General features: G+C 40.0%; 2 protein-coding genes across 4 annotated transcripts; one reads left to right on the forward strand and one right to left on the reverse strand.

Annotated features, from left to right (window-relative positions):
* The first annotated feature begins 16521 nt into the window (after positions 1 to 16521).
* On the forward strand, positions 16522 to 40426 carry LOC124267940 (AKT-interacting protein-like). The gene is made up of 11 exons (XM_046702933.1): positions 16522 to 16627; positions 22742 to 22851; positions 24027 to 24241; positions 27892 to 27956; positions 31687 to 31793; positions 32982 to 33070; positions 33550 to 33648; positions 34188 to 34316; positions 35554 to 35614; positions 37027 to 38541; positions 38622 to 40426. Exons 2-10 carry the CDS (start codon positions 22822 to 22824, stop codon positions 37132 to 37134), a joined length of 903 nt encoding a protein of 300 aa, XP_046558889.1. The 5' UTR covers positions 16522 to 16627; positions 22742 to 22821; the 3' UTR covers positions 37135 to 38541; positions 38622 to 40426.
* A 1378-nt stretch (positions 40427 to 41804) lies between these two features.
* On the reverse strand, positions 41805 to 91958 carry LOC124267942 (phagosome assembly factor 1-like). 3 transcript variants are annotated; one of them, XM_046702936.1, is made up of 16 exons: positions 91772 to 91958; positions 85359 to 85366; positions 72584 to 72667; positions 69070 to 69153; positions 60755 to 60798; positions 59924 to 60003; positions 58822 to 58901; positions 57285 to 57388; positions 55979 to 56091; positions 55402 to 55478; positions 55018 to 55158; positions 54340 to 54422; positions 53821 to 53923; positions 52788 to 52919; positions 44305 to 52046; positions 41805 to 44232 (listed from the first exon to the last, which is right to left on the reverse strand). In XM_046702936.1, exons 1-15 carry the CDS (start codon positions 91833 to 91835, stop codon positions 51969 to 51971), a joined length of 1275 nt encoding a protein of 424 aa, XP_046558892.1. In that variant the 5' UTR covers positions 91836 to 91958; the 3' UTR covers positions 41805 to 44232; positions 44305 to 51968. The 3 variants fall into 3 exon arrangements, with proteins under 3 accessions (XP_046558892.1, XP_046558891.1, XP_046558890.1); XM_046702935.1 differs by lacking the exon at positions 85359 to 85366 and having other exon boundaries at positions 44395 to 52046; XM_046702934.1 differs by lacking the exon at positions 85359 to 85366.
* Positions 91959 to 144179: the final 52221 nt, after the last annotated feature.

Genomic DNA, 144179 nt, shown 5'->3' on the forward strand with positions numbered 1-144179 from the left:
TAATGGCGGCGAACATATAATGTAGGGGCTCTGTTTGTACTTTCCATCGCCGTTCCAATGTTTGTCAACTGTATTTTCCCGTTCTTTCGAGATATTTCAGAGTTCTTCTCTTGGTCTTATTTTGTACTGAGCCATATCCGCAACATTTACATACACTGAAGTTTTTATATACTATTATTCACAAAATAATTGAACGGAATATATGCGTTGGAAATGTTGCCGGATATTCGCTATAATGAAATAGAGCAATTATCTATTTATATTTGAAAACTGTAACTTCTGGGACTATTATCTCTACATACAGAATGATAAACAACAGTGAAGGTACTTTTGTACGAAGCAGAAGACAATATAGCTAAATCCCAAATATCCGGCTGCACGATAAACACGGTTCACATAACGTCACCTATCATGCATGTATGAAATAATTTCATGATTCAAAATTAAATAGAAAATAGGCCTGTTGTAATACTAAGGGAGATTCTAAGATGCCTAGCGGTTAGAACAATCGAAAAAAAAATACATTATCAGACAATAAGGTATAGTTTTTTGATGACGTAACAATGGAATGACGTTTTCCCGTCACTGCGCCATTCTAGTGTGCCCCCTCGTAATCGAACCATTTTACATGACGTCACAATGTAAGCGACGTCACGATGCATGTCAGTTGTCATCGCCTCGTACGGCCTCCTACAGTAAACTACACCGTTGCATCCAGTTTCTTGGTTTGCTGTTGCTTCACGCAGCTAACATCACTGGTGGAAACAATACGTTTATGTTTTACGGCGGTTAAAATGTGTCATTTCGACTCACAAGTTTTCAGCGACACGGTAACGTTCGTAATGTTTACATTCCCACAATGCAATTGTGGAATGTCGCTTGACTACTCAACTTCCTCTGGATGTACTGATCTAAACTTACGCTGGTAGTAGAAATGCAACGTTCATATTGCCCCATATGGTTTACGTTAATGACAGATGTAATTAAAATAATTCAGAGAAGATATTTAATCCGAACGTAAACCGTCATCAAACTGTTATCATTTGTTTTTTTCTGGTAACGTTCGTCTTAACGTAGGGGGCAGACACATCAATAGAACAGCGCGCCAGTTAGCCCTGTGCGAGGATTCTTAATTTAGGTCACCGACACAGTCGTTTGTTTTCTGCCTTAAATTAATCGTAATTATCTTTAGAAAGTATTAAATTTGGCATCTTAGAAAAGAAATACACTTCGCCCTACCACCATGTATAGTGTATTCTAAGATGCTTAGCGCTTAGAACAATCGAAAAAAAACCACATTATCAGACAATAAAGGTATAGTTTTTTGATGACGTAACAATTGAATGACGCCATCACGTCACTGCGCCATTCTAGTGTGCCCCCTCGTAATCGAACCATTTAACATTACGTCACAGTGTAAGCGACGTCACGATGCATGTTAGTTGTCATCGCCTCGTACGGCCTCCTACAGTAAACTACTGCGTTGCATCCCGTTTCTTGGTTTGCAGTTGCTTCACTCACCTAACATCACTGGTGGAAACATTACGTTTATGTTTTCTGACGTTTTAAATGTCTCAATTCGACTCGCAAGTTTTCAGCGACACGGTAACGTTCGCAATGTTTACATTCCCACAATGCAATCGTGGAATGTCGCTAGACTACTCAGCTTCGTCTGGATGTACTGATCTAAACATACGTTGGTAGTAGAAATACGACGTTCACATGGTTTACGTTAATCACAGATGTAATTAAAATACTTTAGAGAAGATATTTAATCCGAACGTAAACCGTCATGAAACTGTTTATCATTTGTTTTTCTGGTAACGTTCGTCTTAACGTAGGGGGACAGACACGTCAATAGAACAGCGCGCCAGTTAGCCCCGTGCGAGGATTCTTAATTTAGGTCACCGACACCGCCGTTTGTTTTCTGCCTTAAATTAATCGTAATTATCCTTAGAAAGTATTAAATTTGGCATCTTAGAAGAGAAATACAGTTCGCTCTACCACCATGTATAGTGTAATAAAACACACTTTCTCCCTGAACTATTATGACGTTAAAGCGTCCTCGTGCTTTAACTATAATAGTTCAGGGCAAAAGTGTGTTTTATTACACTATACATGGTGGTAGAGCGAAGTGTATTTCTTCAATGAACGGGCAACCTGGTGGAGCACGCTACCAGCTCACATTCATAGCTTCTGTTCGGTAGCAAGTAGATTGCTTCCCCTGAAGCTACCAGTAGATGGCAGTGCTTGTCCAGTCACGGAAACTCGATGTTACAGGTAAACATTATTTTGTTTTAAGCTGTCTAAGTTACTTAACTCGTGTAAATATAATATCTTAACGGGAAAGTTCCTTTAGTTATAGGCAAATGTCTGTGTCCACATAGCTGCGCTCACTGCTGTTTCTTGAGTAGAGTGTTTCCTTTGGAACGGTATGTGTAATATTTGTACGGCTATCCAATAGCAGCAGTTCATATTTAGGATACCTCCACACCTGGTATGTATTCACTTCAATATTCCTATAACATTATTCATATGTAATAATTCATAGAGAAGTATAACATCTATAACGGTTTGGAAATATCCAGCAAAACCATCACTTGTCTGGAGGTTGGAACTCGAAGTGTCAATCTGATCTGGTCAAGTCATACCATGGACAGACATGTTTCTGGTACATAAGATACAGTCTTGCATCTGCTGTGAAGTGTGTCATATTACAGCTGCCCAGTTTGGCCCAGTAATCAGGGGCAATTCAAATAGCTGACATTCATATTGACTGCAGTATTTTGAAGGAGGTACTCATATACTTTTTTGTCATTGGAAGTTGATAAAGTTTAGATTTAGCAATAAAAGACTGTATACAATGTGCACATATGATGAGTATGTGACTCTGGTCAACACAAGTTATCCCTTTAACCTGACATTAGTGGAAATTCATGTGTACTAGGAACTACTGTTAGATACTATCTATGTTGTCTTGCTGTAACACTGATACACTGTATGTATTACCACCAGTTGCAGTCAACCCACAACTAACACATGGTCCAGCATATCTCGATTCACCCATTGGTTTTGTTGCTGGACAGTATATATTCAGCAGATATGTTTGATAGTTGACCTACAGAGTATTGAGGGGGATGGAACACTTCCCACATACAGGGTCCATGTATTATCCTTCTCCAGCATACAATGATGGGAGATACAGGTTTGGACTCCATCTTTCCATTGTCAAACTTCAGTGAGGAGGCTGTTTGCAGGTGCCATTTTGATACAAGGATGCCATCTTGCCTTCTTCATTGAGGAATGTAGGTCAGGTATAGGACCAAGCATTATAAATCAGTAATTTACAGAGGCTTGATACTTGTTTGACATGGTTCGTAGCAACACACCTATATTGATAAGATTGAATTGTTTTGTTAGAAACCACTGTAGCATAGTATCAGCTTAAGTAATGTAGTAGGTACAAAAGAGATTCTTAACACATTATTAACGTGAGTGAATGTGTTACAAAGTTTGACATCCCAGCTCTAGGAGTAGGAATTAATATTTCACAGAGTTATTGCTTTGATTTATTCTAATTAGGTAATAATTCTGGCAGTGTTCGTTTGTCACGTCAAAGACCTGTGTTCGATTCCCTACATGGGTTCATTGTGTGAAGCCCATTTCTTGTGTCACCAAAGGGGATATTGTTGGAATATTGCTAAAAGCGGTATAAAACTAAAGTCACTCACTCACTCTCTGTTATTCTGGCCTGAATTGTCTATAATCCTCATTAACTTTTTATGTGCTTCAGATGAAACTGGTGCCTATGGCTATTAAAGAATATTTCAGAATAGTTCAGATTCCTGTTTTCTTACACAGAAAGAACCTGGGATACCTTCAAAATAATCTGACCTTGGAAAGTGATATTTTGTCTGCTTACTTATTTATTAAAGTAACGATTATGCAGTAAATTACCTGTGATTCCTGATGTACCACTGATGCTAGAAACAAGGTCTGTCACACCTGATAGGTATACATTACATGAATTTCTGTTGTTTTGTCTGAAAGTAGTCTTGATGGTAATTTTTCATTCTAACTTTTGTATGGTAGGATTTTCCAATTCTGATAAGAATGATTAGGCAACAGTGAAAGTAATTATCAGCTAATATATGATACAGGGTGTCTGCAGTGTTAATAGTTCTCCTTCTATCCCTGTTAGACATTAAAATAAGATTTAGGCATCAGGTAACCCACCATAGTCATTTTGGTCCATGTAGAACGTAGGTCATGACTGTGTGGTTGGACTATGTACTGTAGTGAGGTATACATCAAGTTAAGAAAGCAGTGAATAGATATGTGATGGATGATAATGCCATGATTGATAGATACAGCATGGAGTTGTCTTGGTGTTAATGTAGGATTGGGTATCGATAATATTTATTGAATATTGTTTATTAGCGTGTCAACAGTTATACAAACATTCATAAAATCTAGACAGATAACCCACCCATACTATAACATACGGCCAACATACAACCATACATACATACAACCATACATATATACAACCATACATACATACAACCATACATACATACAACCATACATATGTACAACCATCCATACATACAACCATACATACATACAACCATACATACATACAACCATACATACATACATACATACATACATACACATACAACCATACATACATACAACCATACATACATACAACCATACATACATACAACCATACATACATACATACATACATACATACATACATACATGTACAACCATCCATACATACAACCATACATACATACAACCATACATACATACATACATCTGTACAACCATCCATACATACAACCATACATATGTACAACCATCCATACATACAACCATACATATGTACAACCATCCATACATACAACCATACATATGTACAACCATCCATACATACAACCATACATATGTACAACCATCCATACATACAACCATACATATATACAACCATACATACATACATACATACATACTTACAACCATACATCTGTACAACCATCCATACATACAACCATACATATGTACAACCATCCATACATACAACCATACATATGTACAACCATCCATACATACAACCATACATATGTACAACCATCCATACATACAACCATACATATGTACAACCATCCATACATACAACCATACATATATACAACCATACATACATACATACATACATACTTACAACCATACATCTGTACAACCATCCATACATACAACCATACATATGTACAACCATCCATACATACAACCATACATATGTACAACCATCCATACATACAACCATACATATGTACAACCATCCATACATACAACCATACATATGTACAACCATCCATACATACAACCATCCATATGTACAACCATACATATATACAACCATACATATATACAACCATACATACATACAACCATACATACATACAACCATACATATATACAACCATACATACATACAACCATACATACATACAACCATCCATACATACAACCATACATACATACAACCATAAATACATATACACACACACAATCATACCCTAGATAGATATTGGAAAAGTAACGTTTAGCTTTTATGCCACAAGCTCTGAAAGGAAATAATATACTTCACATCATTGGTGAGTGGTGACATAATTATGCATAGACTACTTTGTGAACATTTTATATTGAGCAAAACTGTTGCTCTCAACTGACAGCAGGGATAGAAAGGCAATCGTTTCAAAGGGTGCAATACTGCACCATAAAGATAATGTAGGTTTGCCTTTGTAAAAGTGAGTGAGCCCAACACCGTTTGATGATCCAATGAACTTACAACTAACCCACAAACTATGTTGTCATCCAATACAGGATTTCCCGTTAAGCATGCTGGCTCTCGAAATGGCCATGGCCATGTTAAACTGTGAGATTGAGCATTCCACCGATGAAGTTTGATGGGTTGAAATAGGTTTTGAATCATTGAAGTCGGTCAGATTTATCACATTTTTCATTGTGTGTATTATTTTTATAATTTTTGTTGTGCCACCACAGCACTTTGAAAATATTTTATCAGTGCCATTTCATTTACCATGCCATGGCTTGCAAATTAAGCACTATTTCAATCCATGAACAGTAATAGAGATCTAGGTATATTAAGACATTTCCTCATCATAATATTTTTTTATTGATGGCACAACTTTCATACCGGTATATGTTTTCCTGTTGATGATGACTGTCAATTATTGACCTGTTTAGCCAGCCCTGTAACAAGGTAAGATGGGTGCATGGATATGAGGCAGTCCAATCAAAAAGGAGGGATTTCTTTGTTATGGCACGAAGTTGATATACAGGTAAATTTATAAAGGAAAGAGTGTCATGTTTCATGGTCAGCTTGATATTGAGATACTGCTGTGGTTGTAACATACGTGATGTTCTATAGCAAACCCTGTACTGAAGAGTAGCAGCAATCTGTCAGCCATTCAGCTGGAACATCATCATCGGGATCAGTATGAACACAAAACTTCTGTAGCTGTGTAGAAATATACTACAGTTAGGCTATGTTTACTGTATCCTGTAAAGTTATTGTTGGCTGAGTGGTGGTGTGGTTGGTTTGTGGAAAGGGGCGGTGGGGTAGTCTAGTGGTTAAAGCGTTGGCTCATCACGCCGAAGACCCGGGTTCGAATCCCCACATGGGTACAATGAGTGAAGCCCATTTCTGGTGTCCCCCGCCGTGATATTGCTGGTATATTGCTAAAAGCGGCGTAAAACCAAACTCAGTCAGTCAGTCAGGTTTGTGGAAAATATATAGGTTTCATGTCTGTATGGCATGTCATATCTACAGGTTGAGGATGATACTTGTATGTTTACCATGGACTCACTGGTTTCATGTCTGTATGGCATGTCATATCTACAGGTTGAGGATGATACTTGTATGTTTCCCATGGACTCACTGGCTTCATGTCTGTATGGTATGTCATATCTACAGGTTGAGGATGATACTTGTATGTTTACCATGGACTCACTGGCTTCATGTCTGTATGGTATGTCATATCTACAGGTTGAGGATGATACTTGTATGTTTACCATGGACTCACTGGCTTCATGTCTGTATGGTATGTCATATCTACAGGTTGAGGATGATACTTGTATGTTTACCATGGACTCACTGGCTTCATGTCTGTATGGCATGTCATATCTACAGGTTGAGGATGATACTTGTATGTTTACCATGGACTCACTGGCTTCATGTCTGTATGGTATGTCATATCTACAGGTTGAGGATGATACTTGTATGTTTACCATGGACTCACTGGCTTCATGTCTGTATGGTATGTCATATCTACAGGTTGAGGATGATACTTGTATGTTTACCATGGACTCACTGGCTTCATGTCTGTATGGCATGTCATATCTACAGGTTGAGGATGATACTTGTATGTTTACCATGGACTCACTGGCTTCATGTCTGTATGGTATGTCATATCTACAGGTTGAGGATGATACTTGTATGTTTACCATGGACTCACTGGCTTCATGTCTGTATGGCATGTCATATCTACAGGTTGAGGATGATACTTGTATGTTTACCATGGACTCACTGGCTTCATGTCTGTATGGTATGTCATATCTACAGGTTGAGGATGATACTTGTATGTTTACCATGGACTCACTGGCTTCATGTCTGTATGGTATGTCATATCTACAGGTTGAGGATGATACTTGTATGTTTACCATGGACTCACTGGCTTCATGTCTGTATGGTATGTCATATCTACAGGTTGAGGATGATACTTGTATGTTTACCATGGACTCACTGGCTTCATGTCTGTATGGTATGTCATATCTACAGGTTGAGGATGATACTTGTATGTTTACCATGGACTCACTGGCTTCATGTCTGTATGGTATGTCATATCTACAGGTTGAGGATGATACTTGTATGTTTACCATGGACTCACTGGCTTCATGTCTGTATGGCATGTCATATCTACAGGTTGAGGATGATACTTGTATGTTTACCATGGACTCACTGGCTTCATGTCTGTATGGCATGTCATATCTACAGGTTGAGGATGATACTTGTATGTTTACCATGGACTCACTGGCTTCATGTCTGTATGGTATGTCATATCTACAGGTTGAGGATGATACTTGTATGTTTACCATGGACTCACTGGCTTCATGTCTGTATGGCATGTCATATCTACAGGTTGAGGATGATACTTGTATGTTTACCATGGACTCACTGGCTTCATGTCTGTATGGTATGTCATATCTACAGGTTGAGGATGATACTTGTATGTTTACCATGGACTCACTGGCTTCATGTCTGTATGGTATGTCATATCTACAGGTTGAGGATGATACTTGTATGTTTACCATGGACTCACTGGCTTCATGTCTGTATGGCATGTCATATCTACAGGTTGAGGATGATACTTGTATGTTTACCATGGACTCACTGGCTTCATGTCTGTATGGTATGTCATATCTACAGGTTGAGGATGATACTTGTATGTTTACCATGGACTCACTGGCTTCATGTCTGTATGGCATGTCATATCTACAGGTTGAGGATGATACTTGTATGTTTACCATGGACTCACTGGCTTCATGTCTGTATGGTATGTCATATCTACAGGTTGAGGATGATACTTGTATGTTTACCATGGACTCACTGGCTTCATGTCTGTATGGCATGTCATATCTACAGGTTGAGGATGATACTTGTATGTTTACCATGGACTCACTGGCTTCATGTCTGTATGGTATGTCATATCTACAGGTTGAGGATGATACTTGTATGTTTACCATGGACTCACTGGCTTCATGTCTGTATGGCATGTCATATCTACAGGTTGAGGATGATACTTGTATGTTTACCATGGACTCACTGGCTTCATGTCTGTATGGTATGTCATATCTACAGGTTGAGGATGATACTTGTATGTTTACCATGGACTCACTGGCTTCATGTCTGTATGGTATGTCATATCTACAGGTTGAGGATGATACTTGTATGTTTACCATGGACTCACTGGCTTCATGTCTGTATGGCATGTCATATCTACAGGTTGAGGATGATACTTGTATGTTTACCATGGACTCACTGGCTTCATGTCTGTATGGTATGTCATATCTACAGGTTGAGGATGATACTTGTATGTTTACCATGGACTCACTGGCTTCATGTCTGTATGGTATGTCATATCTACAGGTTGAGGATGATACTTGTATGTTTACCATGGACTCACTGGCTTCATGTCTGTATGGTATGTCATATCTACAGGTTGAGGATGATACTTGTATGTTTACCATGGACTCACTGGCTTCATGTCTGTATGGCATGTCATATCTACAGGTTGAGGATGATACTTGTATGTTTACCATGGACTCACTGGCTTCATGTCTGTATGGTATGTCATATCTACAGGTTGAGGATGATACTTGTATGTTTACCATGGACTCACTGGCTTCATGTCTGTATGGTATGTCATATCTACAGGTTGAGGATGATACTTGTATGTTTACCATGGACTCACTGGCTTCATGTCTGTATGGTATGTCATATCTACAGGTTGAGGATGATACTTGTATGTTTACCATGGACTCACTGGCTTCATGTCTGTATGGTATGTCATATCTACAGGTTGAGGATGATACTTGTATGTTTACCATGGACTCACTGGCTTCATGTCTGTATGGCATGTCATATCTACAGGTTGAGGATGATACTTGTATGTTTACCATGGACTCACTGGCTTCATGTCTGTATGGTATGTCATATCTACAGGTTGAGGATGATACTTGTATGTTTACCATGGACTCACTGGCTTCATGTCTGTATGGCATGTCATATCTACAGGTTGAGGATGATACTTGTATGTTTACCATGGACTCACTGGCTTCATGTCTGTATGGTATGTCATATCTACAGGTTGAGGATGATACTTGTATGTTTACCATGGACTCACTGGCTTCATGTCTGTATGGTATGTCATATCTACAGGTTGAGGATGATACTTGTATGTTTACCATGGACTCACTGGCTTCATGTCTGTATGGTATGTCATATCTACAGGTTGAGGATGATACTTGTATGTTTACCATGGACTCACTGGCTTCATGTCTGTATGGTATGTCATATCTACAGGTTGAGGATGATACTTGTATGTTTACCATGGACTCACTGGCTTCATGTCTGTATGGCATGTCATATCTACAGGTTGAGGATGATACTTGTATGTTTACCATGGACTCACTGGCTTCATGTCTGTATGGCATGTCATATCTACAGGTTGAGGATGATACTTGTATGTTTACCATGGACTCACTGGCTTCATGTCTGTATGGTATGTCATATCTACAGGTTGAGGATGATACTTGTATGTTTACCATGGACTCACTGGCTTCATGTCTGTATGGTATGTCATATCTACAGGTTGAGGATGATACTTGTATGTTTACCATGGACTCACTGGCTTCATGTCTGTATGGTATGTCATATCTACAGGTTGAGGATGATACTTGTATGTTTACCATGGACTCACTGGCTTCATGTCTGTATGGTATGTCATATCTACAGGTTGAGGATGATACTTGTATGTTTACCATGGACTCACTGGCTTCATGTCTGTATGGTATGTCATATCTACAGGTTGAGGATGATACTTGTATGTTTACCATGGACTCACTGGCTTCATGTCTGTATGGTATGTCATATCTACAGGTTGAGGATGATACTTGTATGTTTACCATGGACTCACTGGCTTCATGTCTGTATGGTATGTCATATCTACAGGTTGAGGATGATACTTGTATGTTTACCATGGACTCACTGGCTTCATGTCTGTATGGTATGTCATATCTACAGGTTGAGGATGATACTTGTATGTTTACCATGGACTCACTGGCTTCATGTCTGTATGGTATGTATGGTATGTCATATCTACAGGTTGAGGATGATACTTGTATGTTTACCATGGACTCACTGGCTTCATGTCTGTATGGTATGTCATATCTACAGGTTGAGGATGATACTTGTATGTTTACCATGGACTCACTGGCTTCATGTCTGTATGGTATGTCATATCTACAGGTTGAGGATGATACTTGTATGTTTACCATGGACTCACTGGCTTCATGTCTGTATGGTATGTCATATCTACAGGTTGAGGATGATACTTGTATGTTTACCATGGACTCACTGGCTTCATGTCTGTATGGTATGTCATATCTACAGGTTGAGGATGATACTTGTATGTTTACCATGGACTCACTGGCTTCATGTCTGTATGGTATGTCATATCTACAGGTTGAGGATGATACTTGTATGTTTACCATGGACTCACTGGCTTCATGTCTGTATGGTATGTCATATCTACAGGTTGAGGGATGATACTTGTATGTTTACCATGGACTCACTGGCTTCATGTCTGTATGGTATGTCATATCTACAGGTTGAGGATGATACTTGTATGTTTACCATGGACTCACTGGCTTCATGTCTGTATGGTATGTCATATCTACAGGTTGAGGATGATACTTGTATGTTTACCATGGACTCACTGGCTTCATGTCTGTATGGTATGTCATATCTACAGGTTGAGGATGATACTTGTATGTTTACCATGGACTCACTGGCTTCATGTCTGTATGGTATGTCATATCTACAGGTTGAGGATGATACTTGTATGTTTACCATGGACTCACTGGCTTCATGTCTGTATGGTATGTCATATCTACAGGTTGAGGATGATACTTGTATGTTTACCATGGACTCACTGGCTTCATGTCTGTATGGTATGTCATATCTACAGGTTGAGGATGATACTTGTATGTTTACCATGGACTCACTGGCTTCATGTCTGTATGGTATGTCATATCTACAGGTTGAGGATGATACTTGTATGTTTACCATGGACTCACTGGCTTCATGTCTGTATGGTATGTCATATCTACAGGTTGAGGATGATACTTGTATGTTTACCATGGACTCACTGGCTTCATGTCTGTATGGTATGTCATATCTACAGGTTGAGGATGATACTTGTATGTTTACCATGGACTCACTGGCTTCATGTCTGTATGGTATGTCATATCTACAGGTTGAGGATGATACTTGTATGTTTACCATGGACTCACTGGCTTCATGTCTGTATGGTATGTCATATCTACAGGTTGAGGATGATACTTGTATGTTTACCATGGACTCACTGGCTTCATGTCTGTATGGTATGTCATATCTACAGGTTGAGGATGATACTTGTATGTTTACCATGGACTCACTGGCTTCATGTCTGTATGGTATGTCATATCTACAGGTTGAGGATGATACTTGTATGTTTACCATGGACTCACTGGCTTCATGTCTGTATGGTATGTCATATCTACAGGTTGAGGATGATACTTGTATGTTTACCATGGACTCACTGGCTTCATGTCTGAATGGTATGTCATATCTACAGGTTGAGGATGATACTTGTATGTTTACCATGGACTCACTGGCTTCATGTCTGTATGGTATGTCATATCTACAGGTTGAGGATGATACTTGTATGTTTACCATGGACTCACTGGCTTCATGTCTGTATGGTATGTCATATCTACAGGTTGAGGATGATACTTGTATGTTTACCATGGACTCACTGGCTTCATGTCTGTATGGTATGTCATATCTACAGGTTGAGGATGATACTTGTATGTTTACCATGGACTCACTGGCTTCATGTCTGTATGGTATGTCATATCTACAGGTTGAGGATGATACTTGTATGTTTACCATGGACTCACTGGCTTCATGTCTGTATGGTATGTCATATCTACAGGTTGAGGATGATACTTGTATGTTTACCATGGACTCACTGGCTTCATGTCTGAATGGTATGTCATATCTACAGGTTGAGGATGATACTTGTATGTTTACCATGGACTCACTGGCTTCATGTCTGAATGGTATGTCATATCTACAGGTTGAGGATGATACTTGTATGTTTACCATGGACTCACTGGCTTCATGTCTGTATGGTATGTCATATCTACAGGTTGAGGATGATACTTGTATGTTTACCATGGACTCACTGGCTTCATGTCTGTATGGTATGTCATATCTACAGGTTGAGGATGATACTTGTATGTTTACCATGGACTCACTGGCTTCATGTCTGTATGGTATGTCATATCTACAGGTTGAGGATGATACTTGTATGTTTACCATGGACTCACTGGCTTCATGTCTGTATGGTATGTCATATCTACAGGTTGAGGATGATACTTGTATGTTTACCATGGACTCACTGGCTTCATGTCTGTATGGCATGTCATATCTACAGGTTGAGGATGATACTTGTATGTTTACCATGTCTACAAAGAAAGGCTGCTTTTACCCATGCTTGTTGTAAGAAGAGAATAACGGGAACGGGTGGTCAGGCTCGCTGACTGGGTTGACACATGTCATCGTATCCCAGTTTTGTAGGTCAATGCTCATGCACTCACGAAATAAAGAAGTTGTTATCCATAAAAACTTGTTCCATATTGTACGTCTCAACTTCTAAAATGCCACTCAAACAAATGCTCATGCTGTTGATCACTGGATTGTCTGGTCCAGGATTGATTATTTAAAGACCTTTGCCATATAGCTTGAATATTGCGGATTGTCGCGTAAAACTACACTTGCTCAGTCACTCAGATATCGAGACCTGTGTGTTTTACCACTTGGTTGATCATGCAGGTAGTGTTGTACCTGACGGTATTGACTAATATCAGCCAAGTCGGTATGTAGCAGGTGTGCTTGCTGCAACTGTTTCATCATTGATTTAAGTTTGGTTTTATTCAAGGGAGTCACTTCTGTACTCTGCTGCCCTCACAAAGCAATGTATCAGAAGCTACACACTTTCACAAGGCAGAATGTTCAAACTGATAGAGTAAGAGGTACCTCTCACTTTGGGAGCCTTCCAAATGTCAGACATTGAGACAAAATTTTAGTGATTATGTTGCACGAATGTTTGTCATATGTTTGAAATACTAAAGCTTGTGTGTTTGTTGTTTAACACGATATACTCAGCAATATTCCAGCTACCGGTATATGGTGTGAGTCTGTAAATAAATAGTAATGAGTAAGGCAAGACATTATTTTATGGTTAAATATATTTAGTGAAATATCCTAGTTTGTAAGTGTGATAGAAGTACACAATTGTAATAGGAATCATTGTAAGAATAATATTCATCAGTTTCATTATAGGTCATAAATAGTTCTTCAAGATGGGACCTTGTGAGTTACCATCACATTTCTTTCCCAGCGTGTGTAGAAATGCGCCATGTTGTCCAGCCATTGTCTTTCTAGCAGAATGTCATAATAATTCCTTAATATGATAATCAAACTAGCCAGTTGTAAACGTCAAATTTCAGTTGTAATGTGTTTCTCATTGTGGCCATACATTATACCAGGGATTGTTGATCATGATAAGTGGTAACACGTCTAAGAACTGTAGAAGCTGGGGCCTACCCCATATCTAGAGCTCACAGTAGCATTACATCCAGATACATACTGTCTGCTACTCACACAGTTTTGACAAACATATGGCTTTAAAACTGTTTGAAAATGGAGCCCCGGTCTGAACTTATCTCACTGACGCCAGTCAGAAAGACATGCTGCTGAGTACATAGTGTGAACATGTGTTGCCATGGAGATAAGAGTATCTAAGTAATCTGTTACAACTGCTAAAATGTCATTACGTGGGGAAAAAATGAACCCAATTTAAAACCAGGTGATTTACATTTGCGTGGAATTTTAAACCTCCCAAGTGAAAATAATCTAGATGATAATCAGCTCTTGCAAACAAAGCAGCAGTTGTAGTATTGTACTTTGAAGTTGGTCGAAGGCCAGGAGGTGATTATAGTTGTAGGTTTTACCTTTGTCTCAGCAGGAGTTGATTGTTACCTGGCTGAGTGATGGGTGACAGTCTAAGGGGGAATTCTGGGCACATGTTTACCTTGCTGTGACACATTCTCTGTTTAAGAGACGGCTGTTTACCTGTTGATTTAGTCAACACCTATCCCAGCATAAACTAGGAAGTGAAAGTCTCTTTCTGTGCGGCGGTGTGTCTGTGGAGGTATCTAACTGTGTTAAAGGTAGGAGTGTTTTCACCCTCATTTCGACATATTAAGACATCACAACCTCGTGAAAGGAGGTTTAACTCTTATATTTGTATTGTGTATGCTTGCAGTAAGTAGTCTTTTCTTCAGCATGTTGTATGTCTGTCAAAATGTTTAAGAATTTAAACGATTCTTCCCTGAATTTTCTTCCCGTTACTAAATGTAAATGAACTTCTCCAAATTTGATAAATGTCAGACAAGTAGGAAGTATTGTTTTGAAACACGACTTTTATTTGATTCCTGAAAGAATTATTGTTTGTGTTCTGTAAAATGGTAAATTAACAACTAACGTCTTGAGGAAATGACAAGGGCCTAGATTCTCGAAGCTCTCTTAGCTCTAAGATAGTCGTAAGTGCCATACATTAACATTAACTTACGACTATCTCAGCTCTAAGAGAGCTTCGAAAATCTAGGCCAAGGAAAACAGGTTTCCACTTGATCTACTAGTAATCATCTATTTTATAGACTATTGGACAGAAAAGATAAAGGTGTAAGAATCCTGACTTGTGACAATTTATATTGTCATAGTCCATAAGTCAAATAATCTCTAGATTGGGCAGAAAAGATATAGTGTTGAAAATCCTCACTTGTGAATTGTATTGTCATAATCCAGAAATCAAATAATCACCCCATGTTTTCTGTTTTATTATAAACCGAAATAGTGGAACTTACGATACTGTCCCTGGAGATAATACCACTGGCCATAACACTTTACAATAGGATTTGATAAATGTGATGGATGATAATGTGATGATTGACTTTTTCAGACATGTATGGGGCTTTGGGGTAGCCTTGTGGGTAGAGCTCTCCGTCACGCTGAAGGCCCGGGTTCTATTCTCCACATGGGTAAAATCTGTGAAGCCCATTTCTAGTGTCCCCCGGCGTGATATTGCTGGAATATTGCTAAAAGTGGCGTAAAATCAAACTCACTCACTCAGACATTTAGGTAATGTTTCCGCTTTGATGGTTTCAGGGTTTGAGAAATGTCATTCTATTAAAACTATACAGTATCATGTACAGAGCCACTCATCCAGGCTGATGAAATATACTCCGATACACATGGACAAATTTCACTTCCTTCAAGAAATTTGATCCCCCTTGTGGGAATGTGTGTTGAATACCTGTGTATTGAATAGGAGCATGAGGGGGAATATGTATTATACTTTCAGCAGATTGTGGGTCGTTGTTCAGTGGGAGTCATTAAGTACTTTGTTGCTTCAAGGTCACAGGGACTGCCGAAGCCTTCCCAGAATGTTGACAAGCAGCATATTTCATGTCTGTATAGTCACTGGGGGAGTAGCATATCAGCACTGATGTCTCGCCCTAGTTTCAGGTGAGGCGGAGAGAGAAAGGATATAATTGATGTGTGTCTCTTTCCTGGTGGGACTCTCACTCAGGAGACCACACAAAGTGTAGGAGTAGTAGTAGTAACTGTAGTCATCTGAAAGTAAGTTGTTTTACTAAATGCCTATGTTTGAAATGTGTAGTGGATTTAACCAATTCTGTGGTAACGTGTGTCTATTTGGGGATGTGTCTATTTGCAAACTGTAATTGTGTCTGTTTAAAGGTAAGATTTTAAGAGATTTTCCATGAAATGTGGATCCTTTACCATGTTCACTAATCATGAATTAAACAAAATTCCATTATGATACCATGAAAGATGAGTATGACTCTGGCAATAGTATGAGGAATTCTTCACCATGTTCACCTGGAGTCTCTATTATTTTCATCAATAAGAAGATGTCCTGTGTTATTTTTCATTTTTCACAGTATTTCTGCAGCATTAGTGATTTAGGGTCTCTGACATTAATTTCGTCCTTTGCCGCACTTTTCTTGTGTCAAACTTAGGAACGGTTTGGGTTCTGTAAACAAACTTTACTCACAGTGTGTGTACAGAAATATTTGGGGTATTACACAATGTGCAAAATAGCCACTGACCCGTTAGCCCGTGGCTAGTAAAAATCCAGTCAGGCCAGTAAATATCAGTCACTGGCCCGACTGGCTAGTGTATTTTCATGGGGTCATTTCGTAAATATATCAGTCTTTTCGACTTGTTAAGCTATAATACACTTTTAAATCATGCAAGAATATGGCCTGATAAAAATGTTCATCATATTAGCAGCTAAATGATGAAACCTGTGTCTGCATTCAAATTTCGGGCTAGTGAATCACTTTGTGGGCTAGTAAGTTTCAGGCATAGCTAGACGACTGACTAGCAAAATTTGGAAACTATTTTGCACACTGGTATTACATCATGAACTAATTCACAAGATTCAATTCATTATTCTTTGTCACTAGAATCGAAGATTAAGAATATTCTTTTATGAGTGTTTTTTTTTTTAAAACTAGTTTATTTGTTTACCTAAGTAAGATATGAAAAATGGAATATATCCAAGTCAGGCAGTAGTGTAACTTGTGTTATTTTGCCAAGGCCCCTTACGACACTGTTGAGGCTATAAGCAGCATTCTTCGTAATGTATTGCGAGAAAAATAACATTCATGTCATCGAAGACAAGCTCCATGTGCTATTAAAGTGCCCATCTTACAGTGAACTAAGGAAGACACATCTAAAACAATGCTATTTACAACATCCAACTATGAACATACTAAAAGCTCTGCTACAATCAACTGGAAAAACTACTTTGCAGAATTTGTGTTATTGTCTTCTAATGCTACACGCCTTATTACAAAAAAAATCAGAATTAAAGTATGCTGTATATCTATTTCATGTGTATAAATGTATTTTTGTCCAATGGCCTTATACTGAAATAAATCTGTCTGTCTGTCAGTGTCTGTCTATTTGGAACCAGTTTTTTGTTTGTTATCTATGTGAGATGTGAAAAATGGAATATATCCAAGTCCGGCAGTAGTGTAACGCATGTTATTTTGTCAAGGCCCCTTCTTCGCAATTCTTCGCAATGTATTGCTTTGTTTCTTTATAGAAAATATCATTTAAATGTTTCAGCTGAAGCAACCTCTTATATGTTTGTAGTTTTATTTCTTGCTATTAAACATTAGGTATTCATAAATAAATGGTCGAGTTTGTTACAAAATATTCGTAAAGCATATCGTGTTCACCTCATATAGTAGTTGTTGCAGCCCTAGAACATACTCTGTTCACATGTGTATGTATCTTAGAGTAATAAATGTGATCTGTCTAATGTCAGTATTGTTTCCACATTAATCTTTTACAACCGATGAATAATTGATCTAAAGTCATCAGAACTGATATAGAAATAATGTGCTTATGTTTATTGTTCATCATATTGGCTATAGTGGGTGAATGTCACATTATGTAGACGAAAGTATCCATCAGTGTGAAGGTGTTAGGTATTTTGAATCAAGGAGGAAGTGTCTGGTACTTGTGTCGGGAGGTAGACACTTGCACCAGCTGTACATGGATGGGCTGCACTGTTGATGTAACCCTGGCAGACAGGTTTTTAATTGTGAGTGAATTAGTTTCACGACAGATACAAGGAAATGTTTGAAAGTTGTTGATTATTGAAACATTTGAAGGGAGCAGTTCACTTCCTGTTTATACATGTGGCCTCAAATGTTTGTGAGCTTGTTTAGCCATGCTGAAAACTAGGTAGACATTCATGCACAGTTACATCTGTTGACTATGATTGATGACTGGTTGGTATTTGTTTCTGAAACAGACCATGACATACAAGGTGGTATTGAGACCAGCTCACAGGCTGGTATATTTGTCCACAGGGTGCAGTTAATATTCTTAATGGACATTCTCAATTAGTGTTAATTAACTAATGTCAAGGCCTGGTCAAGTTGAGGAAGGTCAATGGTGACTTATATATCACTGAGGACCGATAAAGACTACGGTAAGTGGTAAAATTTTACATTAAAACTTTGAGATTGCTCTAAAATTAAGAAAATTAAATCTTTCAAAAATTTTTCATTTTAGTAAATTTGAATTGCAGTTTACCTGCCAAGAGATTTTAGTTTTGAATTCTGTATAAATCCCTGACAAGGTTCTCCCCCACTGTGATGATTCATCTCAGTGATGTTCCAAGAAGTTCTTTTGTGTGTCTCGTTAATAGGAAATTTATTTACCACTAAGGTAAACATCTTAGGAAGTATTTACCGATTAGACTTGGTAATATCTGGCTTCCTTTTGATTCATGAGGCATTTAATGTGATTGCCAGTTGGTCAATATATATTGTTGACTTGTGGTTGAAGGTGAAATATGATAAGTGCACCTCTACCTGAGTGGTAGTGTGTGTCTGTTATCAAGGAGAAGGGTGTATAGTCAGTGATCAGTGCACCTTACCTAAGTGATAGCCCCCTGCCGTGATGTAACCGTCAGTGGCAGATATAACAGATTACCAGATCAAGGTGATAACATGGTGAACAGCCTGTCAACTGGTTCTGCTATAGGACTGCAGGTGTAAGTGTTACTGTGTAGCTATATGGATTGTTTATACCCAAGATGGGACAGGCACTTAGGTTTGTTAAGATTGTTGTCTATTGTTGTCATCACGGTTGTATATGTATAATAATAACCCTGCTTTGTAGCATACTTTGACGTCAGTGCCTTTGATCCCAAGTGTGGTGTAACCGATAGTTACACCACGCTTTTGCAAGCCCCTCCCCTTGCTGCTCAGTCATTAGCTGACATAGGTCACGCCCACAAAAGGCAATGAATGACTCGCACATTGTTTTACTTTTTATTTCGCTGTCCTCTGTAAGTGGTTCGGCCTGTTTGACAACTGTTCCGATATACCTTGAGAAGTATAATTTTCGTCATTTGTGCATTTGGCAAACAGTCATCTCGTTTCACATTCAAGAAATTTATAAAGTTTCCTTGTTCTCTAATGCTTCTGAGTAGTCCCGTCATTATCAAGTATAAAGTTTTGGCTGGGTAAAGAGTACCATCCACTTTACGTGCCTCCATTACGAACTTCTGACTTAATGTAATGTCGTCAATATCAGTATCCCAACAATCAGTCACGTTCGAACTCGCCATTTTCGTTATTTACTGTTTTATCGCCAGGACAAACTGAAAAGTGGCGGAAATTCAAAATTTACCTCACATCCAGATTGCGACGCCAGCATATGCTATAAGTGAGTTACATCATCAGACACTGCGATTGATTTCAGTTACCTTGCAGTTTTGTGTGGCTTTGATTGACAGGAGAATTTGACAACTCGGCTCTGCCCCTCGTGGTCAATTCTCCTGTCAATCAAAGACACAAAAAACTGTGAGGTAACCAAGCCAATCACTTGTGTTAAGGTGATGTAACCTACTTGTACAATTGTCAATTCTCCTATCAATCAAAGATACACAAAATCTGTGAGGTAATGTAAGCCAATCACATTGTTGTAAACTGTGTTAAGGTGTTATGTAACTACTACTTGTACAATTGTAAAATATGTATCTTCATATTATATCCTGATATGGGTTTGATTTTATCATCCAAAACTGTGTTCCACAGGAGATATCGCTAGGAGATCAAACGATATCTCCTAGAGATATCGCTTTTGACAGTAGATTTTGTACAATGCCCTGACAATGTTATGACGTCATGTACTTGATGACGTCACAATGCTATGACATCGCTGCACTGCAAGTCTAATGGCAGTACCATGTTCAGAGATGTACATTTTTCACTGAAAATTAATGAAGAGTGATTTGGGATGATAATAATTCACTGTGTCTTCTGATATCAATATATCAACACTCGTTGATAAAAGTAAAAATATCCTCGGCAAGCCTCGGATAATGGTAACTTTATCCACTCGTGTTGATATAATCGATATCAGAAGACACTTGGGTGAGATTCTCTATGTATTTGCTCTCTGGTTTGAATATTGATCACTGTTAAGGAACAATGAATAATATATGCGTAAAATTCATATTCAATTTGATTTTCTTTGAGGGAGCATGTGCTAACTCCTGTCAGTTATGGGTTTGAGAGAACATATGTCATACTGTATTGACTGTCATGACTGCATGGAGGACACCTGGCTTGGACCTACTCTGACCTCACAGTGGGTACAAAAACAACATGTTCTGTTTGTGTGGGACTTTAGGGTGGTCATGACTGTTTATGAGGCAAGTTAGAAGAGGGAGGCAGGTTTCATAATCATCATTATATGCCAATCAATTCTGGAAGTGGGATTTGATTAATGTGGAGGCTCTTTATGACAGAATTTTAGATGATGAAAGGAAGGAATTCCACAGCTATTTTAAGCGTGCCATGGTTGTTGGACAAAATCTGAAATTTGAGATAGATTTTGTTGATGGTGATGTACTTCTGGATGGTACAGCGATGGGAGTAAACCAGGTGAAGTCCTTCACCAAGTCTGCCCAGAGTCGGTCATTTGTGGAGAAGCTCTCTGAGAAGCCATTGCATTGTGTGTACATGCAGTGTGTGGAACAGAATAGCAATTCAACCGACTCCTTCGCCTGAATGAAGTCAGCTAGTCTTTAATGTGAAACTGAGGACTTCCTTTTCGCTGCTCAGGACCAGTCACTTCCCACTCGCAGTCGCCTAAATGTGATTCTTAAAGAAAATGTTAATATGAAATGTCGACTGTATAATGAATTTACAGAGACTGTCCAACACCTTGTCAGTGAATACCCTTCCTTGGCACAAACAACATATCTTAAACATGTCAAAAGGCATGATAGCATGGCTCGTTGCTTCTACTGTTGTCTCCGCCATGTCTGTGGCTTTGACCCTGAACATGTCCAAGGCGTCATGGAAAATGATGCTTTTAAACTTCTTTGCAATAGGCCCATATACAGCCTCAGAAAATTCCAGCCAACAAACCTGATCTTGTCCTTTTAATAAAGCTAATGAATTTATTTATGTCATTGAATTTTCTGTCCCTTTTAACAGCAACATTGATTGATAAGATTCAGGAAAAGCATGATAAATATGTGGACCTCGCCTTTGAAATGTCTCGCTTACATCCCAAGTACACTGTCGTCAGACTCCCCATTGTTATCGGTGCCCTTGGTTTGGTACCTCCTGATCTCTTGGTGGAGATAGGAGAGTGCCAGGGTTCTCCACCGGAAGCACAGCCCTTCTGACACTCTGGGTAATGCAGAAGGCTGCAGTGTTGGGGAGTGTACATATTCTCCAGAAAGTTCTTAGTGGTTTCGACTAAGCAGCGTTTCCTGGGAGAAGTCCCATTCGCTGTCTGGACTTCGTGTAGAGGGGACAAGGGCCCTGAGCTCATGATGAGTCTTACCAGCCTGACTGTGCCAGGATCACCTGAACCCTCTCTGCTACATTTTCATCTTAATCTGTAAAACATAACCAGATTTGGACAGGCTGTAGATTCTGAAAGGCAATAAAAAACATAACTCTACACAAAGGGAGATACGATATATGTGCAACACCGGGTATTGACTGTAGATGCTATAGCAGACAGACAGTACTGGCAATAGATCTAGTACTGGGATGGCAGTAGCTGCACCAGCTGCTAGGGGTCACACTCGACATCTGCTGCAGGATTGTTTACCCGTTTACAAGTTAAATTATCTATTTCTCATTGTGATATCAGCATACAAGATGGATTTTTGTTCTTCAGGGCCGGAGCCATGAGGCAATGACAACGAGGTGACAGTCATACGGAGGTGTGACAGACTTTCTTTGGCTCAATGGTTGGAGATGTCCAGCACCCCGGCTGATAAAGTGCAGGTAGCTACAGATATGTGGTGCCAAAGGGCACTGGTAAAGTGCAGGTAGCTACAGATATGTGGTGTTAAAGGGCACTGGTAAAGGGCAGGTAGCTACAGATATGTGGTGTTAAAGGGCACTGATAAAGTGGTGGTACCTTTAGATATGTGGTGTTAAAGGGCACTGATAAAGTGGTGGTACCTTTAGATATGTGGTGTTAAAGGGCACTGGTAAAGTGCAGGTAGCTATAGATATGTGGTGCCAAAGGGCACTGGTAAAGGGCAGGTAGCTTTAGATATGTGGTGTTAAAGGGCACTGGTAAAGTGGTGGTACCTTTAGATATGTGGTGCCAAAGGGCACTGGTAAAGTGCAGGTAGCTATAGATATGTGGTGCCATGGGGCACTGGTAAAGGGCAGGTAGCTATAACTATGTGGTGCCAAAGGGCACTGGTAAAGTGCAGGTAGCTATAGATATGTGGTGCCAAAGGGCACTGGTAAAGTGCAGGTAGCTGTAGATATGTGGTGCCAAAGGGCACTGGTAAAGTGCAGGAAGGCATAGATATCTGGTGCCAAAGGCACTGATAAAGGGCAGGTAGTGTTAGATATGTGGTGCCAAAAGGCACTGGTAAAGTGCAGGTATATGGTGCCAAAGGCACTGATAAAGTGCAGGTAGCTATAGATATGTGGTGACACAGGGCACTTGTAAGGTGCAGGTTTTCGGAGACAGCAAGTGGTGCCACAGGGCACTGGTAAAGAGCAAGTGGTACAAGAGCATGTAGTTATCCATCGCCAAAAGCTACACATTAAGTTGTTTGGTTTTTCTTTAAGAATGCCAACAAGGACTAGACCTGTGAAGATCCAGATTAGGATTTATCTTCGGTAACCCATGCTTGTCATAAGAGGCGGGTGGTCAGACTTGCTGACTTAGTTGACACAAGTCTTTGTATCCCAATTGTGTAGATCAATGTTCATGCTTTTGATCACTGGATTGTCTGGTCCAGACTTGATTATTTACAGACTGCTGCCAAATAGCTGGAATATTGCTGAGTGCAGCGTAAAACTAAACTCACTTACTTACTCCAACAAGGACCATAAATTTAAAACATCTTCAAACTTTCATTTGACAGTGAGTTTGTTTGCCCTGCAATGTATGTATTATGAGAATGTGGTATAAACATCGTATTGCATGTTTCCAGACGTCCCGTGCAGCAGCAGGAGTAGCCGTATCTCCCAGTGACACACCCTCCCCTCGGCCTCCGTCCCGGTCAGATGGGCGGAGGTTACCCAGCATTCCTTCACCAGACTCCCAGGAACTGATGCTACGACATACAAGCCAACACACAATGCCAGTATCTAAGGGAACCAATGGCTATGGGCCTTTCTTCCAGGAGTATAATCTCATGGCTGAGTAGTAAGTGCGAAAAGACCTTGGACATATTGTATGGAGCGAAGACGTATTACTTAAAGAACCACTAAACTTTGTTTTTTGTTACTCTTTTAACCATTACATATGAACGATTTGTGGTTAGTCTTATGCGGAACACCAAATTTATTCTTTAAAAACTTGTGGTTAATTAATACCGAGCGATTAAAAGTGGCCAAAAAGTCGCCTGCTTCCCTCTCACCCGCCAACGAAACCACAGACAGGTTACGTAACTCTGTCGCCAGAGCACTGCAGTGACGCCATATGAGGAACGATTTTCAGTTAGTTGTATAGAAATGTGTAGCACGCTCATCATTTTGATGATTTCGACATCAACGATTTACATGTCAATCGTTGCTTTGTCGCCAATTGCTCTAGGGGGTCGGGCGATGGTGTCCCCATGCACAGATTTCCACAGGACCGCAGTTCGGGCTAAATGGGTTATGTTTGTGAGTGCGGCGGCTGGCGTTGTAGGAAGCCTGAAACGATATCTTACTTGTGTTCAGATCGCTTCACGGAAGTTAAAGAATCAAAACTACTTACTAGTTGTAGTAAATATGCATATGATTAATGACCATAAAGATTTTCTATGACACAACTTGTAACATAACGATTTCTTCCTCGAAGTGAGGTTGTGGTCGAAGTAACAATAATATTGTAAGTAGTATTATATTGATTAGACACCCCTGCCTGCCACGAGAGAAATTGTTATGTTATACAAATGTCATGCAAAATCCTATTGGCTATCAATAAAATACATATTTTACTACCAGTAGAAAAGTAGTTTTGATTTTGTAACTTCGGTGAAAACAAACCCAAATACCATTTATCCTCAGACTGGCGGATGTTCCGACAGGGCGCCGCCATTTTTAAAAATAAAAACATCTGTTAGAATTAATGAGATTATGGTTTGTTTTCATCAAGTTAGAAAATCAAGACTACTTTCTACTCGTAGTTAAATATGTATTGGAATCATAACCAAACGGATTCTGCATGACACAACTTATAACATAACGATTTCTTCCACGGAAGCCAGGTGGGGGTCGAAGTCACAATACTGCGCGATAAATTTCTGGCTACATTCCATTATATGTAGATACTAGTCAATGTGCGTCTTTATATTTGGTCTTTATATTTGGTCTTATAATCCCAATTAGTTTATTATCATACTTGTATGCATTTTGAAACTAAATAAAAAGCAGACGATCTGCTGATACTTATAGTGAATTTATAACAGAACTGTAATATCTAGACATTTTATAGTTTGCCAATGTGAATCATAATTCGCACACACACCCTAGTGCATGTTGTCTGTCTCATTACACTTCGCGGCGAAAACAATGATTCTGTTGAATGCTTCGACAAATGAATAAAAACAAAATGCAAATATTAAAATTAAAACAGATTAAAGTTATAGGAACGATATCAGGCCATTACCTTGTTCGAGGAATGCATCCATCAATATCCACAAACTTGTTTGAGTGGCATTTTAGAAGTTGAGACGTACAATATATAACAAGTTTTATGGATAACAACTTCTTTATTTTAGAGTGAGTCGCGACGTTTACGATACAGATTTTGTACCGTTGTCAAGCAAGAGTGACTCTTGCTTGACAACGCACAAGAATCTGTATCGAAACGTCGCACTCACGAAAATAAAGAAGTTGTTATCCATAAAACTTGTTATATATAATATCCACAAAACTGTTCCAAATGATGTTATTTCTTTTAACAGTTTAACATACGAAAAAGTGATAAATCTTTTTCAGGTATTGGTGTATAGTCTCATTGGTCACCCAAGCTAGCACACCTGGCAACTTATTGCATAATGTCCGCCTTTCTTTAAAAACAGTAATTTAGTTAGCCAATAATGGGCAATCAATCAATGTATTGCCGGTTAATCCTTTGAAAGAAGGACGTTGTTTTTACGCAGACACCGACACGACAGAGTGTATTCAGTATAGATTAGTAAATCTACATACATAAACACTACCTTTTGACAATTCCGCTGTGTAAGATAAAAGTAATTAATCAATCAGCGTGTTATCGGTTAATCCTTTGATCGATGTTAATAATGTTGAATATTTACTCCAGACACAAGAAATGCCAAATGGGAACCTTGTCGGGTAATCTAAGTCTGTTACCACTAATTATACCTGTTATAAATTCATTAACTGACCATCAAGTGAATGATGACAAATAACATGTGTAGGTTTATACCACCTAACACGGTTACAACAAGGGAGTATTAATTGCTGTATTGCATGTGAAAACTTATGGGCCGACACTGTTTTGAGAATACAAACAGATTTTTACATGACATAATTAAATATACGAGGTAAAAAACACAGAAATGGGATCAATTTGGATCAGTCATTATACAAATAGGGCCTAACGACACTAGCGATTTTGACAGAATGCGTCTATGAAAACAAGTTGTAACTGGGAAACTAGGCTAAGCAGGAGACAAAATTAAATGACAGCAGATTGTGAGAACATATAGCTTTCATTTTCCACAACAATTGTCACGATTTCAGGTTTATACAAGCCTGTAAACAAGATAATTACCCCTAAAATGTAGATGAATTCTTGCATCGACCCTCAAAGCTATTCCTCATATGGCGTCACAGGCAGCCAGCTGATTGGTTGAAATTTGGTCATGCGGAGAGAATTGTGCACTGTTGTCAAAAAGGTCGATTTAAGTCAATTAAAGGTCGAAATGAGTAGTTTTAATGACGGGGTTTCATTTATAACGATGCCAGTTAGTGATTTATGTATTTGTACCCCCTAGGGTTTATGTGACCTTTAAAGGAGAGGTGTATTATGTGGAGTGAGAATGTATTACCCAGAGGGAAAACATATTATCTTGATGGAAGATGTATTACAGAGGGGAAAGGGCAGGTAGCTATAGATATGTGGTGCCATGGGGCACGAGTAAAGTGACGGTAGCTGTAGATATGTGATGCCACAGGGCACTGGTAAAGTGCAGGTAGCTATAGATATGTGGTGCCATGGGGCACTGGTAAAGTGCAGGTAGCTATAGATATGTGGTGCCAAAGGGCACTGCTAAAGTGCAGGTAGCTGTAGATATGTGGTGTCATGGGGCACTGGTAAAGTGCAGGTAGCTGTAGATATGTGGTGACACAGGGCACTGGTAAAGTGCAGGTAGCTATAGATATGTGGTGCCATGGGGCACTGGTAAAGTGCAGGTAGCTGTAGATATGTGGTGCCACAGGGCACTGGTAAAGTGCAGGTAGCTATTGATATGTGGTGCCAAAGGCACTGATAAAGTGCAGGTAGCTATAGATATGTGGTGACACAGGGCACTGGTAAAGTGCAGGTAGCTGTAGATATGTGGTGCCAAAGGGCACTGGTAAAGTGCAGGATGGAAGATATATTACAGAGGGGAAAGGCATTGCCTAGAGGAAAGATGTATTAACTTGATGTGTTACCAAGAGACAAAACATGATGGTAACAATGTCTGTGCTCAACTAAGGAACTTCTTTCAAATAATTGTATTCAATTGGTAACTGTTTTGGAAAAATGCTTCCAGTACTACCATGATTATTGCTACTAGTTAAAGTTTCTGCTTTATGAATACTTTCAGTGTTCATAATCAATATTCTGTTATTTTCCAGCAATCAGCTGTGTTCTTTGAAAGCACCAGGGATATATGTAATGCCGTCTGCCAAATCACCTCGCAGTAAGTTTAGTTTGTGAGACTGTAGTGTGTGATGCACAATAATACTACACTGTAATGATCTGTATGCTGATGTCCAGCCCATCTGTACAGACACAGTGTCAAGTCTGTACAGACACAGTGTCAGGTCTGTACAGACACAGTGTCAAGCCTGTATAGACACAGTGTCAAGTCTGTACAGACAGTGTCAGGCCTGTACAGACACAGTGTCAGGTCTGTACAGACACATGTACAGACAGTGTCAGGTCTGTACAGACACAGTGTCAAGCCTGTACAGACACAGTGTCAAGCCTGTACAGACACAGTGTCAGGTCTGTACAGACACAGTGTCAGGCCTGTACAGACAGAGTGTCAGGCCTGTACAGACACAGTGTCAGGTCTGTCCAGACAGTGTCAAGCCTGTTCAGACAGTGCCAAGCCTGTTCAGACAGTGTCAAGCCTGTACAGACACAGTGTCAAGCCTGTTCAGGTATACCGTGTCAAGCCTGTTCAGGTATACCGTGTCAAGCCTGTCCAGACACAGCATCAAGTCTGTTCAGATAGAGTGTGAAGCCTGTACAGACAGCATCAAGCCTGTACAGACAGCATCAAGCCTGTACAGACAGCATCAAGCCTGGACAGACAGCATCAAGCCTTGACAGACAGCATCAAGCCTGTACAGACAGCATCAAGCCTGTACAGACACAGTGTCAAGCCTGTACAGACACAGTGTCAAGCCTAGACAGACACAGTGTCAAGCCTATACAGACACATGATCAAGCCTGGACAGAGACAGTGTCAACCTGAACAGACACAGTGTCAAGCCTAGACAGACACAGTGTCAAGCCTTGACAGATACAGGATCAAGCCTGTACAGACACAGTGTCAAGCCTAGACAGACACAGTGTCAAGCCTTGACAGACACAGTGTCAAGCCTAGACAGACACAGTGTCAAGCCTTGACAGACACAGGATCAAGCCTGTATAGACACAGTGTCACGCCTGTACAGACACAGTGTCAAGCCTGTACAGACACAGTGTCAGGTCTGTACAGACACAGTGTCAAGCCTGTACAGACAGTGTCAAGCCAGGACAGACACAGTGTCAAGTCTGTACAGACACAGTGTCAGGTCTGTACAGACACAGTGTCAAGCCTGTACAGACACAGTGTCAAGCCTGTACAGACACAGTGTCAAGTCTGTACAGACACAGTGTCAGGTCTGTACAGACACAGTGTCAGGTCTGTACAGACACAGTGTCAAGTCTGTACAGACACAGTGTCAAGCCTGTACAGACACAGTGTCAAGACTGTACAGACACAGTGTCAGGCCTAGACAGACACAGTGTCAGGTCTGTACAGACAGTGTCAAGCCAGTACAGACAGTGTCAGGCCTGGACAGACAGCATCAAGCCTTGACAGACAGCATCAAGCCTGTACAGACAGCATCAAGCCTGTACAGACACAGTGTCAAGCCTGTACAGACACATGATCAAGCCTAGACAGATACAGTGTCAAGCCTGTACAGATACATGATCAAGCCTGGACAGAGACAGTGTCAACCTGAACAGATACAGTGTCAAGCCTGTACAGACACAGTGTCAAGCCTGTACAGACACAGTGTCAAGCCTAGACAGACACAGTGTCAAGCCTTGACAGATACAGGATCAAGCCTGTACAGACACAGTGTCAAGCCTAGACAGACACAGTGTCAAGCCTTGACAGACACAGGATCAAGCCTGTACAGACACAGTGTCAAGCCTGTACAGACACAGTGTCAAGCCTGTACAGACACAGTGTCAAGCCTGTACAGACACAGTGTCAAGCCTGTACAGACAGTGTCAAGCCTGTACAGACACAGTGTCAAGCCTGTACAGACAGTGTCAAGCCAGGACAGACACAGTGTCAAGTCTGTACAGACACAGTGTCAAGCCTGTACAGACACAGTGTCAAGCCTGTACAGACACAGTGTCAGGCCTGTACAGACACAGTGTCAGGCCTGTACAGACAGTGTCAAGCCAGTACAGACAGTGTCAGGCCTGTACAGACACAGTTTCAGGTCTGTCCAGACAGTGTCAAGCCTGTTCAGACAGTGCCAAGCCTGTTCAGACAGTGTCAAGCCTGTACAGACACAGTGTCAAGCCTGTTCAGGCATACCGTGTCAAGCCTGTTCAGGTATACCGTGTCAAGCCTGTCCAGACACAGCATCAAGTCTGTTCAGATAGAGTGTGAAGCCTGTACAGACAGCATCAAGCCTGGACAGACAGCATCAAGCCTTGACAGACAGCATCAAGCCTGTACAGACAGCATCAGGCCTGTACAGACACAGTGTCAAGCCTGTACAGACACAGTGTCAAGCCTAGACAGACACAGTGTCAAGCCTGTACAGACACATGATCAAGCCTGGACAGAGACAGTGTCAACCTGAACAGATACAGTGTCAAGCCTAGACAGACACAGTGTCAAGCCTAGACAGACACAGTGTCAAGCCTTGACAGACACAGTGTCAAGCCTTGACAGACACAGTGTCAAGCCTAGACAGACACAGTGTCAAGCCTTGACAGACACAGTGTCAAGCCTGTACAGACACAGTGTCAAGCCTAGACAGACACAGTGTCAAGCCTGTACAGACACAGTGTCAAGCCTGTACAGACACAGTGTCAAGCCTGGACAGACACAGTGTCAAGCCTGTACAGACACAGTGTCAAGCCTGTACAGACACAGTGTCAAGCCTGGACAGACACAGTGTCAAGCCAGGACAGACACAGTGTCAAGCCTGTACAGACACAGTGTCAAGCCTGTACAGACACAGTGTCAAGCCTGTACAGACACAGTGTCAAGCCTGTACAGACACAGTGTCAAGCCTGTACAGACACAGTGTCAAGCCTGTACAGACACAGTGTCAAGCCAGGACAGACACAGTGTCAAGCCAGGACAGACACAGTGTCAAGCCTGTACAGACACAGTGTCAAGCCTGGACAGACACAGTGTCAAGCCTGGACAGACACAGTGTCAAGCCTGTACAGACACAGTGTCAAGCCTGTACAGACACAGTGTCAAGCCTGTACAGAAGCCACAGACACAGTGTCAAGCCTGTACAGACACAGTGTCAAGCCTGTACAGACACAGTGTCAAGCCAGGACAGACACAGTGTCAAGCCAGGACAGACACAGTGTCAAGCCTGAGACAGACACAGTGTCAAGCCTGTACAGACACAGTGTCAAGCCTGGACAGACACAGTGTCAAGCCTAGACAGACACAGTGTCAAGCCTGTACAGACACAGTGTCAAGCCAGGACAGACACAGTGTCAAGCCTGTACAGACACAGTGTCAAGCCTGGACTGCACAGCAGTGTTTGACCTGTGTGAAAGTCCAGGTTTATATCTGGATGCTGAGTATTGAGTTACAATACAATTGAGTAACCCTGTGATAGCCTCGATTTGCCTCAGTGCACGAATGAGTCTGCAACACATATTTGACAATCACTAAATATTGTGCTTTTTTAACTTAATACTATCCATATTCAGTGTGCCTTGCATGTTGATCATTGTGATGCAGAGCTCAGCAAGATGTAAAGCTGATGTGTAGCCATGTGCTCATCTATAGCCTTCACCCCAGTGATTTAATGGACAATGCTGCCACACAGTCAGAACCTTCTAGTTAAATGTCAGGTCAGGTGTATTCTTCTGTACATTCACCAGTAGGATTGTGTGTTGTGGTGACAGTTGTAACGAGAGATGTTCCACCTGTGTTTCAGTCTGGAATGGTGTGCTGTTCATCCGGCAGGGATTGTACCAGGAGGGTGTGTTCCGGTTCACACTCACCATCCCAGACAACTTCCCCGATACAGACTGTGACTGTCCTGTAAGTACTCTGGTCTTGTATAACCCATTGTTTGTCTCCCCATGAAGCTATTACTGGACCAAACATTTAAGAGAACCCTCAATTATCTCCCCAAAATGCTTCTCAAAGACAAAACGTGTCCCAGAGACCCTTCCTTTCTCCTCATAATATTATTCAAGGAAGAACAGGACCCAGTATGCCTACTTTTCTCCTCATTGTATTGAAGGACGGCACAGGTCCCAGTACCACTGCTTGTTCCCGAGTGGTATTCAGCCACAGCACATGTCCCAGTACCCCTGCTTGTTCCCGAGTGGTATTCAGCCACAGCACATGTCCCAGTACCCCTGCTTGTTCCCGAGTGGTATTCAGCCACAGCACATGTCCCAGTACCCCTGCTTGTTCCCCAGTGGTATTCAGCCACAGCACATGTCCCAGTACCCCTGCTTGTTCCCGAGTGGTATTCAGCCACAGCACATGTCCCAGTACCCCTGCTTGTTCCCGAGTGGTATTCAGCCACAGCACATGTCCCAGTACCCCTGCTTGTTCCCGAGTGGTATTCAGCCACAGCACATGTCCCAGTACCCCTGCTTGTTCCCCGAAAGTGGTATTCAGCCACAGCACATGTCCCAGTACCCCCTGCTTTCCCGAGTGGTATTCAGCCACAGCACATGTCCCAGTACCCCTGCTTGTTCCCGAGTGGTATTCAGCCACAGAACAGGTCCCAGTACCCCTGCTAGTTCCCGAGTGGTATTCAGCCACAGAACAGGTCCCAGTACCCCTGCTTGTTCCCGAGTGGTATTCAGCCACAGAACATGTCCCAGTACCCCTGCTTGTTCCCGAGTGGTATTCAGCCACAGCACATGTCCCAGTACCCTGCTTGTTCCCGAAAGTGGTATTCAGCCACAGCACATGTCCCAATGCCCTGCTTGTTTCGAGTGGTATTCAAATACAGTACCCCTGCTGCTTGTTCCCGAGTGGTATTCAGCCACAGCACATGTCCCAGTACCCCTGCTTGTTCCCGAGTGGTATTCAGCCACAGCACATGTCCCAGTACCCCTGCTAGTTCCCGAGTGGTATTCAGCCACAGAACAGGTCCCAGTACCCCTGCTTGTTCCCGAGTGGTATTCAGCCACAGAACAGGTCCCAGTAGCCCTGCTAGTTCCCGAGTGTTTGTGCCTATAAGTATGAGTTCTGTTATTCTCATTTCAGAGCGTGGTGTTCGAGTACCCCATGTTCCATCCTTTAGTCCATCCAGTGTCTGGCCTGCTAGACGTGAAGAAGGGCTTCCCCAAGTGGAGGTAACTCTCCATAATGGCAATTACTCATGTACTTACTGCAGAAAATTAGAACAATGTTACAGTATCTAGCTGTGGGTATATAGGAATTACTATTAGTTTCCTTTAGTGTGCTTTGGACATCGAGAATCAGGGCCCAACTTGCCTGACTTTATTATGTGAGTTTACTAGATAAAAAGACAAAATATTACCTTCTGTTGTCTGTTAACAATCATAACATTTGGCAGAATCAATTTTCATTAAATTTTCTTATATTGTTCGAAAAAATTAATATAGCTTCAAAAAGGTGTAAACATCATGAGTGTGACCAGATGGTGACAGAGTTGTTTACTTCCTTGTTCTGGGTTAGATCACACTTGGGACACGCCCTCTGACTGCTGCTGTATCAATACATCAATGTATTTTCTGACACATTAACAGCACAGAAGAAATATATTGTTTCCAGCTCTTTGTTCTGATTTTGAGATACTTTATTTTGACAGGCGCAATGTGAACCACATCTGGCAGGTTTTACTGTATGCAAGAAGGATATTCTACAAGATAGAGACAAAGGCTCCCTTGAATCAAGAAGCAGCTGATTTGTGAGTTGTCTCCCTTTGTATGCTCTTGATGACTGCATAAACCCATGATAAAGAGTGAGTGAGTGAGTTGAGTTTTACGCCGCACTCGGCAATATTCCAGCTATATGGCGGCGGTCTGTAAATAACCGAGTCTGGACCAGACAATCCTGTGATCAACAGCATGAGCATCGATCGGTGCAATTGGGAACCGATGACATGTGTCAACCAAGTCAGCAAGCATGGCCACCCGATCCCGTTAGTCGCTTCTTACGACAAGCATGGGTTACTGAAGATCAGTATTCTAACCCGGACATTGACGGGTCCCATGATAGAGAAGTTTCATTAGTAAACCCATGATGTTCATATGAGATAATTTAAGGAATTGCTGACTTGGTTGGTGCGTGTCATCACATCCTAATTGATTCATATGATGTCAATCACAAGATTGTCTTGACCAAACTATTTATAGGCCCCACCTTACTCTTGGAATGTTGCCAAGTGCAGTGTTTAACAGTGATGATAAAACAAACAACCAATCTGATGTCATTGTGTTGCTATAGATACTATTGTGTTGCTATAGATACCACCAGGACCCCGGACGACTACAAGAAGCGGGTAGCAGAGTCAGTCCAGGCATCGAAGGAGCGGATCTATGAACCGCCAGCGTCTGATGACCCCTATGCAATAAGGTAGGAGTTTATTGAGCAATTTGTTGATTTGCATGTAATCAAGTTTCCAATGTATTAAGGGAGAGAGAAACATAAATGAGTCAGGATAAGTATAAAATAATAATAAAACATTTCCTTAAAAGTAGATATTCACACTACTATCAGATCTGATATTGTATATAATCTAATATGAGCAACACAGTGCTACAATGACACATTTCTGCTAGAACTGAATTTTGGGAACAATACAGTTCATTACCTCCCTCCGTGAAGATCCAGGTTAGAAGTGGGTTTCAGTAACCCATGCTTGTCGTAAGATGCGACTAATGGGATCGGGTGGTCAGGCTTGCTGATTTGGTTGACACATGTCATCATATCCCAATTGTGTAGATTGATGCTCATGCTGTTGATCACTGGATTTTCTGGTCCAGACTTGATTATTTACAGACCACCGCCATTATAGCTGGAATATTGCTGAGTGCTGGGTAAACAACAAATCAACCAACCAATCTCACTATATACTTCTGTACATATAAAACACAGAAAGTGGTCATGTAGGTTTTGTGTGGAAAAAAACATCAGTTGTTTTATAAACAGAGAATGTGGCTTGTGTCTTTTTCTATTAAATGTATTTGAAACTGTTATTGACGAGTGTTGATATATTCGATATCAAATAACATAATAGTAACATTCTATGTATCATCCAACAAAATTCCTCCAACTACTTCAGTTTGAGGGGCAGTGGGGTAGCCTAGTGGTTAAAGCATTTGCTTGTCACGCTGAAGACCCAGGTTCGATTCCCCACAAGGGTACAATGTGTGAAGCCCATTCTGGTGTCACCCGCCGTGATGTTGCCTGAATATTGCTAAAGCTGCATAAAACCAAACTCATTCACTCACTGGCTCACTCACTCACTCACTCACTCACTCACTCACCTCACTCACTCACTCACTCACTCACTCACTCACTCACTCACTCACTCACTCACTCACTCACTCACTTTTCAGTTTGAAAACAGTGAAAAGCTGCAACCTTCATTGGCTGAGAGATTTGATGTCATTTGACTGTGATGTTGTAGTACCTGATGACATCACACTGGTCTGCAAAGCAGTGTGATGCAATTTCATTGTTGTGACATCTGGGAAATATTGAATGATGCCAGTCAACCGTATCTCCTGTGTTAGCCAGTTTTGAATAATACATTCTATGGTTAAATTTGTAATGTGAATTTTTACTTGAGTTGTTTGTTCCATTGCAGGTTCAGTGAGTGGCAGCCTCTGGTGCATGAGGAGTCCCTGCAGGAGATGCTGGAGTCTAAGGTATATGTAGTTCCAGGTAATCTTGCTGTGACGATGTGTTGCCCTCATCTGCTGCCACACTCGCACAGCATCTCTTCTCTAGAGGTGTCCACAGCACAGCATCTCACCTCTAGGGGTGTCACACTTCTCACCATCTCACTAGGGTGTCACACAGCACAGCATCTCACCTCTAGGGTGTCACACATCTCACCATCTCACTAGGGTGTCACACAGCACAGCATCTCACCTCAGGGGTGTCACACATCTCACTAGGGTGTCACATAGCACAGTATCTCACCAGGGGTGTCACACAGCACAGCATCTCACGTCTTGGGGTGTCACACAGCAGCATCTCACCTCTTGGGGTGTCACACAGCACAGCATCTCACCTCTTGGGGTGTCACACAGCACACAGCATCTCACCTCTTGGGGTGTCACACAGCACACAGCATCTCACCTCTTGGGGTGTCACACAGCACAGCATCTCACCTCTTGGGGGTGTCACACAGCACACAGCATCTCACCTCTTGGGGTGTCACACAGCACAGCATCTCACGTCTTGGGGTGTCACAGCACACAGCATCTCACCTCTTGGGGTGTCACACAGCACACAGCATCTCACCTCTTGGGGTGTCACACAGCACACAGCATCTCACCTCTTGGGGTGTCACACAGCACAGCATCTCACCTCTTGGGGTGTCACACAGCACAGCATCTCACCTCTTGGGGTGTCACACAGCACAGCATCTCACCTCTTGGGGTGTCACACAGCACAAATTTCAACGCTAGGAAGTTACTCTCACTGTTAGCATTAAAAGCCTTTTCAAGTTTATGACAGCCAGAAAATGTTCTCCCGTCACCAGAGTGATGAAACTTGTAATATTGGTGTGACTCATAAATCAAGACCCCTCCCATCTCTTGTATCATCACTGTCATATCCTCCACTTACAGTATTTGGCTTTCTTTTTGGTCGGTAATAATGGCATTGTTGTTGTCAATACATTTAATATTTTCCACCAGTTTGAAATATTGCAGTGTTTTCAGAGAGTTTTTGTGCCCTATGTGATGTTTGTGTCATGTGTCCATTCTTGTAACCCGTGAAGGTCCGGGTTAGAATATTGATCTTCAGTAACCCATGCTTGTCATAATAGGCGACTAACCGGATGGGATTGGGTGGTCAGACTCACTGACTTGGTTGACACATGTCATCGGTTCCCAATTACGCAGATCGATGCTCATGCTGTTGATCACTTGATTGTCTGGTTCAGACTCGATTATTTACAGACCGCCATATAGCTGGAATATTGCTGAGTGCGACGTAAAACTAAACTCACTCACTCACTCTTCATTCTTGTAATTTGCTTCAAAGTTTAATTGAACTGCAGCGTTCTCAACGAACCTTCTGTTTTAAGTCTTTGATGTCTGACTTTCAGACAAGCCAAGGTGAAAGTCGCAGTGGGAGTCCACCATCTTTAGGCCTGTCCTGGGTTTCTCTGGAAACAACGCAGATCTTGTCCCGTGAAGACCCAGCCACAGCATAGCAGGAAGTGCTCAGACCGGAGGAGGGGAGTTTGTGTCTGATCGAAGAGATGGTCTGTGATTAGCTCAGACACTCCCAGGGATTGCATGTCCTTAGGACAAGTGATTTTATTCAATGAGGATTCTGAATGACAGACGCTGGATTTGTGCATCATACCTTAAGGAAATTTGCATGTGTCAGTCTGTGTGTAACATCGCCATGGCAATAGTGAGCATCAGTGACCATCATGGTTCTTGACTATAAATAGAAACAATTAAACACCTAAAAGGAAGCAGGACAATATCGGCTTCAAAGAGGATGCATGATTCAGACTGTGATCACTGCCATTTTCTCATTTTTTTCAAATATTTTGAAAAATACTTCTGAACATTGCTATATTCCTTTGGTCCCACTCACTGGGAAGAAGCTGAAATGTTAACCAAGATGGTTGTACCCAACTGAAGAGGACCAACTCGTCCATGTACACCTGACTTCAGCATCAGGAACTTAATATCACTACAGAAAGTCACGGAAAATACAATGGGGACTGATGTTGAGAATCTTTTATTCGATTGCTTTTTGTGAATGAACACTTTAGCTGCATTTTTTTAATGAGTTTATGTGCTATCTTGTAATGTCAACAAAATGTTGGCTTGGTCTAAAAGGGCAACAGTTCTTCAACAAATAATAATTCTGAAACAAACAAATAGACCATCCTCCCTGTCACTTTTATTCAAACCCAGCTGTTTTTATTTAATCCTCCCACCTTGCAATATACATCATTTTTAAGTTGCATGTTGTTTGATGGGGCTTTGCATGAACATGATCATCTATATAACAGTATCACTTCGGCTTGTCAAACTTTTAGTTCATTTGTGTGATAATAGGAACTTGATTTGTACTTGTTTAAGATAACGTTGCATTTTCATGATTGTGTTTTAGAGTTGAGTTTGACGTGTTTGTGCCCACATTGAAACAGGACCAACATATGCGGACATTGAAGATGTGTGTACTAACATGGTTCTGGGCCCTGTCTGAGTTAGGTAGGTAGGTGGTAGGCGAGTAGATGCAGCATAGGGGTTGACATGTTGACTGTGGAACCATGGTCGAGGGATGTACTGACATTGATCTGGGCCCTGTCTGAGTTAGGTAGGTAGGTGGTAGGCGAGTAGCTGCAGCATAGGGGGTGACATGTTGACTGTGGAACCATGGTCGAGGGGTGTACTGACATTGTTCTGGGCCCTGTCTGAGTTAGGTAGGTAGGTGGTAGGCGAGTAGCTGCAGCATAGGGGGTGACATGTTGACCGTGGAACCATGGTCGAGGGGTGTACAGGGGACATGTAGCTCATAATGTACTACCAACTACTGACAAAATTTGAAATATAAAATTAGAACTTCACTAGTTTCCAAAATGTTTATTGAAATAGTTGTGTGGGATAAGATGACAGCTAAAGGTATGAGTAAGTGGCGTCATGGTCAGATGTCAGTAGACTGAACGTTGTAATAGAGAGACCTGTTGTTCAGAGGCAAGGTGTATGGCCAGTAACATCTGTACATACATCTACACTGGTGAACAGGACTTAGTTTGTTACAATGTAAAATGTTGTCAATACAGGTTATGTAAATACTGCTAATGGATAATTTTGATCCTGCCTGGAACAAGGTTCATGAGCAGCACCCTTAGCTCAGTCAGTGTTCTCAATTTTTTCAAGATCTGTCTTCAAGGTCATTGGTGAAGAGGGGACAAGATACATTGTAGTGTGAAAGGTAGCACCCAGGAGCATGTTTGATTGTCATTGTCAAAATATTTTAATCATCATTGTATGATATACTACTCAAAAGCAGTTAAGATCATTCAATCCTTTCATGTCAAGACTTTACCTTTTGCGATATGAAAGAATTGCGGTCTTTTCCTTCTTTTGCATAGTAAATGATAAGATTATGTGTCACATCATAATACTGTGGAAGGTTTTTTGATATTATGGCTGCAAAACAAGAAATGGCACTAAACATGACATTGTAGAAAGTTGCCCAATCCCCAAACGTCTAGTCCTGTGGTTGTCATGACCCACTGTATGACGAGATTATTGTTGCCAGTCTGGAGGAACTATCTATGCATAGGAATACATGTAGGTGCCTTTATTCCAGTCATGTTGTTTGTGTGGATACAGTGTCCAGTTGCACGGACATCTCAGGGCCCCAAGTCATGTGTTCCCAACGTAGGAATGCTTCATTACAGGAAATGTTCATGGACAGGGATGACATTAGTTGGTTTCATATTCCGGGAAGCCCAGTTGTTTTAGGAACTGCAATTTGCTCTACAGAGTTACCTCCCTTAGAAATATGTGAGTTTGAATCCAAGATTTCATCATACTAGTGCTTATGGTAAAGTGTTAATGTGTAAGACCAGTGTCACTTGAGGATTTCCCCCTCATTTAGACACATGCTGTAATAGAGCTGAAATATTGCTGACAACAGCATTACGCCAAACTGACGGGATGCTAGCCCTCTGTGCAGGACTGGAACAACTTCACTAACTATATCCACCGATACTAATCAAACACAGTGAAATGGTATCCTTGGATCTAAAAGTTCTTTGGTCATGTAGGTTCTAAGATTATGGTAAAGACAGTTCAACACTGGGTGCCTGTACATAGTTGACACAGTTGTCAACACAATAGCAATATGCCCCGAGTTGTAAGTGCATGAGTGACAAATAAAGGCTCCACAATTGCACTTTAAGGGTCAGTTTGCAATGTCCAATTATGTAATATTATCTTAATTATTTACGTTAGTAATGACATTATTAAGTATCAAAGATGAAAGGGATTCTAAAGAATTTTGTGTGGTGTAATCATTATAATTACAAGCATGGGTAGAAGGGTAATTGTATGTTGCTTGTGATGTTGAGAGCTTTCTCTAGCAATAGACATGAGTGTTTTGTAATTAGAAAGCATCGTCAGTCAGAATCAAAACAGACTGCTTATTTTGATATTCATGTACCTAAATGCAAATAATGTATGACTTCTCAATGAAAGTATGCACCAGCTACCATTTTTACAGCATGTCGTAAAATGATACTAGCTGTTTTTTCAATGAATATTACAATGAACAACTGATTCTGCTTCTATGAAAATTTCAAATTTCATGTACAAAGAGAAATATTTGGTGAAGGATGTGTAATTTTTACTGTTTAATTTATACATTTGTTTGATGGAAAAGCATGTTATTTTCATATTTGACACGTTTCATATTCCATCGTCTATCAACATGAACATGTAAACCATTGTGAATAAAGATACCTTACAGGAGAATTATCACTTCTTGTGATGTAAACCTTATGGATGACTGTCTACCATGAAGGGGCTGTGGGGTAGCCTAGTTGTTAAAACATTCACTCGTCACGCTGAAGTGGAGTTGGGCTTTATGTCATATCGGCATTATTCCAGCCATAGAGTGACAAGATCAAGTCTGCATTTATAAACATTTTAAGTACAAAGACCCGGGTTCAATTCCCTACAAGGGTACAATGTGTGAAGCCCATTTGTGGTGTCCCCTGCCGTAATATTGCTGGAATATTGCTAAAAGCAGAGTAAAACCAAACTCACTCATTGTGAAACTCTACAACAAAAATAGTTTGCCAGGTTTGTATGTAGGAGTCTGAATGAGTGAGTGACACTGGTTCAACACCACTTGAATAGTATTTCAGTGGTTACCCTTATGTGTCGGAGTCCGCTAGATGTGGCAGGGACGCATGAAGGGATACAGGTCCTCGATGTTTATCACCTTTGAAACATGTCTTTGACATGATGAGCAAACACTATTACCACAAGGCTAGCCCACTGACCCAGGCTGCTAGGAAGCTGAAGGGAAGCAACTCTGCCAAGCACATTGCATTGTTTTAACACTAGGCTGCCTGTTCCTTCCAAAGCTAGGTGTTCTGGGCCAGACTGATGGATTATGAACATGGGAAATCCAGTCTGACACTGGCTGGCGAGGATGACCAAATAACTGAAGTAACCATTAGTGCTGAATGGTACTCAGTTCTCCATGCTTGTCAAATAGGTTGACTGTGGCTCATGAGTGAGTTTAGTTTTACACTGCTTTTAGCAATATTCTGGCAACATCAAGGTGGGGGACACCAGAAATGACATGTGGCTCATGTATATAGTGGTGCTCCATGCTTGTCCAGTTTGTTGCATTTGTGTGGCAGCTGAAAGAGTATAATACCGGGTATGTTCATTCTGTCAAAACCAACAGCTACTGATTCACCTGCTTTACCATGGGACATCCATTTTCACATAGACTTCCTGAAGTGACCCAAAATACTGCTGATTGGTGACCCAGTGAAATATTGTAAATGTGAGTGTAGTCAACAATGTTCAGGTAAATTACAGTACAGGATTCCGCTTCAACATACATATAAATCTGTAAGTGGCGACTAGTAAAGTATGCTGAGAGGGCAAGTGGATTTCCCTCTGAACTACCATATGTTACCATGCACCTAATGATTACTCTGTGGAACATAATTTTTACAGACTAATATAAATACTAATAATTTTCCAACGGTAGTCTGAAAATAAAACAAAGCATGCCATACCTCCTCCACATGAGTTAGCTCTTGTGACATATGCATGTGGTGCTGACTCCCATTCTTCTCATGGCTTCCCAGAACAGTATAAAAGACAAGGCTGATATTAAAGCTTTGCTTTATTCCAATGATAATGTTTATATACAGACATGAGGGTGTAGAGGGGACACAAGATATGCAGTGGATGTATTGGAAGGCAGACCGACAGACTGGCAACTGAGGTATTGGCAACATAAAAGTTGAGATCATTGTGGAACAGTGGAACTAGAATGCATGCTCCAGCAAACAGCACGAACAGAAGGCAAGCACACATATTGTATTGACAAACTACCTCTTCCTGACACAGGGTTGAGCAAAAACTAGTCATTGCCACTTATTATGAAGATATACAGTATCATAAAAAGTTTGCATACTGAAATAAATAATATTACTGGAATTACAACATATTTGAGTAGACAGCAACTTGATGGTGTTCTACTGTTTGGGCCTCCATCAGAAAACCTGGCCTCGCTTGGAACATCATCTTCGGCTGTTCACGCCACCAACCTGAAAAAGTGGGGCTATGGAGGAAGTGTTCCTGCTTCACACTGCAATCACTACTTCACATTCCTCTCAACACAGCTGTAGGCCTACCTGTCATATATACCTCAGAACATTTTTCCTATGACCTACAAATGCTTTCAAACTACCCTACAAATGATTCCTCTGGCCAAGAAAGTAGGAGTTTTCAAGCCTGACCTTCCTATACTACAAAGTTTGATGTTCTTGTGTAATTCAGTCAGATAAATGTGCCGAATCACTGAGGTGTGTATTTATTTACCACTTCCCACAAAACATCAATACATGCTGTACAAATCAACAGGCCAGGGTAACTTAACCATAAGAATTTCATCCCATCTATACGTCCAATCCTAGCATTTCCTTCTTAAAACTACATTCAATGTCAAACTATATTTCAGTAACTGAAATAATAGGAAAAAGCTGTCTTCATAAAATAAGGTGGAGGTTTTGAAATAGGTAAGCAGGAACAAAATGTCATACTTGTATATGGTCCTTCTTTATCAAATCATACATACCCATTGTTTTGCATCACATCTTTCTCCAGGCTAAACAAAACTAAAGTAACATATCATGCCACCTTTTCAGGCACAAGTAGGCTAGTTCATCAATCTCATAAGTAGAGGTAAGTATGTTTTATACTGGTTTTGACACCTCTCCAGATCTGACAACCCCTCCAGAGATTGTCTCAGGAGAATCCAGACTGAAACAGACAGCAGAATACCAGTAACACAAAGGAAATTTTGGCTCTTATAACTCTAATAGATCCAGCTATAGTTTTTCACCTGGATTCAAAATTTCAATCTTTACAAAAGAAAACAAACAAAACAAATATTCCTCAGAAATGCAATGGTGTAGAAAATATCTACAACATGAAGGTGCAGATCCTTATTACATCACATGTACAGAGAATATAGAAGATAGATGCTGTTCATAGGAACTGGAGAGTTGCCAGATCTTCATGTAGAGAGGTATCATGTCAGACTAAAAGATAGGATTTTACTAGATAATCTAATAACTATTCTAAATTTAATATAAGGATTTTCATACATATAACATTATCTTTATAATGACATTGCAGTATTATGATAAAAATATAGGTATGTTTAACAGATTATATATTTTCTTATTGTCCGATACACGTACACAATTCTTCCATGCAATACATTACAAGTATTCAAGTTACACTGTCTCTAAGTTATCCCTGACTAGGCTGGAATGGCTTGTCCATGTGCCCTTATCAGCTGCTACATATCCATTATTGGGGTGATATCTTGGTGCCAACAAATCCTCCACTTTCAGGCTGACTTGTGTGATAGATGAATGTGATATGAACAGCAGACCTTAGAAGAACATATCACCTTTGGCAAACTGAGTATGTGATAAATATGAACCTTTGAATATATGTGACCACAGACAACTCAGGAAATTCTCGTTATGTCTAATTAACCTGTAAGCAATGGTAAAATTATTACAAGGAGGAACAATTTTCTGGTGGAATCATGCATGATAAAAATTAAACCGAAGTTTGATCAGTTTATATTGTCTTAAAATAATTTTAAAAATCCTTAGTCTTCATTCAACCTTGACAATGTTCTATATGTATTTTGCCACCTTCATTTTGTGATTACAGACCAAGAAACCAAGAAATTACACAGGTCGGGCCTTAAATAGAAAAATACTTGGTAAACCTTAAATAATCTGTATGCTAATCCATGTATGTTCTGGTTAAGATGTCTTTGGTAAGAGTGAGTGAGTGAGGGGGGCTCAACACCACTTCCATCAGTATTACAGTTATGATTGAGGGAAAAGTTTGAGCTGATGAAGGTTTCAGACCTTGACCACTCTGGTGAAACCCATGAGCTGATGAAGGTTTCAGACCTTGACCACTCTGGTGAAACCCATGAGCTGATGAAGGTTTCAGACCTTGACCACTCTGGTGAAACCCATGAGCTGATGAAGGTTTCAGACCTTGACCAAACCCATGAGCTGATGAAGGTTTCAGACCTTGACCACTCTGGTGAGCTGATGAAGGTTTCAGACCTTGACCACTCTGGTGAAACCCATGAGCTGATGAAGGTTTCAGACCTTGACCACTCTGGTGAAATCCATGAGCTGATGAAGGTTTCAGACCTTGACCACTCTGGTGAAACCCATGAGCAGAAGTATGGTGCTCAGAAACCAAAACAAGATGGTTGGAACAAACCAGGATTTGAACCAACTACCACAGGGTTCTGTTATGCCCACAACGAACTGCATTACCTTAGACGACTTGCTCACCTATGTCCTCTCTTTGGTAAGAAAGGAATCCATCTTATCGTAAAAACTTCATGACACATTTTAACGAGAATGTAGTTACATGGTGATGAGATGACAAACATGAGACCCAGTTGACCATTACAGTCATTACAAGTCCTAAGTAAATATTGTGAATGCCAGTTATGAACTTAGTGACATCAACATTAATTGGTATATGCTGGTAACATTATATCCTCTCCAATCAACATGACAATGAAAGGTGACTAGTTCATAGAAAGTAGTACACTTATTATTACCCTTTTCATATACCTCCACCCTAAGACTGTAGGAAAGATAACATACACAGAAAAACCATCCTAGGTGCCCAATATGTCAAAGTCCTTGTAAGACCCTAGCATGAATATAGGAGTAACAGAAATGCAATCATTGTTGAACATGAAACTCTCCCACCTGTTGTCTGCTGAGGCAATGTAGCCAAAATAGTTTCCACTACCTTACTACATGCAGTATTTCACTAAACCCTCAACACTGGCTAGAAATGGCAGGACAGATCAACAATAGTAATATGAAAAAATCAGATGCGCTCAACTTCTTTTAAATAGCATATTTGTAAAAATAATAAAGTTTGTTTTGGAAATGATATCTTGAAATGTATTTTGGGATCACTGAACCTTAATACATAGGATTATCAAGAAATTTTATGTTTGCAAAATTGCTTTTGTGTTCGAGTGTATGAAGTTTAATGACGATTGACCATGAATAGTTTACAATCTGTGGGTCTCTACTGCACTTGAGCTGTTGCTCTAGGTCAGTGTTTGAAAACAAATATCTGTCTCCAAATAAACTTCTTGGTCATATGAACTAAAAAGGAACCTGAACACAAATGATATTTGTTTTGTTTTTTAGAATCTAAATCTTATTAACAAGGTAATGTCTAACAGTTTTGGAATATGAAGTACTTACTGAATTTGAATGTTCTCGTTGAGAGATATGGGTTGGTGTTTAAGATGCTATTATTTGTTCATAAAGATTCCTATAACTCAACTGAAAGCAGTTGTAACATCACAACACACGGTTACCAGTATCATGTCCCTGTTCGGAACTCACCACAACCACAGCTCGGCCCAAACTGTGAACATGCAACACTTTTCACATCTCTGAGTCATCATCGCAAAAAATATATTTTTTGTACAAAGATTTCAGAAATCCACATCGTAAGAAAAACATTGGCCATTTAAAGTTGAATTTCAATCACCTGAAGACTGTAAGCTTCCATGCATAATATAATTGTCAACCAAGTTTGAAATAATCTCAATGAAATGGCAATTTAAAAACAATTTCTAAAAAACCTTCCTTTTTGTTTCGTTCATGACACTTGCATAGTTCCTTATTCACAATAGGATTGCTCTCTCTCTCTCGTTCTCTCTTTCTCTCTCTCCAGCCTACAACAGACTGCCAATATTTATGTACATTAAAACATATGCCATCCTAATTAACAAGTGAATACAGAAGTGATATTAAGATATAGAAATGAAGATAAATCTCACTGAGGTTTTATGTGGTTCACTTTACAGACATTGCTCAATGAAACTTCACAGCTGTATTTCTCATCTTCATTAAAGACACCACTAGTAAATTTTACAGTGCTTTCACTAGTCAAGAACAGCTTTTTTTGGCACAGTTGGTACAAAATATGTGGGTTAAAATATATTTGTTACTGGGTATTTCAAAAATCTACATTTCTGAAATGAGGAAATGATAACATTGCCGTTTTAAAACTTTTGATAATATTAATCATATATTTAACATATCATGCAATAACAGATTCTTCAACGTCTGTCTTGATGTACATAAAACCTTAATAAGATCAAGCAGTGAAAAACATCTGATCACAAGAAAAAGATCTCAGCTAGAGGAAAGGCTCATGCAAAGTAACAGAATCAAAATGTCTTCGTAAACCCTACATAACAGATGAACAATAAAACTCACAGATATGCTTTGAAAAATTGGATAAGTTAAAATCAATTGTTCATATAAAATGTACCAAATTAATTATTTGTTCATTGTCAAGTATCAGTACCACAATGATAAAACACAGGGACCATCCCTGCTCCATCTCAATAACTGCCAAACTTCCATCCGAGCAATCGTAACTCACGGACTTACAACAGTCAAAGCACTACGTTTGTGGGACAGACCCTGAGTAAGAATCTCAGCTAATACAACACAAATTGCACAGTTTGTTCTATACAACTCATGCCACAACAGATTCACAACAGTAATATGAAAGAATCGGGTGGTTCTTAATAGTTTTAGAAGTATGAATAGGTGGGCAGAACGAGGATGGAAGTCTGGTAGTTTCATCAATAACAGTATCATCATCCTAGAGAAGAAAACACTGCCTCACAACATAGCCTGTACAGACTGTTCATGGATTGTGCTTCCTGTATTTACAAGGACAAAACTCTAAAAACATCGGACTGACACATAATTCTTGAAAAGGTTCTATGAAACTCGGCCATTCCCTGTATAAACAAGGGTAACGAAGTGATGGCAAGCTATAGTCTAACTGTAATACTTGTCCCAGACAGAGATGTAATGGTTCCATGCCTCTCACAAAGTGTAGTCATTCAGGGGCTTCATAATGCTAATATATACATAGTTGTTTTGTGCAATAAGTTCCACTTGAATCATAAACATTTGGACAGAAAACTAGAATATCAGTAAACATGATACAGTCACCTAGGACAACTCAAACACCACAGTATCTTACCAATTAGCAATTCCTGTTCTCACAAAAATGTAAACTGTCAACAAGACTTGCTGTCTAGAAACATCACGTTTCAACATGATACATAATGTGATACAACATAGAGTATCATCATACATGCTGACAAATATACACCTGGATAATAGTCAAGCACCACTCTTGGGTAATCCATTATCCTGAACCTTCATGATCATTTGGAAATAACTGCCTGAATTTGATCTACTTTCAACGCAGTTGAAGGGGAGCCAAATAATTATTGATTATGAAATTATTATATAATAATATTACTAGATTTTCACTTTATGACTATGAGAAAAGAGAATGTCACTCTGTCCACAAACACAAAGTAATGTGCAGTGGTTGTAGTGAGCAGTGAGGACTGCCAAGTGTATATTTGTGATTAAGGACACCGAGATGGTCATACACAGTCTGTGATGCTTTTCAATTGAAATTCATTAAATTCTGTATGGTCCTTTTCATAATGAGGTCTCATATCAGTATTGATGTATCATGATACAAATCTGTAACCTTCCCTGATAGTAGCCTATATTCACACACACAGCATCTGGGACATGCTGCCAGGGACTGTATCTTCTTATGTTCATTCTACACCAGCACTATCAGGTGTATTATATTTCCTTTGTCTTATAATAAACACATGGAGCTCCTCGCCATCACACCTTTTCTGTGACTTAAATGACACAGTACTAAGAATAGCTATCCAGTCAAATTACTCTTTCCTTTCTTGAACTGAAAAGAGTGGTCACGTCTACAGAACCTGACTCTATTTTTGTATATTATCTTACATATGTGTGGAACACCTAGTAGCTTGAGGAGTTTCATGGTGTATAACAATTTAATCTGATTTTGATTAAGGTGAGAGAGCTGGTGACATGACTCCCAGGAAGCACATACAGTGAGGAATGTGTTCAGGGTACACATAAGGAATAGGAAACATAATACACTGGATAATTCCTGGTTGACACTACTGGCACTAGCAATCACAATCATCTCTAACAAAATACACTGACGAATCACACATGTCTCAGTGTAAATGTCAAGGCAACCTGAACTCCTGTACATCATGTCACTCATAGTTAATATTTCCTGCCTAAGATGACACTGTCAGCTCTCTTCCATGCAGTCTCTATCAATTCAAAACAATTTCCTTCTATATAAAATAATGTACAAAACTAAAGATCACATAGTTTGTTGACCATGTTTTGTAAGTAGATACAGACAGATCCTTACAGTTCTGTTGCCACAGCATTCGTTCCACTTTCTATTCTGGTGATTCACCTTTCAATATTTACACCCCAAATTATTAATTACCACTGTTCATAATCAAATACAGCTCACCTTAGAAGTCTTGATTCAGAAAGCAACAAGATTTAAGTTAATTGTGTACTCCTGTCATGCTAATATACATGTGAAATTTATTTGATATTTATGTATAAAAACATCTACAATCCGAGGAATTAAAATCTATAAAAAGGCTCAGTGAAATGTATCATGGGAGTTAAAGCTTTATCATAATGAACATTTCAGCTATAATCCCTTTCCTTTTCATTTTATGACATTCCATATCAAAATCTTGATTATGCCAATGATCTCAGTTTATTGTTTGCAATACTTACAAGCCTTCCCTGTGTTAAACATTCAAATATACAGCTAGTTTGTACACAAGTGTTTACATGTATACACAGACATATAGGACAAGGTACAAGGGTATTCAAGCACTGAACGACTTCCATCCACATTACCACAGTTAACTGCTGTCTGCTTGGGTTACATGAACATTTTTCTCCTTTCTTTCAATAAATAACAGCATTTTCACTTTTCTGTCTCACTTCACTGAATATATAGAATTTCAACTCAAATAATACATTCAACACAATTAACAATGAGAGCAATATCTTATTCTTTTCATAAAAAGTCTGCGTGAAAACTTTACCCTCAAATGACTCCATCATTCATACTTTGGCTACTGCTACAGTAGGAATCATCCAAGCTTTGGGGTTTGTGAAACAGGTCAAGGTTGAACTAAATATTTTCTAAATAATAGCATGTTTATCTAACCTTCATCTACTTCTTAAATACTTGTTTGTTTTCTGTTCAAACATTAGCACTTGTACGACTGAATTTATCACATCAACACTGACAATTCCATATATAAAAGGCAACTATCATATAAAATAGAGATTAAAACTACAACCAGACTACTATATTCTAAAATACAACGACACACATCATCTTCTACTATCCCAATAAAATGATTAACAGCATCTAAAACAGCCAGACACAAAGATTTAAAACTGGGGTTGAACCATAGCCTGAAAGTCAGAACTTAGAAATATTTATTGGACTAGTGGCCCTTCATCCCCCAAGAGTTCTCTTTTAATGCTATCACTACCTGGTTCTACTGACATTTCAGGAAAGGTCAACCCCTTATAAGTGTCATATACTTGGAACATGGTTAAAAGGATCAATTTCATAAACATCAATATGATTTATGTATCAAGAAAATTAGATTGTAAAAAAGAACACATTCAAATTGGGTGAAAACTATTAACTGATAACACAAAGATTCAAATTAATTATCATTTGGTAAAGGGATAATAGATCAGAAATACAGCATTAGCTTTGCGGAGACATAACTGCTGCTGTGTATTGTCACTTGGATGCTGTAAACTTCATCTCATCACCAACTCAGGCAGTGCCTTCTGCAAACAACTCAATCCAAGAACAATCCTGCATCAAACAGCAAACTCAACAGATCACTCCCAACAATATGAAAGCACACTAACCATCTCAAAAACTCCCTTGTAAAGTCAGTGTCAGTGGCACCTCTTGCACAACAATTCTAATCTGATGTGAAAGGCCAATATTACCATCAATGTACAATATCATTCTGCAGGCCGTAAACTCTCATTCTGGCAATATGACTGAAACAATCGCAGCCTTACAACTAGCTTACTGACCCCAAACCTAATTCGGCTTATTTTAAAACATAACAGTCTTTACATGTTCACAAGTCCTGCAATACTGATTGTGAATGGTTGTAGGACCGATATAATTATGAGGAATGGGATCCTTGTGTCAACAGGCTACACCAAGTCTGCTGGTAACGTCATGCAAGGTAATGATCTTCTCATAGCTTAACATCACCCAAATTGCTTTGCTAAGGCTGATAGCATAGCCATGAGAGTGACAAGCATCAGTTTGGTATTTTACTCATCAATAAAAAGCCCTCTCTTTTCTCACGACACTGTTGACAATAATCACATTCGTGTCAAACAATCTTAATTCAAATTGACTGTACTTAAGTAACCATCACACTGGCTGTTCCTTCCACTGGCAAAATGTTCAAAACAACTTCTGTAACTGTCTGGCTTCTGGACACTCCTTTCCTTTCTTGTCCAGCAAAGCTTCCAAACAAATATCATTTTCATATATATGTTGTTTCTCCTGCTCACTGTATCAATCCCAGCATCACACTGAGCAGATGTGAACACATCCCACCAGTCTCGCGACATGTCCAGTCAACATGTCCCCTGACTTCATCACACTGACATCAAGGTCTGACTGATGCACTTCACAGCTTCACTGTAATAGTCCAATACTTGTTTAACTGTCACATTCACATCGTGACTGGTACCCCTCCCTACATGAGGGGCCCGGGTGTGTCTCCACTGTGTCACACAGGGAACATCAATCCTCGGTGTGTCCTTTGTTCAAGCTATCAACTCCACGAGACACTGACCGGTACAGGCATCTGTGATATATGTTTGGTGCTCTCATATTCTGCTCACTGGGTACTATCTGATAAAATATGTAAGATGTTTGATGAAAGTATAGAGTTTGTGGAGTAGTTGCACTTGAAGACAGAAAGGATGGAATAAGGATGAAGGTCTGGCTGATCTAGCAATTACACCATCACTGATGGCAATACATCTTGGCTGATGAAAAATTCACAACGATGACTAGAAGTCAGAATAATTTGATTGTTGTCTTGTGTTAGTGAATTGAGTGTTTGGTAACATTTTCAATATCTGCATGTCAGTGAAAGACTCAATGCCCAGAAGGAATTTATAATTGCAATGACAACAAAAGTGACTGATAATGTCAGAGAGAGGCAGACTTCCTGTTACAGGCACACAGAGTGATGGAGCTCTTCTACCTATACTGTGGTAGCAACATCATGAACAGCGTCCCAGCAACGTAAGAAGCGAAGACATCAATACATTCATCAATATCAAATACCAGTATATAGTTCCATATGCTTCCTCTACTTGCTGAGGCAAACATTCATCTCACAAACTCTGGAATGGGAAACCCATTGTTGGTAATTATTGTAAAGTTTCATACATAACTTGGGTTATTGTACAGAAGAGAACAAGTCCTTGAGAATTGGGAAATACACTTAGGATGAAATATAACATGTTCATGAGTACCAAGATGACATGTCCCATAATCCTGTAATCTCAAAACGACATGTAAGAGTTATGTCCCCTGCCAGGTCAGAGGTCACATGTACTGTCCCCTCTCCTTGGCCTGCTGACATGGCAAGGCATGGCGACTCAGTTGTCTCTTGGTGTCCACTATAACAGAACCGATGCTGATATAAGTTTGGTTCTGAGACTTGTCCGTGAATATCTGGATGTAAGTCATGGTGTCATCAAGAAGCAGACAATGTCTCCCGGGCTGCAGAGGGTTTATACAAGGTGAGAGAGGCTATATGCTGGTTCTGCATTACCTGTGGAGAAATCATGACATGTTTACTCATTATTTCATCGACTCAGGAAATACAAGGACTAAATAACCATGAAAACTGTATTAAGTGAATGATAAACACATCACAGACAGTCAACTCTTGCTAATGAAATGATCCATCACCATATTACAGTCTTCTCATGTTATACATCAGGGCTAACCTACACTAACCCATTTCCACTTTTCTTGCAATCTTCAAATTACCTACCCTTGATTTACACTAACATTTTACTGACCAATCAAACATTGATGTCAGGGAATTTGATTAAAGAGGTAGCTCATATTACCTTGAAACCAAAGTGTCAGTCTAAATGTAAGTGAAGACATTTTTTCTATGAAAAAGATTTTTGACGGCTTTCTTTCGTGTAAGTCCATTTTTTCAATATGTGCCAATTAGATAATAATCAATGTGACCCTGGATATAGTGATAGTTTTCATTTCATCAAACAAAACTTTTGTTGGATCAATGACTTTGCCAGAACATCTAGTGTTTGATATCATCTGACATGCCATGCCATCAGTGTTTGATGACACATTGTCATCCTTAGGTTGCTGTGATGTATTGTAATCCAGAATCAAAGCAGTGTCAGTAATCATCAACATGAAAAGTGCTACATTATACATTGAAAACGGTAGCGCTAGAAAGAGAACAGGGTTACCTCCCTTTACGACTTTTTGTCATACTTTGAAACAAGACGTGTACACCGAGCGAGAGAATGCTCACCTCAAATATCATATCTTGTACGCCATAACAGAATGTTGAGCCGAATGGATTGCTGGTGTTGGTGGAGGAGGAACGGTTGAGGATGACAGGACGCTCGTCTGCCTTCAGCAGGGAGGACTGTACATCATTCCACTGAAACACAACACACATGCATCAAAAGCTGCTCTTCCTGTCAAATGACTGTTGGTTTGTGGTGTAACCATGCACACATCTGTAGACAGGCAATATGATGCCAGCCTGTACTAGTGGACCAGACAATCCAGTGATTATTATCATTAAGAAGAAGTCATGGTCATCAATATCCCCCTGCCCCACAGTTCCTGTTTTTTAACTCCACAACGACATTCATGTCCTGAAAACACATACCACATTTGGTTCCCTTCTATAGATAACGGTTTCTGAGAAAATCTATCCCCATTGGGGATACCGTGCACTAAGTCAATGGCCATAACTCTAACAAATTGTAACACAGTTTCCATTTTCGAACTCCATCAAGGCATACATGTCCTGAAAACACATGCCAAATTTGGTTTCCCTATTTATAATGGTTTCTGAGAAATATGTATCCACTATCTCAGACTGACTGACTGACTGAGTTTGGTTTTACGCCGCAATATTCCAGCAACATCACGGCCGGGGACACCAGAAATGGGCTTCACACATTGTGCCCATGTGGGGATTCGAACCCGGGTCTTCGCGTGACGAGCCAACGCTTTAACCATTAGGCTACCCCACCGCCCCCCATTATCTCAGACTGATGGAAGGATAGACGGAAGGACGGACGGAGCTCAAACCTATATCCCCCTCACTTCGTGGCGGGGGATAATAATGTCTCACTGTATGATGACATAAAAAAGTCAAACTACTGATGCTGATCACATGATTAATGGAGTAGACACAAGGCAACATGTTCTGCTTTAGATTAGAGATTTGTTGCATTAGAAATATATACTTAAGGTGTTACATTAACTTAATAGTGAAAGTAATTAGGACATGGAACTGCTGTAATCTCTTGCAAGAGGTGATGTAGTACCCTGGAATAGGCTGTGACAATGAAGTCACTGTCGTCCATGAGGCTGTGCTGCTGCTTCTCCCTGCTCACCATGACAGGCAGCTTGAACTCACAGCGACAGTACCTGTGGGAAGACAGGCGAGAGAGTGAGGAGAATGCTTCAAACCAAACTGCCACAACATCTGGGCATAAGACACAAGTAGTACGACTGTATTGCCTTGATTTAAACACTGCTGGTTTTCATGCAGGGAATTGTCCCCATGGGTAACCCCTCATAAATGCTGGGGGTAGAGAGTGTTTGAAAGTATAGATACAGTAGTATTTAATTCAGGAAATATGTTATTTAAGGTAAACTGTGTTTTACAACTACAAATTATGGTTTAAGTATAAAAGTATTGTCATGAAGTTTCCTTTATGGGTGTTGTTATAAAATGATATTCATTTGAACTAATCCATGACATATTCACAGACACTCACACATACAAACTAGTTAACCAGGCATATGCAATGTTCGTGGGCATCGTCTACAACAAAACTCACATGTTAAAGTTATAGTGTCCAGGGAAGTTGGTGTGGAGAATGAACTTCTTCACAAGATATGAGTTGGCATCAAACAACAGGTCCTGAAAATGAAAGTCAGTATCATTAAATACTGAAACAGATATCTGTCCTAACAAGTCGGCATTTGTGTTATTAAGTGATAGACCATCCAAACATTATGTGGTGGACTACTATCCAAAGTCAAATAGCACCCTGATGGAAGCATGATAATGGAAAAGTGGAGCACACAGTACACCCTTGTCATGAGTGAGTGAGTTTGGTTTTACGCCGCTTTTAGCAATATTCCAGCAACATCACGGTGGGGGACACCAGAAATGGGCTTCACACAACCTTGTCATGAAGTGACCAAAATCATGACACAGCTTAGGGGCACAGCTTAGGGGTCTCTTAGCACTTGCCATACATTAACATTAACTTACGACTATCTTAGCGCTAAGAGAGCTTCCAAAATCTAGGCCCTGGCCTTTTGGATCTGCCTATGATGTCACCTGATTACATATCAGATTGGGTTAGAGTATAAGAAATGTTTTAAGTTCCCCAGTAAAATTAATATGTTTCAGTGTGAAGTTGTTGGAGATGAAGTCAACACCACAGAAGTTGACACGCTACATCAACTGGACTACCCCACCCCACCCTAGAGAGTAATGCTGTACTCACCACGCCCATGGTAAAGTAGTTGTAGAAGAAGTCAGCGCTGCGAGAGCGGACACGCTTGTGAGCCTCTGGGGAGTGGATCTTCATCTTGTCCTCAGATTTGTAGAACACCTTGCTGGGACAACCTAAGGCACTGATAACATCCTGAAATATGTCACAACCTTCCATGAAACATGTCACAACTTTCTATGAAACATGTCACAATCTTCTATGAAACATGCATTATCCTCTTGTAGTAAAGTCAGAACATACTTGTGATCACAGTGGAATCACACTCAGTTTACATGGACAGTAACTGAACAAGTGTACTCAAGAAATGTATTCAAACACAAACTTTGGCCCTTAAAATTTCTGATGAAATGACAGAAAATCATGTACATCACTCACCTGACATGAATCCCCAAAGCGAACAATTCTCTCAATAGGCCTCTTCCTTGGATCTAACAACTTCCCCGTTCCATTACCTAGGAAGCACACAGTACAGAAAACTTGAGGTGACCAAGAGTTATCCCCCTTAGGTTGCAAAACAAAGTCGAATGTTCAGGTGAGGTGAGGGAGCCCTCATTGAGCAAACCATGATCTAAACACCCTTGTAAAATTGAGCTGAACATTCAAGATGCCTGTTTAATTTTTAATGTGGCCAGCTGTATGAAGATAATTGCCACAATGTCTGTGTATTAGAAAGGTGGGCTATAGTTTGAAAATATCATTCAGGTGGGTGGGTAGAGTCCTGGAGCCCTTAGTGTCTTTAATGACATTTAAATCTATGCACCCATATCATCTCTAACATTAGGGGTCTAACAAAGACTTCTTCACTGTCATGTTTAATTTTGAATGTTGACTATGTTTGCATGGTATGTTATAAGAAATGATTACGTCAACTTAGCTCAAATTGTAGTTTGCTGGAAGACGATATAGTACTGTATGTCATATTGTTCAAGTACATACAGCAAGCTCCACTTACCCTCAGTCACCAGTAAAAACTTAAGTCCCAGAGTTGTATTATGCTCTCGTAGAACTTCCAGGCAATCTAGGAAACAGTTGCCATGGAAACACGAAACAGGCAAGGGAGGTGCTCTACAATGATATAAACCATGTAACCCATCATTGCTTATCCTCATGAGACTTGACTATACACATGGTCAGGATACAGAAACAAATAGACTGAGCTCAGATAAAGCCAATTGGTAAGGTTTCAAGGCAGTGTTCAAAGTGGTGAGATTCTATCCATGGCATACTGAGGAATATACTGAGGACACAATTAGGAGATAAATGTACTGTGTTTGGAAATTAGATGAATGTTAGACCGAATTGATAGTCTCTAAATTCGATTTGAAGCCGATTAATCAATGCAATAATGTAATACCCAATACCATGGTTTTATAAGCCCACCTTCACACAACCAAAACCAGCCTATTGTTTTGTGTGCTGTGTTACTGTACCACTCCACCCTACCCCACCACATCATGATTTCACATACATTCCTCTACCCCGGCATGCGACGTGAAAAGGGTGACCGTGCTGGCCTTACACAATGATTTGTGTACATGCGACTAACTTGGGATTCCTTGGAAATTGTTTTCATCATTTGGGACTGGATTGTGGGCGAGCTATTTTCAAAGTGGACAAACATAGATCTCCAGCAGTGACAGCCTTGCGGGAAGCTGACTAGAGCAGAAGTCTGGTGGTTCAATTTTTTACATGCTTTTGAACGATGTAACGGGACATGATGGAGTATGAGTGGCATAAATTTGATGTTTCGCTTGACCGTTATCTTGCGAATTTCCCATTCTAAACAAAAACAAATATACCATTTACCAAGTACCCAAAAGTTTACTAACGTTTTGCTGCAAATTTTGTATAGATGGGGATGTATTTTTTACGTGGCTTGCTGATGTGTAAGTTTGATATTGTGTTTGTTTGGGACTGTACATTGTAATTGAGTTTGAATATTTTTATAATAGAAGGTAATATGATAGTGAGGTTCCCTATTAATTGTGGAGGAAAAATCATATAATTGTATTTTTCGAGTTTTCATAAATGTTTTATGAGCATTTCCATCAAGTCTGTTGTGTTGATTTTAGCCATGTTGGTGGTGGTCAAGCTGAAGTAGTGCGGCAGTGTTGTATACACACATTGAAGGGGTCGTGAAATCAGACACATTTTCAATCCAAATAGATGGCATCTACTTTTATTGATGGTCCAATCGAATTCGAGTATTTCACGTAGCTATGGTAGAATGAAGAATGGAGCCTCATGGGAATACTTACTTTGTTTCCTGAAGACTGTTTCCTGAGTATATGCACATTCTAGACACCGTGGGAGATGCTCCATTTGGAAACTGTAGAGATCCCAGTCCATGAGCATATTTCGGCTGTGAAACAATAAAAGATAGTGTAATGCTCTGTTCACAGTAGATGAAAACCATGTACGAAATCTCCAGTCATGAATATACATGTTCAAAGAAAAGATCTGTTTCTGCTGAAATGATTCAAACTCCAGCTATACCAAACAGACCTGAGTCTTTACCCCCAGAAACAGTGGTATGAGCAGCATTCTGTGCCACTGGAGTATTTCAATGAACAAAAAGCATGCTGTCTTATCAACTTAAACAATCCATTTTAGTTGGCTCTCACGACCAACTAGCAATCTACCAATGGGAGCCAGGGAATCAACTCCAACCTAAACAGACTCTAAGAAGAAATTGTTTTAAAAATAACCTGGAAAATGAGAATTGGTAAACATTATCTTCACATAATGACAATCCAACTGTAGGTGCACAAATAACAAATGCATCCCTGTGCTTTAGAAAAATGGAAATACTTTCATAACATAAAACTATTTCAGATTTTGCGATAATGTTAAATACTGCCATTGATATTACTGAAATAGCCTGACATTAATTCAGCTATAATTATCTCTTTAAAGTTCTATTTTCAGGCAGTAGTGATTTAGATTTTCTATTTGATACAAGCAATGACTGCAACCATCTTTAGTATTCCCAGGCATTCAATGCATATCCTCATAAACATAATCTATAAGTGCTCTGTCACAATGTGACTGGCATCAACTGTGATTGGAATAAATACTTGCAACCATTTATTATAGACAGGTTGTGCAATCTAGGGCAACAAAATGTGAAACAGATAAGCAAGACATGGATTCACATTTATGGGAATGCATCACATACCACACAATGCAGAAGTTGAAAAACCAGACAAAACCCTTCATTACAAACATAATAAAAGTTTCCATAAAATATTTGAAAAATAAGATTTAATAATTTTTCTCCAAACTGACCACATGCTTAGATCTGTATAAAAAATTATTACCTCTCTTACATTACTGTTGATATTTACAGATCTCTGAAGAAAGAATTACTTTGAAAGGCACTCATTACATCTGTAAATGGCAGACAATAAATATTTGGAAAAACTTGGAAGTAGGGTTTTAAAGAAATGCTGCAGGTTTCAAGGTGATAAAACCTGTACTCACTATCAAACATCCATTTACATGGCTCATGTATTTGTCAATCTGGGATTAGGATGAAAAAAGGTTTATTGTCACAGAAATCATTTGAAAACAAAAAACAGATTCTAACTAATAATTAAGCCATAATGAAATGAAAAAGAAGAATGTGTATATGGGAGAGTGAAACAACTTGCAATTCCCTACACAAAGAAACAAATTCAAGAAATTCATGGTTGTTTTTCAGCTGTAATTTTTCAAGGGAAGACATACTGAGACAAATCATGTTTATAGCTAAAGCAATTGACTGCTTCTAAGCAACAAAATCTGAACACTCACCTCAAACTTGGAATCAATTGGGAAGTCAAATGAAAGCCCCCGGAAATTTAGAACGAACAACTGCTTTTCAGATATGTACACTGCAAGAAAAGCAGTTAAAACAGATGATTTGTGTTGTACACTTTTGTCAGGTCTTTTTGGGATAACCTGTCATACTGAATATTATTGCTGAAATTCTTTCAAAGAAATGATATAGGGCAATCTACTTGTTCAACATTTGTCAACAGTGATCAGTTCCCCATGCAATAAATTCCTCCTGGAACATTTTTTGCCAGTCTATAAGTATAATGTACATAGTAACAAAGGAATAATTTCACTACAGGTAGTCCTTGTCATAAAACTGTGTGCAAATCACCATTAACAGTAGAGCACAGGGTAATTACAGCAACTTTCAAACTTCATGCTGGTCCACTACCCAGTGAGCACTAGATTGTTCTAAGGACCAGTAAAATCCAGGGATGGGCCACCTCACTGACTATGAATAGAGGCCTAATGAGGGGTTGAGTTCTGATGTAGTTCCCAGTTCTACAATTTTATACAAATTGGAACAGAAAATAAACAAAACCTGACAGATATTTATTGTCTCTTTCAAATTAGTACCAAGTACCAGTAGAGACCAGGAAGATATGTCTCCACTAGTTCTCTGGACTAGTCTTGAAAAGGATGCATCAATTGTTTTATGTCCTACAAATATTCCTGAGTACATGTTATGGGCATAAATGATATTCATTAAGTTTAATCCTTGGTCATTAACTGATTACATGGGTGAGTGTTAAGCAGAGAAATATTTTCCAGAACAATATTGTTCGCTTCTAAATATTTCCTTTTAAATACACTCCTAACATTATCAAGCAGCATGTCAAACAATGTTAAACATTTATAAGGAACCAATCCATGTTTATTAACAAGAGTTTAAAGGTTTAATTGCTTATTATCGTAATGATGACCCATCGTGCTGAACCATGTGCTCTCCTAATTCCCCTTTTCCACCCCTATAGTGATCTTTAAGCCCTTCTCTTTAGCTACCCCTTTTATCATGGCAGCGTGACAAATGCGTATTGTCATCATATTGTCATGGGTCATAGCAAAGTCGAAGTCGTACCTCCAGGGTGAGTTGCCCCGAATGACTGGTCAATTTGCTCAATGGTTGGACGCACTTGTGCTGTGTTGAAGTGAACCCCGCTGTGAAATAGCCAATTAATCATTTGTTAATGAAAAACAATATTTCGGATGCACATAAAAAGAGGAGGTCTAAACAACAGGCTCGGTTCTCCCAGCTGTAAAATCAAAGCTACAAAAGAAGGGTGCAGAACAGGAAGGAGTTGATTGTAAAATCATTTTTTTAACCCTCAGTCTTATTTTGATGGAGATCGATTGTGAATGCAATTAAGGCAATAAAAATGCTTCCTGTCATAACGTTACCCCTGCTCTGAAGAGGTTAGAGCGAGAACCAAGTTCCGTTGCTTCATTCAGACATAACATAATGTCATATTATGTCCCCATTGCCATAGGCTACTCTTTGAAATGACCCGGTCAGATTTGTCGGTTGAATCAGGCTCAACTGACGGCTTAATACAAGTCTTTTTCAAATTTGATAATGGCAAAACTGCTCCCTGAGAACAGGTTTTATATCAATAGGACATAACCATCAAACAGCAATTTGCCAACACAATAGCATCTTCATCAAAGCCCAAATGTGAAATATTTTCATTTAAAGCTAAATTATGTTCCCCATCAAACATTAAGATTTAATCTGTGAAATGTTTATCATAATCAATATCAGTCCTCACAATACTTGGGCTCCGATATTGAATATGTTGATATTTACAACCTTCAGGGAATATGACAATATTAGTTTCACCAGTGAATCATAACAATTTCTGTATTTGTTATGATGACATACAGCTGTTGGATTTTACCAAAAGACACTTACCAGTATTTTAACTTGACCTTGCTCATATTGTTTACTTCTATAATCTGAAAGGAATCAGGAAAACAATTAAAACAGATTGAATGGAAATTTGAAATTTAACGTATAAACATCTAGAAACAATGACACTGTAACTTGTTAATTTGTCAACTGTATAAGTCAAACAAACTGAACATATAATCTGAATTCATACATTACACTGATTGTATAAGCAAACACTACCTCAATATCAGTGTTGTATTCATGATATGAACTATACTAAAGAAGTTTAACATGTGTCCAATTCCTTCATATTAGTTCTGTCAATATGTCTGGGCATGACAGATTAACAATAGTGACAAAACAAACCAGTGTTCCTTAATTTCTTTTTGTATTGAATTATGAGTCAAACATTTACAAAAGCAAACTCTTGATATAAATGGAAACCTATTTTTGAGTAAAGAAAATGTAAGTGTTGACATAAACCTCCATTCAACAAGATCACATAATACTAATTAATAGGATAATTTAAGCATTGCATTGAAACATTATTGATTCAGTTCATATAAGAAAAGATTTATAGGCTATGAAAAATAAAAATACTTTTAATGTGAAATGATAGATGGAAGATTGTATTTGTATTGTTGTCAAGTCATCATGTATTTTATTGATACAACCTTTAATCATTGTGATACATTACTAGTTATCATACTGCCCTTTGCTGACAGTGTTTCAAATAGTAACATTATATAAAACTTGTTCTTGTCACAATATGGCAGCAATATTGCCAACATAGGCCATAAGTTTAACCCACTCACACATAGCTGTTACATATACATAAGCAACACTTTACCACATAAATACAGTGAATGTTTATGTTCCTGAACTAAGAAAAGTAAGGCATTGATCTTGAAGCCCACCATGCTCATATACTCCTTTTTCATTCATTCATTATAACCTTTATACCTATGAGGTCACATAAAATACTGGAACAGCTCATTTAAGTAATTTCAGAAAAAACTACGCTTGTCGTTAGCTTAGTAGAGCTATTCAATGGAATGGATACTATTAGCTGAAGGATAAGATGGGATATACCCCTAGTGTTCCAATGTATTCTCATGTTGTTCTTGTGTTTGCAGCACTGAGAATCTGGCTGACCATAGTGTCAGGAGACAATGTGTTTGTCACAGACAAGTCACCACTACCCACACCGAGTGGACAAGGTGTCCTTGCTTGACCCCAAATGTCCCTAAGGTCTTCTTCTGTTTCAAAGTATCAAGCCAGCCCTGTGATCATAGGCACTGTCCCCTATTTCCACACTAGCCAATCTCCCAGATTATATTAAGTTAGAGATGAACATGGCCTGGTCATCAGTTCTCTTGTCCTAACTGACATGGTCATTTCCTCAAATTGAACACTACAAACAAAAACAATTTGCTGGCCTTTTTGACCGTCCCTCCCATTTATAAAGAAGCATGTCATTTTGTGCTCATGACTGACACCTAGGGCCAATAAAGACTCATTGGGAAGAGATATTTTATATCGCTATCTCCCTAAAAGCAATCAGGGTTAATTGAGGACAATCGAATTGGGACCTTGATAGGGGACTTTGTTGATTAGTGGATTGACGGGTCCGGGTGCCGTGGGACAAGTCAAACATCAGACTGGACGTCCAGCAATGCTGGTCAGCTGCCAGGACATCTGTCTGCTTGTCCAGTGCAGTGGACTCAAACTGACCCTTGCTTCCTTATTGTTGAGGTGGTTCTTTGAGTCTAGATCAATGCAAAAAACATAATGTCCACTCAGGCAAGATGGCACGTGCCCAGTTGACCCCATATAGTTTATTGTTGATTAAATCTGTGGGCAGTTGTATGTACCCAGCAGATTAATCCACAGGTCTTGCTCCTGGCCATTTGTTCATTGTATAGTATTGTTCTCTGGAGGGAGGTTTGTTCTAGGTGCGACTTATTGCCCTGAGTTGTGTCCGGAGCAGTGACCCCTTGTAGGACATTGTGTCCACTGTGGCCCCGCTAAATGTTACAACCCAGCTGTTGCTCACATCTCAGTTCATCTGTTAAAAGGTCCTGTAGATCTCTATCCTGTGTACTTACATGCATCAATTAACATTAAGCATTCATATCCCTTATTTACCTGCTGTTAAATGCATCAATTAACATTAAAGTGATCAAACTCGTTGTTTACCTGCTGCCAAATGGTGTGTAGGACAGCTGGATTATGACTAATGATTCTTAATCACAAGCAACTATCCCAACAAGAGTATGTTTCATTGACAATACAAAACAGATGACAGCTCTTTCTTTCTAGACTGGTACAAGAAAGTTATTCACTTTAAGTATAACAAACACTAATCTGGGGAATAACTCAACACTAATTTCATTCTTTATCGATAAAGGAAACTTTTTCTCCTTTCACTCCATTCAACATAACTGCCTTAATGCATTGATCCCTGGACTCCGGCCTGGTACCAGTGATGAATTACCTTGAAAACATCAAGTGCTTATTAACCTGCATATGATTCCATAGTTCACTGTATACAGTATGTATGCAGGCTGCCAGATTTTACTACTTTAAATTTGAAACCTCATAAAACCAAACATAATTTTCTTATCAAAGACTAAAATGTGTTTAAAACTATCCTCTGCCACAGCTGCTACTAGTTTTTGCAGTACAATGAACCCCCGCTGACTCCAAATCTGATGGAACTAGCAATTAGAAAGTCAAACTTACAAAACCATCAACAATGACCTCTACTATTACAACAGTTATTTAACATTTGATAATGCTCCAGGAGTTAATTAACTGGGAGAAATAAAAACCTTTCTTACAGCAAAACTACATTTTGCCACATTAATTTTAAAAGCAAACTATTCTATGATTGATCATGATAATTATTACCAACACTACTATCATCACATCAATGTTCTCAGAGACAAAGACTTGATCCCAATTTTTCTGTTTGTTATTAACCCATCATATGGAAAAATATAATGTACCCAGATCATGCCAACTTTAACATTGTTGTCTGAACAGTTTCCTGAAAAATTAATTTGTTTTCTGTCATGAATTGAGACAAGCAAATTTAAACTGTGAACAGACTGGATGATTAAGACTTTGGCAAGAATCTGAGGATGATGTCAGCTCACTTCATTGGCATTATACAGCTGAGATGTAATTGTTCGATTATCAATTGTGTTATTATTTCAACAACTTACAACAATTATGTTCCACGTCAAGACCAATAGTGTTCATATTAGGGATTTGGGGTCCTGGTTTTGTTACAAAATAATTCTGAATGCCGGGCTAAAGACTCTGTGATGACTGCTGATGGTATCATTAAACATACAAGTCATTTACATAATGACAGAGGGTTCTGAGGTGGACGTGCGAGTGGCATGATACAATATGAGGTCGCAGACTATGACTAGCAAATCCTGTAATGACGTTTGATTCAATTATGCCTCATTGCACAAGAAGAATAAGCTAGGCTGGACAATACCCTCGCTTGTCACTGTCAGGGGGCAGGGCACGCGGGCGGGGTCGACACACAGCAAGGGTGGAGGAGGGGAGGGTCAGTCAGTCAGCTTACCCGGACACCGAAAAACCATCTCTGGTGTTTATTAATCATGTCAAAGGAAAAGAAGCCCCCACTTAAGCTTTATGCTGGCTGTCAAAGGACAACTATTGAGTGTCAGGTTTCTCCTTAAAACACCAAAGAACCCTGAGCTGGTGTTTTCATCCTCATTTTTTCAGCTGCAAAATATGAAATAAAAGAGGGAGCTGAAGGTACTTAAATGATAGAGAAATTTCATGAAAAGGTTCATCAATTAAGTGCTGGTCTTGTCAACGTCAGTAATCCTTAACCAATGGCCAATGGGTGTGATGAGGGTGCTTCATATTCGGGCACACGGCTTGAAGAAGCTACTTTTTGTGAGAGCATCCATACCTGTTATTACGTGGCCAGAGCTTCCCTTAGCGTAAAGTCCACAACAGCAGCCCCTACCTCAACCCTCCCTGCTGGATTACAGGGTAGGTAAATAGCTTCACTGGACAGACTACCACCTCCCTCCCTCTTATTACTGAATTACACGTTGACAGAACACAGCCCCATCCAGCCAGTCTACCCATGTACAATACAGGTTGGGCTTGGGGATAAGCTTCACAGACAAGAGATATAAACATGCATGGGAAGTATTATAATGGGACATGTCAGGCACCCAGAAGAATACAGTCAGGGAGGAAATCTAGACTAGGCCTTTGTCGTGGGGGCAAATGAGCAGAAAATACATACATTCAAGACTGGCTGAAGGGATAATCATGGCTTACACACAGAGATAAACAGCATGTATGTGTATTTTTCTGAGCTGGATAATTAGGACGTCAGGTGGTATATAGAAGATGGCAATAATCACCATACATGTCAATGAAATACATACAGGATCTTCACAAGCAATTGAACCATCCCTCTTTAGATATGATGAACATCCAAACTGTCTTATGCTGAACATCCTGAAGAATTCATTTATTGAATAATTCTATTAAAAAATTGCATACAGAATAATAATAATATTATCAAATTCATTATATGATACTACTGGTCTAAATAGAGTCCAATATTATGCTGGCAAAATTCCGTACATCGTCGGGTGACCTCATTCAAAAGAGAGAGATATTCAAAAGAAATATTTGTAATGTCCATTAGGACAGACAAAGGGTAAAATAAAATGTCTGGTAATTTCGTAAACATACTGGTAAAATATTTCAAAAGCATTACGAATATACAAACAACATGTGCTGAAAATGCTTACTTTCAATTTACCTATTTACTATTAAAAATACTTTAGACAAGTCTGAGGTTGGTCATCTGTAAAATTTAAAAAAATGAATGAGTCTTTATATTCCTTATAAAAAAGAAATACCCCTAAACCCAAACTCCTATCATATTTCCTGGATCATCAACGAGATTACACCACTACTTTTGTTAACTACAGTGTAGTGAAAAACAAACATTTCTAGTTGAACTTGGTCAAGTAGGAGACAAGGTTATGAGACCCTCAGGGTCAGGGCAACGTGTGTGCAGCACTTGTAAGGGAGGGGACAGCAAAAGATCAGGGACGGGCATAATGGATGGCTGAGGGAGGGAGGGAGGGGATGTGAGTGTGTCCACCCTGGTCCTACCCTCACCTTACCCTGACCTGACACACGTCCACAGTGTCCAGGTGCACATGAAAGGGACATGAACTCAGACAAAAACTACCATTGACATTTTTATTCATATGTTTAAGACCCACTGAAAAGGCCGGGATGATAATTAGGCTAGCATAGATGTTAATGAATATAATTGATGACCATCTCTGCCCACACTGAGACTTAATAGGGATCATTAGACATATTACCAGCAATAACCTCTCTCCATTACACTTCAATGGTATTTATTATTTGATTCTCAAGTCAAAAAGCACAAGCAGTCCATAGTGTGAGCTTTGTGTGCTTGAGATTCAAAGTGTCCCAGATGTAACTGATTCAAGCTTCACATAGGGGGTACATTCAGTCAGTGCTGACAGACAGCATGAACGATGTAGTCAAATCAAATGGACATTAATTCTGATTAATCCCACCTCCAGGTGCACATTCCTCTGTATCTTTTATTGAAAACCCTCATGCAGTTCTAGGTATTAATACATTGTAATATGGGCTGACAATTTTAACCGAACAGCATGAACAGATTTCATCCACATTTTTCAAGGAGTTTTCTGTAGTTTAGATAAAGCAACCATTGTTAAGGGGTGTTTTTTCTGAATGGAAAATTTAAGACCTTCAAAATTATTGTGTCTGTGGCGACAATATGGAGGTGACATAAAGAAATAACACATTGTTATCGAAGTGTTCTTAATGAAAAAAAAGTCAAACATGGGACCTCCTACACATGTGTGTGCATGGACAGAATTGTTAATTTCATTTCAAGGCACTTTCTGTGTTTTATGGCAATGAATATTTTCATAAATTTATCATTGAAAAAAACCCATATTACAGCAGAATATTCATATTTACATTGATGAGGAAACCATAACATTTTAAACTAGCTGGGCTGCCAATTGTGTGCCCATCTATTTGTTACCTTCAGTAAAGGAATGATTCATTACCTGCTTAACTGTATTCTGTATTGTGAATACTAGCTGTAAGGACTCTTGAATGTTCATCCACTTGGTCTAGGAATGGGGCATGGTTGTCCAGCTATTAGTAATGCAATGATTAACATGCCCTCTTGGTGTCAAGTGGTACTCTTTACACGTGTTACATTGATCTACTGAGGAAACTATACTACAAGAACACTTGAACAACAAGGAGAGTTTTATGGATATACAACTTCCTTGTTATCAATATGAGCTATTATGGCTCATATTGATAATAAAGAAGTTGTATATCCATAGAAATCTCCTAGATGTTCAAAACACCAACTTCTAAATCCCACTCAAAGAAGTTACAAGAATACTTGACGAGGTAGAACTTGTTAGGATATGACTTGTTGTTTCTTAACATGATTAGGATTAATATTAATCATCAATATCAAATATACATTGTATTAATATTAACACACCAATGTTTATTAATGTCCAAAAATTATTGATATTTCCAATACCTATATATCCCAAATATATCCCATATCTTCCTGACAATAACACACCTGACATTCTGATTGATTTAGAAAAATGAACTCTTATCAATTTTTCAACATTTAGCACCTTAGCTAATAAGAAAATGTTTAGCTAACACAAAGACGGTCAGATTGTGGGATTTCCTGGATGATGGGGTCCAGATTACCATGACTTAATTCACACAACAATAATCAGCATCTATTAGACAGGGCACTCAATAACCCATAGCCTCACAGCACAAGATTTAACCATAGATTAAGTCTGAAAGTAATCAATCAATAATGTAACACTGCTAAAACAATTTGTCTTCCAGTATTCATTCAATCTGATTTTGTTCATTTACCTAGGTATGGTACTTGAAGCTCATAAAGATACAGTAATAATCTAACATCAAAGGATTTCCCACACTAATGGAGAAAAAATTACATCAAAACCATTTCTTTCTTTTATGCACTATATCCCACCTGCTACAAACAAGTTGCTTGCACAAGGTTAAAAGGGAGCCTAAAATTAAGTTTGGAGATAACAGCTTTCAACAAACAAGGAAGATAAAACTTCCTGTTTCCATCAATCAAATGTCATCCCATGTCTGAAGAACAATATAGACAATCAGGAAAGTGATCGCAGTCATTACAGACAACACTCTACAAAATCCAATAAAGAACATTTCCATATTTTGTTCATCTATTTCATTAATTGAGACAGCCATCAATATTGCCATTATTGAACAGTCTCCTACTACAGGCTGGTGGCAATAATAACTATGTTTGCTCTGGCCAGTTCTCCAGCCAGGCCAGATGCATAATGCTCCAATAACCTTTGTAGGTATTTATTGACAAACAGTCATATTATTTTTTCAATTCATCAGAAGAGCTAAAGCTATTCTTTATCTCTATATCAGTCAACAAAAAGCGACAAGAGCTATAACAGACACAGCAATGATGCCAGCTTGCCTATACAGTATGTAAACTCTGGCCAGAAAATGAAGGAGCCATATTTGTGCGTCCACAACGAAGGTCCACAAAAAAATAGTCAGTAATTCTGATTAATGGCTATCCATGACTGCTGGACGACAGTGATAAAGAACGCTATTCACAAGTCTTAACAAAAGAACAAAAGACTCAAGTTTTAATCGTTGTTAAGTTTTGCCAGTTCATCGAGCAGCGCGTGCCGTTTTTCTCCCCTTGAAAGGTTGACATGTCTTTTGTCCCGATGAGTGTGACAGTGACCAGTGGATAGAAGAAGTGCCTCTTCATGCTGCCCCAGTGACTGTCCAAGGCTGATAAGATTCTCTCTGACCCTATTAAGAGGGGTAGCATGTTTCTCAAGAGGCAATCGTCAAGAGAGCAGGTCCGAATGCTCTCATTTCATGCCCCCCTGATTCTATCATTTTCAACCCCTGTCAAGCTCAATGAAGCTCATCAAATAAAAGCCAAATTGAAACAAATTAATGAGCCTAACTGGCAGATGCTGATAGGAGTTTTTTCTCCGCGGATCAGCAATTGCAAGTAATCAAGTGTGGACAAAAGGTGGTACATGGTGCCTGGAGGCTGTATTTATTGATATTATCACTTGTCTGTGTGGTGACAATGGTGGACACGTCCTGCCTCCTCCACCACTGGCCCTACATAAACATACATGCACGTGGCATGACACAGTCCTCACCTTCAGACGCTGGGACACAGGGTCGAAGATGAGTTTGATGCCGTCGTGGGACAAGTTTAACACTAGATCCATCTGAAGAGGGTTCTGTTGAGAGAAACATTGGCATTAGTCATGGAGCTTGATGGATGGCAAAACTCTAACCAATGACAGAAAAACACAGACGGAAAAAGAATAATAAGAACTGATGGATGAAATAAAATGCAGCTTTCTTACACAATCTGTTACTGTTAGTTTTTCCATTTTTGAAATCATTTTACACACAGACCCTAGTTTATGAACAATACTTTGAAGGAACACAATTGAAATTTGTCAAGAAAAACTACTCTTCTGGAAGAAAGCACACTGTTTTCATTACTTAAAAAGCTCCACTTCTCAAGTAATATCTGAACATATGTCTCAACTAGACAATGATAGTGTGGATTGTGAGCACTCATCAGGAGTGTTTAACTTGTCAACCAGATTGTGATCCATGGATGATGACTGACTGATTATAACAAAGATGCAGACATTGCTTTCGAAGACTTATGATGTCTCATAACCATGTGATAACATTATAGGACTGGGTCTGTAACAAATATGATGACATCATGGTCAAGATACAATATATGACACAAATGCCATGTGTAGATAGCCAAGTCACCAGCAGCCTACATACTTCCCTGCGACAAACAAACACTGATACTACTGTTTACATCTACAGTACAATGTGATAACATATATACCTAACATATCTTCTGTATTGGTATGTGGACCTATCAACATTTGATGATCCAGCAACTAGAAAATAAATATTCTTTTTCATCTTCTAACAGAAAAAATGATAGAAACTGTGCAATATGTGTGCATAAGCATTTCTTTCATCCAGCAAAAAAGAAATCAGAAACATCAACATATTTTGTATATAAGAAACTCATGCTGAAGGTCCAGTAAAATTAAATGGGGAAAATGGATAGTATATAGTATAGTGTTTCTCCAAAAATTAATTTGACTGAATTATCAAATTCCATCATCATCAGTTTTCCATTTGTTCTTTTTTTTTCTTAATGCTGTAGTATGCAGTATTCCAGTTATATCAATGCCGGTTAGACCAGATAAACCCATGATTGACATAACAAGATATTTACTCGCAAAACACAACTTGACTGAAAATGCTGAGCACATATCTTCAACTTTCCTAGTCCTAAAATGATGTATACCATAGATACTGAATTTCCAGAGCGATGCAACAATGGTGTCCATGCTAAATATCAGCCTTCCAGCCACCATTATCACATAGGCTTGAAAATTATAATTGAGGCATTAGTACAAAGACTCCAGTTACTTCATCGACATCCTCTGAAATCATATATGATGCATATGTATGTGTCTGTGCAGATCAGCACCTCTATTGCAACATATTATGAAAGCCACAGACAGGGAATGTCTCTGGAACCCATGTGAACAATCATGCTAAACATAGCATCAATGGCTTGACTATGCAATCTGTGAATGTGCCATCGAGACAGGCGACACTCATGCGGTGATTCAAGTGATTTCACAGAAAATCAATATCATGTCCCATATCTCGTTCTATTCCTGTTCCTATAGAAAAATGTGCTAGCTAGGTGAATGATCTCTCCTACAAGTAAAGAAGCTTCTTGACCAATCATAAAATTGCACCTATCAAGATACAACAAATCATGCAAATTGATGCGGTTAGTGGAATGAACACAATAATAGTAACCACCAACGTTATCTGTTTGCATGACATTAACTTGTTGCATTGTGCTACGTCATGGAGCTTACTTGCCAACGCTGACGACACAAGTCAGAGGAAATCTCTCCCGACTGACGTCATAGATGTATCTTTGCCTGGTTCCCGGTTATAATCAGAACACAGGGATGGACTTAAAAGGCAGGCAGGGTTCACGAGTGGGACTGGGGACAGGTTGGGGGCAGAATAAACATAGGGCTAGAGTGTCACCTGACCAAAATAAGACATTGTAATTTGGCAACAACATCTTGTTTGTGTGTATGCATGTTACTTGCAATTTGGACTCTTTAGTTGCTACACTGAGTAAACATGGCTGTTGGTATTGCAACTTAAAAAGGCAGAATTATAACAGTAAGTTTTTGTTTTTAAGACATATATGGATATTTAACAGACTCTTTCTAAATTTGCACACATATCAGGTTAGAGATCCTCATGAATACCGTACCGAAAGAATGAATCACATGTGAATGCAAATATAGACAAGAAGCTCATCACAAAAAACTGTCCTGAGCTACCTGGGCTGCAAATACAAATGTTGCAGATTCAGTTTGCAGAAGTAACTCAGCCTTTAAACTAGAGAATATACATATATAAGAACTAAGTTGTGATGATGATACTCAGCTTCATTGAGCTGTTGAAGGTTGAGGAAGGGTGAAATAGACTGACAAAACTAGAATTTACTGAGCTTAATGAGGTAGAATGTAAGAACTACAACAATCCTGTCAGTGAGTGAGGCAAATAACTGGGTCTGAACCACAGAAACTAATGACTGGTAGCAATGTTAGAAATAAACAGGATCTAAGGTGCCTCAGGTTTTTTCTGTAGTAATTCATTCATGTAAACAACTAAATATTTCTAATTATAACATTATTGTTATGACAAGTGCTCTTCGGCTGTCATGTTTCTGAATTTTCGGTAAAGAGTGAGCATGCCATGACCCTGTTGCAAGAACACATAACGTCAGTACAAGAGTTGTCTGCCTTGCTGGTCAGGGTTCACAAGCATATCAAAGCTGTGTCAATCCAACTCAGTCAGATTCCACTGGAGAATCAGATGAGGCTGTACTGGCTAAGACACTGTACATTATGTTCTTACAAAGTACAGCACTGCATACCATATATAACTATATTATACAGTCACATTACTGTCAATAGTAATCTGTTGGTTCATGAACAGAACCCTACCTGGGCATATATAAGCTTATCTTACTAGCCCAACAATGCTCACTCAGCTTGGAGCTTGGGACTAGTGGTCAAAGGCTCTGGAGCTAATACTGAGTCCCCAGGTGATAGACAACAGAGTAAGTGTGAGAAGAGGAGAGTATCAGCGAGGGAGCGAGTTTGATTGAATTCCCCTTTGACTGACTGACTGACTGAGTATGGTTTTACGCCATTTTTAGCAATATTCCAGCAATATCACGGCGGGGGACACCAGAAATGGGCTTCACAAATTGTACCCAGGTGGGGAATCGAACCCCGGTCCTTCGGCGTGACGAGCGACGCTTTAACCACTAGGCTACCCCAACGCCCCAATTCCCCTTTGAAATGCATTACAGTTATATCCCAGCATGTCAGCTTGTTGGTGATGTAGTGAACTTATGTAGGTTTTAGGTGGTTACCATTTGTTAAAGACAACAAGCACACCTACAGTCATGTTGTGAAGTTATTTAGGTCCTAGGTGTTCACCACTTTGGTAGAAGTCAATAAGCTCGGCCAAAGTACCATCAGTGGAAGGAGATGGTTGGCAAAATGTATTTCTCACCTGGTCGCTGTACCACACCTGGATGCCCTTGATGATACGATCCTGGCGCTTCAGGATGTTCACAGCCTGGTAAAAAAGGCATACCTGGAACACACAGGTTAATAATCATATATTACCTCAACTGAATTAACATTGGTGACCTGACACCCACATTCTAACATAACCACACATGTACATAAACGGGAAAAACATCATCATGATTATTATAACAGGTAAGTTACTTTTTGTAAAACTATATTTTATCTCTTCACCTCTTTCAGTGGTGAAATTGAGCTTTAGAGTGAGTGAATGTTGCTTAATGCACACACAGGTATATACCAGCCACATCGTTGCAGCTTGTAAACAACTGACTCTGGACATAACAAACTAGTAACAAAAGCCACGGGCAATGATGCATGACATCAGGGCCAAATGAGTGAGTGAGTTAAGTTTTATGCCGCCATATTCCAGCAATATCACGTCTGGGAATACCAGAAATGGGTTTTACACATTGTACCCAAGTGGGGAATCGAACCAGGGTCTTTGCGTGACGAGCGGATGCTTTAACCATGAGGCTACCCCAGCGCCCCATCAGGGCCAAAAGACAGTGAGACAGGTCACCCTGTTTGACCATTTCAGACACTTCTTTCATCAAGCAGCGATCATGAAGGTTACTAGGCACCATTAGGGGATTGATAATTCAGGGAAAAGAGCAATATGGAAATTTTAATAGAAGAGAGAAATAACCAAGTTAAGAGGTTCTTGAGAGGCATATAGAAGTTGTTATTCAAGTATAAGACAAAATATTATGGATGTCAACTTCTTCTTTATTGTATACACGTTTCTGGGCTTTTCCTTGCCCCTTCGTCAGGTGAATGAAATGTTCAGGTGCCCACAAACGTTGTGCATACAATAAAGAAGAAGTTGACATTCACAATATTTTGTCTTATACATGTGACATGAATTGAAAGACAAGATGAGCTAAAATACATGAAAAAAACTAAAGTGACATTATAATTCCAAAATACTGAAAACGTTTTACAAAATATACTGAAAACAGACCCTGAGGATCAATAATGAATTCTGACATTGTCCTTTACACACTACACACATGTCAACCCAACTCCCAGCTAATGAAACCTGAGCAGGCCAACAGTATCTTTCAGCAAGGACATTTCTGAGTTTTTTTGCCAAGGTATTCTCAATAGAAGGGACAAGCATTTAATTACCTTATATGTAACCCACATCTGTCCTAAATTGTGTTAATAAATAACAACTTCTTGGTCACAAAGTGTGGGAGGGAACACAGCCATAATAAGATATTCACGGTAGCAGTGACCGGAGAAAGAACCTACCACATTCTCCCAAGTGACAACATGTCAGTGTGCCCCCTCATCTCACAGTAACTGAAGCAGACAAATTTCTGGGTACCACAAAGTCCATAATTTGACCAGAATTCTAGTTACAGACGCAGTATCTATGGAGCAGATATTTTCGTTACATCACAGTCATCCTGGCAAGGTTTCATTTGACACCTTGTATTAACTCAAGTTTGAACATTTGAAAAAAAAGAATCCTACCAAGCATTTGAAATGATGAATACAATAAGTTCATGACCAATAAGCATCCTAGCCAATATACATGTATATGAACTATACAGACAAAACTAAAATATTCCTCACTATCAGCATGTCCTTGTTAATGTTCAGTTTGAGTGTGAAATTAATGTTGTTTTGTGCCAAGGCAAACAATCTTTGTCATGGTGACCAATTAAATGTTCAGTACCGATCAGACAAACAGATAACATGTTTAACAATCCATGCCTTTAAAGAACAGTGACATATTCTTAGCCAGGTCCACATCTTAGTTGGCTCCTTGTAACGAGCATGTGGTAGAAGGTATATGTTCTGTCCCACTATCCCTGACTTGAAGTAATGATAAACTGCTGATCATCCCTCCTTGTCTGCCCAAGTATCAGCTCCCTTTAAGGTATTGTTTGCTTGTGTCCATACAGACAAACTGCTAGGTATAGGTTCTCTTCTTATATTACTAATGAAATACACTACAAATACAGTTACACCAACCATGCTATTGTAGTGCAAGCAATCTTTTCTTCCCCCATGGAAATAAATACCAGAGAACACAAATAGATGAATATAGCTTCAGCATGTATTGAGATATATTTACCATATCAAAGAATGTCCACAGGGCAAAATACCAAGAGGATTATAAAAAGATAATTGAACTATATGCTTTCAAAATGTCTTTAAATTGAGATTCCTGGTCTCTTCGAGTCTTAAATTAACATTAAACAAAAAAAACCTAATAACACAAGTAACACATAGTGGATTCTCAGCTTCATTTGTTTTCACACCTTGAAATATTTATATGAAATGGTTTAGTAACACAGATTGGTCTGTCTTCATCTTTATAAAAAAATATGCAAACAGTGAAAACACCTCATGATGAACATTTGAGAGGGGGAAGGATAAAACCCCATTAATAATGATGGTGTCAGATACATCAGGTCGTTCATGTGTCAACATGAATGTAACAACAGTGACCTGTGATTTTGTGGACAATAGATTTGTGACAATTTTCAGGTTTAAGAACTCACACATGAATATTCAACCATTTCAATTCTGTTCTTCTTTTCCATTTGTATTCTGTTCTAACTTCATGCACTGTTTCTGTCTCAATGGCCATTATTGTTAACAGATGGTACCAGGTTTTTGCCTGATCTAGTTTGTAAACTGTATTCCTACATGACCGATAAAGTATCTTTCAGCAGAAATGATAGAAGTGTGAGAACAATGTGACCATTACAACATTGACGGAAACCATCATTCATGTATGCAGAGAAAACGAGTTGATTGTAATAGAAGCAGATATGATACAGAGTACTACTCAGTTGAATAATTCATGACAACCTCTATCATTGTCTATGTCCGTCCTCGGAGACTCATTACACAAGACTATGGCTCACTAAGGGTGATACTTGGAGCACCAGCTTGGACTGGTCCACTTAAGGACTATACAAATCTTTACATTATCAGGGTTTTTAAGGGGGAGGTAGAGTGTGGGTTAATTTTGTTTGTCAGGTGATTGCCATCAAGGGCTGAACTAATGTCAGCAGCCTTAAATAACTGTAAATGAATAATGTTTGACATGGTCATAACACCAACAGAACAGTTTTAGGGCTTGCTAATTATCACTAAGTTATCATTAAAAGTAGAAACCGACTACCATTTATTTTGAAACCAACACATAACAGTGAAATAGGATGTAATTAGTCACACAGTTTTATGTGTCACGTTTGCTAGCAATTGTCTCAAGCACTAAATCTGGAAGCTCTGGGACCCAAGTAAATTGAGAATTAGTATTAATCAACACAGAATGCAAGATGAAGTGTGATTTGTGTGTTTAGGGGTAATTAGGGTCAGAGCAGTTTGATATTTTTGAATTCTCAATGCATCAAAATACAAAAAAGTGTTCAATAGTACAAGGGTTAAGGATTATTTCAGACAATGTATGTTGGAAATCCGAATGTCTCTAATTGTTACCAAATATCACACAAATGACATGTGCTACCAAAAGGGAGTTAGTTAAAGGAGATGAAAATCCTGTTATTTCATTTGTTAGTGAAATCAGTTTCTCAGAATGGAAAAATCAATTGTAATTGCATCTACATTTTTTCCAATTAGTTGTTCTCATGAACTTACACACTAGTCACAATGTTGTTCCTCACATACTATCAGTCTTTTTCATTGCAGCGAAAAGAAGTGTTAGCTTTGTAACAATGAATCTAAAACATTCTATTCGTAAACAAACATAACATATCATATTATGTCATTGTATAATGATATTAATCTACAAGATGGTGGTCTAGTGGCAACTTATACAGATAAACATCATGCAGTCTCATTTTACTAACATCATACAAATAAAAACTGGCTGCCAAATTCCGAAAAAACAATTTGATTAGTATGGAAAGCACTGAATACACATGGAATAAGTAGCTGTCTTATTCTACAGATTCAAATGACACTGAAACAAGCTAAAGATCCACAATGGCTCAATGTCTTCCTCTCTACAAATACTGTTTGCACAGAATAAAAATATAAGACTTCACTTGTCATGCAGTTCAATATGAACAGTTCATATTCAAGGAGATGTTTCTGTCATGTTGTTTAATAGACAGGGATCGATAGCTCGCTTGCTCTACTTTGTAGTCTTCATATGCAATCCACATTGAGTGTAACCCCAGTCACGACCAAGGAGTAGCTGCATATGACAGTTGGGATGGCATAAACTAGGTATTGTTCACAGATACTGGCATTGCAATTTGGATAAGACTATTGGCTGATGAGGTTCAGCCTGCATTCAGATGGGAATACTGTGTCAAGGTTAAGATGGGCCATCTCTTATCCTACAAGAGTAGAAAAGCCATGCCAGTAGGCCTTCTTAGCAAATATTGCTTAGAAATAGCATTAAAAAATTCCAGAATATTCAAACCATGTATCAGTAGCTCAAATTGACTACAATATTATTTTTTGTTTTGCAGTCTGCAGAGTGCTGATGTAATTGACCAGGGAGGTTCCCTTGAGTCTTATCAATAAATATTATTAGAAATAATGCGACAAGGATCTGTAGCTCACCTGAACCATCTTCTGCAATGCTTTTCTTAAAGGTCACATGCAACGTAAAACACAACTTTGCAGATTCTGATACCTTTCGGTATGGACTTACCTAAACAAAGCGTCAAAAATGCAAATTCAACTTATAAAGTTGAAAAATAGCGATGAAAAAAAAACGCCACAAATCGGAGTTCAAGCGTTTCACTAATTTTCCCCAGACTTTTCTGGGGAATACGGAGGTTTCAACGGCTGGAGCTGCGCTCATGGCACGTCGCCAGTGAAATAGGTTCACAAGAACTTGAAGCCGGGCTGTCTGGTGAATACTCGGGTGAAGGCTTTGGTGTGAGCTATTTTCCTAATGTTTTGTTGATATCTCACAGAAGCGAAGCTTTTATATGTTATGACAGTAAATAAACTGTTTATATAATTTCATTTGTCTATTTCACCACACGTTCTTCTTACCTAGTCACTTTCTCAGTTCGATACTTAAAAGCAATGTCATTATTTAGCGTTGACACAATTTCTAACTGTGATATAGATATGTCGCTGTCACAGACAAAACTCAATGTCTTGTTTTATTGACACCTGTGTGTCTGCCTGCCTGTCTGCTAATGACAACATTCAATACACAACTGCGATCACTGACCACATGCAATTTGAACTTAACACCAATCAGGCTATACACCATAAACAAAATGCATTGATTTATGGCCCGAGTTCGGTCTCTGTCACATTATGTAATTACACAGACAGGCAGGTGTGATACTTGAACACATGACATGTTATGATGTCTGTTGATTGCAAAATGTTATACACAAAAAATGAGCATGTATTTACAAAACCCAACATCTCTATATATACACACACAATGAGCCGTGAAGGCAGCATCTGCTAATGAACCAGCCGTTACATGAGTGCACACCCACCCGCTCTGACTGGGTTCGGTATCCCGGCTGCTTCGTTTCGAGGGAGGTAAACCCAAGTACAAAATATTGCACTTTTGATTTGCGATTATACGCTTATAATTTTGTTTATTTGTTTTTTCATAATCAGCAATGCATATAATATGTCATGAAGAAGTGATAATTGTGTTTTAATTATGTTTGATTTTTTGGTTGCATGTGACCTTTAACAGAAAGACCACACATGCGTAGTACATAATTCAGAATATGAAAAAAATAGTCTCTACAATAGATAGGCATCCAATAGAATGATAATTAAATTACACAATAATACCTGCATTACTTGCTATCTTGAAAGTAAATATAAAAAGACAAAGTGTCAAATATCATCATATAACAAATATAGCATGTGTTAGTTACACCACATAATTACTGTAAAGTAAATTTCATATTGATACATGCATGTGGGGAACTTTTGAGGGCATAGTTTCAACTTCATAGGTTTTATAGTTTCTGGGGAGTTGTTGAAAATGGAAAAGTCACTGACAAACGATGGACAAGCCACAACAGCCAGAGAAAGACGGCTGATACACAACCTGAACATGCATCTCACAGACTGATACAAGCCCTTCTGTTATTGTTTCATGACATTTTGCCCCCAAAAGTGTGCAAATCAGCAATATCACACATAATAACCTAATTGTCATTAGTCTCTCACAACAGCTCAGAGAGATACAAACACTACTTCAAGAGAGGTACAAATACTGCTTCAACAATGACAATCTGACCAACAGATCTGAGAGGTACAAATACTGCTTCAACAATGACAATCTGACCCACAGATCTGAGAGGTACAAACACTACTTCAACACTGACACTATGACCCACAGATCTGAGAGGTACAAACACTACTTCAACACTGACACTATGACCCACAGATCTGAGAGGTACAAATACTGCTTCAACAATGACAATCTGACCCACAGATCTGAGAGGTACAAATACTGCTTCAACACTGACACTATGACCCACAGATCTGAGAGGTACAAATACTGCTTCAACAATGACAATCTGACCCACAGATCTGAGAGGTACAAATACTGCTTCAACAATGACAATCTGACCCACAGATCTGAGAGGTACAAATACTGCTTCAACACTGATACTATGACCCACAGATCTGAGAGGTACAAATACTGCTTCAACAATGACACTATGACCCACATATCTGAGAGGTACAAATACTGCTTCAACAATGACACTATGACATACAGATTTGAGAGGTACAAATACTGCTTCAACAATGACACTATGACATACAGATCTGAGAGGTACAAATACTGCTTCCACAATGACACTATGACATACAGATCTGAGAGGTACAAAACTGTTTCAACAATGACAATCACGACCCACACTCGGAGAGGTACTGCTTCAACAATGACACTATTAGTATGACCCACAGATCTGAGAGGTACAAATACTGCTTAACAATGCCAATATGACCCACAGATCTGAGAGGTACAAATACTGCTTCAACAATGACACTAATGACCAACAGATCTGAGAGGTACAAATACTGCTTCAACAATGACAATATGACCCACAGATCTGAGAGGTACAAATACTGCTTCAACAATGACACTAATGACCAACAGATCTGAGAGGTACAAATACTGCTTCAACAATGACACTATGACATACAGATCTGAGAGGTACAAAACTGTTTCAACAATGACAATCACGACCCACACTCGGAGAGGTACTGCTTCAACAATGACACTATTAGTATGACCCACAGATCTGAGAGGTACAAATACTGCTTAACAATGCCAATATGACCCACAGATCTGAGAGGTACAAATACTGCTTCAACAATGACACTATGACCCACAGATCTGAGAGGTACAAATACTGCTTCAACAATGACAATATGACCCACATATCTGAGAGGTACAAATACTGCTTCAACAATGACACTAATGACCAACAGATCTGAGAGGTACAAATACTGCTTCAACAATGACACGATGACCCACAGCTCAGGGAGTCACAAACCGTGATTCAACACTAACACCATGACACACAGCTCAGGGAGTCACAAACCGTGATTCAACACTAACACCATGACACACAGCTCAGGGAGTCACAAACCGTGATTCAACACTAACACCATGACACACAGCTCAAGGAGTCACAAACTGTGATTCAACACTAAGTGACCATGACACACAGCTCACGGAGTCACAAACCGTTTCAACACTACCCACAGCTCAGGGATGACACACTGACACCATGACCCACAGCTCAGGGAGTCACAAACCGTCTTCAACACTAACACCATGACCCATTCAAACACTAATTCACCATGACCATGACACAGCTCAGGGAGTCACAAACCGTGATTCAACACTGACACTATGACCACAGATCCACATTCAACTCACCGGAGTCACACAGCTCAGGGATTCAACACCGTGATTCACCACTGACACCATGACACAGCTCAGGGAGTCACAACACTAACACCATGACACACAGCTCAGGGGTCAAGCCGTGATTCAACACTGACACTGACCCATGGTGTTCACACAGCAACATTAACACAGACAGTCACAAACCGTGATTCAACACTAAGTGACCATGACACACAGCTTCACAACACTAAACACCATGACACACAGCTCAAGGAGTCACAAACTGTGATTCAACACTAAGTGACCATGACACACAGCTCACGGAGTCACAAACCGTGATTCAACACTAACACAATGACCCACAGCTCACGGAGACACAAACCGTGATTCAACACTGACACCATGACCCACAGCTCAGGGAGTCACAAACCGTGCTTCAACACTAACACCATGACCCATAGCTCAGGGAGACACAAACCGTGCTTCAACACTAACACCATGATCCACAGCTCAGGGAGTCACAAACCGTGATTCAACACTGACACTATGACCCACAGCTCAGGTGTTCACAAACAGTGATTCAACAATGACACGATGACACACAGCTCAGGGAGTCACAAACCGTGATTCAACACTGACACCATGACACACAGCTCAGGGAGTCACAAGCCCTTCTTCAACACTAACACCATGACACACAGCTCAGGGAGTCACAAACCGTGATTCAACACTGACACTATGACCCACAGCTCAGGTGTTCACAAACCGTGATTCAACACTAACACCATGACACACAGCTCTGGGAGTCACAAACCGTGATTCAACACTAAGTGACCATGACACACAGCTCAGGAGTCACAAACCGTGATTCAACACTGACACCATGACACACAGCTCACGGAGTCACAAACCGTGATTCAACACTAAGTGACCATGACACACAGCTCAGGGAGTCACAAACCGTGATTTAACACTAACACCATGACCCACAGCTCAGGGAGTCACAAACCGTGATTCAACACTAACACCAAGACACACAGCTCAGGGGAGTCACAAACCGTGATTCAACACTAACACTATGACACACACCTCAGAGAGTCACAAACCGTGATTCAACACTAACACCAAGACACACAGCTCAGGGAGTCACAAACCGTGATTCAACACTAACACCATGACCCATAGCTCAGGGAGACACAAACCGTGCTTCAACACTAACACCATGATCCACAGCTCAGGGAGTCACAAACCGTGATTCAACACTGACACTATGACCCACAGATCAGGTGTTCACAAACCGTGATTCAACAATGACACGATGACACACAGCTCAGGGAGTCACAAACCGTGATTCAACACTGACACCATGACACACAGCTCAGGGAGTCACAAGCCCTTCTTCAACACTAACACCATGACACACAGCTCAGGGAGTCACAAACCGTGATTCAACACTGACACTATGACCCACAGCTCAGGTGTTCACAAACCGTGATTCAACATTAACACCATGACACACAGCTCTGGGAGTCACAAACCGTGATTCAACACTGACACCATGACACACAGCTCAGGGAGTCACAAACCGTGATTCAACACTAACACCATGACACACAGCTCAGGGAGTCACAAACCGTGATTCAACACTAACACCATGACCCACAGCTCAGGGAGTCACAAACCGTGATTCAACACTAACACCATGACACACAGCTCAGGGAGTCACAAACCGTGATTCAACACTAACACTATGACACACACCTCAGAGAGTCACAAACCGTGATTCAACACTAACACCAAGACACACAGCTCAGGGAGTCACAAACCGTGATTCAACACTAACACCATGACACACAGCTCAGGGAGTCACAAACCGTGATTCAACACTAACACCATGACACACAGCTCAGGGAGTCACAAACCGTGATTCAACACTAACACTATGACCCACAGCTCAGGGAGTCAGAAACCCTGCTGCAACACTGACACCACGACCCACAGCTCACAGAGTCAAAAGGAAACAGCTTCCACATTGACACTATGACCCAGATATGTAAAATTGGCAATAAAATGACATGGTGCACATTCCAGTGCTCTAACAGAAGTAATACTTGATAACAAGAATATCTCATAGATTTGCATTTCTGTTGATGTTATTATCATGAGGATTACTGGAGCAGAAAGTTAATTCCTGCACATCAGCAATCAACATGAAGTGTTCAAGCAATGTAACCAACCAAAGACTCCACTAACATTCCACAGCAATGATTTCTAAGGGTTTTCTCTGACATTGCAGCAAAGTCCTATGTTCCATGTCATACAGCAGTGACTGAGATCAATGACAGTCTATGATCAATAGAGAGACGGCATCACACAACGACGTAATTAGATCTCTGCCCCTAACCAGACACCAGGCTCTAGTCTTCTGTATGATGCATCAGCTCATCTAAAACAACCAAGTCGTCTTGTATGCTCAGTAAAGTAGCAGGACCAGTTTGCACTGAAGAAATTGATCAATATTTCCCTTAGGTAACAATAATGTAAAGACACTACTTAGAACATTTCCACATGTTCAGACATTAAAATGGCAAGAATTCTAAATGAAGACATGAAGGAAACAACCATATGTAAAAAGTGTATCTTAACATAAAATCATGATTTATCACCAAATACATTTCCTGAAAAATATTTTCCATTCACGCACTGAATGCTCCAGGGGATAGAAGAATAAGTCAATACTCCTCTGCAAAATCATAATTGAAAGATCACTTTCTGGAAAAGAGAAACTTGCCCTAGTTAAAGAACAACACATTTCCAGTTTCAAAGCATGACACTATAAGGATGGCATGGTAAAAAATCCCCTGTCATTGTCGTTAGAGCCCATAAAATGTTTATCACAACGATGCTGACTGGGGGCCTACATATATGATTGACCTCTACATTGCCTTGTCAAGGTTCCAATCAGGACATAGTGATGGAGGAAAAATATCTCCAACTGTGGATTACATATTCACTCACTCATTCACCCTGAAGTCAGAAACCTAGAGAATGCCATACAAATGTAACACAGCAGAGTCTGATACTTCACACACACCTCCTTCTTTGGAACCTAATATTATTTGTAATATATCAATGCTTTTTTGTAAAGATTTTAAACAATTCTTGCAGTAATTAGTACTTTAAGTATGTAAAACTATCAGTCAGGATATTATGTAGATATACTGCTCCTATTTAATAAAATATATCCTCTGGTGACATCTAAGTCCAGGTTCAGTTCCCCAAACTTTGCTAAAATACTTAATTTACAACAACAGAGAATAAGTAAATGTGAAAGGCAAAAGCCAAAAATGTGAATTTAATGTATCGATCATATGTGTTTCCAACTGGAAAACACAAAGCTTTCATGACACAATAAACGTTTGTTTGTTGCCTAGTGCTGCACCCATGGAACCTCCTGCCATACAATGGCAGCATGTACCCGACAATTAATCTTATGATAACTATCATCAGAAAAGATCCCCGAGTTGGTGCCTGACATCGCTGTCAACTAAGTCACCAAACCTGACCATCCGATCATTTAAACTAAAGTAAGTACAAGTGAGTAAGAAGGGGTGAAAACTGAATGTAAAGTTCCTAGGATGGGATAGTATCATGGTGAGGTGAGGTGAAACTGGGATAGTATCATGCACCACGTTAACAGGTAACATGTCACCTTTGGTGAATTCTTCAAAATGTCTACCATTACATTTCTGGAATGACTTGATTTCCAACTCTGGTGGACAGATGATGAGACAATACCCTCTTGTCTTGACATTTAAATGATGTCTTCTCTATATCTGAGACTGAGGTTAAAGTGCTTGTCAATGTGTCCTTTCAGTCTATAAGTGATTGTAAATTATCATTATTTTGTACCTTATCACACATAAACATTCTATCAATAGAGATTATTTCAGCATCTAGCTATGATTACATTCCCTATTACAAAGCATTGAGTTTGTGTATATATATATCAATAATTTTTATAATTTTTGAAAATTAAAATCCTACTTCATAAAGGATAAGGAGTCTAAAAACTATAATATAATACCTAATGGCCCCAAAAATTATGACTTTGCACGGAAGCTGTATTTCTCAAAAACAAAAATATCCACACTGATTTGATCACATCCTAAAAAGCCACTGCAATTTTCTTTTCTCTTAATGCTGTTTGCATTGTTGCTGTAGCTAAATATAGTATGACCAGAAATTATTGAGAATTTTAGGAATATATTTAATTGGATTTCTAGTATAAACAACCTTGACCAGCTATCAAGTGCTTGGTTTCATTCAAGAGAGACCACTCTGTTAATCCTTTGTCATTAGTTTGTGAAGAGTTATCCCCCTTTGTTTACTTGCTAGCAGACGACATTTTCAGTGATCCTGAGTATGGATGATTTAGAGGAGAGGAAGTTGATTTTACAGTGTTTCCGCTGACTTAATTATTTATCGGACACTGTGTCAGGCGACCTAAAATTTTACCGTTCATGAATGAAATTTGTCGGTCGTATCTTATTGCCATACTGTAAGTACTCATTTTAAAGTTATTTTAGCCTGGGTATTTCCGAAACATAAGAATTTTTGCGACCATGAAAGCACAGCCAAGACTGTCATTTCGCTTACCCATGATTTTTTTATTTTAATACATGATTATTTACCGGACTCAGTGTCCGGCTGGCTTTCAATTTACCGGTCCCCAGCAAATTTTACCGGTGATTTTCAGGTATATACCGGAGAACGGAAACACTGTTTTAGAGTATTATAACAAGGACATCAGATCAGCTAAAGTGATTTTAAGTAGAACAGGCATCCCTTTGTCCACTGTTTATCATGTTTTGAAAAATATTGCAAATGGATATGGCATTCTGCACCAGGGAGACGCAGGTGGGCCCAGAAAATTGACTGTCGGTGACAGGAGGCGGCTTGGTATTCTTGTTTCTAAAAACAAACGAAGGAGTTTAGAAAACTTAAGGCCGGATATGATTGATAGAGGAACTGTGGCTGTCTGTAAGGAGACAATTAGAACTGAGCTGCATGCAATGGGTTGGCAGAAAAGTCGAGGAATTCCATCACCAATCATGAAACCTGAACAAAAAGGAGTGAAGGTTGAACTGGTGCTTACAGCATAGAAATTTTAACTGGGACAATGTGATTTTCTCAGATGAAAGTTCTGTGTGGCTGTTTCCTAAAACACTGAAATTCTGGACTAAACAAACGGAAAAACCTTTGTATCAGCCCCCAAAGTACCGTCCGAAATTTAACGTGTGGGGTGGCATATCTGTGTTTGGGGCAACGCCCCTCTGGGTATTTGAAGGGAATATGAACAGTGAGCGGTACACAGATATTCTTGAGGGACATTTACTTCCATCTGCTCATGTGTTCTATGGAATTTGTTTGGATTTTCCACAGGACAACGACCCAAAACATCGTTCAAAGCATTCACAGGACTGGTTTTGGACCCAAAATATGACATTATTAGATTGGCCAAGCTATAGCCCTAACCTAAATCCAATAGAAAATGTTTGGGGACTTATGAAGGAAAGTGTCAATAAGAAAAATCTGACAAATATTGCTGAAATGAAAGAAGAGGTGGTCCGATGTTGGGACAGCATGGACCACGACTTTCTAACTTCTTTGATCAGTAGCATGCCCCGCCGCATTGAAGCCTGCATTGCTGCCCATGGTGACTTGACAAAATACTAACTGTTCACCTGTCTTTGAATCTGGAGTTATGTTCTGCTAATATTCACATTTAATACGTGAGTAATGAGTGAAAAAAAAAAATAATTACAATCTTAAATTCTCATTAATTTCTGGTTGTACTGTACACAAGGCAAATTCATAACAAATGTTGAAAAAGTGATATTTTTAACTGCAACATATTTATTGACAATGTGATTCCCATTGTTGTTAATTTACCATACAAAATATCAGCATAGCTGTTTCCCCAAAAGATGTTCACCATGGTGAACGCATACTTCAGTGACGGTCACAACAATCGGCTTCCTTCAGTTTCTTTTTTGACAACAAACGATGTTTGAAGCGGTCAAGCTCATGGCCACATATTACTGTGTAGCATTACCATACAAAATGTGAGTTAATCAATAATCAAGATAAGGAGTGAAGTTGATGAGTGGACTAATTATGTGAATGAATGATGCGACATTATGATAAATTTATTGAGTACTTAAGAAAGGATCTGATAAGGAAATGACACTGCAGCAGCAGCTGTGTAGTAGCTGTTCAGTGTTGTATTCCTATCTTGTAGTGGACAAAAATCTAGGTCCCTGTTGTAACCATCATGTAATGACTAGTCTTAGTGATCTCTAGGCTTAAATACCACAGCATCCAAAATTAACTTCCAACACAGGACTTTTGATGAGAATGAAGCCTTAATGTAGCCTGACAATTGACAACAGTAGCCAACTGAATTCTTTGTTTTGAGGTCGCAGCCATACACATACCTATCCTGTAAACCATTGGTGCTCATTACATATCTAATGCACTGAAATACCATACTGCCAACTCTATCCCCATTATAGTGATACATTACCCTTTGCTGTGACTTGGGCCATCTTTCACAGAAGCACCTTTAAGCTAGGATGATCACAAGTTCATGTTAAAGTATAGGATTTACACTAATCTGAGTGTGAAGACAGCTTTGTGGACTAAGGCCCAGTAAAGTAACTGAGCTCTGAACACACAAACAAGTGATCCAGAACTGCCCAGTGATCCACACTGTTAGGGTACAGTCACAACATGTCAGATTACAGCTGGGAGCTGGTCTTCCCTAATGGACACAGACTAAGGAACCAGTCACACTTTGTAGTACAACTGCATGGTAAAACCATGGTAACTGCAAAAAAATGTTTAACCAAAACATATCACTATCAGTGTATTTGGTGAAAATAACATAAACAATATTCATTATTGTTTGAATTGTTTAGCCTAAAATGTACACAGAAAACTATTTATCTCTGACATTGTTATGTCCCACATATCCATGTCCATGAATGGCGCCGATAAACCATGCTGATTTGTACATGGTAATATTTACTTTGGTATGTATATAATAGGATCTGCATGTACAGTCAGTGTCTGTCAGCCACTGCAGCTCTCACCGTTCCCAACACAGATACCTGTAGTATGTATGTATTCCTGTACATCTACTGTTGTTGACAATACATCCCTATGATTGCTCATCCCCATCTTAGATGCATCCTACTATGATTCCAGAAAACTTTTCCTCCAACGGAATCCCTAAAGACCCAAGCCAATAGTTTAAGTCCCTAGGGTTTGTATTAGCATTCCAGGTTATGTTCCTGGCAACAAAGACACAGTCTCTATACATATATCCATTAGTAAATGTACACATACTGTTAGGGTCAAGATCTTCCTACACATGAGACAGAGAACATATACATGGAAGTTCTGAGCAACGCTTCCCAAATTAGAGTGAAACATAGATTAAGCAAACCCCAATGGACAGTTGAAAGTGTTTTGTAGCCACAGCCATATCAAACGTATTAAATGTCATGTTTTGTCCATGATAAATCCTCTAACTGATGTCATTTTTACGATGAAGATGAGCAGGTTTACTCCCATTGTGACTATTCCCACTATGACCAAAGTGACCTGAAGTGATCCTATTATGCCACAGACATACTGCTCATCATTGTTTGCAAACTACTCTTGTTAAAATATCTTTTGAAATTATCATTTTACTACCGCCTATGTGAAACTGCTTTGACTATTTTATCATTTTAATTTCTGTTGTTCAAAGTTAGACAGAATGAACTAATAACACCTACAGTGTATGTTGATAGTTAATAATCCTGTAATGTTTGTGATATGAAACTTACACAATATATACAACTTGACAGGGGTCAGTCACATGACCACAAAACTGACCTTCATCATTGTAAGACCAGTGCATTTTGACTTTCATACATTTTTCAGGAGACTGTAATCTTGAAAACAAGCTGGGAAAAACCCTTGGAATCCCATGGCACAAATATATGCAGTGTTGACTGTGATAATCTTTAATCTGGAGTTATGTTTACACTGGGAAAGGTCAAAGGGTTGTACGATCCCATTCAGGATTATTCTAACTACAACTAATCCCACAAAATGTACATTTAGACATTTTAACTATTGACTTGATGCATATCTCAACTGACGGTGACAGTATAAAGCAGTCTATGTATTTATGTCAGTATCTACTTGACATGTCTTTACTAACACCTTTATGTGATCAGCCTATTGATAAATAATGGTCAGTACTTGTAATTGCCAGATTATTTAACATCTTTAAAAATCTTTCGCTTTGTATAAGTGCTATCAGCCATTTTGACATTCTGTATTTTATGAAAATGTATTACAATGTCCTGTCACTGTGACTCACTTACTAAGGTAGTTCTAAAAAGATGTTTTCATCTAATAATGATTTCGAATGAATCTGTTTGCTGTAACTAATGACAAAAGATGCCATGTCAGTATGTGGAGCAAATCTTACTGAAAACATTGTAAACCTTACTTCTATTTACTGAGTTCTTACAGATCAATTACTTTGTTTGCTATGATATTCAATCTCTCAACATTATTAACATTTAGGTTTGGCAGTGTATTGGGACATACAACATATTTGTATCACTTTATGTAGGGCTCAGTTTTGAGTCGTGGCCTTGAATGACTGTTCCAGTTTTAATAAATCCTAAAATTTATATCGTTTATCCATAAAGCACAATAACTGTTCAATGATTATAATTTCAAAAACACAGTTATCAAACCAGGTTTCAAGCTGTTGTTTTTCTTATGTCCTTGACAGCAATATATATGTACAGAAATGACTATCACAAACTTTTAATCAACAAATGATAGTAAATAGTATTTTCACTGTCTTGCAAACTTACGTAAAAGCACCCATGCCCTACCAAAGTGAATAGTGTTACAAGTTTAGCACACACATGATATACCAGTACATTGAATGCATATTTATTAGGTTCACCATTTACATGATTAACATTTAACATATATCTTAGGTGTAACGATTCATCGATAGTATACAAGTACATCGATACAGAACACATTTAGGCAATATATCAGGATATTTATATCGTGAGGGTCCATGATACATCAATGTATCGCCACAAGAGATGATATAGGCTGATAACTACTTACATAATTTACAAAAAAACTACAAGTAAGTAGAAAATAGGAATTTGTTTGTATCTGTTGTCTTCGCTACATGAATTTAGAAAGCAGGCTTTAGAGGGTTTTTTCTGTGACTGTCAATTCTGATATATATTACACTGATTTGTTTGTGAAAGCATTGGTGTAGAAACACAACTTCCACAGGGAAACTTCAGTTTCAGATTTATTTATATTATATCAAGATATACTGAATATGTTTGACTGTACTTTCTTAAGCATTAAATGCTGAAATTTTATTAGATCAGCAACTTTTTAAGTGTGTGTGAATGTAAAACAAGTTCTGCTGTGTAACAAATAAAGTTTCGGTCATTTTATCTAACGTATCATATCTGTTCTGTTTTTTGAAATTGTAAAGTATCAGGATACGTATCGTAGCACCACCATTATATCATAATAATCATCTCGCAGGTTCCTTGCCAATACTTTCATGACACATCGTCTTGTCTCATTAAACTGGTGTCAGGAAATATGGTCTCGCCACTTAGGCCATGATACCCAGTAGTGTTGGGAATTGGTTAAAATCTCATAATTGATGATTGGTTGATTACCACCAATCAATCATCAAAAATAATTGGTTAGCGTCATTTATGAATTTGTTAATGCACAAAAAAATAAGGAAAAAAACATGTAGTTATTTGGTTTTTGGGGCAAAATTTCACATCTTTAAAGGATGACTAGTATGTTAGGAACATAAATTTCTTGGTGTCTTTAAGATAAATTTAATCATGACTTGGAACGAGCTTATAGTGCTTATGAAATGTAACAGACAAAACCAACCTTGTGAAAAATATTGTTGATGAAAACAAGTGTTCCAGAATTGTTTGTGTTCGATTGTGAGAAAACATGATCGATTGCTTGGTCGTTTAGTCACTGCGACCAATCTTCGATTATTTCAATTAATCGGATCACCACGAATACACAGCTCTAATGTATATCAGCTCGTCTAATTACCTTCAATAAGTTCTCATGAACAATCAGTCTAGCTGATTGCTCCAGCAGATCATACATGGGTTAATTAATTGCTAATTATGTAACTGTCACTGGAGCATTGCTGAAGTATGACTGTTAAAAGAATGAAAACAAATTGTAGTATAACTAAAATACTAAAATAGTTATACCTTCCATTCTCATTCCACAACATTACAGCATATTTTTTTTCATGCTATGTTAATCAATGTTAGCTCATGATGACCATTGACTACACAGATCTCAAACTGAAAATTTCTGAGATAAGAAGTGTATTGCATCTCTTCTCTGCTTCTTCCATCATTTGGACACGTATATTATAAAGTGATTGGCTTTATTTATTTCTAAATACTAAGCAGGTAAGAGAATGGATCAAATACATCTTGGTTGAAGGGGCTGAAGGATTCTTATACAAACTCAGAAACATGTCTTCTGCAGATAAACGGATGACAGCTGACTAAGTTTATTCTCAATATGTCCCTAATATAGTTCTGTATAAATATGTGTATCCTCACAGTTCCCAATTAATTTGATTCTGGGAAATTTATTGGCAGTTTAAACAGAGCAGACAAAGAGAGCTGTATCCAACATTCAAACCATTTGTTTTTAGGAGCATAATATGTCATTTCATAACAAATAACTAGGTCAAATAATTTGAGACAGGTCAGCAGTATCTATGAATATTTACAACTACATGCATATGACAATGCAAATATATACATTTGCCAAATGTGCGCACAATTTTCATTCGACTTATTTTGACGACAAGTGTCCTGTTCGTCAACTGTCCCAGTAAATCAGCTGATTGGTGCAAACATTGTTTACATTCAACTGGTTCAATGGCAACACCTATAGTCCTCCTTGTTCTATGACAGAACATTTTCAATTAAAACAGCTTAGTTCCACTCCAGTGTTAATTACTGTGACACTACATATGTACAGCACATTTGTTTAAAATATAGATTTTGATGATTGTGTATTACAGTGCTTCTGATGACGTTATGTGCATAAATAGGTTAGATCAACGACTCAACTTACCAAGAACGAACTCCCATTGCTCGTTTCCTAGAGATCTTTCTGGTACTACCTCTAGGTCGAGCATGATGAATTACAGTTAGAGTAACTTTCTGACGGTCATTTATTCTATCAGGACGCAGATTCCTCTGGCTATGATGCTATATCAGCAAGTGTTTACATTCAGCAAAATATCTCAACGCCATTTTTGTTTTGCTGCACACAACGCATGCGCGAATCGATTCACTTCCTGTTATCCGCCTTTCCAGATTTGCGTCGTCTGCTTCGAAATGTAGGTCTTTCATGATAATACGGTCACAGACAGTAACATCCAAAACAACACAACTGCGCATGTCCGAGATGTACTCTGTCATTGTAGTGGAGCATACTGGAGAATATATAATATTTAATCTGTTTGGGAATCAGAGTGTGACGGGTGCGTCTCATCGTCTGGGTTGTAATGAGCGAGTTTTGTTCACGCTGTCAACCTCCTGTACACGACTAGACTCAGTCCCTCACAGAACGTTGTCATATAACTGGCACACATTTCAGAGTGTGACGAACATTCTAAACAGATCTACTCACTCGGGAACATAAGTGTATATGCACTTTTATTATTTGTGGATCTATGATCTATGTTTTATTGACCCATGTGCAAATTACCATGTCTATATTGACCCATATATACTTGAACCTGTTTACTGTTGTGTACAGCTGTGTTCATGTGACTGATATGTTTACATTATTGGTTTCTGCGCAGTATCCAGTGAAGACACTAGGTGATTAGTATGACGCTATGGCACATTCTTTCTGATCCGTTCTTTCTTCTTTCATCCCCTTCTTTTGTGTGCGTTTGTGTGTGTGAGCTTGCGTTATACAATGTGATGATAGAATACATTACTATTTTCAGCACTATCTCTCCAACTCATCTTCCCTTCTACCCCTCTCTCTCACAACCCAGACAGCCCACACAAAACAACCTCCAAACACTCCACTCCACACAACCCCCATGCACTCCACGCAACACAGCCCAGGCATCACAACCTCCAAACACTCCACTCCACACAACCCCCATACGCTCCACGCAACACAGCCCAGGCAACACAACCTCCAAACACTCCACTCCACACAACCCCCATACGCTCCACGCAACACAGCCCACACAACACAACCTCCAAACATACCTCTCCACACAACCCCTATATACTCCATGCAACCAGGGGGCAAAGGAGTAGCCGAGTGGTTAAAGCGTTGGCTCGTCACGCCGAAGACCCGGGTTCGAACCCCCACATGGGTACAATGTGTGAAACCCATTTCTGGTGTTCCCCGCCGTGATGTTACTGGAATATTGCTAAAAGCGGCGTAAAACCAAACTCAGTCAGCCATGCGACCAGGGATAGGTCACCGGCTTGCTTTTTTTACCATTTGTACTAATTAGCGTGTGCCTCGTCATGCTCCAACGCACACAGCGACTTGGTTCGTTCCCAGCGCAACTTCGGCTGCGTTTAACAGTACTTCAGCCAGTTTATTGTATCAGTCGGAATTTTACAATGAATGACTGAATTATATATGAATGAATGAAAGAAAAAGAACAAAAGAAAAAAATACATATGTGAATGAATGAAAGAATAAATGATACACCACGGCCATCCCTCCCCAAACATGTTAAAGAACGCAAAACTATCGCTAGAACACATGTGTTAACATCAGCTGTCTTTGAGACATTTTGTACATTAGTAATTAATTCAAATATCTTATTGCATGTGTGGAATGGCACGGACATTGACAGAATGTTAACTGACACTGTCACACACCCCTCAAAATCAGAAAGTTTAGAACTATCATAAAGCGTTGTAAACACCTTTCCAGTTTTGTCAAATACTAAGATCAACAAGAAAGAAAGAAAGGAGTTTTAGAACTATATAACACTCAAGCATCACAAGCATCAATGGCAGATCAGAACAGTTCGGCGATATGTCATATTTTTCACGCGCCTCAAATACACCCTAACAAATATTTTTAAATTATAAAACTATCACTATTACTTGCAAACACATTTCACCTGATGGTATATTCCCCTAATAAAAACTAATTGAAACTTTACTACAAATCTACTGTACTAATACTGACACTAATAACAATTATTTGACTTAAAATGAAGTGTCAGAATAGGTAACTTATCTTCTTCATGTAGGTTTTTAGTTGTCACAACACTCAGCGAATGTAATCAGCTGTTGAAACTAAACCGGGCTCAATCTTAAAAACTACGCTGCCGTCATATTGTCTACACTGGTCACGTGACGAGCCGAGGCATACGCTAAGGGGCTTTTCGAGGAGTAACCACTCCCTGTTATATAGTCTCCCTGATGCAACACAGCCCAGGCAACACAACCTCCAAACACTCCACTCCACGCAACTCCCATACGCTCCACTCCACACAACCCACTCCACACAGCCCCCATACATTCCAACACAACCCCCATGTGCCCAACTCCTTAAAACCCCCATACAAATCAATCCACACAAACCCCAAGTACACTACTCCAGACAAACCCGGGGAACTCCACTCCTTACAACCCTCATTCACCCCACTCCACTAAACCCCATGCACCCGACTCCCTATAACCCCCATACACCTAACTCCACACAAACCCCATGCACCCCACTCCTTAAAACCCCATACAAATCAATCCACACAAACCCCAAGCACCCCGCTCCTTACAACCCCCATATACCCAATTTCTCACAAACCTCATGCTCCCCGCTCCGTGAAATCCCCCATACACAGCACTCCACACAAACCCCATACACCCTACTCCACACAAACCCTATGAACCCCACACCTTACAACTCTCATTCACCCCACACAACCTCCTTGCAGCCCTCTCCTTACAGCCCCCATACATCCTACTCCACTGTCCACACAAACCCTGTGCACCCCACTCCTTACAACTCTCATTCACCCCACACAACCTCCTTGCAGCCCGCTCCTTACAACCCCCATACACCCTACTCCACACATACCCCATGCACAAACCCCATGCACCCCACTCCTTACAACCCCCATACACCCTACACCACACAAACCCTGTGCACCCCACTCCTGATAACCCCCATACACCCTACTCCACACATACCCCATGCACCCGACCCCTTATAACTCCCATACACCCCTCTCCACACAAACCACATGCACCCCGATCCCTGTAACCCCCATACACACCTCTCCACACAAACCCCATGCACCCCACTCCTTACAACCCCCATACACACCATGCAACACAACCCCCATACGCTCAATGCAACACAACCAACACCACAAAAACCACATGCATCCCACTCCACACAAAACACATGCACCCCTATCCCAGTAACCCCCATACACACCTCTCCACACAAACCACATGCACCCCACTCCACACAAACCCCATACACCCCGCTCCTTACAACCCTCATACACACCATGGAACACAACCCCCCATACGCTCAATGCAACACAAACCAACACCACAAAACCACATGCATCCCACTCCACACAAACCACATGCACCCCTATCCCAGTAACCCCCATACACACCTCTCCACACAAACCACATGCACCCCACTCCACACAAACCCCATACACCCCGCTCCTTACAACCCTCATACACACCATGGAACACAACCCCCATACGCTCAATGCAACACAACCAACACCACAAAAACCACATGCATCCCTCTCCACACAAACCACATGCACCCCGATCCCTGTAACCCCCATACACACCTCTCCACACAAACCCCATGCACCCCACTCCTTACAACCCTCATACACACCATGGAACACAACCCCCATACGCTCAATGCAACACAACCAACACCACAAAAACCACATGCATCCCACTCCACACAAACCACATGCACCCCGATCCTTGTAACCCCCATACACACCTCTCCACACAAACCACATGCATCCCACTCCACACAAACCCCTTACGCCCCGCTCCTTACAACCCTCATACACCCCACTCCACACAACCCACATTTACCACACATCAAACAACCCCCCAAACCCCACCGAACACAACCTAAATACCCTCCTTTACACACCCGAATACACCCCTCTAAACAAAACCTCCATTTACCGCTCGCCATACAACCTCCACTCCACACAATACCATAAACCCCACACCACAGTCTCTTAAATCCCCATACATACTGCTCCACACAACCCCGTAAAACCTCACTCCACACAACCCACATTCAGCACACGCCACGCAAGCCAAATACACCCCACTAAACATAACCCCTATTCACTGCTCCCCATACCACCCCCATACGCTCCACTCCACACAACCCCCATACATCCCGCTCCCCGTTTCACGTAACCCTCATACACTCCACTCCACACATACCCCATTCCACATGACTCTCCTACACTCCGCCCCACACCCTACACCCCTATACACACCACTCCATAAAATACCCATGCACCGTACTTCATTCAACCCACATTCACTCCTCTTCACACAAGACCCATTCACCACTCTCCACACACACACCAGGCACCCTACTTCACAACATCCCATTTGCCCGCTCCACACAACCCACTCTCTACACAACAACCATACTCTCCTCTCCACACAAGACCCATGCATTCACGACTCTCTACACAATCCTACCCCACTCCACACCATCCTATTCCCCCGCTTCACACAACCCACATTCTCTCCGGTCCGCACAACCCTGCTCACATGAAAAGTTTCGTGTTTCGTAACGCTTCCATAAGTACCCCGTCAATATGCATGAAACAAAATCGTACCTTAACGATATGCATCTGACGAGAGATGTCACAAAGTATTCCTTATCATCAACTCGATCGCACCTGACCTAATATCTGATAAAAAGATACAATTTAAAGAGAAATACATGTTGCGATGATGTAACACTTTACCAATTATCAAAATATAAAATAAGTCTGTTACCTGCAGCAGCACGACATATTCGTTTCTGGACAGACCTGTTTACGTCAACCATGTTAAATCGATTGTCTTTTATTCTTGTTAGCTCACCTGGTCGAATCTTAATTTACACTGCAAAGTTGACCACCTTAGATGTATCAGAACCTTATGATCGTCGGTTCGAATTCCCGTTCGCCCTGATTTTGTGTCTGTCGTCAGTAACACAAACTCGGACGTGGGTTTTACATAAGTGGTAAATACATAATACCCGTATCACTTCTGCATCACTTCAGCTTAGGTATATCAACACTTATCAAAGTAGCGTTGAATCAAATTAATTCAATCTCACATAGTCTGTTGCCTATTGACTCAGCCCTGTGTAAAACTGTGGAGGGGTTCTCTTCATGTAAGCAGTAATCGTGTATTTGCATATAAATCCAGCTCATAAAACTAAAACCTTACATGGAACATGCTTTGTCTGAATGACAAGATTCCACGTTTAGTCAGCCAACTGACACTGCCCTCAAGTGTCCATGTAGTGGCACTGGCTTGTTGCCACTTCTTGTTTGGAAACCAAATTAGTGCTCTGAAACAACACTCCGATCCAATTTTCAAAACGGTCACAAGAGCAGCCATAATGTAATGCGTGAGCGTAAGTGAGAGAATGGTATTTATACCATATGTTCCATATTATATTGCTGTGGTCTGTTATAATTGTGGTTTGTATCAATCGGGTTCAATCTAGGATTTGATATAGAAGGGTGTATTGACCAATTATACAACGTGCGAATGGATGATTTTGACTTTCAAGGTCTGTCATCTGTATTATTCAGTATTTACATTTATAGTATACCGTACTGTCGTAAGCAAAGGTACTCTTGGGCACGACGCCATATTACGACCATACGATCCTCATTTTAGATATATCTCCCACCACTGGTGCTGGGACTAAAGCTCATTGGAATCCCCACAGTGAACATTACTGGAAATGGTATCATCAAAACAAGGTACGTTAACTAATCATTCTTGCTAGCAGTTTAGTTAATACGGGACATTGTACATTTTGTAGGTATTCATTAAACCATTTCTTATTAATTATGTCCCATTTCTGATTCTTGACAGGCATCGTAGCTTAAGATTATGATTTGAGCTCATGCAAGAAGCGTGTATAACCACGAGCTACATCGCAGATCGGACAGAAAATAATGAGGATATTACCCGTGAAGATCCGAGGTAGAATAGGTCTTCAGCAACCCATGCTTGCCACAAAAAGGCGACTATGCTTGTCGTAAGAGGCGACTAACGGAATCGGGTGGTCAGGCTCGCTGACTTGGTTGACACATGTCATCGGTTCCCGATTGTGCAGATCGATGTTCATGCTGTTGATCACTGGATTGTCTTGTCCAGACTCGATTATTTACAGACCGTCGCCATATAGCTGGAATATTGCTGATGGCGGCGTAAAACTAAATTAACTCACTCACTGACAAAATGCTGGTTTGATGTGTGTTTAACGAAATGGTACGATTGATGAAGGTGAGCTACACAGCACCCGCTGTATTGTCATACTGTTCGTTTTTCTGGTTCATATTAGGCATGATTTATTTTCGCAATGTAATCAGTTTCAGCATTTCTCATAAACATCGGACACAATTACAGCTACCCGTATCCCTCATGACTCGGTTAATCAGAGACCATACTGAGTACATGCGTGCATCGTTCCGGCTATAACTCACATCTTCACCACAGGGCCCAAAGCACTCATATTCTGTTTTACTTTTCAATCTTGTATATTAAACATGTATGGTTTAATATGTATTTTCTTTCAAGGTTTAATTATATAGTTAGGTGCATGGGTTGTCCAATTTGCTGTGCAGAGTTGTTTCCCTTTGAAGATCAGAATCCTATGATTTGTTTACGAGAGCCAGAATGTGTTGGTTGGCCAGTACCGAGATCGTACTCGCATTTCGTAGGTGGACATCGTGTAATACTACCACCACATCGTGTTTCCTACCACATCAATTGATATTACAGTTCGTGAAAATTGTTTCAAAGCCGAAACCAATTACACAGGGTTTGGAAACGTGAGGTGTTATATGAACTTCAGATTCGCGGTGATTGGCCCCTTGTCGAATAAGAATTCCATTTCAATGAAGAAGACTATGTCCATTCACACATCCGTGGTTTGGTGAATATTTAGTAGGTTAATATGTATAGATACAGTTTAGGTTAATGTGTTTGTTTATTAACGGTCTATAGATAGCTGGAGAATATGTCGAATTACTATAGCATACCAATTTTAACAAACGGTAATGTACTGCCAACGATGATAAAGGATGTTCACCTAACAAATAGAGGATATGGATTTGCCCAGATTTCACATATATTGCAATTTTGGATATGATATATTACTACGAAAACATAACGTTTGTTCAGCGAAATTGATAAAAATCGGAAACCGACTCACATCCGATTTTGGAAGCTCAGGTTCTTGTAGCCAGAAGGGTCAACCTCACAGTCTGACATATTGAGGCTGCAGATGATATTTTTTGCCTGAATCCTCAAAATTTATGGCTCTTTCAAAACAAAATGACACAATCGATAACGATTATTACAAAAATTGCACGCTTTATTGGCTCACAAAAGGCAAGGGGACGCGAAAGGGGCAGGAACGGCCATTGAATAGACTCTACAGGAAACCATAGCAAGCCTTACACCCAGAGGGCTGTGGGTGATGGCGGAGTTTGGGCAGAAATCCGTACGAACACCGTGACCCCAAGCTAACTACAACAGTTGTGTTTTTGTTGCAGCATCGCGAATTGTATTGAACCCAACAACCACTTTTGTTTCCTTCGGACCAGAACCGTTTACAGAGGGTTTGGTTTCAGTGCCTCACACGTCCCGCTGTCTTGGTGTTCAACAGCCTCCAAGTTAGCAACTCTTTAGTGACAGCTAGTTCGTTTTCATACGTTAACATTTTTAACATATAGTCTTTTAAGTGTATTCTGTTTCGTTTTATTTACAAGCAATACAACACTTTGTAACACCTCCGCGGTGTATTGAAAAGAGCTTCTTCATGATGGCCCAGGGGAGGTCGATGATTCGTCCCTATGGCCTCGTAATACCTCAATATCTTAAGATGTTATACTTGTTGTCATTATTTAAGAGGATGACACAAAGAGTGGTTGGCTGGGACTCCGTGATGTGTATGAGTGAGTTAATTCATGTTAACTTCACTTTAACTCTGTAGGCTGGCACTGTAAAACCGCCACTACTCAGGACCAGTATAGAAGCAACCACAGACACTCGTGCATGCACGTCGCGATATATAACTGAAAGAGCCTTGAAAGTGTTTACCCCTTTTCATATCATCTCGTTTCATGGGAGCATGACATGCATAAGAAAATCGAAGATGAGAATGTTGAGATGATGTCAAACACACCTCTGACACATCGCAGTGTAACATAAAAACTAAAAGCGGTCCACCAGTTACTGTTTGCTATTGTGTATAGTAACATACCTGGGTATACCACTTCCGTTAAGTGATGTGAGCTTTAGAACTGATACAGTTTTTTTCGGTAAAATGTAAATGAAATTTTGTGTTCATAAATATATTATTGAAAGCCAAATATTCCTCCAGTTTGCTGATGGGATGGATTATATTCATCATATATTTTCGGCTTATTTATAATAAAGTATATAATAATATGATGAATACGATCAACGTCCATAGTATCACAACCCTTGTTTGACATTACATATAGTAAAGTATGTAATACTATGATGAATACGATCAACGTCCATAGTATCACAACCCTTGTTGGACATTACATATAGTAAAGTATGTAATACTATGATGAATACGATCAACGTCCATAGTATCACAACCCTTGTTGGACATTACATATAGTAAAATATATAATAATATGATGAATACGATCAACGTCCATAGTATCACAACCCTTGTTGGACATTACATATAGTAAAATATACAATAATAGGATGAATATGATAACGTCCATAGTATCACAACCCTTGTAACCGCCTCCGTGGTGTAGTGGTTAGAGCGTGCGCCCGGAGAGCGGAAGGTCGCGGGTTCGATCCCCGACCGCGTCATACCAAAAGACGTTAAAATTTGGTACTTGATGGTTCCTGCCTGGCGCTCGGCATTAATGGGTACAACAAGGACTGGTCGGTTCGGAGTCAGTATAATGTGTCTGAGTGGGATATTCATGCTTCACTGCGGCATGGTATCTCAGTGGGCTAGCACTATAAAACCAGCTTCAGTCTGGGCTAGTACAAGCAGCCGCACATACACATACGCATGCACGTCGTCATATGAGCGAAATATTCTCAAGCACGACGATAAACCCAATTTCACCTCACCTCACCTCACAACCCTTGTTGGACATTACATATAGTAAAGTATATAATCATATGGTTATGAGGAGCATTGCTCATAGTATCACAACTTTGACGTTCAGTAAAGTATGTAATAATAGGATGAATATGTTCAACGCCCATAGTATCCCAACCACTGTTGGACACTATATACGATACTATAATTAGGATTGTCAACGCCCATACTATCACAACCATTTTTGAACACTCCGTATAGCGAAAAGCATAATTGTGATCATGATGATCAATTTTGATTTGACGATTTTCAGTTTGGCCGTATGGTATTTCTTTCTTTTCGATTACTTGTGACATCCAGGTTGTCAAAGACTGCATAATACTATTTTCCAGAACAAAATATTGTGATCATTGTGATTGTGAACAGCTTTAGCGCACATCTAGGGAATATGCGTTAATTGTCACGTGGATGGGAGCTACTTCATGGAGCCGATAGAGCTCGCTTTCTTGGTGGATTTAGTGTATCCTGATAGCGTAGATCGATATTATATTGTTAATCACTGGATTGTCTGATCCAGGGTCTCGATCCACAAAGCGTTCGTAACGTTACGATCTGTTGTATAGGTCTATAGTTTATCATAGACTTACGAATGTCTTAGCGTTACTAACGTTATGGGTGCAGAGTTGAAGAACAGATTAATTTGTTTTGTCGGACAGACATTGCACTTTGCGAATGTTCATTCTGTTGTAATTGCGGCACCAAAAGGAACTCCACCTCATGCTTCAGACGTGTCCATTTTTGGTTTTTGTAGAGGGGCGGTGGGGTAGCCTAATGGTTAAAGCGTCCGCTCGTTACGCTGGAGACCTGGGTTTGATTCCCCACATGGGTACAATGAGTGACGCCCATTTCTGGTGTCCCCCGCCGTGATATTGCTGGAATATTGCTAAAAGCGGAGTAAAACCAAACTCACTCACTCACTGTTTTTGTAGAAATCGTAGATTGGTAGGAACGTGTTAATTTACTATGTACGCATGTATGCATATTTTGACTTTAATCGTATTTCAAATTGCGTCTTCTGTTTGTGGTTCCGTAGGGACCTAACCTGCAAGTCAGGTTGAATTGGCTCCTGTCTACCTAAACTATAGGGAAGCTTGAAGGTCTATTCTTTCGTCTACCAACAGTTAAACCAATGCACATTTTTGTTTGGGGTTTCTCTTCTTGCATGTTGATGCTCGTCAAATATAGGCATGTCTGAAAATAGAAAAGTCGTAGGTACAAAAAATGATTTTAATATTTGGGTGATCAGCACCCAGCACAGACTGATCAGGGAACATTAGCAAATTTCACCACCAGGCCCACGGCAATACCTACTTCACGAATCAAATGGTCTTAAATGGTGACTAAAGGTAACACAATTCTACTGTAATGTATTTATCGAATCGGAAAAACATTTCTTTTAACTAAATCATATTATAAAATATCTTAAGTAGAGTAAATCCATTGTTCCATGGTGCACGCTACGCCACAAGGCTTCTCCAGGAAGTAACCTACCTACCAGAATAGCAAATTAGTGAAATCACATTATTAAGAAAAATACGATATGTTTCCTCCCATAACCCTAAGCAGTGGCAGTAATGAAATGTCAGCCTCATCTAACAGGCCATTCTACCCTCCAAGGTCACGTGCCACGCCTCCCTTTCGACCTACACCACCCCCAGGTTTACCTAGCGTCAACCCCAAGACTCGGGTCGACATGATGCCAGCTATATGTAACGACAGCGTCTTGACATAATGGCACAACATAATTGTCAGTGGGGCGGGTACCAGTCAGAGCAGCGGTCATTACCGTGGCTACTTACGCTCCCCGCTACCCTCCGGCAATCGGATTTTTTCATTGCCGGATATACATTATTTTTTCTCCAGTGTTACATGGCATTCGGATGAAATCTCGATGATGTATGACGACTTTGAGCACGCCCGTTATCAAAACTATCCATGTAATAATACAACAGACACACGCTAAACTCGGGCCCAATCCTGGTTGGTATTTCGGCTACCATTGTTTCTTTTCCCATCGCCCCGGGCTGAAACTCAATTCACTTTGTTTCATGCCCGATGCTGTATGATATTTATCGATTGTTAGTTATGACAAAAATGAAATATTGTTTATAGTCAAATATTCTTTTCGAACGGAGGTAAAAGATTATTGCCACGGCATTGCAACGGCGATTATACCCTGAGGTACCGCGCAGCCGTAGAATTACACTAATGCCTCAGCGTTTTGACACTGTACATAAGTCCGTGGTATCACAGGCGTTAGGTCCCTTTGACAACGCTCTCAATAATTTTCGGTTTAACCACGGGGAACTCACTTGCTCGTATTTAACATGAAAAGGTGGAATTTCACCGGTCACAAAGAATTTTTGACACATAAGGCATAATTTTATCGCTATTATATGACTTGGTCTCCTGCGAGGCTGTCTTCACATGTCCAGTATTAGGGAAACCATTGAAAGGGACTAATTGTTTTTTGAATTGGTTTCTTAGTGTTCCGAACATTGCAATTCATACCTGAAATCGTTCACGACTTCTAGTAATTGCAGGATTAAGGTGAATCAAGTTACAAGAAACATTAATTCTTATTTGAAGCTTTTTTCCCCCAAGATATTCATTGTATTAATATGAATTAGAGGAAATAATATTTAGCTATACAGAACGTGTAGTCTGTAATTTGGCCAAGTTATGAATTATTTGTATTATGGAGCGTGTTCTTTGTGAGGGAAACATATGTGCTTCTGTAGTTTAAAAGCTATTTCCTTTGCAATATGCATGCGTTCTGTGGTTCAGAAGTTGTTATAATACCATTAATATGTTAATTCATTTACAAAAATCTAACCTTTTGAAACCTAACGGCATTAATCGAATAATACTAAACATGCATCCCGCCGAGGCATTCTTCAATGATAATACAATCATATTAAACTTTGGTAATATTCTGATTACTGTGATGACAAGACATTTCACACCAGCAAACAATCCTGTTGGTACTGTCATGAGTATGTCATAAAAACTGTATACTTCATAATAAAATATATGTAAACTGTCGAGCAATACCAAAATTGTCTACACATGAAAACAGGATTTGACAAGTCCAGAACGTCCATAATTGAAAAAAACATTTCTTGTTTCATTTTTAACCACCATCAAAAAGGGTGTATGCGTTCTTTGGCCTCGCAGTTTGTATTGTTTTACTTTATCGACAAGAAGTTTGCACATTGTAAGTTTTCACCATGTAGACATTTCGGTCTTCAATCTAAACTTTCATCCCGTTTCTAATAATCTGAAGTTAATATCTTTGTCCTGCCCATGTACACCACTTGGACAGAAACAGAAAACTTATAACCGGTTGTATCATTTTAAGACAGCTCAGTTATGCCAAACGATGTTGTGCTATCACATAGTGAAGGCTGCATGGTCCCGATTGTTTCTTCTTTACAGGGTGAAAGCCAAATAGATACGAACCCCCGTACTCCGGAAACCATGCATACTGAACAGTTCCTTCTGTCCAGTTTCAGCATCCGCAGTACAAAGATCAGGGTACATCGGAGAGTATTCTTTAAGGGAATATCTTAATTAAATCCCGTGAAAATTGTGAATAATTGGACTTGTTTTAGGGCTTGCCATACCAGAAATGTAACAGTCAACTTCAGTCACCGACAGCCTTGTAATGAGTACCTGTTATGTCGCTATTTGACAATATGTCCACTTTCTACACAAAAAGGTGAAAAAGAGACAGCGATCCACCTTTTCCCGTTGTTGATGTTTTTTGGTCACGTGATGGTACCTGCCATCGCGTGCACCTCAGTATGATGGTTATATGATTATATACCACTGCTGTGTGGTATGTGTCACTGGAGTCTACACCCGACCATTAAGTGCAGCTGTTGATGTTATTTAGTCAGTGGCATCTCCACATCAGTGGTTAGGCCGATCTCACATCTGTAGGTGTCTCATTAGAGCTATTCAACTTCGGTGCAGATACACATTAGCTTTCACTACTCCCAGGAGTCGAATGGAACTACCTTATGGTTAAAGTATTTTGAGGAATACCTTGTAGTCTGTCTGTGGATCTCGTTAACCTGTGCATTGAACGTTGTAGTTAATATTTCTGGGTCTGTTTGCGAGACGTGTGTATAATGTCTTCCGTCTAGTGGGCACCCCGGGATAGAGAAGACCATATTGTCTACTCATGTGGGTCTAGACTAACATATAATCGAATAATAGTACGAAATCTATTGCACAATAACTTTCACTCTTCTAATATTTTCCTTTGGTGAGCTAGGATGTGACTGTTTGGATAATGTCCAGAGCTGTTCAAGTCATAACGGTCATAATGTCCAAACACGGAGTAGAGGAGCCCAACATCTGATATCTGGATTGCTGTTTTCTGTGTGGTATACAATGTACGATGTATGATCCGGGTGACTTGTCTGACGTATTCTTCACATATTTGTAATACAACAAAACTTCTAATTGTGATGTTATCAGACTGAACAAAGAATCGCGGCGTCTCAGATTTTAATTCACTCAAAATGTTCTAACCTTTCTTTGCACAGTGATATTTCATTCCTGATGTCTCGAAGCGCTGCAGTTCGTCAAAACATCCCCGTCCACACGTTATATCACACATGTGGTGTTCAAACTAAATATGTATTATACCTATTCCTGGAATATCCTGTGACTCTTGCGAAAATTTCCCAGATCGTGATAATTCATTGTTTATCGGACAGGGAGTGATTCAGAGTCTGTGCCATGTGTCTGTTAATACGCAAAAATGTCGTTATTCAAGAATCAAGAAATATTAATACACCTATTTTAGTAATGAAGAATTCAGTTATGTTCAAAGATCTACCCGGAGCCCAAGTGATGGCGTGGTATAACCACCCCACACCCCCACCCCGCCGCAACGCGGAACTGGGGACTATGTATTCAGCAGTGTCCGTTTCTTGTTAGCATGATATCTCATGAACTATTGCACTCACTGTCTTCAATTTTGGTGACAACCTACATTGGGGGATTACGCAGACACCAGTTGATTTGGGTGACCTTGATCTTAATTTCAAGGTCACCACGACACTTTGACCACTTTTCTAACTTTTGTTAACACGATATCTGAAGCACCCAATGTCTTCACATTTGGCGACAGCCTACATTGGGGGATTACGCAGACGCCAGTCGATTTGGGTGACCTTGAAAAAAAGGCAAGGTCACCCAAATCGACTGGTGGACACTTTGACCACTTTTCAAACGTACGTAAACGCGATATCTATTAAAACCATGCACACAATGTCATCAATTATGTTGACAGCCTTCATTGGGTGATTACACGGACAATTTAGTCTTTTCAGGATGACCTTGACCTTATTTTCAAGGTCACATGACACTTTTCAAAATCTCACATGTCGCAATACCCGGACTCCTTCATTAATCATTATGATCCTTCATGAGTAAAAGGTTGTATTGTCTTTGAAGATTTAGACATATTACATAATAAAGATATTCAGAAATCTGAGCTGAAGAATATATATCCATTTGTTACAAATTTGATGTCAGGAATTAACCTAACGGGTATCAGGGTAGAGTAGGGACAAATTTGGTCCCGTCCCAATCCTAATACACAATGATACTGACAGTGGATCTGATCTGCATCTATACATTCAAATCTACTTAATTCTTGAAATATTAGGAGAAGATTCTGAGAAGTGACCATGACTAAAAACAACACCACACTATAGGTAATCTTTTTTGTGACCAAAAGATAAAAACTAGTTAATATGTTATATTTCATTCTTCTTTAGCGGCGGGGGACATTGCCATGTTAGTGGCAAACACTTGTTTAGATTTTATTACATATTTTATAGCACAAGGAAATAAGAGAACCAAAATCCACTGGCAACGGCGAGCCGGGCGCTCGTGCCTCTGTGGGGTGAGCTTTGGATGAGGCAGGAGATACCCTTTCAATGGAAGCAACGCTATTGTTCTGCTTGATCCGTGATTTCATCCAGATGTATCAACTGCAGCAGTGGAGAAGAAGCTGCCGCAAGTTCGAGTGATGATCACAGATACAACACAATGTATGTGATTATCGTGACCTTGTTCTGGCACTACGCATGTTCGAGCGTCGGACCTCCCTTTCGTGTCCATTACTCGCCGCCGGCAGAGGGCGCTGGTCGGGATTAACTACATGTCGTGGTGTCATTTGATAATGTCGCAGAGTCGTCCATCCCACGAGCTGCACGTGCTGTAGTTGACCCGTATGTTTCATATAGACTGTAATAATCTCGTGTATCCACCCGAAATTACATATAACATCACGTCACGTGCCCTTGGGGCATGTGCCGTGCCCTCATAAAGACATTATACACCTATCTCAGGTTAATCATATTGAATTATCTTTACTGTGGGTTCATGTCGTTATTTGCACCTTACTATTGCGGTTTGTCATCTCGGGTCGAGCATAGCCACAGCTCAACATGCCATTGTTCCCGCAAGGCGATCTCCTGGAACTGACGTGGCACCGGCGGTCGGCTCACAGATTGCCACGATGCCTATGTAAATGTATACTGTTCAGGGATCAAGCGGTTGCCATCAGATATCTGACTTCATACATAATAACTATAAATACGGGTTCTTCTTTGACGATATGATTACTCCAATGTGGCTTGATGGGCTTGTGCCATTTCATGGTTGTCAATGTGGAGAGGTTTTTAGGAGCATGTGTCGTACTTACTCATGTCAGAGCACTACATACATTATACTTCTTCACCTTTGATACTAAAATGGAATAACATATCTGACTAAGTCTCTCAGAAGCTGTGTAGTATATGACGGGTGCGAGCGGAACCCGCATATCCATTCCCTACGACGTGTGATATCTTATTGAGTTGAAGGACTTGCTGTGGAATTCCGGATTATCGAAATGTATTAATGTTTACTCCGAATGTCGACGTCAATATTTCAGTTATTTCAGACAAACCATTGATCGACAACATGACCTTGGACCAAGGCCCACAGTCTGACCAACCGACTCGTATTCAGCATTGGTTAGTGGGGTTCTAGTCTACCTTGAATCCCCGCAGGGTTTTGATGTACATCACATGTGGAAGTCATGGAAGTCTGTAGGAAGTCATAGCCGGAAAAGTATCCACCTACATCTCCTATTGCGCGGAACGTGGTCATGATGTCAATCACTGGATTGTTTACAGACCGCTGTCATACAGCTGGAATATTACTGCGTTAAACAGCAATCATCTTCAAAGTGTTAATGTAGTTCCATCGTGCCACCATTTGTTATTGATTTATCAAAACCAATTCTGAATCCATATTACCTGTACCATGTTTGTGGGGCGGTGGGGTAGCCTAGTGGTTAAAGCGTTGGCTCGTCACGCCGAAGACCCGGGTTCGATTCCCCACAAGGGCACAATGTGTTGAGCCCATTTCTGGTGTCCCCCGCCGTGGTATTGCTGGAATATTGCTAAAAGCGGCGTAAAACTAAACTCAGTCAGTCAGTCAGTCAGTACCATGTTTGTTTTGTTGTACCATTCAAAAGTAGTTCATCTATATGATATCGGCCTGTAAATGAGTTGGATGAGTTGGATCAAATAATCCAGTGATTGCTATTGTGAGCAGCGATCCACTCCGTCAGAGAGCATGGTATCTAGTGAGTGAGTGAGTTTGGCTTTACGCCGCTTTTAGCAATATTCCAGCAATATCACGGCGGGGGGACACCAGAAATGGGCTTCACACATTGTTCCCACGTGGGGAATCGAACCCGGGTCTTCGGCGTGAGGCATGATATCTAGGGTGAAAGTATTTGACGTTATGAATGTTTGTGTGATCATGGTCTATGAATCATTGAAGAGTACTTGTCGACTTCCAAGGTGAACTAATAACCTAACCCCAAAATCTATGCGTGAAAGAATTCAGTGTGATTATCTCACGTGGAAATAAAAGTCTTTTATAAGTCTATATACAAATAACAGTTATAAATCAACTACGTTCACAAATCAAAGAACAAGGCAATTACGATGCCATTACAAAGGAGCGGGGAAGTACAAAATTCAATGGCAATATAAAATAAGATACCAGTGGTAATAGTAATTAAGTCAGTGACTCACTGATAATCATATTCACCTAGCAGCTTCAGTCTTTCAAAGTAAGCTTAGAGCTCGGATATTCCGGGCGAAACACAACCGTGGTCTTTTTCGCAATGAGAAATGAGAGAAGCGTACGTGTGCCGATATACATCTGTAATCTAATACCTTCAAATTTACTAACTTTAAACATATTCCTGAGAACTATTTTCAGAACAGAAAACTATGAATGTCTGCATAATCTTTACCGAAACAATGTAATGCAATTACAACATTTTAACAATGAACTAGGCTGGCATTTAAAGATATCTTCCTATAATATGCCAATTTAGTTTCTACAGTTGTTCATATCATAACTGACGGTTATATAGCCAGCAGTTAGTATCGAAGTCAACCGAGTTTTCCATACCGCTACCGCCTTGCGGAGACCTTACTCAAAGTTTACTTTCGATAAAATGAATTATAGGTATATGTAGGTAAGTGAATAAGAAGACAGTAACAATTAAGACCTTCAGCTTGTCGGCTGTAAAGAAGAACGCTGGTATTCCTGCATCTTCACAAGACGTGACGTTTTCACGTGTCGCATCAAGTCCCCGGACACCGAACAGCTGTTAATGGCATAGGAACGAATGGAGAAGTACGGTTAACCAAGTCTTTTAATCATAATACCTTTCTGTAACAGAAAAAAAACCGTGTATCATGCTATTGTCGTAAATGATCAACAAATGCTATTCGTCGGGTTAATAGTCTTCAAAACAATGTTAGATTATGACTACAATTTGAAAGAGACGACGCAGACATCAGCTTCGCAACATCGTCCATTGAAGTCTTCTAAAGAACCGACGACCCAGCAACCGCGGATCACAAACGGTAATTCAGATCCTGTGTTAGAAATGAACAACAAAATTAAGTGGTGATAAGGCATATCGCAGCAACGTGAGGTCCGTGCGTTCTGCTTCGCAGATTTCCCGTTTCGACTAATTTAAATTAACCTTTCGCCACAATCACACATGATCAAATATCAATAATTCATGTCATCGTGCATGCACATAATCTGCAGGACGTTCACATTCCCAGCACGTGCATTTGTGGATGCACGTTCGCGTAGGCGGGTGAGCGTGCACCACCAGCGAAGCCAACTAGCTCGTCTTTGTCAAACTGAAATATTTGCATGGGCCATTTAGTCGATTTCAGGAAACCGCAAACTATATGGAAGACCATGTTGAGATGGTCAGTGGTGCGTAAAATACTATTAAACAAAACTACAACACAAGTCAAATTTAACTCGGCGAATGAGAAAGCGTTGAGAGACACGTGGTCTGACAAGAAGGGACAGAAAGAGACTCGTGTCGGGGAAAGTTTCAGAAAGGAGACCTACGGATATGTAGGTGGGCCAGCAAACAGTCCAGATCCAGCACCTGTTCTGGAACCACCGTGCGTGTCGTTGATAGGGTAATTGTGTTTTAGCAGGTCGTTTTTTGTATTTCGTTTCTGTACTGTATGATGTTAGTAAAAACGGTTGCGAGCTGGGCTAATTGAAAATCCCCGTGTCAAACGGAACTATTAATTGACTGAAGAAGTTCGAATATTACAGAACGTTAATGAAGTGATACGCGCGCTGATTGTGAGTCGGTCTTGCAATCTACGTTTAATTGGTAGTTTACACAATGGCGCTCATATATGTCCTTCTGAACAGAACAGAAGCTATTCTCACCAGATTACACGGTGATATAGTTGAACTGGCGTCGCGCGTACAAAAGTCCATGTTGAACATATACCACAGTGTTCACGAATGGTGTTTCAAAGTAATAGGACATTGCGTCCTGTAAGTTTCAGAGGTCTGTCTGACCCACTGAAAATTCATAGGCCCCATAGAATAAAAATTAAACACACATTTCAGATTTAACACTTCTTATAAGTGGCATTGAATTTATTAACAAACGTAAAATTTGTAAACAGCAAACAAGTTTGATGTGTCACATGACAACTTCAGTCAAAGTCATTGTGAAACATATAGTCGGACACTGGGGCCGGCAGGTGGTAGACTTCCACCGGACCACCAGCGAATCTGCCGGATTTGTCAGAGGGTCAGATGCTATTCGTGAACACTGATACCATGCCACATGATGTGGCTTTCTTCATCATTTTGTTGAGCTAATCCACAAGTTGAAGTATTTGCATTGTACGTTGTTATTTTGGTTTTTGTCACCTTGTATCATCTATATGTTGCTTATATCTTAGCTTGAGCTCTGCACACCTCATGTACATCTAAACTCGAACTCAGCACACCTCCTTGTATATCTAAACTGGAGCTTCGGACACCTCCTGTATGTCTTAGCTTGAGCTCCGGACACCTGTACATCTCAACTGGAGCTCACGTGTGTCTGAGCTTGAACTCCGGACACCACCTGTTTATCTTAGCCTGAACTCCAGTACATCTCAACTGGAGCTCCGCACACCTCTTGTATATCTTAGCTTGTGCTCTGCACACTTCCTGTACATGTATATCTAAACTTGAGCTTCGCACACCTCACGTATGCCTGAGTTTGAGCTCAATTCATATACTATCCCAAAAAAGAAACGCATAGGCATTTTGTATTTTTAAAAATATATTAATTACCTATTGTGTTCAAACAATCGTCAAAATATGTAACACAAGTGTTGATAACATGATTTTACACAACTGCACAAGTAAAAAATCGACTTTACCTGAAAATGTTGATTTTGATGAGATTTTTAACAAGGATTAAAAAAGTCATCACCACAACGCAACAGAAATCACCTTCCAGTTGAAATTGTGCAGCAAAGAGCATGCACTGTCTGGCTATTAAAAGCCAGATTACTTTCGGAAATCGGCATTCGTTTTGAAGGAGTTTCAAAGTCAAATCACTACGCCACGTCTTGACGCTGCGACACAGAACATCGCCATTGAACGAATGCACGCTGGAGATTATCAATCTTCTGTTGCCAGGCGTCTGAATGTTAGTCTGAGCACGATATCACGGCATGTAGCTCGTTACAACCAAACAGGTATAACAAATGACCGTCCCCGTACATCCGGGTACTACATTTGCGTGATCTGGGTGTCTGGACTTCGGAGGATATCCGGTCAAACTGTACGGATCAGGTTGAGAGAGATTGAAGATTGAGAGCCAGGAGACCCGACGCCGAGACCGTGCTCCGTCGTCACCATCACGCTCAACGTCTCCGTTATCTATAATTATCCACTTGGTTGTATAGACATTTCCTTCTTCTAAACTAATGTAAAAATCCATGTACTAAAGTCTATTTGTGGACGAGTCATACATGTTTGAAAATACAACATTTTCGCAACAGATTTCTGGGTTAAGCGTTTCTTTTTTTGAATAGTATATATTGGTTCGTTTGTGTTTCATATGCTTATTAAATGTTCTGTTGTTTTCTTTCCTATCCCCCACCTTCACGAACAAAATAGCTCTTGCTAGTAATGCGGCACGTTATTCATTGAAAAATAGAGGAAAAGCTGTGAGAGTTCGTACAGTACTGTCAGTAAATTGGATATAACGCCTCTTCGGGCAGAATTCCATTTATATCATCGGGTGTCAGTTTGATATGGGAGGGAAGACTAAGTGATGTCGCACAGCAGTACATGATAAGGGCTTGTTTCAATATGAATATGTCTGTATTCAAAAGAAGATCGGTAAGGATGGCTGATTTTATGAAGTCGATTTCAAGAGATTGACTGGCACTCATGGAACACTTGCCACCATTGTTCAGAATTCTGATGTTTATGAATTTCAAGAGAAGGGAAGGTGGTGAGAAGTAGACCTGATATTATGTATTCCTTGGTTTAGAAAAAAGTTGCTATAAAAATTGTTTAATTGTCGGTTTCTGAATTGCTGATCTTAAACAAACTTAACCCAGTCCACAGTCGTTACTAAAGTACTTACGGAAATAGACATAAAATGGCATTTGGCGTTTATTTGTTTATTACTTCTTTAAAATAGGTAGTTTTAACAAATGTTAAAATAACTATGTTTTCCCAACTAGGCATTTGAATTTGGTCCTCTGATCATTATCCAAAATACTATTTTACAGTAATTTACACATAAAAAGAACAATTGCATATTATCAACAAATTTAGAAGCACGTTATAACTTACGTCACAATCAACAATGGGTGGTAACAACTACCTGCAGCACTGTTTAGACGGGAAGATGCATTTGCACGTGCGTTGGCATAGCGATTGTGCAATAATTATTTTCAAGCTATGAATGAACTCGTAACACTAGTAAACTTTCAACAAGAGTACAGACATGAAAAATGTACTGAGAAAATCCCTAAATCAATTATTTTGTATATCAATTAGGATAAAAGGATGAATGGTATATGGCATTTTTCATAAAATATAGTATGTTCGCGAACCAATGGGGAGTATATCTCATTTGCATACTATAGCTTTTATCAGAAACGTACATTTTGACTTAAATGAAATTTCAAGGGGTAAAAATGCCATGATTTGCACATCGGTAAACATATCTATTTCGGATGATTTTACAAAAAGTGTTAAAAACAAAAGTTGGGCAAAACGATAGTCATAGAATATTTAACAGTCAAATTTTAGTTGTGTTCAAAACTATGACATAAACGCCAAAAACAATTTTATTTCATTTCCATGAGGACTTTATCCTATGAACTGTTTACATAATATATATTATATACTTACTTGACAGCGATACGAGAATCTGTTCAAGTTGTTTATCCATAAAGTTTGTCATAATCTGACTCTCCAACTTCTAAACATGCCACTCAAAGAAAGAAACCGTTTATATGTTGGTATGGGGAATATTTAAATTATGGTACTTGGAAATGGATGATGTATAATGTAAAGTTTGGTTGGACGAGATAAGCCAGGTGAACGTGTGTTAATCTGGGCCTAGATTTTCGAAGCTCTCTTAGCGCTAAGATAGTCGTAAGTTAATGTTAATGAATGGCACTTACGACTATCTTAGCGCTAAGAGAGCTTCGAAAATCTAGGCCCAGTATTCCGACTAAAGATAAAGTTGTGATGGGATATATCTGAAACGAGACATGTCTCATTTTAAAAGTTCGGACTCCCCACTAGTTTATTGATAATCACGCGAAACCACAGCTTGGTGAAAACTTAATTTTGAAATATAAAACATGTCATAAGGAATATTATCTATGGAATGACAGTGTGAATGAAATTGATTAGCATCAGTTGATAAGAACCCTGGCTTTGCCATTAGAACGGGTCTCGCCGTGTACACAGCTGTGAGGATATACGACGATTTATATCACAGCCCTATATAGCGCCATATCTCTCAGCTTCTGTCAACAGGGGCCTGTTATTGCCCACTTTATTTCTCTAAATTAGATCTTTATATTTGTGAGAATTCACGCTTGCCTGGCTCCGATGCAGTGAAATCGCGGGAGCAAGATCATATTTCATTCAGAGTCAGAAATTACATTAAAAGTCTTACAAGACATTAGGTGATTCGGGCGAGAAGAGCCTGGACTGCAGCCATTGGCTACAGGTGCGCAAAGAATGAAGCAGATACTCATTAAAACCGGAAAACAATTACAGGTGAGTTCAAATTGATCTGGTCGCCATCAACGCACGACAATCAATTAAAACATTTAGAAAGCATCTTTCACAAAGGCGATGGTTGGACGTGTAGATGAGATAAGATCTGTTGACATTAGCCGCTAGACTGCGCGATGGGGACAATGGATGATTAACGCTAGCGCCCCCCAACCCCGCCTTGGGCCCAACACACTGCTCCCCTTGCCCTTGCTGTTAAGCCCGTTGTACAAGGGCAGAGCGCCCAGTTACCCGTTAAAACACCTTGTCTTTCGCCTGGGGTATCAAATGACACACCAACATTATATCCGCCGAATATAAAAAAAATCTCCATGTATTATTTAATAGGTTTTAATATGATAATGTTTGGGGTAAGCTGCCCGGAGCGTATTGAGGTTCTTTCCGGGCCCCAGCGAGGGGGCATATAACCCCACCCCGATTTATTGAACAAAATAGGAAACCTAGGAGAAGGACCCTTTACCCGCTGCCATTCAGTTCGATGGTCCACCATAGTAGAAGCTTGAATTACCGCATGGGTGACGGTGTCCAGACTCCGTGAAAAGTTATAATTAAAATAAAAAGGGTAATCCCTCTAAATCTTTAATTGGTCATTTTATCGACCATTCACGTTAAAATGATTCACGTTCGTTAAGACGACACAATGGTGCATAGTGATCCACGCTGCACACGTGCCCGCTGACTGATTGTAACACAGTGGGGGAGATTTCGGCACCGAGCGAGCCTACTTAAAAAGGTGGAAAATTATAGAGTCTACTGACCTAAAGAAAACGTTCTTTTAGCTTTTTCTGATTGTCCATTCTTTCAAGCGGTGGCAGTGAAAGGCGTGATTTGTTCCTGTTTGAGTGAAATCAGTTAGGGTCAGCTTCGTCGAGTTCCGCGCCGCTGGAAGGCTTCAGCTCTAAAATAGCGAATTTGAGAACATTGAAAATTGGGAATTTCAATTATATAAAATAACAAAGAGCACAGGTGACTCGGACAAATACGTGGAATAAGAATATTTGAGATACATAAGGGGAAAATCGTTTAATTGCGAATAATTTGGGTGCGGGATGGCTGAAGAGAACCACTTGACAGCCCAATGACCTGAAAGAACGTTTTTTCGGAAACAAGTAATCGTAATTACATTTTTGAAAACAAATTGTGTTATGCCGCTGTTTGTTTCGGCTTGTCATTAACGTAACTGACGTTAAAGGTGAGCGTCGACCATCTCGGGTTCATTCTCCGTGGTTGTTCGAATTCAGCCTATGCTTTAAAGGTCACGGACACAGAAAAACATGGATGGCGTGACAAGAAAGGTCCTGTCATTATTTACTACTCGAAAGAAGTTAAAGAACATCCGATCATTTTATATAACTAATATATAACTGTAAGATTAGCTATAGCTTTATGGAAGAATCAGGCGACCCTTGAGTAAGGTATATCAAAACGTTAGGGAAGACAAAGTTCAATTCTGACTCTGTCTAAAATTTGGAAGTATCAGTATATCATATATGGGGATTTTGTTCACCTGTTTTGGTGATAAACGTTTTGTTTATTATGAATATGCGATATGACGTGGTGTGATTGAACATAATAGGTGTTATTGTTACAGTGTGATATGACGTGGGGTTCAATATTGAATATGATAGGTGTTATTGTTACACAGTGTGATATGACGTGGTGTGACTGAACATGATAGGTGTTATTGTTCCAGTGTGATATGACGCGGTGTGATTGAACGTGATAGGTGTTATTGTTACACAGTGTGATATGACGTGGTGTGATTGAACATGAAAGATGTTATTGTTACACAGTGTAATATGACGTTGTGTGATTGAACATTTTAGGTGTTATTGTTCCAGTGTGATATGACGTGGTGTGATTGAACATCATAGGTGTGATTGTTACACAGTGTGATATGACGTGGTGTGATTGAACATGATAGGTGTTATTGTTACACAGTGTGATATGACGTGGTGTTATTGAACATGATAGGTGTTATTGTTCCAGTGTGATATGACGTGGTGTGATTGAACATCATAGATGTGATTGTTACACAGTGTGATGTGACGTGGTGTGATTGAACATGATATTTGTTATTGTTCCAGTGTGATATGACGTGGTGTGATTTAACATCATAGGTGTGATTGTTCCAGTGTGATATGACGTGGTGTGATTGAACATGATATGTGTTATTGTTCCAGTGTGATATGACGTGGTGTGACTGAATGTGATAGGTGTTATTGTTCCAGTGTGATATGACGTGGGGTGATTGAACATCATAGGTGTGATTGTTACACAGTGTGATATGACGTGGTGTGATTGAACATGATATGTGTTATTGTTACACAGTGTGATATGACGTGGTGTGATTGAACATCATAGGTGTTATTGTTCCAGTGTGATATGATGTGGTGTGATTGAACATCATAGGTGTGATTGTTACACAGTGTGATATGACGTGGTGTGATTGAACATGATATGTGTTATTGTTCCAGTGTGATATGACGTGGTGTGACTGAATGTGATAGGTGTTATTGTTCCAGTGTGATATGATGTGGTGTGATTGAACATGATAGGTGTTATTGTTCCAGTGTGATATGACGTGGTGTGACTGAATGTGATAGGTGTTATTGTTCCAGTGTGATATGATGTGGTGTGATTGAACATGATAGGTGTTATTGTTCCAGTGTGATATGACGTGGTGTGACTGAACGTGATAGGTGTTATTGTTCCAGTGTGATATGACATGGTGTGACTGAACGTGATAGGTGTTATTGTTCCAGTGTGATATGACGTGGTGTGACTGAACGTGATAGGTGTTATTGTTACACAGTGTGATATGACGTGGTGTGATTGAACATGATAGGTGTTATTGTTCCAGTGTGATATGACGTGGTGTGACTCAATGTGATAGGTGTTATTGTTCCAGTGTGATATGATGTGGTGTGATTGAACATGATAGGTGTTATTGTTACACAGTGTGATATGACGTGGTGAGATTGAACATGATAGGTGTTATTGTTACACAGTGTGATATGACGTGGTGTGATTGAACATGATAGGTATTGTTGTTCCAGTGTGATATGACGTGGTGTGACTGAATGTGATAGGTGTTATTGTTCCAGTGTGATATGATGTGGTGTGATTGAACATGATAGGTGTTATTGTTCCAGTGTGATATGACGTGGTGTGATTGAACGTGATAGGTATTGTTGTTCCAGTGTGATATGACGTGGTGTGACTGAACGTCATAGGTGTTATTGTTCCAGTGTGATATGACGTTGTGTGATTGAACATGATAGGTGTTATTGTTACATAGTGTGATATGACGTGGTGTGATTGAACATCATAGGTGTTATTGTTCCAGTGTGATATGACGTTGTGTGACTGAACATGATAGGTGTTATTGTTACATAGTGTGATATGACGTGGTGTGATTGTACATGATAGGTGTTATTGTTCCAGTGTGATATGACGTGGTGTGACTGAACGTGATAGGTGTTATTGTTACACAGTGTGATATCGCGTGGGGTGATTGAACACGATATATGTTATTGTTCAAAATTGTGATATGACGTGGGATGATTGAACATGATATGTGTTATTGTTCCAGTGTGATATGACGTGGTGTGACTGAACGTGATAGGTGTTATTGTTCCAGTGTGATATGACATGGTGTGACTGAACGTGATAGGTGTTATTGTTCCAGTGTGATATGACGTGGTGTGACTGAACGTGATAGGTGTTATTGTTACACAGTGTGATATGACGTGGTGTGATTGAACATGATAGGTGTTATTGTTCCAGTGTGATATGACGTGGTGTGACTGAATGTGATAGGTGTTATTGTTCCAGTGTGATATGATGTGGTGTGATTGAACATGATAGGTGTTATTGTTACACAGTGTGATATGACGTGGTGAGATTGAACATGATAGGTGTTATTGTTACACAGTGTGATATGACGTGGTGTGATTGAACATGGTAGGTATTATTGTTCCAGTGTGATATGACGTGGTGTGACTGAATGTGATAGGTGTTATTGTTCCTGTGTGATATGATGTGGTGTGATTGAACATGATAGGTGTTATTGTTCCAGTGTGATATGACGTGGTGTGACTGAACGTGATAGGTGTTATTGTTCCAGTGTGATATGACGTGGTGGGATTGAACGTGATAGGTGTTATTGTTCCAGTGTGATATGACGTGGTGTGACTGAACGTCATAGGTGTTATTGTTCCAGTGTGATATGACGTTGTGTGATTGAACATGATAGGTGTTATTGTTACATAGTGTGATATGACGTGGTGTGATTGAACATCATAGGTGTTATTGTTCCAGTGAGATATGACGTTGTGTGATTGAACATGATAGGTTTTATTGTTACATAGTGTGATAACGTGGTGTGATTGTACATGATAGGTGTTATTGTTCCAGTGTGATATGACGTGGTGTGACTGAACGTGATAGGTGTTGTTGTTACACAGTGTGATATGGCGTGGGGTGATTGAACACGATATATGTTATTGTTCAAAAGTGTGATATGACGTGGGATGATTGAACATGATAGGTGTTACTGTTCCAGTGTCATATGAGGTGGGGTGATGGAACAATGATAGGTGTTATTGTTACAGTGTGAAATGACGTGGTGTGATTGAACATAATAGGTGTTATTGTTACACAGTGTGATATGACGTTGTGTGACTGAACGTGATAGGTGTTATTGTTCCACAGTTTGATATGACGTGGTGTGATTGAACATGATAAGTGTTATTGTTAGACAGTGTGATATGACGTGGGGTGACTGAACATTATAGGTGTTATTGTTACACAGTGCGATATGACGTGGTGTGATTTAACATGATAGGTGTTATTGGTACATAGTGTGATATGACGTGGTGTGATTGAACATGATAGGTGTTATTGTTACACAGTGTGATATGACGTGGTGTGATTGAACATCATAGGTGTTATTGTCACACAGTGCGATATGACGTGGGGTGATTGAACATGATAGGTGTTATTGTTACACAGTGTGATATGACGTGGTGTGATTAAAAGTGACAGGTGTTATTGTTTCACAGTGTAATGGACATTAAGTTTCAAGATGGTATTAGGTATCATTACACAGCTGCTGTAGTATATGAGGATACAGAAAATATGGCAGTAGGGTTTAATATTCTAATAGGAGGTGTCGCTGTACCGTGGGGTGACATTCGATAAAATACAAAACTGCGGGTGATGCAAATAAAACTAATAGTGAGGTGTACAATGAAGTATGACACAATGTGATGGAGATCAATATGACAATGAAGTATGACACAATGTCATTAAGATCAATATGACAAGGAAGTATGACACAATGTGATGGAGATCAATATGACAAGGAAGTATGACACAATGTGATGGAGATCAATATGACAATGAAGTATGACACAATGTGATGGAGATCAATATGACAATGAAGCATGCATGACACAATGTGACACAATGTGATGGAGATCAATATGACAAGGAAGTATGACACAATGTGATGGTGATGGAGATCAATATGACAATGAAGCATGATGCAGATCAATATGACAATGAAGTATGACACAATGTGATGGAGATCAATATGACAAGGAAGTATGACACAATGTGATGGAGATCAATATGACAAGGAAGTATGACACAATGTGATGGAGATCAATATGACAAGGAAGTATGACACAATGTGATGGAGATCAATATGACAAGGAAGTATGACACAATGTCATGGAGATCAATATGACAATAAAGCATGACACTATGTGATGGAGATGAATATGACAAGGAAGTATGACACTATGTGATGGAGATCAATATGACAATGAAGCATGACACAATGTGATGCAGTATGACACAATGTGATGGAGATCAATATGACAAGGAAGTATGACACAATGTGATGGAGATCAATATGACAAGGAAGTATGACACAATGTGATGGAGATCAATATGACAAGGAAGTATGACACAATGTGATGTGAATATGACAAGGAAGTATGACACAATGTGATGGAGATCAATATGACAAGGAAGTATGACACAATGTGATGGAGATCAATATGACAAGGAAGTATGACACAATGTGATGGAGATCAATATGACAAGGAAGTATGATGATGGACAATGTGATATGAGATCAATATGACAAGGAAGTATGACACAATGTGATGGAGATCAATATGACAAGGAAGTATGACACAATGTGATGGAGATCAATATGACAAGGAAGTATGACACAATGTGATGGAGATCAATATGACAAGGAAGTATGACACAATGTGATGGAGATCAATATGACAAGGCATGACACAATGACATGGAGATCAATATGACAATGGAAGACACAATGTGATGGAGATCAATATGACAAGGAAGTATGACACAATGTCATGGAGATCAATATGACAATGAAGCATGACACAATGTGATGGAGATCAATATGACAAGGAAGTATGACACAATGTGATGGAGATCAATATGACAAGGAAGTATGACACAATGTGATGGAGATCAATATGACAAGGAAGTATGACACAATGTGAAGCATGATGGAGATCAATATGACAAGGAAGTATGACACAATGTGATGACAAGGAAGATGACAATGTGATGGAGATCAATATGACAAGAAAGACAAGAAAGTATGACACAATGTGATGGAGATCAATATGACAATGAAGCATGACACAGTGTGATGGAGATCAATATGACAATGAAGTATGAGACAATGTTATATTTACTGAAAAGCAAAAAGAAAAACTATACATCTCAGTTGATATGATCATGTAATTGATTTTTAATTGAAATTATCTGAAGTTAGCGATGAGTAAACCCAAAAATATAAACTGTATTCGCGTTTGGTCAGGAATCAAAATCTACCCTGACTTATAACTTACAAAAATATTGCTTTTACGTCGCAAAATACACCACTGCTGATGGGTATCGGAGAAAAATCAGTAATTTTACATTGATATAACCATTAAAAACATGGAAGGGGTCATGTGGCAGCAATTAATTTCTTACCCCAGTCCTTATTGTTTTGTACACTAATTTACCCAGTCGTGTACTATTGTGTCATAAAGTGTCGCAGCAATTAGTTCCTAAACATGATCAAATTTAACTTTTCTTTTAATACATAAAGATTTACTCGGTGTACTTTGTTATGAAGGATGCCACAAGCTTATTCAGATAAACATGACAATAATCCCATGATGCCACATATTAAGTGACACCGTTGTAACCCTGCGACACTTACTGGTGGACTGTGAATTATGTCCACGCGGCACGGAAGACACGTATCACAACAAGAAATCATTAAACTTCAATGACTTTATTCGAATTTAAACTCTATGCATATTTACCATGGCAGTCAGCAAGAGCGTGTATTATTGATAACACATTAGTGCTTACGTAGGCTTACGTATTTCTATTTAAGTATATGTAATTGATTATAATTAAACTATGAACAAATGATATTAAAGAGCGATGTATAAATGTTGTCTATAAACCCGAAAAGGCGTAAAACCCAACTGTTCGACTTTGGGGGGATCAGGGTTTGTGTTCAGAGGAAAAGGTGCATCGTTTTACCGTTATTGGAACTAAGTGGCGCGCAGTCAGCGACATGTGACTTGCTTCTGATCCATTCTGTGTGGCCCTTCATGATGATCGTAGGAAACAATACATGGCAATTCCCGTGTTCATAACTCATCTCTGAACAAACACCATCACGGCCCGTCATCGTTCATTATACGTAGCACGGCAACTACAATATTAGGACTATTTACAAGAGCTATAATGTCGCATTGTTTAGCCAAATTTATGACATTGAAGAGACTTGTCAGACACAGTTTCCCATACAATGTGAATAGCGCGGCACCATTGTCCGACATAAAAAAACTCACAATACACAAACAAGTTGTCGACATATGGACATTAAGAAGTGGATCTCTCACTTCCGGCTTGTGCAACACGCCCGCTGATCACGCCCAGTCAAGCATGGCGAGTTGGCTCCAATGTCTCAGCTAGGTTTCAGTGATGGATGTATGCCCTTTAAAATTACAGTTATACTCAGGCATAATGGAGCGGTCTAAATTTAGGTGAATCAAGCGGATTAAAAAAAAGAAAGTATATTTATTATATGGCCAGCACGAAACCTGTTCTGACTGATATACTGACTTTAGGTAACATGGGGGAGGAGACTACAAAAAGAAACAGAATGCAACGTTCAGTAACAGATTTATATACACACACAGTAACATAGAGCGAAATGTTATACCACTGCTGAATATACAGCAAAACGTCTGTGGTGACAGTTCATCCCGCAGACCCTGCAACTAAAATAACACAATCAAATAAGTCTGCAATACTTCTGCAAGTTGTGTTTTTTTCAGTTTCTGAAAATGAAGAGATCTCTAGACTCCTTTCTACTACGACAATTTAACCACCCATATACTGTAAATGGTTCCTTTTCTGAGACAATTTGTTAATTTAATATTTGTGGCACATTGACGTCATACCAAATTGTCTTTCTCTTCTTCTCTGGGTCAGTAATCATTGAAAGAAAACACTGTGGGCCTTCAGTTAGTAATTATGTAAACATTCGTTAGTCGTACTTAGTTCTATCACCACAACATGTTTTTCAAAATGTTTAGGTGAGTTGAGTGTAACTCACCGTAGAACCAGAGATTTGAATAGTCGCTGGTTGGAGGTCGTCACGACAACCGAGGAATTAGTATTTTCGGACATTTTGAGGCATGTTCGGGAAGGGATTACTAATTTTCACAAACAAACTTTTCATGTTATGACATTTGTCGGAACTGTCGACAGTAGCGACGCATCAATGTTCGCTAGTAAGTATTCTATCATATCAAGCCACGGGTGCACTACCATCGAGTCATGGACCACTGCACTGTGTCTATGGTGTAGCGATGTTAGTTGATGATATTTCACCATGTCAATGATATACAGTCATTGGTCATTGATAGTTGTCATGTATCAATAGTGACGTAATGGTAACTGCTTCTATTTTATCATGTCACTGATCTATAGAGGACGATCAATGGTCACACAGGTTTAACACCAACTGTAAGTCAAGGACCTGAATTTTCAACAACATATGGATGTCAACTTCTTCTTTATATTGTATACACAACGTTTCCGGGCTTTTCCTTCGTCAGGTGAAGGGGAAAGGAAACGCCCTGAAACATTGTGTATACAATATAAAGAAGAAGTTGACATCCATAATTTTTTGTCGTAAACATTTGTTGAGGGATGTAATTACACTGGTCAGTCTGCGATTCATCAATGTCTTTGACATAGACTGGCACAAAGCTTTATACTATACACCTGGAAATCGTGGTGTTCGGGGTAACTCGTATCGTGGGTACAATCAAGGGAACGGAATTAGGGTCATTCTGCGTTCTTGTTAACACTAATGACCAACTCGATCATCAAACAACAATGTTATTCCTCGTATAGTTGATTATTAATCTATCATTAGATATTAGTATTACTGCCAGAACTACAGATGCTATAGAGAGCAGCGACTTATCGGCTAACTGACTGGTCACTTTAACTCGCCACCATCCATCATGTTGTGAGTGGGAGTATACAACATTTGCAAACACTTCCACGTAACTCTATCTCATAAAGCAAAATGCCCAGTCGTGTGAAATGTGGGACTTATATTAGAAAGGTGGAGAATTTGCTTCCCAGATGTTTCGTAGAACATTTCCTGTTTAACCCCATCATTATTGTGTATTGGATAGTTAACTTTGTGATAAACTTCAAACATACTTTGTAGTTACTAACCCGCTGACTGCCATCGAAAATATTTTAATGAACGCTGATTAAGATTATGGTAGGTTGTCATTAAATATTAGTAAGAAAACTAAAAACAAACTTTTTTCAAACAGTTTGGTGCTTTCTATAATCGTTTGACAGACAAGTCCGTAAACAAGAATAAGACTGTTTATAATTACAAAGTGAAATTATCTTTTGAATATACCAAAAGCTTCAACTGTTCGTCATTTGTGGAACTGTTAATGATGTAACTATAGGTTTATAACATGCCCATGCAATAACTATGTTTTCACAAACTTGTTCCCGTAATCTAAAATCCTGGAGGCTCGACCCAGATACTCAGGTACTTCCTACATTGGGATTATTTCGAGCAACTATTTGGGAAATTTAAGCACACGATTGCGACCTGAGCAACAGGTACCTGCCGAGTGTTCCCTGTACAACAGGTACCTGCCGAGTGTTCCCTGTACAACAGGTACATGCCGAGTGTTCCCTGTACACCAGGTACATGCCGAGTGTTCCCTGTACAACAGGTACCTGCTGAGTGTTCCCTGTACATCAGGTACATGCCGAGTGTTCCCTGTACATCAGGTACCTGCTGAGTGTTCCCTGTACAACAGGTACCTGCTGAGTGTTCCCTGTACATCAGGTACCTGCTGAGTGTTCCCTGTACAACAGGTACCTGCTGAGTGTTCCCTGTACAACAGGTACCTGCTGAGTGTTCCCTGTACATCAGGTACATGCCGAGTGTTCCCTGTACATCAGGTACATGCCGAGTGTTCCCTGTACATCAGGTACCTGCTGAGTGTTCCCTGTACAACAGGTACATGCTGAGTGTTCCCTGTACAACAGGTACATGCATGCTGTTCCCATCAGGTACATGCAGGTGTTCAGGTACATTCCGAGTGTTCCCTGTACATCAGGTACCTGCTGAGTGTTCCCTGTACATCAGGTACCTGCTGAGTGTTCCCTGTACATCAGGTACATGCTGAGTGTTCCCTGTACATCAGGTACATGCCGAGTGTTCCCTGTACATCAGGTACATGCAGTGTTCCCTGTACATCAGGTACATGCTGAGTGTTCCCTGTACATCAGGTACCTGCTGAGTGTTCCTGTACATCAGGTACATGCTGAGTGTTCCCTGTACATCAGGTACATGCCGAGTGTTCCCTGTACAACAGGTACATGCTGAGTGTTCCCTGTACAACAGGTACATGCAGTTCCTGTACATCAGGTACATGCCGAGTGTTCCCTGTACATCAGGTACCTGCCGAGTGTTCCCTGTACATCAGGTACATGCTGAGTGTTCCCTGTACATCAGGTACCTGCTGAGTGTTCCCTGTACATCAGGTACATGCTGAGTGTTCCCTGTACATCAGGTACATGCTGAGTGTTCCCTGTACATCAGGTACATGCTGAGTGTTCCCTGTACATCAGGTACAGAGTGTTCCTGTACATCAGGTACATGCTGAGTGTTCCCTGTACATCAGGTACATGCTGAGTGTTCCCTGTACATCAGGTACATGCTGAGTGTTCCCTGTACATCAGGTACCTGCTGAGTGTTCCCATGTACATGCCGAGTGTTCAGGTACCTGCTGAGTGTTCCCTGTACAACAGGTACATGCTGAGTGTTCCCTGTACATCAGGTACATGCTGAGTGTTCCCTGTACATCAGGTACCTGCTGAGTGTTCCCTGTACATCAGGTACATGCTGAGTGTTCCCTGTACATCAGGTACATGCCGAGTGTTCCCTGTACATCAGGTACATGCTGAGTGTTCCCTGTACATCAGGTACATGCTGAGTGTTCCCTGTACATCAGGTACCTGCTGAGTGTTCCCTGTACATCAGGTACATGCTGAGTGTTCCCTGTACATCAGGTACATGCTGAGTGTTCCTGTACATGGTACAGTGTTCCTGTACATCAGGTACATGCTGAGTGTTCCCTGTACATCAGGTACCTGCTGAATGTTCCTGTACATCAGGTACCTGCTGAGTGTTCCTGTACAACAGGTACATGCTGAGTGTTCCCTGTACATCAGGTACATTCCCTGCATCAGAGTGTTCCCTGTACATCAGGTACATGCCGAGTGTTCCCTGTACATCAGGTACATGCTGAGTGTTCCCTGTACATCAGTACATCAGGTACCCGTACATCAGGTACATGCTGAGTGTTCCCTGTACATCAGGTACATGCTGAGTGTTCCCTGTACATCAGGTACATGCCGAATGTTCCCTGTACATCAGGTACATGCTGAGTGTTCCCTGTACATCAGGTACATGCTGAGTGTTCCCTGTACATCAGGTACATGCCGAGTGTTCCCTGTACATCAGGTACATGCTGAGTGTTCCTGACATCAGTGTTCCCTGTACATCAGGAGTACATGCCGAGTGTTCCCTGTACATCAGGTACATGCTGAGTGTTCCCTGTACATCAGGTACATGCTTAGTGTTCCCTGTACATCAGGTACATGCTGAGTGTTCCCTGTACATCAGGTACATGCCGAGTGTTCCCTGTACATCAGGTACATGCTGAGTGTTCCCTGTACATCAGGTACATGCTGAGTGTTCCCTGTACAACAGGTACATGCTGAGTGTTCCCTGTACATCAGGTACATTCCCTGTACAACAGGTACTGCCGAGTGTTCCTGTACATCAGGTACCTGTTCCCCTGCCACATGAGTGTTTCCTGTACATCAGGTACATGCTGACAACAGGTGTTCCCTGTACATCAGGTACATGCCGAGTGTTCCCTGTACATCAGGTACATGCTGAGTGTTCCCTGTACATCAGGTACCTGCTGAGTGTTCCCTGTACAACAGGTACATGCTTAGTGTTCCCTGTACATCAGGTACATGCCGAGTGTTCCCGAGTGTACCCTGTACATCAGGTACATGCCGAGGTTCCCTGTTCCCAGGTACATGCTGATCATCAGGTACATGTTCTGTACATCAGGTACCTGTTCCCTGTACATCAGGTACATGCTGAGTGTTCCCTGTACATCAGGTACCTGCTGAGTGTTCCCTGTACATCAGGTACCTGCATCAGAGTGTTCCCTGTACATCAGGTACATGCTGAGTGTTCCCTGTACATCAGGAGTACATGCCGAGTGTTCCCTGTACATCAGGTACATGCTGAGTGTTCCCTGTCAGGTACATGCTGAGGTTCCTGTACATCAGGTACATGCCGAGTGTTCCCTGTACATCAGGTACATGCTGAGTGTTCCCTGTACATCAGGTACATGCTGAGTGTTCCCATCAGGTACATCAGGTACCAGGGTACCTGCTGAGTGTTCCCTGTACATCAGGTACATGCTGAGTGTTCCCTGTACATCAGGTACCTGCTGAGTGTTCCCCTCGTACATCAGGTACATGCTGAGTGTTCCCTGTACATCAGGTACATGCTGAGTGTTCCCTGTACATCAGGTACAGCCGAGTGTTCCTGTACATGCTGAGTGTTCCCTGTACATCAGGTACATGCTGAGTGTTCCCTGTACATCAGGTACATGCTGAGTGTTCCCTGTACATCAGGTACATTCCCTGCTGAGTGTTCCTCAGTACATCAGGTACATCAGGTACATGCTGAGTGTTCCCTGTACATCAGGTACATGCTGAGTGTTCCCTGTACATCAGGTACATGCTGAGTGTTCCCTGTACATCAGGTACATGCTGAGTGTTCCCTGTACATCAGGTACATGCTGAGTGTTCCCTGTACATCAGGTACATGCTGAGTGTTCCCTGTACATCAGGTACCTGCTGAGTGTTCCCTGTACATCAGGTACATGCTGAGTGTTCCCTGTACATCAGGTGCCTGAGTGTTCCCTGTACATCAGGTACATGCTGAGTGTTCCCTGTACATGCTGAGTGTTCCCTGTACATCAGGTACCTGCTGAGTGTTCCCTGTACATCAGGTACATGCCGAGTGTTCCCTGTACATCAGGTACCTGCTGAGTGTTCCCTGTACATCAGGTACATGCCGAGTGTTCCCTGTACATCAGGTACATGCTGAGTGTTCCCTGTACATCAGGTACATGCCGAGTGTTCCCTTTACAACAGGTACATGCTGTTCCCTGTACATCAGGTACATGCCGAGTGTTCCCTGTACAACAGGTACATGCTGAATGTTCACTGTACATCAGGTACATGCTGAGTGTTCCCTGTACATCAGGTACATGCTGAATGTTCAATGAACAACAGATACATGCTGAGTGTTCCCAGAACAATAGGTACATGCTGAGTGTTCCCGGAATAACAGGTAAATGTTGAGTGTTCCCGGACCAACAGGTAAATGCGGAGTGTTCCCGGAACAACAAATACATGATGAGCGTTCCCAGAATAACAGGTACATGCTGAGTGTTACCAGAACAACAAAAATCGCAAACTTGTGAACACGAAACCTTGAAATGACTTTACAGAAGCAATTCAATGACTTATCGTTCCCGTCAAAGTTAGTCAGAGTACAAGTAAGCTGAGCTACAACATGGCAAAAGCATATAACGAAAATATACAGCTATGGTATTGATGTATTAAACGTACGGTATCGCTACAGTATTTCTTCATAGTTATACTTTAGCTACAGTATAAAGACAATATATCCACAGCTACAGTAGCGGTACATCATAGAACTACAGTATGACTACATTACGTAGCCACTTCACTACTATAAATACAGTATAACGAAATTTCATAGTTACAGTCAGTGTGCGAATAGAAATGGTTTCTAAATTTTGCTAGCCAGTCGGGCTAGCTATGCCTGAAAGTTACTAGCCCACAAAATAATTCACTAGCCCAAAATTTGAATGTAGAAACTAAGCAAAAGAATACAAAAATAGATGAGAATAAGATATTGTCGGCATGACACGGGTTTCATCATTAAACTGCTAATATAATGAACATTTTTATCCAGCCATAATATTGCATGATTTCAAAGTGTATGATAGCTTAACATGTCGGAGAGAGACATATTTACAAAATTACCACATGAAAGTTCACTAGCCAGTCGGGTCAGTGACTGTGGAGGTTTTCTGGCCCGATTGGCTATTTCGGACATTGGTTACAGTACAGCTGCATAGACTAGCTGTAACAAAACTACATGTGGCTATTGTATAGTGTTATGGCTACAGTAGAGATACAGCATCGCTGCAGCACACGTACAGTGTAGCTACATACTATAACTGCTGTGTATGACAATAGTATAGCTTCGTTATACGCGGACAGTATAGCTACAGTATTCTACCTTAAAGTTATAGTTTAGATGGAGTATAGCCATTTTACATAGTAACGGTAAAGCTACATCGTACACGTATATAATACATGGTGCAATTACAGTATTGGTCCCTTCTGCTACTTTAGTATAAGTATTATATGTTCTAAGTACCACACAACCCCAGCACCCAATAAGCATGGTACAGTTGTGATACTGGCAAATACCATTGTAAATCAGTCTAACACCAGTATCATGTTCGCATCATAACCTTACACTGGCCACTTGCAACACTCATAAGGTCTTGTTATATTGTCCTTTTAATCTGACAGGAAACAGCATTTTGCCATTTTAATTTCATATCACTTTCTACACGTCATTGTAATGAGGATATCGTTGTCCTAATAGTGCCTCAAGATTCAGCACTGGGATCGTATTCATAACTGTCGAATACAATACACGTGTTTGCTATATTTAATATTGTTCTTTAAGTAAATGCCGGGAACATGATCCTATTTTCCCGCTTTTCTCGACAGTTTGTCAGCAGACTTGAAGCTTTGACACCTCTTTTGATGCCAACAATCTGTGACGCCACCACGAACCTTTACAACTCGAAAAGATGCAGGTTTCGCTACGGACATTGCCGAAATCGCCCGAAGGCTCAATTGGGAAAAATTGGGGGTCACTTGTGTTATTCTGGTTCGTGTTTCATCTTGACATCATCCCGTCGGGTGCAGTCCAGATTTTTCATTCAGTATTGAACCCAGTGCCAGTGGATTAATTTCGCGAAGACGACTTGAGGTAACCCTATCTACACCAGGAGGGGTCATAAAGATCTCGTCAATAGACCGACTCACGCTTCCATGGTGGACTAGTTCTGCCCCAAAGTAACGCAAATGTTAGTACCCCCTCTCGGCTACTAACTGGGCACATCAGGTGGTCTTTTTAAAGGCCCTCTTTGTTTGCAGCGAACCCAGTCAGGGTTGTTCTGCCCCCTTATTTACGGGCCATATGTCAAACCAGCATAGCTGACAACCCTGTTGGTACGTCATTAGTTTGAAATAGGCTTTTAAAAATCACACAGCCACTTTCGTTCTCTTATAGGCTTCGTATAACCACATAGAGTTAATTAGCATGATCAACATTTGTCCTTGTAGTGCCCCGACTGCCCAGAGAGTGGTCTGGCCACACGGGTGCTGGTATTAGATCAACATCTTCTGTGCGGCCATAACACAGAGAACTGACCCAACATGTTAATAACCTCAATTTCATTGAATGTATGTCTACAATGCAACTTGTTTCATGTATTCCGAACAAAAGAATGCAACGAAAACCTGTCGAATAGTTATTTCCACGGTTATTAACATTGATCAATGCCGCACAAAATAGAGTATTCACTTGAACATTGGATCTTACCAAAAAAAACACTGCAAACATTAAGTTAAAGACATTTAACTCTGATGCCTGTATCAAATACACCACTAATTACCATTTATTGGTTTTGTCTTACTTTAGTACCATCAAACATCAGGGGTCACTTTATCTTGCACAGCAGTTTTATATAATTCTTAAGGACATTACCAATAAATTACGGTTATTGACGAATTTTCATCTCTTTTATCAAAAATAATTTCAATCTTCGGGGTTCAGGTAGTGTAACGTTACTAATCTTAAGAATGACCGATATCGTCTTCCGTGCATTACAGTTTAGTTGCAGTGTTATAGTTTAACTCGAATAACGTTATGCTTGCATTTGTTGTGAAAAAGGTTAAAGTAACATTTTTGTATTATTTCTATATTTGATATTAGGAGGGAATTTGGATTATATAAATTGCCGTGATTATGACATTTCTCTGTAGAAACAGTCCCCGAGCAAATGATAATAATGACAGACTCCGACATCCAGTGGGTTCCAGTCGACCGGCGTGATTCACGGGAGAACTTTACGATAACTGATATTGTTCTACGTTAATTAAATACTGTGGGGATATAGGTTTGTTATCACTGTGTTCTGACTGCCACGTGCTGCGTCGCACCGAACCCCTGTCCTATGCTTCATTTAGAGGTGAACTGTTTAACAAGGGAAGTTCATCCAGCGTTTCTGTCATGGCCGGGCAATTAGAAAGTCACCCTCGATTATCTAGCTGAATACATTTCCCTTCTGTTCAGATAAATGATCTGGACCATTTCGCTGCCAAAGATTCGTTTTTGATACCGATTCAAATGACACTCAGAGTAGTCATGCAATCATATTATTCTCATTTCTAGAGCGAGAGAAATCCTGAGATATAGTGATTATAGTGAGACAGAGTCTTGAATGACGTCACTTCCGGAATAAAATGTTTATGACGAATGGACCCAATGCATATATCATAGTATAGTATTGTACTGTAATAAATACCCTGGATATCGAGGATGGTTCAAACGAACCAACAGAAGACTGTAGGCAAGGTGTCCTTGGCTTCGGTGTCGCCGTTATGCCTATCTGCAACTGAACCATCTCAAAACATAACCCTGAGACTCAGGATAACCACCCTTTTCAATCCTACATCCATCTCATCATCAGACGTCCATTACGTTATCACACTGCCCACCCAATCAACAAAACCATTAATAGGAACTTGCCTATCACCATATCGGTCCCAAGAATGATTTTTTCATCATCACACACTCGTTAACATCGCCCCTTCAGCAACCACCGTTTCCATCTCCAGTACCGTTCCAAACCCCGTCCCCATCACCATTCACGCACCCCTCCACGTTGCCTTCACATCGCCGTCTCCATCTCCGTCGCCACCTCCATCCAGGTCCCCGTCCCCGTTCCCTCCACCATCTCCATCCCCGTCCCCGTCGCCTCTTCCATCCACGCCCCCTTCACCACCATCACCATCACCGTCCACGTCCCCGCCCACGTTCCCGTCCCAATCCACGTTCCCATTCACCATCACCATCGACATCCCCATCCACGTTCCCTTTATCATCACCATCTCCGTCGCCACCTCCATCCACGTTCCCTTCACCTTCACCTTCACCATCTCCGTTCCCGTCCCCATCCACCTTCACCATCTCCGTCTCCGTCTCCACCTTCATACTCGTCACCATCCACGTTCCCATCACCATCTCCGCCCCCGTTTCCATCCATGTTCCCTTCTTCACCATCTCCGTCGCCACCTCCATCCACGATCCCTTCACCATCACCATCACCTTCACCGTCCCCGTCTACGTCCACGTTCCCTTCTTTTCTTCACCATCTCCGTCGCCATTCACGTCCCTGTCCCCGTCCCCATGCACGTTCCCTTCACCAACAACATCCCTTTCGGTACCTCCATCCACGTCCCCGTCCCCATCCACGTTCCCTTCACATCACCATCTGCGTGACTGCGTCCCCAGCGCCACCTCCATCATCGTCACCCATTTTCCATCGACACCACTGCCTCCCTCTCCCACACCACGTCAGACACGAGTAAGAACCATTTACTACACTTTATGCATTTCATAATTCATTAAATGATTTGCCCAGCTGTCATTTGGATACATTATTTCTACATTATCAACAATCTATTATACATCTCTGCAAGCTAAATTTGAGGAAATATTCTATGGCTGATGGCTTGACAAACGGTATAACACCTTCAGCATGAGCGGTGCCAATGATATATTATTAATGTCTACATTCTGAATTTATTTCACAAATGTACAATGTATTATTGTTTTTTATTATTCACCAATACCTTAAACAATCATCGTACATCACACTCCATAAAATGTCGGCACCTTTGGTCGCTTTCAATTATGCCACATGAAATTTTATGTCTATCATAATTTTCCATGCATTATCTGACATATTAACAACTCGAGTTGAATTCATTATTTTAATAGAGGCAGGTGTGTCGCTTCTGTTTCTTCACTGCACTAAAACAGCATCTAGCGGTCAACCATGTACAGCCAATCGGGGGCCATCTCTCAACAATTGGTTTAAATATCTTCATCGTGATTGGTGCTTTGATTAAGCTTGAATTTCATTGGTCGGTCTTATCGCATACACTAACACGAGAAGCGTATTCTTTTCACCCTTATTTCATTAGTGAATATACACACCACCTCTTTCTTGTTAACATTACAATATCAAATTGGAGCGAACAGTCAGCTTGCAATAACCTTTCTAAAGCTTGAATTTAAACAGATGAAATCTGAACGGAATCTGTATTTCATTTTACTAGTTTCATTAAAACTGACAATTATTAGGGGGAAAAAAGCTACAAAGGTTTTAGAAAACTGAAAGAAGGCTGGATTTAAGTCCATCTGTGTCGGCACTATTATGCAATACAAATTGTATCATGAATAAAAACATTGTGTTTACAAAAGTCAATATTTATAGTTGATCGAAGCGCCATAAAAGAACTTGGAGGGAAAAGCTGGTTTCCCGAGTCCAAACGATGAAGTATTATTGCACCTGAATAATGTCACGAATCATGTTTTGTGATTCGCTGAAATGTATTTTCCATTAGGAAATGACAGATCTGAAAATAATTCAACATTTTTCTAACTTTTGAATTAATAAAATATGAATGAAACAGTGCCCTTATTGGCATTATATGGTGAAAGTGCCTAGTGCGGCTCAGTTGATTGATTGATTGATTGAAAAAAAGTATAGTGCAACTTAAAATGATTTTTAACAAGACACCTGAAAAGATGGAATGAAACATTATTCCCCTGACGCTCAATGATAATTAGTGAAACGATTACGCTGCCCAGGTTGACAAAACCATACCTCGTTAGAATAGAAATGTTTGAAAATCAGGGCAGATTAATATCAGGGAACAAAATATGTTGATTCCTTTGACCTCCTATTTGACAGTTATTGCATAAGCCTGTTTGCTGGTGCATAAATAACGCGCATGTACAATCAGACCTCGCAAACACCATGCAATGAACTACAGTTGAAATACATTTTCGAATCAATGTTAAAAGCACCAACATATCTTTTTTCTGAGTATCATAGTAAGCTGTCCGAGTTACGGTGTATGTGACACAATGCATCTACAGAGTACTACCAGCCTCAGCAATCAGTGTACACTCTCAGGGGCGGATACAACTTTTTCAGAAAGGGGTGGTGCACACTATTGAGCAAAGGAGGGGTGCACACTTCATTTTCATGAGAGTTTCAATGGTCATTTAATAAACTTTCAGGGCAAAAGGGGGGTGCGCACCCCTGCCCCCCCTCCCACCCTCTGGATCCGCCTATGACTCTTTCTTCTGTGTAATAGCTCCATCGCACATACAGTACTTGCCGTTGACAAACGCACACTTTTGCTTATGCTGTAAGTTTCGACACACGTGAATTTTTTGTAGTTGTGTCGTATTTTTAACAGAAACGTATGTTTTGCAAAGTATATGAGATCGACTCCACCTTCTGTGACAAGTGTCCTTCCTTAGTTAATGATACACGTTTATCACACTCAGTTATATTCCTGCGATATTGATACACATTTATCACTCTCAATAACATTCCTGTGATGTTGGCCTGCATCTTTTAGCAAATGTCTTTTACAGAATACCCATACAAAACAAAATAAAATATTTTGTATCAGTAGATAAAGAGATTCATGTCTAACTGGCAAAAACTGTACACGACCGACTTAAAACGCTTAACACGTAAAACACACAAACCGAATCATTCAGTTAAGATACTGAATGCGGCATCTATACAACCTCATACAGAAAGAAATTTAGCCTTAGTCAAAATAGACTTTTGAATTTTTACAAAAAATGTTAAGCGCTATCAATACGTTGCCTATTTGTCATTAAGATAATAGCCAAAAACAATCTGGTAAAAATATTCACAATTCAGCAGTCCTCGTATGAAGTCTACAATATAAAATACATTTGTTTTTATGTATAATATGTTTTATGTTCTTAATACCTTTCAAACCAACAGAACGTGTTTCCCCGGGATATATACACGTGTTTAAATCCCCCGAGTATCAGAAACCGGAGTCATAACGGATGGTTACAATCATGTGAGTTGAGACCCGTGACCATACAGCCTTATGTTGGTCTTGTCGCGTGCCGAGCGACTGGACTCGCGACTGGGACGTGACAGCTGAATCGCCGAGGTCCAAGATGTTAAAGCTAACCTAGTAGAGGACTAGTAGCAATTGTCTGTGTCGGCCTTGAAGGGATTCACCGTCTTGAATAGTTATACATTTATATTGGGTTAAATATTTGAATAAGGATTAGTTTAGGGGATTATTGCCCTAAAGGTTGCAGTACGTGACATGTGAATGTCATTGCATGTTTAACCTCGTATTGAAACAATTTGGGTGTCTTTATGACAGTCTCCTGGAAGGGCTTACTTAATTGTGGCGTTTTTCCGCCGATGCGTTTAACTGCGAAAGAAATCATTACAGTGACGCGGCTCAGGCCATAGTGGCTCGAGACCAGGTATAGTTACTCCTGTCACTGCCTAAACCAATGTTGCATAGTAAATGGAGTATCCATGGTATACTGAAACTACTTAATTAATTAATTAATAATGATTTTTACGACACGTTTTCTATGGCAAATTTGTATGGAGGTTGGTAGTGGGCGTAATTTCATTGAAGATTGTTGGGTTTAGCTTCGTTTAGTCTTTCAGTGCGGATACAGAAAACACCGTTATAAAGCAAATACTGTAACGTCAACTGCTAATGGATACTTCTATTAAATAATAACTTATATAAAATGAATCATTGTTATAAAATAATGCCCTCAGTCGTTATGTTGGCCCTCCTACCATATTTCATGGTGCGTATGTTTCGGGATGACCTCCATGAATGGGAGACCACTCTCGGATCTGACCTGACTGATTGTGGATAATAGACAGTTCTAGATTTCATCCGTCCTTTGTTTTATTCCCAACACGGTTCATTCTTAGTATCCCAGCAACCATGCTCGAATAATGCGGCATCATGCCATCAGCTGTTTCTGTCCAAACATGTTGTTTGTTACACAGCCGATCTCTGTTTTGTCTGTTCACGTCATGGATGGCCGTAGATTGAAGGGGTAGCCACCGTGGTCTACTGTATAGAGCGCCTTACAGAAAGTGAGTGAGTGAGTTTAGTTTTACGCCGCTCTCAGCAATATTCCAGCTATATGGCGGCGGTCAGTAAATAATCGAGTCTGGACAAGACAATCCAGTGATCAACAGAATGAGCATCGATCTGCGCAATTGGGAACCGATGACATGTGTCAACCAAGCCAGCGAGCCTGACCACCCGATCCCGTTAGTCGCCTCTTACGACAAGCATAGGTTACTGAAGGTTCATTCTAACACGGACCTTCACGGGTACCTTACAGAAGGGTTGGAGACACGATGCTTGTATTGCAAGTCAATCTGCATTCATGGTATAAAACACTGTGTGGTCGAGTTATATGTGGTTATTCCAATTTAACCTTCGGCATTTTACAGTGGGATATAACTGAAAATCTGACATAAGTCCGGGCTCGTTCAAGCAGACAGACACGCGCACACGCACGCGCGCACACACACACACACAGGCACACACACATGCAAAAGTCAACGCTATAATCAACGTTAATGTCAGACCCCATTTCACCTCTCTTTAAAGAAGAAGGTCATTTTTTTCATACATTGTGGCACTGTTCGTTGTATGCATTTTGAGTGAAATATACAAGTGCCCGGTGGAAAAGCAACACAGTTCGTAATACCAGTCAGTTCGTCATAAGGATGTTCGTTCTAAACGTAGCTTACTGTATATCGATATATATACACGGCTCACTGTAACTTTACATGTAAAACATTTACAGATAAGTAAAAATGGTACTGGCGTTCCACAATGTAGAACAGTATCTACGAATCTGTCTCTTGCAATATCTGCATGTTCTTGTAGATGTCTATTCTATAAGCTACATGATCGCGGATTGTCTTTAATGTAACCGAAATTTTGTTTCTTTTAAATCTGGAAACATGCATCGGCACAGCTATGCTGTTACCAGGGAATTCGACCTGCTTGAGTGGAGATTACTGAACAAGTTAGCTTCACGTTTTCTCCAGACAGATATTTCATGTCTTATTACATGTCTTTTTTAAAGGTTTTAGATTACAATTTAAAAAGATTTCGGAATAGTGAACCACAATTTAAACTACGTAAAGTAAAGCCAATCTAGTTTTCCCGACAAAATACCAAACGTTTCATTGTGTAGGCTCTTTTTAATTAAAGGGTACCACGAAATTACATTATAGGAACTGATGATATCGGAGGAACTATTAAGTTACACAAGCTACAGAGGACGTCAACCTCTCTGGGGACGCAGTGTAGCTGTGTTCTCTTCTTATTACCTATTTTTTATCTTTGAGTTGAGCAACATACTATTAGTTACCATGGTTACCATATCAAAAAACGCTATTGGATATAAGAAGTGGTGCCCTGACCAAAGTTGGTCATCCGCACTATACCGATATAACTCATAATGCTTAAGTGCAATTTGCTACAAAGCTACTCTTATCTGACACGATTCCAACAATAAACTGTACCTTTATTGTTCTCAGTGTTTATTGCTATTGAGCTAGCCCCTTGATTTGCGATTACCTTTAGAATAAATTAAGACTTGATTGGGTTTTAATGTTTGGTGGCAGATGGAAAGATACGATGGAAAGGAAAAGCAAAATAACGCCAACAAACAATTAATGTGCTGATTATAGGCTTTGTGGAAATGAATATATATCGGGTGTTGTCTTGTCGCAAAGTTACTTATAAGATAATGTATTTTACTCTTCCGGAATCAGGTGTAGTGGATGAAGCGAACACACAGGCGTCTGCACTAGCTGCTTCATGGGAATAGATTGTCTTCTGTGGACGTTTATATTTTTACTTAATAAAGGAAGTTTAAAAGTGTCTGAAAATGGACGATCTCGTTTGACCTCACTTGAGAGACAAACTAGTGTTATTTAAAATTCTACTTACTTTCCTTGGAAAAATATACCTGGATTTTGTTTTTATTTCGGATGTTCTTACACCCGTCTGTAGTTAAGGATGGCGGGTTTTTTTCCTACCGTATAACATCATAACCGTGTTTGGTGTCATTTGTACACATTGTGACACTCACTTTAAATCGAGTTTAGCGTTCTAAGTGTCGGTATCCACACAATGTCCATATCAACATGGTTTGGGATAAACAGGGCCACAGTACCAGCAACAATATTTCAGAAGATGTAGTTTCCGTATTACCACTGTCCAGTCTAACGGTGTATTACTGTACGTAACGTCCAGCAGTATGTCATGCTGTGGCGGTAGTCACGGCTGTCCACACAGCTGTAGCGTGAAATTCATCACCCTTCAGTGGGAAAACGTGAACATTCGTGAGAGAGGTTAGTTTTAATGCCTCTTCTTACAGTGTCCCCGTTATGCCATCGGGACATGTAGTACGAAAGCCCGAATCGATGCCGGTCTCATTCTCTGATTCCACACGTACGGGTATGGTACTGGCAAACCAGGAAGCATAATCAGATCGACCCGGGATTCGAACCCACAATGGTAGGTTTCTGGAGTACCCAAGTGAGTGTGAGTGAGGGAGTATGGTTTAACGCCGCTTTTAGCAATATTCCAGCAGTATCACGTCAGGAGATACCAGAAATGGGCTTCACACATTGTACCCATTGTGGGGAATCGAACCCAGGGGCACATCCACCCCCCTCCCTTCTCAAAAACCTGTATCCGCCCCTGGACTTACGATCACCTTAGTGCTTTGTGAAAGGAGGCCCTGGGTGCCGTTGCACAAAACAGATCTTAGGGCTAAGGTTAGACTAACAACTAGTCTCTGAAATGAACATATTTTACTGAAAAATGTTCATAGTAAAAAGATATATAATATAATGAAAAGGAGCCCTGAGACTTTCTTCATTTTCAGCTGAAGCTGAGGAAATCTAGACTTGCCACATTTTCTAGACTTGCGTGGGCTTTCTTGGATATATTTACTTCAGGGTCTGTACGAGAGACTAGGCTAAGGTGATCGTAGCTCCCAATTAACATAGACTTACGACTGGCATAGAGCTAAGGTTGTTTTGCGCAACGGCACCCTGATCTTCAGCGTGACGAGCGAGGGATTTAACCATTAGGCTACCCCAATCGACCCTGGAGTGCCCAAGAGAAGCAACTCTCCACAAACGACAGGGCCACCCGTGTATCATTCGTCGAAGCGCCCTGGTGTTAATATTTTTAGTTGATGCATGTTTACTGTACTTGATAATTTAACCTATTATCGCCCCTTTGATGTATTGACTTTACTCCGTCACGTGACCACTCATTGGGTGTTTATATCTGATATCGCGGACCCAATGGCAACTTTTGCATTAACATGCGTATCGTATATCTAGTCGCAACAATGTGTATCCTTCTCGCCCTATATATAACAATACATTGTGTGGCAGCTGTAAGTAGAAAGTGTACCAGATGCGTCACATCTATCAGCTGGGGCCGAAATGTATCCTTGATACAGTTTTAAAAATCACTAAACTAGAGAGTAAAGAACTTTGTTTTCATAACTTGATATAATACAGCAGTACTAAAATCATTTATGATTATTAATAACTCCATGTGTAATATTGTGTTACACGTGCGACATTGTAGCATCTACTGGCTATGCGCACAAGAGGGAACTTCTTTCTTATATTGACCGTGTAAACCGTGTATTGCCCACATGTTTATGTAACACGTATGGGTGTAGGAATGGACGAAAGGTTTTACATGGTTCAAATCAAGAATAAGACACGTGTGTTAGGAGTGTCGGTATACAATATCAGGTGTCTAATGTGTATCTGCGATCATGCATATACATGTATGTCATCTATATTTGTATCGATGTAAGCATGTCCAGCTGTACTAATAGCAGAGCCAATTGTTCAATTTCCGATAATATCCTAGGCTTGTGTTTCGGTGTCATTACGAAATAATGATGACACTTGCTGCCAACCAAATGCGTATATCCCTGCCCCATCGGCGGCATCTGTCAAAGGACATGCTGAGGAAAGTCAGTTGTTCACAAGACAAATAGAGAACTGCATCAAACATACCTTCGTATGACGCTCTTCAACAAGGTAGAAATTGCTCGATTGTACCTCAAACATTGAGAAATATAGAGTAGAACTGCTGGAATACTGGTTGACACAAAGCGAACATATAGGTGCATATCTTAACACGAAACAGGTGGGACTGTGTCATTGGTTTCCTTTCTTTCTTGTCCAGGCAGGCCATTTAGTGGAAGGAAAATGGCTATTTGGTCATTATTGAACAATATCATATCATCCATAGACCGAAAGGAAGGGAGCACAATTGCTATTCCTGGGAATGTCTATACTCCTAGCCATCCGCTTGGTCTTCAGCAGCCGATGCTTGTCGTAAGAGGCGGCTAACGGGATTGGGTGGTCAGGCTCGCTGACTTGTTGACACAAGTCATCGTATCCCAATTGTGTAGATCGATGCTCATGCTGTTGGTCACTGGATTGTCTGGTCCAGACTCGATTATTTACAGACTGCCGCCATATAGCTGGAATATTGCTGAGTGAGGCGTTAAACAACAATTCAACCAACCAATCTTGCAATCCGCAACTTTCACATAAGAACATATTTGAGAAAGGTTTCTCTGTAACCTTTGAGACCTTTGAAGACAGTATAGCAATATTTAAGGTCACTGTGTTTCATTGCAAATTGCACGTATCTTAAACAATTTCTTAAAATTCTCCACTCACCGCTCGCATGTCAAAACGAACGTTTCTGACGTTGCACACATCATGACGTCAAACATGTCCGTACAGGTTGACTCATACCTTTCTTATATGTTTGTTATACGTCGGCGACTGGCCGGTCAGAGTGCAGGATAAGTAATAAACCATAGACGGTCCAGATAGGGGGTGCAGGGGGGCACAACCCCCCTTTTGTCCTGAAATTTTATTATATGACCATTTAAACGCTCGTGAAAATGAAGTGTTCACATCCCCACCCCCACCCCTTCTCAAAAACGTGTATCCGCCCCTGTAAACCATACTTTCGTAACTGGCGTTATCGTCTGAAACAAAATTATTCGACAACTCTTAAGGTTTACAAAATACGCTACAGGGCAAAAGACGGGATTCACTTACACATTCACAGCTCATTCTGCAAGCAGAACCAACAAGCAAGAGTTTCAATGTTATATCTTCCATGCCTGGATACACGGGTATAAGTATTTTGCAAACTCGATTGTATCATCATATAGCCTTGCTGTACTTGCATAAGTTCCCTCGTGATGTATGGACCATGTTGTACATAGGGCTGATGGCCCACGCCACTGTACCGAATCAAGAGATTTCGAAGATACACAGCCGGGGAAAATATAACATGCACATTAAAATTCAATTTGACCAGAACGTTACTGGTCGAAACACCACAATCCAATGGTTCTTACGTGTCGATTTCCAAGTTAACCCAGAAATGTTTTACAGTGACAATTTTATGTTATGAAATTAACTAAGTTTACATACCAAGTTTACATTACTGCACAGTATTTACAATGATACAACACAATACAGTGGAAGTACAAATCTCAGCCGAACTACAAATCTCAATGGCAGCGGTAATAGCGATAAAGTCACTGATAATGATATTCATCTGGCAACAACAGGGGACAAGCTTGACTGGACTGGATATGCTTGGGGAGAGTTTGATCTCCCAACAACCGCTAGTGACGATGTAACGTGAGCTGGCTGAGACACGCGCCTGGTCCCTTATAGTCCCAGAAATGTTCATTCAAGGCAGAATAGGTACTAGAGGCTTTCAGATTACTCTTGAATAAAAACACATCTAAATGTCGTGATTTACACACCCCTGCCCTCTACTAAATGCTAACAGAAACAATGTAATACAAGTGTAACACTGCCATGTAACAAGAAACATAACTAGAACACCTGTTAGGGGTGCATTTCATCGAATAACCATTTCTGGTTTGAATAACCGTGATTTTTATATAAAAAATGTCTTTTGATCACCAGCTTACATAAAGATCCAAAATATTGCTTAAAACATGTTACAACACTTGAAACATAAAAAAATACAAGATCATATCATTATACAATTAAATGACATCGCTTACAACTCTCGTCCAGACTGAATGATATGTGAGACATTCGTCAGATCGTAAAAGTATCATACAATGAAACCAAAAACAAACAATAATGCCACCCAGATCTGTTTTCCTACGCACGTGCAAGTGTTCTTTTTTTAACAACTGATAACATCTGATTATGGACTCCATCAGTCGAAATCCACAAACGTTCACGGTCCATTATTAGGCCACGTCATAGTGGCCTCAACCCGAGCAACAAAGGACTAAAACAATGAGTTTACACTTCGCTGAAAAAAGCGTGAAGATAACCGCTATAGCAGCGGGTGTGTCGGAGAGGTAGGTGGGTAAATGAACATCAACCCTTTCTGCCTCATTGTTCCGCGTCCCGGGCTGCTGGGTATAGCCGGGTGAGAACGAACCATCAAATCTGTGTCTTTATAACGGGTGGTCGACCATAGCGAGGATGGGAGGGCAAGAAAGGTCTCGCGCTTCACTAGTCTAAACCTGAACAGGTCGCGTAAGCTTAACAGGAAGAAGAGTGAAATGGGTGAGAGAGATTAATGACAATCAATAATGTATAATTATCGTTATACGGCACAAAAACAATAATACCCGCTTTGGAATCAGTCAGATGGAAACGCATTAATGGAGGCTATATTTGAATAGGTTCATATTTTTTAATATGGCGAATGTGTTAAATTGTTATGAAGAAAGACGGATTTTTAAAACATTGACGACGAAATAATGAATAGAAGAAAGAATGGGAGAGCGAGAGCTTTGCCCCACATCTAAATGTTTTTAACACAGCCTTAGGTTTGAAGTCATGAATATATGGAGGGAAATTAAAGATTAAATTATCAAAACTAATTCATACTAAACTATAAATGAAATATATATGTCGTGCCTCAGCAACCATAGATCGGTTCCATTGCGTATTAATTTGTACAATATACCCAGTTCAATATAACTCGTTGTTAACAGTTGAGGAGGTGTTTGCAAAATACTTTAATCAAAATGTTTCCTCTCTAACTTTTAAGCAATGTATTTGTTTGCGTCAAAGAACATCGACCCTATACAAGACAGTATACATTGGTTGTTTCTGTTTACCACTTACTGAGTTATAGTCACTCAAACAGACAAACCAGAGGTTGATAGTGTGAACATCTATTCATGGTTACAACTGGGACCTGTTTTTGCAGGTCTTCCTGTATGTACTGAACATGACTACTGAACTGAACATCTTTGTGTGTCGTTTCTTGTGTAATG

This window comes from Haliotis rubra, unplaced genomic scaffold (genome assembly GCF_003918875.1).
Source record: "Haliotis rubra isolate DU_JTF1 unplaced genomic scaffold, ASM391887v1 Scf135, whole genome shotgun sequence".
In the NCBI taxonomy this organism is placed as follows: Eukaryota; Metazoa; Mollusca; class Gastropoda; order Lepetellida; family Haliotidae; genus Haliotis; species Haliotis rubra.

Coding starts and splice junctions, on each gene's coding strand:
- LOC124267940 (XM_046702933.1), top strand. CDS start 22,822: ATGTCCAGCACCCCGGCTGATAAAGTGCAG. Junction 34,317..35,553: donor GATGACCCCTATGCAATAAG/GTAGGAGTTTAT, acceptor GTTCCATTGCAG/GTTCAGTGAGTGGCAGCCTC. Junction 35,615..37,026: donor AGGAGATGCTGGAGTCTAAG/GTATATGTAGTT, acceptor TCTGACTTTCAG/ACAAGCCAAGGTGAAAGTCG.
- LOC124267942 (XM_046702936.1), bottom strand. CDS start 91,835: ATGCTCGACCTAGAGGTAGTACCAGAAAGATCTCTAGGAAACGAGCAA. Junction 55,479..55,978: donor GTTTTTACTGGTGACTGAGG/GTAAGTGGAGCT, acceptor TGTGCTTCCTAG/GTAATGGAACGGGGAAGTTG. Junction 55,159..55,401: donor GCTTTGGGGATTCATGTCAG/GTGAGTGATGTA, acceptor GACATATTTCAG/GATGTTATCAGTGCCTTAGG.